General features: G+C 40.2%; 1 protein-coding gene across 1 annotated transcript; it reads left to right on the top strand.

Moving 5' to 3' along the window:
* The first annotated feature begins 55992 nt into the window (after positions 1-55992).
* Positions 55993-142463, top strand: SLC1A1 (solute carrier family 1 member 1). The gene is made up of 12 exons (XM_004600134.2): positions 55993-56377; positions 97510-97650; positions 115490-115582; positions 118818-118932; positions 120094-120136; positions 122788-122889; positions 126319-126503; positions 127942-128049; positions 129857-129979; positions 130342-130536; positions 137481-137615; positions 140133-142463. The coding sequence occupies exons 1-12, from the start codon at positions 56287-56289 to the stop codon at positions 140377-140379; spliced, it is 1578 nt and encodes a 525-aa protein (XP_004600191.1). The 5' UTR covers positions 55993-56286; the 3' UTR covers positions 140380-142463.
* The last annotated feature ends 1603 nt before the right edge of the window (positions 142464-144066 follow it).

Here is a 144066-nt window from a genome sequence, read left to right as displayed (position 1 = left end):
AAGAAAGAGAAAGAAAGAAAGAAGAAAGAAAGAAAGAGAAAGAAAAGAAGAAAGAAAGAAGAGAAGAAAGAAAGAAAGAAAAGAGAAAGAAAGAAAGAAAGAAAGAGAAGAAAGAAAGAAAGAAGAGAAAGAAAGAGAGAAAGAGAAGAAAGAGAGAGAAAGAGAGAAGAAAGGTAAAGTTCAGAAGCTCTTCAGATTTTTGTTTCTTCACTTGGAGCGAGCAGTGTGCCTCAGACAAATGATCCTTTGCTTTCTCTGCATTTCCTTCTCCTCAAAGGATCTGGTCACAAGAACCTCAAAGGCAGTCACTTACAAAGGTTCTTTTGTATTAATTTTATGTTATTTTTGAATTAGCCTAATATTTTCAGATAAATCTGCCACGCTGTTTAAAAAGATTAATATTCATAAAGTCTCTGTAATGAAAGCCAAGGCAATAGCCTGCAACAAAAACCTCCACCAGTATTTCTGTAGAGTACAGTTACTTTAAGGATATTAGTTATAAATGTGAATACTTGGGGAGAAAGCTCATCAATGGCTCATAACACCAGGGCCAAACTTCTTTTTACTGTAAAAGATCCTTAGAAATTTGGTGTAACCTTTGATCTAACCATATATCTTCTAAGAATTTATATATTTTAAATAAATAATAATTAAATGAAATATAAATTTTTAAGAAATACAATTTAATGGGAAGATTTCCTGTCCTTTATTATTTTTAACTTTTTTTAGTTGAAACTGTGAGATAGACCATTACAAAGATGTTCATGATTAAATTTCAGTCATACAGTATTCCAATACCCATCCCTCCAGCAGTGTACATTTCCCAGCACCAGTGTCCCCAGGTTCCCTCCATCACCCCCACCTGCCACCCCCCTGCCTGCCTCTATGGCAGGCGCTTTTCTTCTCTTCTCTCTCTCTCTCTCTCTCTCTCTCTCTCTCTCTCTCTCTCTCTCTCTCTCTCTCTCCTCCTCTCTCTCTCTTTCTTTTTCCACTTTGGGCATTGTAGCTTGAATATTGATACTGACAAATTATCAAGAATATCCCTTACCTAGTTTTAACTCTCATATCATTAAGGAAAAAAATTAATGTTCATGATATCTATGAAGACTTGATTTGACCTTACTGTAATGAGTGACTCAAGAAATGAAGAAAAGACTGTGCCTAAGGAACTGAAGGTGTGGCTTAAGTGGTAAGAGCACACGCCTTATAGGTGAGAGAAGGCTATCAAGCACCACAGAGAGTGCGACCCAAGCTCCCATCACTACCACAACAAAACAACAAAACATTTTTTTATTTTTTAAATTTTATTTTCATAAAATTGTTCACAATAATTTTTTTTTGTGCTCAATATTTCAACAGGCTGGAGCAATAGCACAGTGGTAGGTTGTTCGCCTTGACCCAAATTCGATTCCTCCGCCCCTCTCGGAGAGTCTGGCAAGCTACCAAGAATATTTCACCCGCACGGTAGAGCCTGGCAAGCGACCCATGGTGTATTCGATATGCCAAAAACAGTAACAAGTCTCACAATGGAGACGTTACTGGTGCCCGCTCGAGCAAATCAATGAGCAACAGGATGACAGTGATACAGTGATACAATATTTCAACACCAATCCCACCACTGTTACACCTTCCTACCACCATTGTTTCAAACTTTCTGCCCCACCAAAGCCTATCCCAAAGGCAAATGTTAATCTATTTTGTATTACTTGTTATGACTAATTGATTAAAAATGATCAAGAAAGGTTTCCTTAGAGGAAAGTGTGTGAAAACTCTATTTCAACTTGGAGCCATTAAGCCCCTGGATAAGAGATCACTACCATGTTGTTACAGGTTGAACCTTGTGTGCTTATATATACATATATATATATATATATTTTATCAAGATCTTTTGCCTTGTACCTTATACCCCACACCCCATCAAATGTAGTGCGCTACTGTTGGTATATCAATGGCATAAAGTATGAGATGTCACTCCAGGAATTATAAAATTTTAATTAGGGAGCTAGAGCTAGAATTAAATTTTTAATTGGATGGTGACTTGGAGGTCTGGAGGCATCTCTGCAGCATATTGCTCTCTTCTGCGATTTGTGAGTCTCTGAATCATGGACATTAGAGTGCTTGTATGATGCCCAGAGGCAGTTTGTGGGCATGATTCCCAGGGAGAATGGGTGAAGGGGGGCCATTCCTGACTCTGTACTAGCCTGGAGATTTCAGTCACAAGTCCTGCATACCTGGGTCTTTTTTAGCAGATTTATTCTCATGCGTGAAGGTCTCAGGACTAGCTTGTGGAGGTTGGCCATGAATATTGCAGCCATTGGGTTCTGGAGGTTTGTGGCTGCTGGGATTCTTTGGGGACAGGTGAAGGGACACACCTTCCCCCCTCTGAGAGAACACACTCGTCCCCCTTCGAGGTACCTAGATGAAGTCAGCCTGGCACAGGGTGAGGAGACATCTCTGCACCGTGTTTCTCTCTTCCGAGATTTATTTCTTCGTGCAACAAAGCTTTTTAAAATGTTTTAAAGGAGGACCCAGAACAATAGGACTATGGGTAGGTGCATGCCTTGCATGTGGCCAACCTGGGTTTGATCCCCAGCACCACATATGGTTCTCTAAGCTCTTCCAGAAGTAATCCTTGAGTGCAGAACAAAAATTATGCCCTAAGAACCTCTGGGTGTGGCCCAAAGTACCCCCCCCAAATTAATTTTATCAAGAAGAACCACTGTCTTCTAAAGCAACAGTCTTCAACCACCAGTCCACAGACTGGTGCAGGTTCTCAGTCAGAGAAAGTTTGAAAATCACTGGGTTAGAAATATTGGTCCATAGACCTGATTGCAAAACAGGTGCTGTTTTGCAGGTGCAAAAAAGTTGAAAAACACTGTTTTTCAGAGCAACTAAATCTACATAATAGAGAGTGGCACCATAAAGATATCTTGAGTAAAGGAAAAGAAAGAGCTTGGAAGAAAAGTTTTCAAGGGATTTGTTTCCTAAAGGTTATGGAATAGAATCAGAGTGTAAGGAAAAGAAACACAAGAGGAAAAAATATTTGAAAATCTTCATGATTCTATGAAAATGGCAATAAATATATATTTTTAATATTGATTTTTTTCTGGCTCCAAACTACACAAAGGGCTTGAATTTATTGGGAACTTATCTATTTGTCCATCCAAAAAGAAAAGAAGTAAAAGGATTTCAGGTTTGTCTAAATTCATAACATGGTTTAGATAGAAGTATTCTATTCCTTTCATATATCTTATTTTCTAAATTTTACTTCTATCTGTATATTAGTAGACACACAAATTTACACTTAATCTTTAAGAATTTCTATGATGTAAGCACCATGATGATACCTATTTTACAGAAGAGTAAACTGAGGCATTTAGAAAGAAGACTCTTGACTACTTGCTCAGTGTTATTCAACAAGAAGTTGAGAAGTTAGGAAATGACTTTAAGCAGTCTGACATCAGAACAAGTGCTCTAAAACATGAATACTAACTACATGGTTTCTTAGTCTCTTTATTTTATAAACTAATTTTCAAACAAAATATTTCCATTTTGCAATAAAGCCTAAAATGGCAAATAAAGTCTAAAATGGCAAAAGTGCCAATTGTTCACCATAATATTTTTTTAAGGGGGAGAGGGCTTTCAATGAGAAAGCTCACTTTATTTACTTTTATTTCTAGTATATGATTAAATGTATGTATATGTGTACATATATATGTACACCTTAGTGTTCTTTATTGCTTTCTTTTCCTCCTGTTTTTAATGTCTATTAATATGCTGGCTTCCTATTTTTCAATTAAAGTATATTTTCCACTTGGCCATTTTTCCCTTCAACTAGTTTATAAATTATTTACACTGTTACTTAATGGTTACCCTGGAAAGTTTAGCTTGCATTCTTATATTAATTCATTTATTTGCAGTGCCAGGATCAAATTTGGGTTCCCCACATACAAGTCATATGCTCTGTTATTCAGCTACATCCCTTGCTCTGGATGATTCTTATGTCTTTATTTTCAAATGATTCTTTAGAATATTTTTTCCATGATGGGGATCCAGGACGTCACATATGCAAGGAAAATGCTATACTGTTGAGCTTTATCTCTGGGTCCCTCTGTGACTTTATACTCATGTTGTCTTTTTTTTAATATTTTTATACCACCCCAGAAAGTCTTCAGGGTTCACTCCTGACAATGCAATGTTGGGATTGGCTGTATGCAAGGCAAATACCTTAACACCTGTACTATCTCTCTAGTCTGCAGGTTGTCCTTATACTTTTTTGTTTTAGTGTTTTGATTTTCTTTTATTATCTTTTATTAAGACATCATCTAATGTGACCACCAGTGTGACCTTCCCTCCACCAATGTCCCTAGGATGCCTCCCATCCCCCAGCATGATCCCTTAGGTGGCATATAACAAATTCATTTCATTTTGCTTGCTCCAACAAAACTTAAAGGAATAGCACATGAAATTAACAGACAATAAATAAGTAACATTTGATTTGTGATGATTGATTGCTATAAGGTTTTAACCTATGTAAATAGCACTGTAGCACTGTCATTCCATTGTTCATCAATTTGCTCAATTGGGCACCAGTAATGTCTCCATTGTGAGACTTGTTACTGTTTTTGGCATATCAAATACGCCATGGGTAGCTTGTCAGGTTCTGCTGTATGGGCAGGATACTCTCAGTAGCTTGCCAGGCTCTCCATGAGAGACGGAAGAATCGAACCGGGGTCGTCCACGTGCAAGGCAAACGCCCTACCCACTGTGCTATCATTACAGCCCATGTAAATAAGAAAACTTAAATAATTTAAAACAATGTCATATATGCACATTCTCTTTTACATAATAAGGTTTCAACTTCGACATTTAAAATAATTGGCATTGCCGCTCTCTGCCCAGATATGATCCTGAGTGGCTGCACACAAGCAACCTTTCTGTTGCTGAATGCCCATGATCCTAGAGGCCAACTAACTACTTTCGGCACCCAGCGGCTCCCTGCAGAAATGCCTGTAGACTATGAACTAAGCTACAGCCCCATGCAGTCTTGGGAGGGGTAAGGTTTTTCTCTCTCGGCCTTTCCTTTTCCCAGTGGTGGTGTGGCGACCGCCATCTTATAAGGCCCACTAAACAGAGGTATGAGCTTGCAATGATGTGACTTCTGGTAGAAATTTCTCTGGGCTTTATTACTAAGATACCAGAAATTCAAAACTGCGCGGCCGCGATCCCATATGCTCTTTATTCTCAGCAATGGAAAACAAATTATCAAATGCTGCCTTTTCGGCAGGTCTGATTATTGGGGGAAAATTCCAAATAATAATTGTGAGTTTTCTGTTGAAATATTGAGTGTACTCAAAGTAAAGAGAGAGTAAAGTGAAAACCATCTGCAACACAGACAGGGTTGGGGGTGGAATGGGAGGTATAGGGGGGTTCTTTGTTGTGGAACATGTGCACTGGTGAAGGGATGGGTGTTTGATCATTGTAAGCCTGAAAGTTTTGTAACTTTTCACATGGTGAGTCAATAAAAAAATTTTTTTAATGGCATTAAATTTTATATTTATATTTTATTTTATACTTTAATCTTATTAATGACAAGGAAAACATAATAATCACCACAATGGGATACAAATACAAAACAAAATTTAATGCAGTATATTTTAGACATGCTAATAAGTCTTAATGATTTAAAAAAATTGATGTGTAATATTTAAAGATAAAAATATATACTGGTATTTTAGTTATGATTTGATAACTAATAGAAATGAAAAGTACCAGGTAACAAAAGCTCTATTTGTTCCTGTTCCAATAATGTTTTCCACCCTATCAAGAGAAATCTGTGACTATCTGAAGAGCTCTGTTTATTTTCCTGATGATGTAATGAACCAAAGAGAGGTGGAAGAAGTATTTTTTACCTTGAAATGGATTTTATCCAGAAACAGCAACTTATCTAGAATTAGATGTTTATCATTTCCTTTCATATTTGTAAGACCTACTACATATATAGATTTTCATTGAATATGTTACTGTCTGATTCCTTTTAATAATGGTCAATATTATTTTAATATTGGTCCCTCTAAACTAAAATCTATTGTCTCTCTACTATGGCTTAATTAACCCTTGCATTTTTTTGTGCTGCATTCAGAATGAATTTTTCAGTACTACTTCAAATTTATTATTTCTCTTTTTAAGTATAAAATTTTGAATTTCAGAGTCTATAGTTTTATTGACTTTGGTTTTTTTTTGTGGGGGGGAAAGGGGGCACATATGGGTATGCTCTGGGCTTACTCCTGGCTCTGCGCTGAGATCATTCCTTGCATTGCGTGGGGCACTCTAAGAGGTATCAAGAATGGAACCCGGATCAACTCACTGTACAATCTCTATGGTCCCAAATTTTACTGTTTTGCAAGATTTTATTTCATTCTTTTCATTTCAGATTTAATTTTGTTATTTTCATTCTGTAATTTCTCATTTTATATTAATGGTATGCCTTATGTTTTTCCTTCAGATGCCTTAAAAATGTATAGTGCAATGAATTTGTCAGATAAAATGATAAAACTAACTTATTTAATTAATATTTTATCTATGGTGAACCCATATCTTACCATTAGATTTCTTTGTCTACAGTTACTAATCTTCAGGCTTATATTATGTAGAGTAGATTTTATTTTCATTAGATTTTTCTTCCTCTTGGTTTTCCATCATTCTATTATTCTAAGAGTTTAAAAGTGCTTTCCACTCAATCTGTCAGAGTTCAATGCAAAAATAACCTTAAAAGAACATTTCTAAAATGCCGTAGAGTAATAACTAGGATATTGTCAAACTAGTTAGCAGGAAATTTGGTGCCATTTCTGGTCAGACTATTGGACTTGTGTCTTATTCCCCCATTTATGTGTGTGCTAGGGTTCACAGGTTCCAAAATTAGGTGGAGTCCCTCCTTCCCAACCGTGCACACAAGCTTTTTTTTTTTAATGTAAGAGTCATCATCTTCATCATCATCTCCTTGATCATTGATTTTCTCGCGTGGTCTCAGTAACATCTCCATTCATCTCAGCCCTGAGATTTTAGAAGCCTCTCCTTACTCGTCCTTTCCAACGGTGCCGCATTGGAGGCTCTTTCAGGGTTAGGGGAATGAGACCCATCATTGTTACTGGTTTTGGGATATGAATATGCCACGGGAAGTTTTCCAGGCTCTCCCATGTGGGGAGGAAACTCTTGGTAGCTTGTCAGGTCCTCCAAGAGGGAGAACTAGGCTATAAGAGGTCACACAGCTTCTGGAAGTTTGGTTTTATAGTCTCTGGATGTTGGCAGTTAATGGGATTATACACTGTGCCCAGGGCAGTTTCTGGATGTGACAGCCTAGCTACTGGAAAACAGGGATCTGGCAGAAGAGGCCCAGTCCCAATCCCAGCAGGCTTGGAGATCTCAGCCCCAGGTCCCACACACCTGGGTTCCTCTGCCGGTGCCTTCATGTGTGAGGCTCGTCCTGACGTTTATAAAAAAAAATATTAGCTGGGCATTTCTATAGTTCTAGTCTACTGACAATAACTTACAGGGGCCAGAGAGATTTAGGCACCACTTCTGTCATAAAAACACCTATTTTTGGCAAACTGCTATAAAATATTGTTTCTCTTACACAGCCTATAATAATGTAATCAGATGTATGTACAGTTTTTGCTGAACATAAACAAGGGTTTTTTCCCCCTCTTGGGGGACATGCAACCAGTAGTAAAAACAAATGCCTGATTTATTTATTTTCTGTGATTTTAGGAGAATCAAGCTGAATTGGCTTTACTAAATATTCTTTATAGATTTTTAACACTCTAGGACTTTGAGCATTTCCGAGTCTTTCCCCAAATATCCTCCAGGTTGTCTGATTTGAGGCCAGAGGCTGGCTATGATTGAGGGATTGGCATTGGTAGGTGCCCCAGCGCCAAAGATTTCTCACTGCAAATAGCTCAGGTTTCATCTCCGCTCCATCAAGTCTGGTGCACAGCAAATTCAGGGCAGCCTTTGGAACCTGGCTTTGCTGTCTCAGTGCAAGTGGCTAAAACTTAAAAAAATTAATTCCTACGGATGTAACAATATTCCCTTTATGTTTATTTATTCTCGTTACTTTATCGGGGCCTCCCCATGCAAGGCCAGACTGGATGCTCAGGGTCTGGGGGTTGCTTAAGCGTTAGTGTCACAGGCCAGGGCACTCGCCTCACTGCAGTTGCCTATTTGGGCCCTGACACCACAGACTGTCCCAAGCGCCATCAGGAGTAACCCTGGGGCCGGGGGGTGGGGAGCCCAAAACAAAATCAAAACAGGTGAAAACAACCTGAGGGTAGGGTCTGGAGTAGGCAGCCTCAGCCCAAAGCTGCCTCTCAGTGGGCCCATGGCACATGGCAGGCACTCAAGGACAAGGGTTTGGTGCCTGCATTCAAGCAGGGTTCCATCCTAGTTTAAGTAAGGGGTGAAGGCCCAAGGCCCAGCAAGAAGGTCCTGAAACCCAAATCCTAACTGTTAAATAAGGAGGGAACTCTGTCTGCCCGTGGCCATACAGAAAACCATACACCCCTTTCTGGCCTTGTGGAATGAAAAAAGATTAAAGTTAAACAGTATCCACACCATAAAGCCCCCCTAGAGAACTAGTCTCAAGTAGGGTGTGCCCCCACAAAACCAAAACAAAACAAAACAAAAGAATTAAAAAAGTAGCAGCCAGAGAAATGGCTCAGAGCTGGGAGCAAGGGCACTGTTGGGAATCTGGCAACCATCCGACACGGCTGTGGAGTCCCCCAAGAAGGGGAGGACGGCTGAGCGACACTTTTTCAAATTATTTTTAAAGGTTTTAAAAGGCAGTGTTGGCTGGAGATGTAGCTCACAGATTCTAAGCCCTAGGTCTGATCCCAGACATGGGAAGGAAGGAGAGAGGGGAGGGGAAAGGAGGGGAAGGGGAAGGGAGAGAGAAGAGGGTAAGGGAAGAACAGTTGAGTGAGGGAGAGGGAAAAAGTCAGGGGGGCGGGGAGTGAGGGAGAGGGATGGGGAGGGGAGGAGGGGAAGATGGGGAGGGAGAGAGGAGAGAGGGAGAGGGAGTGGAGAGGGAGGTAGAAGAAGGAGGAGAGGGAGAGAAGAAAGGGAAAAGGGGAGAGGGGAGGGGAAGGCAGAGAAGGATGAAGAGGAAGGGGGCAAGGGTGAGTGGGAGGGCAGGTGGCAGGAGGCATAATACCCAGTAAGAATAGAAAAGAGTGATGAGCAAACACACGGCCCAGCACACCTTAAATTCCCCTTTAATGCTGTCCAAATTAGAGAACAAGAAACTGGACCCAAGAGAACACGGGGTAAGGCACATCCTTGCATGCAGCTGAGCCGGGTTCCATCCCTGGCACAAAAATGGTCCCCATCCCTGCCAGACGAGACCCCTGTGCCATGGCCACACCTAAATAATCCAATCTGTGAGGCTGAAGCAATAGCACAGCGGGTAGGGCATTTGCCTTGCACACGGCCGACCAGGGTTCGATTCCCAGCATCCCATATGGTCCCCTGAGCACCACCAGGAGTAATTACTGAGTGCATAAACTAGGAGTAACCCCTGTACATTGCCTGGTATGGCCCAAAAAGCAAATAATAATAATAATAATAATAATAATAATAATAATAATAACAACCCAGTCCATAACCCAATCCACTCAGACTCCCAAGCGATGAAAGGGGCAGCAGGGACGCCCCTCAGTGACCAACAGGCTACCCTCATCTGCGGGGTTAATCCCCACACTGACTCCCTTCTTTCCACTCAGGACCAAGGGACATAGCAGCCCCGATGTCGGGCCCAGAATGGCCAGGATAGGGATCAGATTCACACAGGGCCAAGGACACGGGCTCACTGGCCAATGTCCTGTCTGATCTGCACAGGCTCTCCTGGGTCATGAGGCGGCAGGGGGTGAGGGGAAGAGGGGCTGGAACCCCCGGGGCCAAAGCCTCTCCCTTTGCCATCACTGCCCCGAGGGTATCCCTGAGCACCAAGTCAGGAGCCCCTGTAGTGCCCCAGGTATAGCCCACCCCTCCCCCATGCCGGCAACTCTGCAGAGAGTATGGGGGCCAGGGGTCGGCTCCTCATGTGCCTGACCCGGGTATGATTCCCCCAGAATGACAGGGTACCTGTGCCCTGGCAGGTGTGTCCCTGGGGGCCTCCGTAGGACCTCAAAACCAGACCCAGGCAGCACCACACCCACGGCCCTGGCACCAGACCATGGGTGTACTGAAAATTGCCAGTAGGAGTACTGCTATGTATTCAGCCATTGATTAAGCTGATTGAATTGGGCATGTACTCCACATTACTTTTATTTATTTATTTATTTATTTATTTATTTAATCATCATGAGATACAGTCACAAAGCTTTCATGTTTGTGAGATTCAGTCGTACAATTATCGAACACCCATCCCTCCACCAGTGCACACTTTCCACCACCAGTGTCCCCAGTATATCCTCCTCCATTCCAGTCCTCACCCTGCCTCTGTGGCAGGCAATTTTCCCACTACTCTGTCTCTATTTGGGGGCATTATATTTTGCTTGAATTTTCCCACCACCACGCAAGCCTGTATTGCAGGGACAGATGCTAGATCATTTATTCTCCCTTGCTCATTTTGAATATCATGGGTACCACAGCTGTGTGCTTCTGGAATACTAGATTGTAGATAGTTGGGTTCCAGAGACACTTCTGTAGGGCATTAATTCTTTTTGGGATTCAGTTGGGCGTCTCTGAACCAGGGCTGTTGGTGCACTAAGATGGCACCTGGAAGCACATTGTGGGTGTGACAGCCAGGCTGAGGAGCGGGCGGGGAGCCAGGGAGGGACAGCCCAGCACCTCTGCTGCCATGTGGCATGGAGAGTTAGTCTTGTAACCTTGCATACCTGGGCCTTGTTTGTGGAAGCTCTTGGTCAGCAGCATTCCATCTGGAGTATTTGGGGACACTGCACCTGCTCCATCTGGGGTGCCCTGGTGAAATTGGCTCAGTGTGGGGCCCGGGGAGATCTATGGCTCTGTGGTGTCTTCTAGGACTCGCTGCTGTGTTTCTGGACCTGGGCTGTTGGTGCTCTAAGATGGCTCCTGGAGGAACGTTGTTGGTGTGACAGCCAGGACGATAAGCAGGCGGGGAGTCGGGGAGGGACAGCCTGGTGCCTCTCTGCTGCCATGCAGCATGGAGTCCACATAACTGGGCCTTGCTTGTGGAAGCTCTTGGTTGCTGGGATTTCATCTGGAGTAGGCGAGGAGAGAGGTCTATAGACCTTGGTGAGGTCTATCCTGAGACAGTGGAGTCAGGCTGGGGATATAGCAGCGATTTTGGATTTTGGAAGCAAGAGGCAGCTGGGGGCTCTGCTTGGGCAGGCACAGGCCAACTTGACTCCTTCTGATTTACCCCAGTCTGTTCAGCCATGTATGGGTTCGAGATTAACTGTGGCCTTTGATATTTTTTGAGATTTATCTATGGGTCTCTGAAATAAGGCTAATGAATGAGCTTGTATAGTTGAGTTGGTGGTTGATGGGTACGACCCCCACATACCTAATCTCTGGCCATTTAATTTCTTGGTAAACTTGGTTCCAAGTAGTTGGAGTCTGGCCAAAGGCACAGTGGCAATTTTGGGGTGTCAGGAAGCCTGAAGGCACCATCAGGCTGCTCATACACTTGCCCCACAGGTGTATCAGTTGGTGGCACCATACCCCCACAAGCTTCTTTTTATGAGATATGGAGTCCCATTCCAGTACCTGCTTCACATAACATTTTTTGGTCCAGTTTCCCAACTCCTATGGAATTTTTTATCTTACTGTTACCTAAAATAGTCAGTGCTACTGCCGGCTCCCTGATCTCAACTAGAGCCCAGTAAGGCTATGACTCAGGTCTCACTTACCACTCACATTATTTGTACATTCAGGATAGCTGTGGATATTTAAATTATGTTTTAGTGCATTTATATTTTAAGGTGAGCTATGTACAATTTTTAGAATTTTACAATTTAACCCCAGATCATTATAATTGTAGAAAACTCACCTTAAATATTTTTGCTTTCTTTTTTCATATTTTATGTTTTGTACTTTCATCAGAGAGTGGAGGTATAGCATATCAAAGTATGAATTTACTTTTGCAATCTAATGAGAAGTCTGTTCTCAGCCTTAAAATAAAATTCTAATTCATTAGGAGTTAGAAGTTAATTGTCAGAAAAATACACTATGAAGATACAGTGAGCTTAAGGTCAGAGAAGGTTCAAAGTAGACAAGTGTCACCTAATTAAGCAGACTAAAACAGGAAGAAGCCATGATGAAGAAGAAAAGAACCAGAGTTGAAAAATGGGGCAAGATGGGATTAAAGGAATTAAGAGAACTCTTAGAGAAACATATTTCTAAAGGTTAGTTCAAAGAGTGTGTGAGATTCAGGAAAGAAATAAGCTCTGTCAAGTGATTGCAAATAAAGCAAATTGACCTAAACTCTGGAGTCTCTTGGAAACTCAGAAAGGCTTCCGGTTTTCTGAAGTGCAAATGAAATAGCTACCTTAAAGTCAAAGAGGAGGACTAAAATGCAAATAATGTAAATCTGTCTTAAACTAACACTGCAATTTTTCCACATCCCATTAATTATCTGGCTATACAGAATTCTAACCAATCTTCTTTAAAACTTCAGAGTCAAGGAGATTTAACTACCTGAAACTGTCAGAGGGAGGTGATTCAGCACAGAGGAAGAGACCTGGGAAAAGTAGGGAGTAGGACCTTGGTCAAAGAAAAAGGGAATTTCTTGATATGTTGGTTCATGATTGAAAAAGATAGAACTGATAATTTGAAATGTAATCTTGGTATTTTCTCTCAACTCAGGATATTCTTCCTCCAATTAACAACTTAAAATATGGAAAGTCTCTCCTGAAAAAACATATAAAACACTTATACTAATTCACAAAAGCAGCATACTAATTACTCTGCTTCACACACATAATAATTAGTACCTAAAAACAATGCTCTTAAGGTGATGTGTAATAACACTAAGTTTTCCCCAACCTTTCTGTCTAGATGAGCATCATTATCTCAATTTTCTTAAATCACATACTTTTCTTGAAGAATGAAAAATTTTTGACTCTAATGTGTCTGTTATACATGAATCATTAAGCCAGACATAATTCCATTGGAATTAGCATCTTCTTTCCAGCAACCTCAACATCATTTGTATGAAGCAAAAAACATCTCTGGTTGCTGGATATTATTTCACAAGTCTGGTCTTATAATTAACTTGTCATTCTCATTAAGAAAACAAGCCATTCCATCATTATAAGTGTGGCTTCGTGGCATTTGCATTCCCTGAAGACACACCCTTTACCTTAATTAGATCAGGTTTTTCTGTGCCTGATGATTGTAAGGTTGCTTTCAGACTCGATTGCAAAATTGCTTTAAGTACTTAATGCTTGGATAAATTGTATGAAAAGGAGTGAGCTCAGTTTTAACTCTTTCTTCTCTAGAATGCTAAGATAGCTTATAAGTAGTGTGTCAAAAAATAAAACTTGGTATTTTTTATTTGCTATTTGAAATCTACCCAGTTCCCTTGAAGTCACACTTCATGCATTTTCTCTTATATATGCTTGCTTCTTGGTCATTATTATTTTAATCACTATATAATATATAATATATTAAATAATATGTAATATAGAAAATACAATTTATACATATATGTGTGTATACTAAACCTGGAAAAGTGTTAGTAAGAGGGAAATATGAGCACAACACTTTTTAATTTTTTTTATCTTATAAAGTAGTTCACAATATTTCAAAAATCTTAGCTATAATGTATTATGCCTCCAGTTCTTGGAATTTATTTCTTAACCTCTCTGAACCTCAATTTATTTATCTATGTAACAAGGAATATAGTATTTATCTCTTCATCACATGGGGTATGAAAAAAGTACTATAAAATCTTTGTAAAGTATGAAATACCAGAGCATTTTTCATCCCTGTTTTAATTAAACTACAATCAGAGTGATGGAGGAGGAAGGGATCTTGAAAATTAACTAGTCTAAATTGAAGAGATGAGAAAACTGAGTGCATAGGAACTAAATGAAGTGTTCATGTACATATAGCATGTTGAGTTTCACATATATTTTGAATACAGGTATAAAAAATTCTTCTCAGATACTCTTTGTACTACAAGATAAATACAGATGTAAAGAGAAATTGTAAGATGTTTGAGGAATTAGTACCAAGTATGGGGACTGTGGGAACTGGAAATATACATGCCCCATTTAGAAAAGACAGCTAATACTTGTTTCTAGGTAATTTTTACCATATTAGCACATAGGCCAGGGGTTTGCATATTTTCCTTTTTTTTCTGCGAGGGATACCAGATGTCTAGATTTTTTAATATAAACTCCCAGTTTTTAAATTTACTTACTTAAATTTTAAATAAATTCGGTTTTTAAAAATATTGGTGCATAGGTCAAACAGAATATCTGAGGTCAAAATTAGCCCATGATTTACCATTTTAGAACCTCTTGCCTACGGAGATATGTTTAAACTCTTTTTTCATGGTATCAAGACATTGCATCATCAGGGCCAGAGTGGTAGTACAGTTGGTAGGACATTTGCCTTGCATATGGCCAGCCAGGGTTCAATCCCCAGCACCCCATATGATCCCCCTGAGCCCTGCCAGGAGTGATCCTGAGCTCAGAGCCAGGAGTAAGACCTGAGTAACCTAGGGTATAGCAAAAAAAAAAAAAAAAAGTATTTCATCATCTGTTCCCCTACTTCCTTCTCCAACTCATTTCCCTCTCCTCCTTGCCTGGTACTTAAGCTACAGCAACACTGAACAGCTCGTGATTTGACAAACATGCCTACTGCCAACATGCCAACTGACTGTCACTCTCTTAACCTTACTCCTTAGTTATGGTGCTCATTAGGTCAGCCATAAACATATCTCCCATAAATATTTTGTTCCTTGTTTCTTTTTGGATGAATGATATCTTTATTTCCACCAGGATACTGCTCCTAACAATCTTCCCAATACCACCATACTGCCTAACATATTCACTTAGTATATTTTTTGCAATATTTTTCATATTATTGAATTTATGTTACAGTACTACAAGTGCTTGTTTTATGTCTACTCTTTCATCCATAATCTTAGCTGACATTGAATTAAAAGAAAACTATTTCCACTTCATTTTGGACCATTGATCTCCCTTTCATGTTGTTTCTAAGCTTATTTTTGTTAAAAACTGCCTTTGTGTTAGATGAGATGGTGAATGTTTCTCACCAATGGATGACTTTCTAGAAGATATACTTTCCAGGGATTTGCCCTTTTAATGGGAAATTTGGTGCACACTCAACTTCCTAAATACAGTCTGCTGTTTGGTATCTGAAATCAGCTTACTCTATTATGTTCTTCTCATTCCTGGCTATATTTTAGATTATTTTTTAGTATTTGTTTTTGTACAATTTATTCTCCAAAGAAGGATGTTTCTCTAACTAATATTGGTCACTAAATCCAGTCCCTTAGATTGACAAACACTTTTGTTTGATTCAGTCCAGTTTAAGATCACAAATAAAATTTTGACTCCTAATGTGACAATGAGGGGTAAATGGAGGAGGGGAAAGTAGAGGTTGAAGTAAATAACCTGAATCTTATGGATTGATGGGATATGACTAATTAAAGGAGAATCACAGTACTTTATGCATTTGCCATTCTTCAATCTAATAGTTAAGACCTTAGTTTTCTCCTAAGAACATTGGAAGAATCTTGCATATTGCAAAGCACATTGCAGACTTCTTCCAGCTTCTGAGGGTAAGGATTCATGGGGTAAATACAGGTGCTGTTCATGGTTCTACCAATTTTAAGTGAAATTGTAACTTTTAAAAGAGGCTTTATTATAATAAATAACTTAGAGTTTACTCTAGCTAAACATCAGTATTCTGAAGGCATTCAAACAATATCTCTTTCATTCATATTTGGGTTGTAAGGAGATGTGGAAGAAATCTTGGCCTATAAATTAAAGGATGGCACTGAAGAGTTTCGATGAAATGGTATCACCCTGTTGAACCCCTCTCTTTACGTCAATGATCACTGCTTTGTAGAATGGTGAGATCCTGGTGGTGAATCCGTAATGCAGCTAGTGGAGGATCCTGATGTACTGAGTTTGAATGCCCTGTTTGGCTAGGGCTTCGATGACCGATTCACTCTCAGAAGGTCTTCTTTAAATCGATGAACATTAGACAGAGCAGCATCTTGAACTCTCATGAAACTTCAATGAGCTTGGTCACCGTGTGGATACAGTTGATTGTGCTGAATCATTTCCAGAACCTGGCTTGCTCGCATGGTTGTCCTCCATCTAGTGTTCTGCCTATTCTATTCAGGATGACTCGACTGAACAACTTGTAGACGACGGATAGTTGCCAATGTCATGGATGTCTCCCTTCTTGTACAACAGATCGGTCCTGCTGCTTTTCCATTGGGACAGAACCTTTCATTCGGATAGGTAGCGTGTGAAGAGCCATTGTATTGACGAGTACTGGTGGCAGATTCTTCAGGTGTTTGGGAAATATAGTTATAAGAATTTTCCTTGATGTCATTACTAAGAGGATCCCCCAAATTTGAAGAAATCTTAATAGCCCATAATGTATACATGTAAAGATAAAGATTTAAATTTTTTATTACTCTTAATATGTCATGGTTTTTCCTCATTCCTAATATATCCACATCATCAAAACAATAAATGATTGTGTTTAATGTTTTTCCCAGTTCTCTAGCTAATACAAATCTTTTTTAAAAGTCCTGGACAGGTAATACAAAGTAGAAATTAGCACCAAGAGAACAATCAATTTGTCATTTTAAAATAAAATATAAAATGTCTACTCTGACTACTTTACTTTAAGATTAGTGAACTATAATCTGCATTTGTGATATATTCTGAGGTTATTATTATTTACCATAAGTCAGTCTTGAATTACTGAATGTGAACTAATTTGCATTTCATTATTATCTTGTGTAATATTGTCTATAATCTTATGGTTTTGTTTCCATGAATTCATTTAAAATAGACATCATACTTCTTAGATACAATGAAAAAGCTTTAACCAAAATTTATTGATGAAGATAATAATATAGTTTGATAGCTATATGTAATCTAGAGAACAGAATAGAAATGAAAAGACAAAAACAGAAATGTTAGCATCTTCTAACGTACAAAGAATTTGACTGGAAGGTCAAACTAACTTGTTATATAAAGACTTCAGTTGTAGCTGTCAATTAAACAAATTATATTGGTTCAATCATATCATCCATCTGGGGCAATGATGTTGTCTCTAACATTTCTTCCAGCTTAACATTCTAATATTTCTCCAGTTAAATGCATGCAAGGCAAACGCCCTACTCGCTGTGCTACCGCTCCAGCCCACCTAAAGATATAATCTCCTTAAATTGACTTTGGGTGTTTTGTTTTGTTTGGGGACCACACCTAGCTATGCTCAAGTATTCTGTGCTCAGAGATCACTCCTGGCATGGCTTGGGGGACCATAGGTGGTGCCATGGATCAAATCTGGATTGACCACAAGCCAAGTCCCTTATCTGCTGTACTATCATTCTAGCCCTCATTAATTGAGTGATAAACCTCATTAAATTCAGGTCAAGTATCCATCTTTGAACCAATAAACTATGGGAAATAAGAATATGAAGAAAGAGAATTTTGATTCAGTGATGGACCAATCAGTTGTGGGACATCTCAGGCTGTGATATAAGTACAGGCATTTCTGAAATATGTGTTTGTCAGGATAAAGGACTCAAGGAACAGGAGAAGAGAAGAAAACAGGGAGAAAGACACTGGGTCTTTCTCCCAGACACTGAGTCTGTCACATAGTCTTTATTAAATTTATAAAATTTAAAGTCTAGATAAACTAGTAAAATTTAAATTCTAGATAAACTAATTCAAAGCTAGTGTCAAAATGAAATCAAATAAGAGAAGGTGGTGAATAACTCTGAAAAACATTGTAGTTTACATATAAGTACAATAAATTATCACACACAAAAAAAAAAACAACAACCACAAAAGGTTACAACCACGCTGTCATAATGGAAGTGAGCACCCATGCTGCAGTTCTCCAGGACATATTTCCAGGCCATACTGTTTCCCATGACAATGCTTAGAGATATAAAGGTGGGTATAGATACAGACGTGGGGAATGGGTAGAGGTATATGTAGAACAAACATAGTCAGATCTAACTAAAACACATTTCTTTTTCCAAGTTCAAACACTGGAAATTCTTAAAGAAAATGTACTCTTAAAATATCTAGAAAAGGAAGTACAAAAAGGCATTCCAACCTCTTTCTTGGTACTTTAAAAAGTACCACCATAAGGAGCAAAATATAAGTAAGAAATCATCAGCATGGAAAGAAAAATAAAGAGGAAAATAAGGAATTTTTCACCTGGGGGTCCAGGGCATAGTTCAGTGGTAAGAATAACACATGCTTTGAATGTGTTAGCAGAATTTTTTTTCTTTTTTAATCCCTCTACATAGCTGCATGTGGTAAAGTTTCACCCTCATTCTTTCTGTTATTACATAAAAATTTAAATCTCAAGTATTTTTAAAAATAAAAAAGATCTTGAATAGTCCTAACTCCAGTAAGCCAAAGGCTGTATGCTAAGTGTTTAAGGAGACTTAATAGTACTTGGAAATGGAATGAACCTTATTTTTAAAAAGACTTGAGAAAATTTTATTATTCTCCTTAGGGAAACAATAAATTTAGAACTTCTAAGATCATTTGACTCCTCCAGAAGTTATAGATTTACTATATTATTTTAACCAAATCAGAAACTCTCTGTCAAATCTCAGAATACAAATATGTTACTGTTTCAAATTCTAAAATGACAATGTAAATCAAAATAAGAGATTCTTGTAATTTAAGAGACGTGGAAGATTTTCCCACTAACGACAACAATAAAACCCCAATCCCAAAATCCATATAGTCCCTGGAAAAAACAGTTTATGTGTTTTGGCCAAAGAAATAGAATAGATGTGGGCAAGCAAATATGCTCCCATCCTCTCAGGAAAGGATGAAATGAAACAATTTAGGATCTTTTAGGAGTATAGGGAACCATAGCCCGAAATAGAAGAAACTGTCACAACTTTTTATTTTAAGGCTGCCTGCTGATTGGCTATGTGAAATACATCCTGCTCCAAATGTACCAATTGAATGTACAATGTAAAAATGTACCCATGTATGTATAAATGTACCCATGTGCTTACTAATTGTCCTTAATGTCTCTGATATCTTAAACAATGGCTCACATCTTTGGGGTCGAGGTAGAAAAGTGATATTGATAGTTCCAGCCTGTGAACTCACTAATGGCTTCTCAGGCAACTCTAAAGATGGGACTGGACTTGTGTGTTTATCTCTTCACCTTTGACATTTCTGCCACTGACCCCCATTGGGTGGAGGTCCAAGGTGCTACCCTGATTGCTTTAATGTGGTAACTTGACACAGACACATGAGGAATAGGCTGAGTTAGTATCAGATTGGACTTTTTCCCCCTTAGTGTTTACCTTATAATTATGCTCATTTATAAGTCATCTTTCTATACTCATAAGAGATGAACGTTTCCATATTTCTTCTTAAAATGTAATTATTGCATAGGGAACATATCTTCTACTCAAGAAGCTTAAATAATCAATTTTACAGCATCTTCTGAGAGAGTTAAATGAAGCTTAATATTGTTAAAATTTCTCTGCTACCTAAGTCAACTATAGCTTCAGTGAAATTCCTATCAATATTCCAATACAATTTTTACAAAAATGAAAAAGCAATCCTAATAATTTTATGTCTTTTAAAAATAATGAATGGAATCCAAGGAGATAGTACAAGGGTTAAGAAACTTTCCTTGCATGCACTGACGGCAGTTCATGTCTCAACATCACATACAATCCCCTGAACATGGCCAGACATGGCTTCTGAGCACAGAGACAATAGTGAATTCTGTGTAACTCTGTGACAGACCAAATATCCCTCTAAATATATACAAAAAGGAGGTGGTTGGGAAAACTTGGGTGTCATAAATGCATAAAATGCATTTATGAGGACTTGAGTTCATTGCCTGGCATCACATGCCTTCCCATGCCCAGTACCACTGGATATAAGTCTTGGAGGCCTCTGTGAACTACTGAGTGCAACTTGGGTAGGGCACCATTAGGCCTGAGCATTGAAACATCTATTCTGGTTAGCCAATAACACTGAGAATGACCCCCTCCCAAGACCCCTGAATACTGCTTGTAAGAGATTTTCAAAATAAAATCAAAGCTGGAGTTATCTCACATCTTGATTTCAAACTAATTTTCAAAGCTATAAATCCAAGCAGTTTTGCATTCACATAAAACAGACATGCAAATGAATGGAACAATGATATCATGCTTTTCATTTGCAAAGCAGAGGGAACATTTACAGCAGTTGATACACAGAGAGAACCATAAAACAAGCACCAACATATTTCTGTATTTAATATAGTATACGTTTTATAACCAGAGAAGAATTTAACTAAAAATAGTGACAAACATGTGTATAAATAATTTTAAAAATATGTAAAGGGATAATATATACATATACAAATATATGGGACTGAAGAGAGAGTACAGAGGATATGGTGCTTTCTTTGCACATGGCCAACTTTGGTTCAATCTATGGCACCATATTTGGTCCCAAAGCCCTACCAGGAGTAATCCCTGAACATATACATATATATGTATGCAAATATATATGTGTATATATTTGTGTATATATATAATACATATATACTATCTATCATACATACACACATATATACACACATATATTGTCCTTTTTTGTTCCCACATACAAAATCATTCAAAAGCAAAATAGAATGTATACTTCTCAGTTATGTTCTGTAGTCTACAAAAACTTTGTAACAACATTTGATGATGTCATAATTAGTATTTTTAAAGTGCCATTGTCACTTATGAACATAGAGGCTAATTCAATTTTAATTAGCACTTTAATCCATAAAAAATAAGAATAATATATGATCACAAAGTATGTAATGGTCCAGCCTTCAAAAATTTACCACTACCTACTACATTGGCAGAAAAAGAGATAAGTAATATCATTTCTATGGCTACAGAAAGAAAAAGTTGAAGTAATTTAGTACCTGATACAATTAAGTTTTCTTTATCAAGAAAACTCAGCTAACAAGAAATAATTCTAATAATCTGATAGAATTCACATCTTATTCAGTGTGAAATATTGGAAGCTGTACTAATATTAGGAAGGAGATATGTATGTCTATTACATATCTATTCAATTGTCTAGCTAGGGCAAGTAAAAGAAGAGTTGAAAAGGACCAAAATAAAGGGGAAAGGACAAAAACTGATAACACATTACAGATAATGTATTTGCATATGTAGAAAATAAAAAGTAACTTAGCTGTAAAGTAGCAAGGTATCTGGAAAGAAGATCAATATAATAATTGCATCTTAGATGCTAAAAATTAGACAATTAAAAATCACAACACAAACCACAGAAATCCAAAGGTTTATCAGAGATTAGTTTGAGAATTGAGAATTTTTATGTTTTTAAACAAGAAAATCTTGAAGAAACAGATAAATTCCTTGATTTCTATAACCTCCCAAAGGTTGAACCAAGTTTGGGATACCTGAACAGAAGAATGGAGAGAGAGACACAGAGAGAAATACAGAGAGAGAGAGACAGAGACAGAGACAGAGAGACAGAGAGAGACAGAGACAGAGAGACAGACAAACAGAGAAGAAAAATAGTGCCGCTGAGGCAGGCGGGCGTTGGGGGCAGGAGGGAAATAGAGGACATCGATGTGTTGGGAAATGTACCGTGGATAGGTGTTGGGAAAAAAATTAAAATTTTTTTAAAAATAAATTAATGTTATAAAGTTTTTAAATAAATACTATCTCAAAAACTTTTAATAAAAATTTAAACACCTTTGCAATCATACAAACCCGATGAAAGGTACATAGAACCTAAACAAAGAAAAGTACAAAACATTATTTAGAGAACCTAATTAAAATCTAAATTGATAAGAGAATGTACCAAATTTATTTATTAAAATGAATAGGTATAAAGATACCAGTTCTCCCCAAAATTGATCTATAAATTTATATAACTCACATGTAAATTTTAATAAATTTTTTCTGTCTATAGTCACAAAATTGATTTCATAGAGCGATAATGCAGCAGGTAGGACATTCTCCTTGCACGCGGCCCACCTGGATTCGATTTCTCCGCCCCTTTCCGAAGCCCGGCAAGCTACCGAGAATATCCCGTCCGAATGGCAGAGCCTGGCAAGTTACCCGTGGCATATTCAATATGCCAAAACCGGTAACAACCAGTCTCACAATGGAGACATTACTGGTGCCTGCTCGAGCAAATCCATCAGCAACGGGATGACAGTGACAGTGACATACATTTTCTACCAATTCATAAGTCAAACAATTATTAGTAGGCAAGACCATCTTTGGCAGAGGCGAGGGCTTCCAAACAATGCTCAGGGGTCCTGTGGGTCGCTCCTCGTGATATGGATACGTGGCCAACCAGGTCTGGATAATTTAGTGCTGAGACCTAATGATATGATGCTGCTTGAATTCCTACATTCTGAGGCCCTACTTTTTAAACAAAATTTAGGATATTCAAAGGAATCATGAGGAGTGTGAAAAGGCAATCCATAATGAGAAAAGATGTTTGTGACATACATCTATCTATATAGCAAAGGGATCATATAAGGAAAAGAATAAAATAACACATTAATACAAAAATAATTGATAAATTGAACAGTACATCAGATATCCAAATGTTCATTAAATCTTTTTAAATGTGCTCAATTTCATTAGTCATTGGGGAAATTAAAAATAAAATTGCACACCCACCATAATGGCAAAAAATCAGATTTTTACTAAATCTGACAATGGTCTCATAGGATTCAGATTCCCAGGGAACATTCTCTGGCACTTTATTTTATATGTAAGAAGTCCAGTGGGAAAATGTTCTTGAGAATATTAATAGGAAAGTTGGATTGGATTGAGCAGAAGGGGAATTCCTGTAACAAAAGCCATTCAGTTTACCTTTCTTTTTTTTTTTAATTTATTTATTTTTAATTAGAGAATCACCGTGAGGGTACAGTTACAGATTTATACACTTTTGTGCTTATACTTCCCTCATACAAAGTTTGGGAACCCATCCCTTCACCAGTGCCCATTCTCCACCACCCGTAAACCCAGTGTCCCTCCCACCCTCCCCAAACCCATCTCCCCCCCCACCCCACCCTGCCACTGTGGCAAGGCATTCTCTTCTGTTTTCTCTCTCTAATTAGCTGTTGTGGTTTGCAATAAAGGTGTTGAGTGGCCGCTGTGCTCAGTCTCTAGCCCTCATTCAGCCCGCAACTCCCTTCCCCCACATGGCCTTCGACTACAATGTAGTTGGTGATCGCTTCTCTGAGTTGACCTTTCCCCGGAACGTGAGGCCAGCCTCGAAGCCATGGAGTCAACCTCCTGGTACTTATTTCTACAGTTCTTGGGTGTTAGTCTCCCACTCTGTTATTCTATATACCATAGATGAGTGCAATCTTTCTATGTCTGTCTCTCTCTTTCTGACTCATTTCACTCAGCATGAAACTTTTCATGCCCATCCACTTGACTACAAAATTCTTGACCTCCTTTTTTCTAACAGCTGCATAGTATTCCATTGTATAGATGTACCAAAGTTTCCTCAACCAGTCATCCGTTCTGGGGCATTCGGGTTTTTTCCAGATTCTGGCTATTGTAAACAGTGCTGCGATGAACATACAGGAATTCTTAATTTGTAAAGACCCTTGAAATTTTTTCCTATCTCAACCTTTATTACCTCCACCACTGCCAACACCACCAAGATCACCATCACTGTAGATCAGTCATTGTAAGTAACTCTCAGAGAATGGTGACTGGCCTTAAGAGTAGACTCACTCTTTATCTAAGGGAAATTCCCAAACTATAACTCAGTAGGGAGTAGTCACACTAATACTACTAGCAGGTAAGTGAGCACTGCAGTCCCAATGAAGAGTAAGTGATATATTACTGAAAATCCTACAAATATCAACTATTTGGTGAGGAAAATGAACAATTGAACTCATATCATTATGATATGTGTATGATCTGACACAGACTCTTTGAAAAACTATTTGAAAGAATCCAACTTCAATATACGCATAGCCTCTGTCCCCAATATTTTGATACCTAAGCATATGCCCAATACATGTATATGCATCCCAAAAGACAGGTACAAGAATATTCATAACAGGACTATTTATTTGTTTTGTTTTGCTTTCTGGATCACACCCAGCGATGCACAGGGGTTACTCCTGGCTCATGCACTCAGGAATTACTCTTGGAGGTGCTCAGAGGACTTATGGGATGCTGGGAATTGAACCCCGGTTGGCCTCATGCAAGGCAAATGCCCTACTGCTCCAGCTCTATAACAGAACTATTTAAAATAACCAAAAACTGGAACAACTAAAATATCTTCCAACAGTATTATGAATAAAATAAAAAAATTACTGTGTAAACATCATGGATAAATTTCACAACTGTAATGTCAAGTAAGGGAAGTAACCTAATAAAGTTTGATATGTAATTTTACTTTTAGAAAGTTTAAAAACAGGCAAAATTACTAAAATATACAAACTAAAGAGTCATATGCAATGTATCCAAAAAAGAAGAAATCTGACTCATCAAAAATTGATATACTAATTCCACCTGAAACCTACCAGTGAATTTTACATGATATTCTTCCAGCTAAGATAGAACATTTACACCCCATAATTCCCATGTTACTTTCTATATTTAATAAGAGGAAAGAAAGGATCATAGAAGGAAAAAAGAGATAGAGACTTATCAAACAAATGACATACTTTATTTTTTATTTTCAGATTTTTATTGCTTTGTTTTTCTTACAATGATACTACATAGGTATTACTAATCTTGTATTGTCCTTTAAAATATTTTATTAGGCTGTAAAGGAAACAAAAAAGAAATGCAAAGTCCAGACTTGTGCATCTGAGTTCATAATCATAGATAATGATAAGTGAATTAGGAAATAAAAGCCAGACACACATAAAGGACCAAAATAGGGGCCAGAGCGATAGCACAGCCGGTAGGGCGTTTGCCTTGCACGCGACCGACCCGGGTCCAATCCCCGGCATCCCATATGGTCCCCCAAGCACTGCCAGGAGTAATTCCTGAGTGCAAAGCCAGGAGCAACCCCTGAGCATCACTGGGTGTGACCCAAAAAGCAAAAAATAAAAAAAATAAAGGACCAAAATAAGGTTTAAGAAAGTATCTGACATTGTATCCAAAATGTTCACTAGAACACAAATATTGGAGTTTAAAAAAGACACACAGAGCGTCTCAGTCTGATGTGAATTTTAGGGAGGAACTTAAGGATTTAGTTAAATAGCAGGGATTCAAATTACTAGTTACACATCAATATTCATTTTTCATTTATTTGAAAGTTAAACAAACACAAATTTTTATTTGAGATTGTAACCTACACAGTTGTCTCCATTTTCCAGCTTCTATTACATCTAGAGGTGATATTGTCAAATGCTAAATAGCAAACTCTAAGTAGAAGTGCTTGTTGACCTTTACCCAATACCCATCTGATAAGGGGTCAATATGCAAGATATATAAGGCACTGTTAGAACTTTAAAAAAAAATTTTAAAAATTTCATTGAATCACCGTGAGATAGTCACAAGTTTTTATGTTTGGGTTACAATCTCACAATGATCAAACACCCCTCCCTCCACCAGTGCACATTCCTCACCACCAATATCCCGGGTATACCATCCCTTTCCCACCCTCCCCCTGCCTCTATGGCAGACAATATTCCCCACACTCTCTCTCTACTTTTGGGCATTATAGCTTGCAACACAGACACTGAGAAGTCATCATGTTTGGTCCATTATCTCCTTTCAGCATGCATCTCCTATCCCAACAGGTTCTTCCAGCTATCATTTTCTTAGTGATCCCTTCTCTATTCCATCTGCCTTATCTCCTCCACTCATGAAGCAGTCTTCCAGCTATGGGGCAATCCCCAAGCCCTTGTATCTACTGTCCTTGGATGTCAACCTTATGTGATGTTATTTTATACTCCACAAATGAGTGCAGTCCCTCTATGTCTGTCCCTCTCTTTCTGACTCACTTCACTTAGCACTATACTCTCCATGTTTATCCATTTATAAGCAAATTTCATGACTTCATCTCTCAAACAGCTGCATAGTATTCCATTGTGTAGATGTACCAAAGTTTCTTTAACCTGTCATCTGTTTTAGGGCACTCGGGTTGTTTCCATATTTTGGCTATTATGAACAGTGGTGCAATGAATATATAGGTACAGATGTCATTTCTACTGGGTACTATTAGAACTTTATAAGGAAAAAAACATCCAACCCCATCAAAAATGGGGAGAAGAAATGAACATAAACATTCTCAAAGAAGAAATGCAAATAGCCAAAAAGCACAGAAAAAAATGCTCTACATCGCTAACCATTAGGGAGATACAAATCAAAACAGCAAAATCATATCACACCACAGAGACTGGCACACATTAAAAATAACAAGAGCAACTGATGCTGGCATGAATGCATAGAGAAAAGAACTCTTCTTCATTGTTGGTAGTGGTTCAGTCTTTTTGGAAAACAATATGGGCATTCCTCAAAAAGCCAGAAATTGAGCTTCCATGCCACCCAGCAATACCACTGTCCTCCCATTGTTCATTGATTTGCTTTGATAAAATTTTATACTTGTAAAATTAAATTGTACTAAGAGCAAAGGAAAACTCAAAATATTATTTTTGCTTTCTTTTATTATGTATATGCACTTGAACTTATTTACATATCTTTGTAGTAGGAACAAACATCTCCGAATGCAGCAGCTATGTTGTACCTGGGTCGAGAACTCAACATGAGGAATGACTTGGCACCAGAATTTCACAGGAGGAAGAGAGCAGTGTGAAACGCCTTCAAAAGCGTTGAAGAAGTGGTTAAAAGGATAAAGAACCTCTGGCTCCAGGTACTTCTTTTCGACTCCACAGTTCTTCCTGCAGTAACATATGCCTCAGAGACCTGGGCCCTATGAAAACAGGATGAGAACGCTATTTGGGTATCCCAAAGAGGAATCTAAAGAGCTATGCTTGGAGTATCACGTTTCACTCAAGTGAGAGAAGAAATCCGGAGTTTCCACCTCCATCAATGATCAAGAATCAGGGACGCTGTCTTGCTTGCCAAGGGATCGAAAATCAGATGGGCCGGACACGTAATGCGATTCAGAGATGAATGCTGGACTAGAGCTGTTACCAACTGGATTCCGTGGGACGTCGAAAGACCACGTGGCCGCCCACTTGGTCAGACTTCTTTGTCAAAACCCTAAATGAATGATTTGAGGCTTTTCGTGTTCCTGGAGTGAGCAGATATCATTGGGCTACACTAGCACATGACAGGGACGAATGAAGATATTACTGGTGCCCACTCGAGCAAATTGAAGATCAACGGGGTGACAAGTGATACAAGTGTAGTAGGAAACTCTCTCGCTCCACACACAGCGATTTCACTCTGGTAGCTATAATTGGCCTAGTGAATATATTTCATTAAGGAATTCATCAAATGTTAAAAATAGGGCTTTATATTCACCTCTGAACAAACTAATATAATAGAGAATTAGAGCTGACAAACCCCCAAAACATGACAGCTTGTTCTTTAAGATTTTCTTCCACAATTTCTGGTTTACACTATTTTAAATGAGTGTAAAAGATCAAGGCTTTTTTTTCTCAGATTGTTTATTTATAATATTTACCAAATATTATTTAGTCAAGTCAATGTTACTCTTTGTGGTATTGTTTGTAATAGCACAAACTTGAAACATACCACATGTCACCTGTGGGAATCTTGTTAAATAAGTTACAGGCATAGTCTCACTATGTAGTATTATGTAGCACTTCAAAGGAATGAGGAATATTTTTTATAGTAATAACTACACAAAGGAGTATTGAACAATAGAGGAATGAGGAAGATTTCTAAATCAGGATATTGAGTGAGAAACAGGATAAAGAGCAGAAGGGATAGGCAAAGCAGAGCACAGAACTAGGCCTGTAAAATGTCACCTTTGTTTAATGAAGGGGAGAATAATATAAATAATTTATATATATATATATTTTCTAAGAAGTTACTGAAGACAATAAACCAAACATCTACTCACTGCAACCAATGGTGGGAGGAAAGACGATTAAGGGGGAAAAAAAAGATAGAGAGCAACACAGAACATCCTGACCCCACTCCAGGCTGTCTTCACTGGGGCAACTCAGGGTGTGGGGGGGGTGGAGTTCCTTTCCCTGTCCCAGCAGAACCCTGGGAACCGAAAACCTCCAGAACCCAACTACACAGCCATGCTCAAGATGCTCCTGACAGGCTCAGAAGAGCCTCACTCATAGGCTCTTGCAGAAAAAAAAACAGGTTTGCAGGACCCATGACTGAGATCTCCAAGATGGCTCAGAACGGGACGGGACTTCTCTTCCCCCCAGCTCCCCAGTTTTCCAGTAGTTTGGCAGTCACACCCTCAAACAACCTTGACACCATATAAACTCACCGACTGCCAATATCCAGGGACTATGAAATGAAGTTTCCAGAAGAGAGAGAGCAACACAGAATATCCTGGAGCTCATGGCTGGCCACGCAACCTCTTATGCTCTAGCCCACTGATGTACAAAAAGTAGCACACATTTGTTTGGGTTTAAGATGCATGCTTGTAATCTCTAACACAGAGGCTTAAATGGCTCCAGGATGAAATACAACAATCTTCTCACACTTTCCTCTTATGGTGGTGGAAAGGCATACGGTGGTGGGATTAGTGTTTGAATATTATCTGTAATGAACTATTGTAAACAACTTTATAAAAATAAAATTAATTTAAAAAAGAAAAAATGGAGATTAAAGCGGAAATTCTGCAATTATACTATTTTACATTTCATATTGTACTGTGTAGATGTTTTCCATAAAATTTAAATTTTACATTAGCCAAGTGGCACAAGTGCTGGCCGACTTCGACCACGAGTGTGGAAAGGTCGGATTGCAGCTGAACCTCAACAAGACAATGTTCATGAAAACCAACTGGTCCCTGAAGCTCCCTTTGCTCTCAATGGAACGAACATCTCCGAATGCAGCAGCTATGTGTACCTGGGTCAAGAACTCAACATAAGGAACGACTTGGTGCCAGAACTGCACAGGAGGAAGAGATCAGCATGGAATGCATTCAAGAGCATCAAAGATGTGGTTAAGAGAACAAAGAACCTCTGACTCCGGGCGCATCTTTTCGATTCCACCATTTTTCCTGCACTAACATATGCCTCAGAGACCTGGGCCCTATGAAAAGAGGATGAGAATGCTATTAGGGTATCCCGAAGAAGAATCGAAAGAGTTATGCTGGGAATATCATGTCTCACTCAAGTGAGAGAAGGAATCCGGAGTTCTGACCTTCGTCAACTGTCAAAAATCAGGGATGCTGTCTCGTTTGCCAAGGCATCAAAAATCAGATGGATCGGCCATGTAATGCGATTCAGAGATGACCGCTGGACTAGAGCTGTTACTGACTGAATTCCACAGGACGTCAGAGGACCTCGTGGCCGCCCACCAACTAGATGGTCATATTTCTTTGTCAAATCCCTGAATGAACGATTTGAGGCTCTTCCTGTTACTGGAGCAAGCAGATATCATTGGGCTGCACTAGCAGGCGACAGGGACAAATAGAGACATTACTGGCGCCCGCTCGAGCAGATCAAAGATCAACGGGACTACAAGTGATACAAGTGATGCAAAATCAATGCCTAATATTTGAAAAAAAGAAAAACTATGCACCTAACTTTATCAAATTAGTGGTATAACCAAATAGGAAAATTAATTATGTAGATAATTATTGAAAGGTTTATGTTTTAGGTAGCATGGTTACAGGTAATGCACTATGTTTTCTGAGGTAGAGAGTTACTGCACTTTCATCACCACCAAAGTACCAGATATCCTCCACCCCTGCCCATATGTTATTTCTAGTCTGTGTTATCTTTCTCACTGCCCGGTAATCTCGGTTTTGTAATCCAAGGCCAAAGTAAACCTATACTCTTATTTTATTTCCATATATACTAAAGATGAATGAGGTTACCTGGCATTTGTCCTTTTCTCTCTAATTTTGCTTAACACAATACCCTCTAGTTCCATTAAGTTTTGGCAAATTGTATTATTTCATCTCTTACAAGTTTCACAGTGTGCCAGTAGGCATATACACCACAACTTCTTAGGTAGGTAACCTGTTTTTGTGTTTTGTTTTGTTTTGTTTTAGTTGCAATGCACAGGGCTTACTTCTCACTCTACACTCAGGAATTACTTCGTTGGTGCTCGGGAGACCATTTGGAATTGTGGGAATCAAACCTGGGTCAACCATGTGCAAGACGAATGCCCTATTATACTATCTGTACCATGTCTCTGGCCCACTTAAGTTGGTAACTTTTAAATATAATAATTTAGCTATAATCCTTATAGTGGGCTGGAGCAATAGCACAGTGCGTAGGGTGCTTGCCTTGCACGCAGTTGACCCAGGTTCGATTCCTCTGCCCCTCTCGGAGAGCCCAGAAAGCTACTGGGAGTATCTAGCCCGCACTGCAGAGCCTGGCAAGCTACCTGGCATATTCGATATGCCAAAAACAGTAACAACAAGTTTCACAATGGAGATATTACTGGTGCCCGCTCAAACAAATCGATGAGCAACAGGATGACAGTGACAGTGACAATCCCTATTGTAGTATATCCTATGATAGAAAAACCACAAGGAAATTTCAATCTGCATTAGAAATAATATTGATAATGTTTTTTTACTATTATTGTACATTATAGGATTAGGCTATAAATACTTGAATTTTAAGACCTCTAAGTATGAATATTTTCCAAGAGAAATGAGATAAGAATAAAATTAAGCAAGTTTAATCAACTCTGTAATATTTGAATTGGTTTATACCATTAAGATGCCAACTATTAAAGTAAGCAAACAATGACAAGTGCAAGTAAGGATGCAAGCAACAAAAGGTCAAAGACACAACAATGAGAGAACTGATCCATACAACTAAGTTTTTGTGGTGTGTGTGTAGAGAATGAGGTTGAAAGGGAGGTTCATTGAGGGAGAGAGATGGATACAATGGGGATGAATGGGACGTTGGAGTTATGTACATGGAAAATCATCATTAACAATATTTGAATACAGTACTCAATGAAATGTATAAAAAATAAAATAAAGATGACAAGTGTTGGTGAGAATGTAGAGCCATTAGAACACTAAATTTCACTTGGTGAAAATCTAAAATGAAGTAGGCAACGTAGAAAACAATATGGCAATTTCTAAAACAACTAAACGGAATTACCACATGATCTGGCTTCTGATAATCTTCTGAGTCCAAACACAAAAATCTGAAAAAAAATTTTAAACAGGAGCTCAATCAGATATTTGTACACAGTTTCATAGCAGTATTTCTCACAATAATCATAAGGTAAATAAAATCCAAGCAATAATCAGTAAATGAGATAAACAAAATGTGGTTGTTTGTGGAAATATGCTACTGAATACTATTTAGCCCTAAAAGGGAGAAATTCTGACATGTTACAACATGAATGACAGATATGTTATGTTAAGTGAAATAAATCACAAAAGAAAAATATTCTTAGACATATTAAGTAGAATAGTAGGCATCTAAAGAATAAGAATAGAGATTTAGGTTTTAGTGGGCCTATAATTTCTTTTTTTTAATTTTTAAAATTTTATTGAATCACTGTGAGATAATTACAAGCTTTCATGTTTGGGTTATAATCTCACAGTGATCAAACACCCATCCCTCCACCAGTACACATTCCCCACCACCAATATCCCAGGTATACCCCCCCTTTCCCACCCTCCCCCTGCCTCTATGGCAGAAAATATTCCCCATATTCTCTCTCTACTTTGGGGCATTATAGCTTGTAACACAGACACTGAAAGGTCATCGTGTTTGGTCCATTATCTACTTTTGACATGCATCTCCATCCCAACTGGTTCCTCCAGCTATCATTTTCTTAGTGATCCCTTCTCTATTCCATCTGCCTTCTCCCCTCCGCTCATGAAGCAGTCTTCCAGCTATGGGGCAATCCCCCTGTGGGCCTATAATTTCAGTTTAGGTAATTGAAAAATTCTTGGAGATGGATTGTGGTATTAGTTGCAGAAAAGCATGAATGTATTTATATGCTATTCAACCATACCCTTATTTTGGGCCACACCTGGTGATGCTCAAGTATTTATCTTGGCTGTGAGCTCAGGGATCACTGCTGGTGAAGAGAGGAAAACCATATATGGTGGCAGGAATTGAACCAGGTTGGTCACATTCAAGGTAAGTGCCCTACCTGCTGTACTACCTCTCTGGCCCACCCTTGCTTTTTAAATGGTAAAATTTATTATTAATATTTTACTCAAAAATTTTTGGAACGGAAATATCAGTATCAACTCATTATTTATTTTTTTTACAGGTAAAATAGGGCATTTCTGAATTCTGTCCACTAGAAAAGGCCTAGAAATACTAACAACCAGACTGCAATGAGATTCTAACATTGCAATCAGGTTATTAATATTTCTAAATACTATTTAGTTAGTTAGTATTTAAATACTATTTAGCTAGTATTTCTAAATACTATTCTCTGCTAAAGGAAACTAATAAGAAATTTACAAAGATGTCTCAAGATACCTTATTGAATCAGGAAAGTATTGAGGACAAATTATTGTGTTAAAAGGGTCATAGGCCCAGCAGTGGGCCAAAGTGTCCTGCCCCAAATCCTCACCATTATTAGTTGTTTTAAATTTTTGTGATATACTTCAGTCTCACTGATGTGAGGTGATATCTCATTGTTTTGATTTGCGTTTCTCTAATGATGAGTAATGATGAACATCTTTATATGCCTTTTGGCTATCTGTATCTCTTCTTTGAAGAAGTTTCTGATTATCTCATCCCCCATTTTTTAAAAAATTATTTATTTTATTGAATCACCATGGGGAAAGTCACAAAGTTCTCAGACTTATGTCTCAGTTATACAATGCTCGAACACCCGTCCCTTCACCAGTGCCCATATTCCACCACCAAAAACCCCAGTATACCTCTCACCCCCCACCCCAACCCCCGCCTGTGTAGCTGATAAGTTTCACTTCATTTTCTCTTTACCTCTATTACATTCCATATTTCAACACAAAACTCACTATTGTTGTTGGAGTTTCCCCCCAAAAAAACAGCCCTACTGACAAGGAAGCATTTGATAATTAGTTTTCCACTGCTGAGAATGACAAGGTATGACAAGTAGTCTAGCTGGCCTCCGGATCATGGTCAATCAGCAGCAGAGTGGCAGCACAAAAGTGTGACCTCTGGGGTCAAATCTCGGCTAAGCTCATGCAGGTATCGCCCCCGGCCCGAGACTGCCCACTCGTCCAGCTGTTTCAAGTTCATGAGTCTTTTTTTTTTCCTCCTTCCCGAACCACCAACTTCATACCTGCTTAATAGTCCTCATAATATGGCGGACGCCACACCGCTTCTCCCCGAAAAGGGGGAAAAAAATCTAGAAAGAATGATCTTTCCCCTCCTCGGCCGGCGTGGGGCAATGACTTAGTTCACAGTCTAGAGACATGGCTGCAAGCAGTTGCTGGGACCAAAAGTAGTCTCTCATCCCCCATTTTTAATGGGGTGTTTTTTTTTCTTATAAAGTTCTAGCAATGCTTTTTATATCTTAGATATTAACGCCTTGTCAGATGAGTCCTGTGCAAATAAAAAACAATATGGACATTTCTCAAAAGTTTGGAATTAATCTCCCATATGATCCAGCAATTCTAGTATTTGTTATTTACCCCAAGGTCTTAAAAACCCTCTTCACAAAACACATTTGCACTCCTATGTTCATGACAGCACTATTTACAATGGCCAAAATCTGAAAACAGTCTAATGTCCAAGAGCCGGTTACTAAATAAAGACACTGCAGTAATAAAATACTACTCAGCATTAAGAAAAAGATATAATGTACTTTGCAGCTACATGAATAGGTCTGGAGGTAGCATGCTGAATGAAGTTAGCCATCAGGAGAGGGATAGATACAGAATGATTCCCCTCACATGTGGTAGAAAAAGTAACAAGTAAAGAAGCAACAAATACTCAAAGGCAACAAAGCTGAGAACTGATTTTAGTGAGAAGCATATCACCATAAGGAGAATGGGGGATGGGTGATGAGAGATTGGGAACAACACTTGAACATGGTGGAGGGAAGTTGACACTCTGTTGGAGGATGGGGTGTTGGAATGTTTGTGGGTTGGTTTTTTTTTTTTCATGAAACCTTGCCAGTGTCAATACTGTAAATTGCAGTGCCTGAAATAAAATTAAAAAAATAAACATGCTATAATAAGCAGCAGATTGTTTAAAGGTTGGGGCGGGGTGGGGAAAGCTAGAGGAACCAAAATAAAGCTGTTTCAATTGTCCAAAGATGGGACCTGTGACCAAGGAAAATAAACATAATTATAGGAGCTGGAGAGATAGTTCAGGGATTAGGACGCTTGCTCTGACCAATCCGTAGCACCACATGGTCTGCCAAGCATTGCTGGATGTAGCCCTGATGGCTCTGAGCAAAGCTTGGGCTGCTCAGGATCACAGGGCCTGAGCAAAACCTCATACTTGGGCCCTCAGAGTGAATAGCAGGCCTGGTTGGTAGAGAATCATGGGAGAGGTCCTGTGACCTCCTGTGTACCACATACACAAACATATAAGAACACTAAAGTGAAAAATAAAACTGTAATTATGGTTGAAATTAACACAAACCACATAAAATTCCATCTGTTATTATTATTAATAATAGTAATAATAATAATAATAATAACAATAATAAAACCAAGGAAAAAACTGGAGATTGGGAGTGCATCAATTTATTTTTGATAAAACCAAAAAGGAAAAATTTTAATATGAATCCTGCCTTACCTGTACAAACTATCAGGTAATCAAATAATTGATGAAGTCACTGTCACTGTCACCCCGTTGCTCATCGATTTGTCCGAGCAGGCACCAGTAACGTCTCTCATTATGAGACTTATTGTTACTGTTTTGGGCATATATAATACACCATGGGTAGCTTACCAGGCTCTGCCGTTCAGGCACGATACTCTCAGCAGCTTGCCAAGCTCTCCGAGAGGGGCGGAGGAATCGAACACATGTCGACTACATGAAAGGCAAATGCCCTACAGCTGTGCTATCGCTCCAGCCCATTGATGAAGTAGAAATTCATTTTCCTTTTTTGTTGTTTTTTGTTTGGGGCCACACTTGGCTGTGCTCTGGGCTTACTCCTGGCTTTGTGCTTAGGGATCACTCCTTAAAGGTATTTAGGGACCAAGTTGGATGCCAGGAATCAAACCTGGATGTGTTGCATGCAAGGCAGCGTTGTGCTATCACTCTGGCCCTAAAAATTCATTTTTCATAGAAGAATTCCAACAAATACATTTAGAAAGAGGGATAATATGAATAATATTAAATGTTCTTAAGCAATCATGACTAACAGATGCCAAAACCTTTTTCAAAAAGTTGACGATGTATTTATCATGGATGAATCAGACTTTAGCATAAGAATCAGCTATTTAATCTCAGCATTGCTAAATACCAAACCTCCAGATTAACCACTAGTTTAGCAGAAACATTGGAAGGGGAAAACAAATCATTTAACCCCCATGAAAAAGCCTTCAACCAAATCCAGGATGTGAGGAATTTTGTAAATTACCTAATTGCCAAATAAATGAATGGAATCTGTTGCAGAATAAAAGGAACTTAAAAAATGAACAACCCCACTTAAAGCATGGGCTCGCTTGCATCCTGGTATCTAGAACATTATCCTTTGTAATAGGAGTTACAATTTGCCCTGTGGGCCTTCATGGTTGAAACCTACAGCTGTGAAAATAACTTCATTCTGTCCTTCCCCTGGGCTTCAGTAGCTCTCAGAGGCATTTTCCTGCAGCCTCAGGTTCACTTTGCCAACTGCTGGAAACAAGTACTTAGCTGCACTACACCAGGTCACATGAGTTCTCCTAACTGTACAAATTCCTCCATTCCATGACTGCTCAGAAACTCTCAACTGAGCATTCTCTTCCACCATGTACTGGGCGAGACTAGGAAGTGAAATGTCAAGACCCCCTTTCTTCTGGACCACACTGTGTAGTCAGAATTGTGCTGATGTGGCTATACTCCACGTACTTAAGGGCTGGTAAGAGGAAAACTCCTAATGAGAAATAGGGCATGGAGCTACCATTCTTTTTCCCTCTAGTAATCACAATTTCTCTCTTTGGACAAAGGTTAAAGAGGAAAATAGGACAACATCCTTTTTTTCCTCCTTTTCTATTATGTAGTTCCCATTGGCCAGAAATTGGTGTTTTTCTCGGAATTCCCCTACATCTTATTCTTCTACTGTGACAAAGAGTATAGGGGCAAGGAAGTCTTTATTTTCCTTTCTTTCTTTTTATTTAGGGTCACACCCAGTGATGCACAGGGCTTACTCCTGGCTCTGCACTCAGGAATCACTCCTGGCGGTACTTGGGGGACCATATGGGATGCTGGGAATCGAACCCGGATCAGCCACATGCAAGGCAAAAGCCCTACCCGATGTGCTATTGCTCCAGCCCCAGTAGGGGAGTCTTTCCTATACTCAGAACAAAACTATAACTGGGTCTTCCACGCCATGATTTGGGCACACTAAAAGGGAAGTAAAAGGGAAGTAAATGAAAATAAAGTGTTGTTTCTCATGCGCATTTTCTTCCCTAGATAAAATCCTGTATAACAAGGAATAAGTGAAATATTCATATATTTTGATACCATTTCACAGAAACTCTTCAGTGCCACCCTCGAGAACGTCATGCAATAACTGGAATGGGAAGGAATGGGAGTGAAAATAGACGGTCGGCAACTACACTACCTGTGCTTAGCTGATGACATTGTTCTCATAACACCAAACATTAGCCAAGCAAGCAGCACAAATGCTGGCCAACTTGACCTCGAGTGTGAAAAGGTCGGACTGCAGCTGAATCTCACCAAAACAATATTCATAAAAAATGAACTAGTCCTTGACATTCCATTTGCTCTCAACGGAATGAACATCTCCGAATGCAGCAGCTATATGTACCTGGGTCAAGAACTCAACATGAGGAATGACTTGGCGCCAGAACTGCGCAGGTGGAAGAGAGCAGCGTGGAGCGCCTTCAAGAGCGTCAAAGAAGTGGTTAAGAAGATGAAGAACCTCTGGCTCCAGGCACATCTTTTCGACTCTTCCTGCACTAACATATGCCTCAGAGACCTGGGCCCTATGCAAACAGCATGAGAATGCTATTTGGGTAGCCCAAAGAGGAATCAAAAGAGCTATGCTAGGAGTATTGCATTTCACTCAAGTGACAGAAGGAATCTGGAGTTCCGACCTCCATTCCACGGTCAAGAATCACTATGCAGCTGTTAGAAAAGATGAAATCATGAAATTTGCATATGAGTGGATCAACATGGAAAGTATCATGTTGAGTGAAATGAGTCAGAAAGAAAGAGACAGACAGAAAGATGGCACTCATCTGTGGAATATAAAGTAGCAGAATGGGAGACTAACACCCATGAATAGTAGAGATAAGAACCAGGAGGTCTTCCCCACAGCTTGGAAACTGGCCTCACATGCTGGGGGAAAGGCAGCTGAGATAGAGAAGAGAACACCTACTAGAGAATGTTGGGAGGACCCATTCGGGTTGAAAGCTGCGTGCCGAAAGTAGACCATAGATGGAAAATGATGGCCACTCAATATCTCTATTGCAAACTACAACATCCAACAGGAGAGAGATCAAAAGGTAATGCTGCTGCAGAGGCAAGGTGGAGTGGTGGGGGTTGGGGCGGGGGTGGTGGGAGGGATACTGGGAACATTGGTGGAGGGGAATGGGCACTGGTGGAGGGATGTAAACAAAATGCAAACATGAAAGTTCATAAGTTTGTAACTGTACCTCAAGGTGATTCACTAATAAAAGTTAAAAAAAAAAAAGAATCAGGGACGCTGTCTCATTTGCCAAGGCGTCGAACATCAGATGGGCCAGACACATAATGTGATTCAGAGATGACCGCTGGACTAGACTTATTACCGGCTGGATTCCATGGGACGTCAAAAGACCACGTGGCTGCCCAACAACGAGATGGTCAGACTTCTTCGTCAAAACCTGAATGAATGGTTTGAGGCTCTTCCTGTTCCTGGAGCGAGCAGATATCATTGGGCTACACTAGCACGTGAGAGAGATGAATGGAGACGTTACTGGCGCCCGCTCGAGCAAATCGAAGATCAACGGGTGATTTTCTCTTTTAAATTTCTTCTGTCGCGGCTAGAGAGGTAGTAGAGTGGGTATGTTACATGCCTAGTTTATCGCTGATCTGGATTTGATTCCAGCACCCTTAGGGTCCTCTGGACCCCACTAGGAGCAGTCCCTGGACACAGAGCCAGGACTAAGCCTCTAGCACAGGCAGGTGTGGCACAAATCGAAACAAGCTTTTTTTACCTTTGTAACAAATTCTATACTGCTAAGCATATAAGCTTCTTGACCTAGGAAAGAAAGAACAGGTGTTCAGAAAGGCAAAGAAAATTAGCATAGTAGTAACAAGTCTCATATTACTGACCACACACATAATATGCATATTTTTAGTTTTGCATATTTATATATACAAATAATGAATGAGTATGTCTTCATTGTTAAAAATACTCTATCCTCTGTTTTTAAAGTTACCTTTGCCATCGCAAAACATAATTGTGGGGACTGGAGTGATAGCAAAGCGGGTAGGGTGTTTGCCTTGCATGCAGCCAACCAGGGTTTGATTCCCAGCATCCCATATGGTCCACTGAGCACTGCCAGGGGTAATTCCTGAATACAGAGCCAGGAGTGACCCCTGTGCATTGCCAGGGTGTGACCCAAAAAGCAAAAAAAAGAAAAGAAAAGAAAGAGAGAAAAGAAAGAAAGAAAAACCACCTTATTGTGTATTTGCTTATCATTTACTTTGGTTGGCAGTGACCCCAGGAGTCTCCTTGGGGGCCATTCCTGGGAGTACTTGGCCCAACAGCACCTGAATTGGTGATACAGTGCTGAGGGCTACCAGGGTCACACCTACATACTGCTTGGGTACCACCAGGCAATACTAATTGTGCTCTGTGATCCATTCAGTGCTAAGGATGAAACTCAGGGTGTCACTCACTCCAGGAAGTGCTCTCAAAATATCTATCTCCCTGATCTCTACTTATCATTTCCCCATATAATTCACTCTAATGTTTTCTGCTGCATTTTTACAAACCTTAATCTTTGGTCAATCCACTGTATTAGAAAGTTAAGTTGTTTCCAACTAAGCTGGGCTGAACAAACTGTGAGCAGAACTTTGGTATATTTGTTTTCGTTTTTGTTTTTATTTTTTATTAGTGAATCACTGTGAGGTACAGTTACAAACATATGAACTTTCCTGTTTGCACTTCAGTCATACAATGGTCTTTACCCATCCCTCCACCAGTGCCCATTCTCCTCCACCAATGTTCCCAGTATCCCTCCCACCACCCCCACCCCGTCCCCCACTATCCCACCCTGCCTCTGCGGCAGGGAATTCCCTTTTGTTCTCTCTCCTTTTAGGTGTATTGGGTTGCAATAGAGGTATTCAGTGGCCATCGTGTTCGGTCTATAGTCTACTTTTGGCACACATCTTTCAACTCAAACGGGTCCTCCAAACATCCTTTACTTGGTGTTCCATTCTCTATCTGAGCTGCCTTTTCCCCCAACATGTGAGACTGGTTTCCAAGCCATGAAGCAGACCTCCTGGTCCTTATCTCTACTACTCTTGGGTGATTGTCTCCCATTCTGTTACTTTATATTTCACAGATGAGTGCAATCTTTCTATGTCTATCCCTCTCTTTCTGACTCATTTCATTTAACATGATACTTTCCATGTTGATCCACTTATATGCAAATTTCATGACTTCACCTTTTCTAACAGCTGCATAGCATTCCATTGAGTAGATGTAAGTATTTCGGCATATTTGAAATGGTGGGGTAGGGCAGAGTGGGGAAGGAGGTGACTTTCTAGAGAAGGAATGGTTGAATTAAAAAATACAAACTTTGGGCCCAGGGTAAAAGTTCAAGGGCTGGAGCATATGCTTTGCAAACAAGAGCTCCAGTTTCAGTCCTGTCCCAGAATGGTCCCCTGAGCTCTGAGCCCTGCCTGGAGTGACCGCACGCACCCCGAGTTTGTTGGGTATTGCCTAAAGACCAAAGGAATAAAATAAGCAATACAGGCACACTGGGTGGAAGATATTACAATTTGCCTTATTATACTTAGGAAAGTTTAAATAAATTTACGTGCCCATCAGCAGTGTGGAACACTACCCAATTCTCCAAATCTCCTAATTTGCAATTTATGTTAAAAGTAAATTTACAGCTGTGAATTTTTAAATCTCTACTTCCTTAAGTGCTAGTAGGATTTAAATTGTTTTAATATGTTTCAAGTGTGTATTGACCTTTCTGCTTATAACTTTAAATGGTATCTTTTGTATCTTCGAAAGAGGAAAATAAGGTTCAGAGAGTTTAAATGATTTGTCTGAGGACAGATGCACTATTTGTATGAGAGTGATCATTTTTTGAATAGTTTAAAGTGAAACAGAAATTTTTTTCCTTCAGTTTGTCATTTTCAAAATTAGCAATAAAATTCAATGGGATAAAGTTTTCTTGAATCCAAGATTTTGAGAACATTAAACTCTTGGATAATTGGTATAGGAGTCATTCTAAGTCAAGCCATCTCTAAAATATACTTCTCAAAAAGTTATTACAAATATTTAATGAATTTTGTTATTTCATTTATAACCCCTAGACAAATGAAATTCAGATCAAGATCAAATCAGGAAGACATCAAATCTGAATATGCTTGTAGCATCCTTCTTATTCTCCACTGCTCTCACAAGGATCTCACATCTGTGGAAGATGGAGACTCTAATATCCTATAATCACTTTCTTCCCATTACCACAGCATAACGATGAAGCCAAACATATTTGTTTCATAGTCATAGAATGGAACCATTAAAATTTTTCTAGATCAACCAAGAGTCTGATAAAATCCTCTGAATGTCTTCTTTTCATGTGTAACAAAATTAACATATATTGCCAGGCATGTCACCTGCTGATTTTACTTCATGTGATAAATTCAGTATTTTCTTTCTTTAAGAGAGCCCATGAGCCAACCATTTGAAAAAGAATTTCGAAAAGTCAATAGCAACAAAGGAAATGCAAATGTTATGTAAGTATATATAACAAAAAACACACTGACAAAATATAACCTAAAAAGAATTTATCGAGTTTTATTTCAGCAATTTGAAAGAATTTAAGGAACCAGGGGGGAAATGAAATATAAACATCTAGTGGGAAAAAAATGAAACACAAATTTTTTTCATCTTCTTTTTTTAAATGAATCACTGTGAAGTACAGTTACAGATTTACAAACTTTATGATTATGTTTAAGTCATAGTCATACAATGATCAAGTACCCATCCCTCCACCAGTGCCCATTCTCCACCACCAATGTTCCCAATATCACCTCCCGCCCTTCTCCATTCACCCCTGCCTCTGTTGCAGGCACATTCCCTTTTACTCTCTCCTTTTGGATGTTATTGTTTGCAATATGGGTACTAAGTGGTCATCATGTTCGATTCATACTCTACTTCAGCACACATCTCCCATCCCTAGTGAGACCTCCAAGCATCATTTACTTGATGGTCCCTTCTCTATTTCAGCTGCCATTTCCCCCATCATGTGAGGCCAGCTTCCAAGCAATGGAGCGATCCTCCTGGCCCTTATCTCCGCTATCCTTGAGTATTAGTCTCCCATTCTGTTACTTTATATTCCACAAATGAGTGCAGTCGTTCTATGTCTGTCTCTCTCTCTGACTCATTTCACTTAGCATGATACTTTCCATGTTGATCCACTTATATGAAAATTTCATGACTTCATCTTTTCTAACAGCTGCATAGTATTCCATTGTGTAGATGTACCAGGGTTTCTTTAGCCAGTCATCTGTTCTCGAGCACTCAGGTCTTTTTCAGATTCTGGCTATTATAAATAGTGCTGCGATAAACATACAAGTGCAGATGTCATTTCTACTGTAATTTTTTTGTATCTTCGGAATATATTCTCAGAACGAGAGCTCAATTTTTTGTTTTTTTGAGTTTTTATTGTTTTCCAAAAGGGCTGAACCAGTCGGCATTACACCATCAGTGAAGGAGAATCCCTTTCTCCCCACATCCACACCAACACCGGTTGTCTTTGTTTTTTTGGATGTGTGCCTGTCTCTGTGGTGTGAGATGATGTCTCATAGTTGTTTTGATCTGCATCTCCCTGATGATTAGAGATGAAGAGCATTTTTTCATGTGCCTTTTGGCCATTTGGATTTCTTCTTTGAGAATGTTTCTGTTCATTTCACTGCTCCATTTTCAGATGGAATTGGATGTTCTCTTCTTGTAGAGTCCAACCAGTGCTTTGTATATCCTTGATATTAACCTCTAATCAGATGGTTATTGGGTGAATATCTTTTCCCATTCTGTAGAATGTCTTTGTATTCTGATCACTGTTTCTTTTAAGGTATAGAAGCTTCTTAGTTTAAGATAGTCCCATTTGTGGGGCTGGAACTATAGCACAGTGGGTAGGGCATTTGCGTTGCACGCGGCCGACCTGGGTTCGATTCCCAGCAGCCCATATGGTCCCCTGAGCATCACCAGTAATATTTCCTGAGTTCATGAACCAGAAGTAACTTCTGTGCATCGCCGGGTGTGACCCAAAAACCAAAAAAAAAAAAGATAGTCCCATTTGTCTGTCTCAGTTTCCACTTCCTTGGTCAGTGTCATTTCATCTTTGAAGATAACTTTAGCTTCAATGTTGTGGAGGGATTTTCAGACCCTTACTTAAATGTACCTTGTGGATTCTGGTCTGATGTTGAGGTCTTTAATCCATGTTGATCTGACTTGTGCATAGTGTTAGGTTGAGGCATGAGCCCATTTTTTTTTTTTTGCATGCAGCTGTCCAGTTTTGTAAAGCACCATTTTTTAAAGAGACTTTCCTTGTTCCATTTCACATTTCTTGCTTCCTTATAAATGATTAGATGATTGGATATTTAAGGGTGTGTGTAAGGATATTCAACCCTGCTCCATTGGTCTGTGGCTCTGTTTTTGTTCCCATGCTATGCTGTTTTAGTTATTACTGCTTTGTAGTAGAGTTTGAGGAGGTTAGGGAAGGTGATGCCTCCCATCTTTTTTTCCCCCAAGAATTGCTTTGGCTAACCATGGAGGCTTGTTGTTCCTTATGAACTTCACGAGTGTTTGATCAACTTCTTTGAAGAATGTTATGGGTATCTTTATAGGGGTCACATTGAATCTGTATAATGCTTTGGGGAGTATTGTCATTTTGACAATGTTAATTCTCTTCCAATCCATGAGCAGGGGATGTGTTTCCATTTCCTCGTGTCCTCTTTTATTTCTTGAAGTAGTGTTTTGTAGTTTTCTTTGTACACGTCCTTTGCCTCCTTAGTTAAGCTGATTCTGATTTGATTTTCTGAGGCATGATTGTGAATGAAATTTTTTTTTCATGCTGCTTTCTTCTTTTTATCTGCATATAGGAAGGCCATGGACTTTTGGGTATTGATTTTATAGCCTGTGACTTTATTATAAAATTCTATTGTTTCTAAGAGCTTCTTGGTAGAGGCTTTAGGGTTCTCTAAATTTAGTATCATATCATCTGCGAATAGTGAGAGCTTGATTTCTTCCTTTCCTATATGGATGCCCTTAATATCTTTTTCTTGCCTTATTGATATTGCAAGTACCTCCAGTACTATATTGAACAGTAATGGCATCCTTGTCTTATCCCTGATCTTAGAGAAAAGGCTCTTAATTTTTCTCCATTGAGGATAATGCGTACTATAGGCTTGTGGTAGATGGCTTTGATTATCTTAAGGAAAGTTCCTTCAATTCACCATTTTGGTGAAACACAAATCTTAACTATTCTTTCCACTTGACTTTCATCTCTCATTCCTGGAGAGTAGAGTGCTTTTCTGGGCACTAAGTGGTCAAGTTCTATTCAGGGATAGCTTACAAAGGAAATGCCAGTATCCAATATAAGATCATCTGCTAACATGACTACCAGAGGTCACTGTCACTGTCATCCCGTTGCTCATCGATTTGTTTGAGCGGGCACCAGTAACGTCTCTCATTGAGAGACTTATTGTTACTGTTTTTGGCATATCCAATACGCACCGGTAGCTTGCCAGGCTCTGCTGTGCGGGCTCCATACTCTCGGTAGCTTGCCGAGCTCTCCAAGAGGGGCGGAGGAATCGAACATGGGTCGGCCGTGTGAAAGACAAAAGCCCAACCGCTGTGCTATCACACTTCCAGAGGTAAAGAAAGTAAATAACAAGTAGAAAACAATAGAAATAGCAGATATTCTTCTTGTCTTCAGCAGAAAAGTCGTATAGAATTAGTTATCAGCAACAACAGTGGAAAGATAGTTTGAGAATTCAACCACAGTCCCCTAAAATGTATCAGTTTCCATTTGAGCATAGTACTTTGGGATATCAAAATGCTTCCTAATATGGCAAGATAGACTACTTTTATACTTTTATTTAGGCGTAATTTGTGTACAATGTTATAATAGTTCCAAGCATTCAACATAATAATTATATTTTGTCTAAAACTTTTTTTCATCTATCAAGATATTATTGTGATGTAGCACACTGATTTACTTGCAGATGTTGAACGATGCTTGCATTCATAGAATAGATCCTGTTTGATCAGTGTTTTCTTATTTAATGTATAGTTGAATTGAATTTCTGAATATTCATCTGAGAATTTTTACATAGAATTTTTTTTTATAATTTATTTATTTTTAATTAGAGAATCACTGTGAGGGTACAGTTACATATTTATACACTTTTGTGCTTATACTTCCCTCATACAAAGTTCGGGAACCCATCCCTTCACCAGTGCCCATTCTCCACCACCCGTAAACCCAGCGTCCCTCCCACCCTCCCCAATCCCATCTCCCCCCCACCCCACCCTGCCACTGTGGCAGGGCATTCCCTTCTGTTCTCATAGAATTTAATGATAAAAATGCATAGATTTTCATCATTCATCTGGTTCTTTCATATAAACATTCTGTTTTTTATTGTGGATTTCTTATCTTTTTTATTTTTTATTTTGTTTTTATAAAGTTGTTCACAATATTTGATTACCAATATTGTTACAAGTATTGTGATCGAACACCAATCCAACCACCATTACACCTTCCCACCATCATATTTCCATCCTGAACCCCAAACTCTCCCCTCAAAGCAGAACCTAAATAATTTATTTTTTATTGCTTGTTATGAATAATCTGCTAAAAATAATCCAAAAAAGGTTTCTTAGAAGAAAGTCTGTTAAGAATGCTGTATTTCACCTAGGAGCCAGGAAGCCCTTCTATAAGAGATTAGTAACATGTTGTTAAAGGTTGAGTCTTGTGTGTTTATATCTGTATAAACATATTTCTCCCTAAGATTGATTGACTTCTACTTTAACCCTTATCAAATGTGATGTGCTCTTCTTGCTATATTACTGGTGTCAAGTATGAGATGTTCAGTAATAGATTCATTTGTGGGTGAGGCTTCTCCGAGCATGTGGAGAGCAGCTGTGAGCATGGCAGTGGTTGAATTCTGGAGGTTTTCAGCTGCCAGGACTGGGTTTGTTGGGGTGGGGAGGAACCATACACCCCCCGCCCCCCGCTCTGGTTGTCCTGAATGAAACAGCCTGGCGCAGGTTTGGATGCATGGCTAGGGCTTATCATTCTGTGCTCTGGATTCTGGCCATTGATGAGATTATATAGTGCTGGAGGCAGCTTGTGGGAGAAACTAAATTTCTTATCTGTTTTGGCATCATGGTAATGTGACTGCTTCAGGTGATTTTGGAAATTTTTTTTCTAAGTGATTCTAATGGATTAATATTAGTTCTTATTTGAATGTTTGCACTGATACTATCCGTTCCTGAGTTTTTGTTTGTTTGGGAAACAGCTTGGTTACAGGGTATGTTTGGACACTTGTTCATTCTCCTTACTAGTTCTTAGTTTGTTCAGATTTTCTATTTTGTCATGATTCAATCTCAGCAATATGTATGTTTCTATAAAATTATCTATTTCTTCTAGATTATCCAATTTGTTGGCACATAATTGTTCATAGCAGCCTTTTATGATCTTTTGCATTTCTTTGTTTCAGTTGTAACAACTCTTTGGTATTTTTTTTTTTTTTTGCTTTTTGGGTCACACCCGGCGGTGCACAGGGGTCACTCCTGGCTCTGCACTCAGGAATTACCCCTGGCGCTGCTCAGGGAACCATATGGGATGCTGGGAATCGAACCCGCGTCGGCCGCATGCAAGGCAAACGCCCTACCCGCTGTGCTATCACTCCAGCCCCACTCTTTGGTATCTTATTTTGAGTTCTTGCTCACTTTTTCTTGGTGAGTATTGGCACAGGCTTATACATGTTTTTAAAAAAACTGAGAAAAACAGCTCTTGAGTTCATTGATCCTTTCCATTGACTTGTTCATCTTTATTCCATATTTTATGCTATGATCATTGCTACTAACTTTAAATTATTTCCCTTATTTTCTGTCTCATTAATGTGTAAAATTGCATTATTTTTTAAATTCTTTTTCTTCGTGTAGCCTTTTATTGCTATGGACTTCTCTATTAGAACTGCTTTTGCAGGGGTTGGAGTGATAGCACAGCGAGTAGGGCATTTTCCTTGCACTCAGCCAACCAAGGTTCGATTTCAAGCATCCCATATGGTCCCCTGAGCACCACCACGAGTAATTCCTGAGTGCGGAGCCAGGAGTAAATCCTGTGCATCGCTAGGTGTGACCCAAAAAAGCAATATCAACAACAAAAATGAACTGCTTTTGCAACATTCCATAAATTTTAGTGTAGTAATTTGTCTCAAGATATTTTCATTTCTCCTTTGATTTCTTCATTAGCCCCCCTTTTTAAATTGAATCACAGTGAGATATGGTTACAAAGCTTTCATGTTTGAATTCAGTCATACAATGATCAGACACCCATCCTTCCACCAGTGCACATTCTCCACCACCATGTCCCCGGTATACCTCCCTTTCCAACCCTTCCCCTGCCTCTATGGCAGACAGTTTCCCCCATATTCTCTCTCTACCCTTGGGTTAGTCCTTGTTTTTACTCACCAAACAGATGTGAATTTTATACAATTAATATTTTGTTTCTAGTGTCATTTCAGTTCCTTTAGATTTATTGATTTGTATGTAGTTTAATATTCAATATGTCCTAAAAATGTTCCATAAATGCTTGCGAACTTGCTTTTGTTGTTTTAGTAGGATGTTATTGCATAAATATTAATTATAATTTGAATGTAGCATTGAAAGTTTGTGCCCTTATTGATTTTCTATTCATTGATGTGAGATGTAAAAAATCTGTTAATTATTTTTCTACCAGTTTTTCCCTTTACATTTGTGATTCATATATGCATATGCACCTATATTGGATACATCACTATCTACAAATGTCATATTCTTTGGTTGGATTGACACTTTTACATTATATAATTCATTGCTTTGTCTTTTATTATAGATTTTTAAAATCTATTTTGTTTTATTTGCTAAATTCAGCTATTCCAGGTTTATTTTGGTTTCTATTCGAATGGAACATTAAAAAAATTCCTTCACTTTGTTTGTGTGTGCTATTACATACAGTGTGTGTCTATTTTAAGAAGCATATAGGTTGTATTATTATTAATTTTACCATTTTATTTATTTATTTATTGGTTTGGAGGTCACACTCAGTGGTGATCATGGCTTATTCCTGGCTCTGCATTCAGGAATTACTCTGGCAATGCTCAAGGGACCATATGGGATGCTAGAGATCAAACCCAGAGGCAAATGCCCTACCCCTGTCCTATTACTTTGGCTTCTTATTTTATGTTTTTAGTGAGGGATTAAGTCTGTTACTATTTAAAGCAGTTATTTTAGCTAGGTATTTCTTGCTATTTGGTTCATTTTTAATGGTTATTTTATTATTGCTCTACTCTCTTCTATTCTTGGTATTTTTATTTGTATTTTGATGAGTTTTTATAGGTATACTTAGATTCCTTTATCATTATCTTTTGTATCTACTGTAGATTTTTGTGGTTACCTTGAAATTTACATATAAAAATTTATATTTATCACAGTCTATTTTAAGTTGACAACAAATTTGAATAAATTCTAAAGTTATACATTTTTACTGTTCTCCACAGTACTAAATGTCATATTTTACATACTTTATATAATATTTTGCATATTTTATCATGTATATTTACTGTAGTTATTTTTACTTTTATTTTTTCAAGTGATTGATCTTCTAGCATAACATGTCTGGTAAGCCTCATTTAATGGCAATAAACTTCATTCTTTCTTGATTGTCTGAAAAAATTTTTATCTCTCCTTTAATTTGTGCAGAGTAGTTTTGTTTGGAAAATTTTCTTTCAGCACATTGAATTTATTATTCCATTCCCTCTGAACTGTAAAGTTTTTGTGAAAATAATTTGCTTATAGTCTTTAAAAAATTTATTATTGAATCATCATGAGATACAGTTATAAGCTTTCATGTTTGAGTTTTATTCATACAATGTTCAAACACCCATCTCTCCACCAGTGCACATTCTCCACCACCAATGTCCCCAATATCCCCCCCCCACTTCCAACACTCCCCCTGCCTCCATGGCAGACAATTTCCCCCATATTCTCTACTTTTGGGCATTATGGTCTGCAATTCAGATACTGAGAAGTTATTTTGTTTGGTCCTTTATATACTTTCATTTGCCTATAGTGTTATGGAGTTTCCTTGCATGTTCTTCTTTTGTATTTTTGTTTTTGGTCTCATTGCCTTTAAAATTTTTCTTTAATTTTCTGTGTCTTCAAGCTTCACAATCATTTCTTCTTTTAGATACTGATGTTGGCCCAGTCTCATTGTTGGTTTTTTCTTTTTAGCTTAGTAATTATATTTTTTAACCCTGAAATTTTTGTTACTTTATTCTCTCTCCCTTTACTGATATTTTCATCAGATTCATCCATTAATTTCCAGAGTTTTCTGAGCATCTTTATGACCATTACTTTAAATTTTTTATCAGAAAATGAACAGTCCATATCCATAAGGGTTCCTCCACACACACAACACCGAGGCTTTATCTTGTACTTTCATTTGAAATGTAATCCTATGTTTATTCATTTTTCTGAACTCTGATTTGGTATCTTTGTATTAGATAAAATACCCACTGTTTTTGGAGGTGAACCTTATCACTCAACCCTGCTTAACTCTTGATTGTCTCTCAAACATGTGTGATTATCTAAGCTAGCTGTTTTGTTTTTAATATCTCTCAGTAGTCCAGGGTGTGTCAATAATTATCAGTGGCTCAAAGGGGAATATCTCATCACTTAGATTAGTCTGATTCAAAGTCAGACCTGCAGACAGCAGATTTTTTAAAGAATACAAATACAAATTCCACTAGCCTCTGGAGTCAAGTAATCTGGAGAGGTTCCCTGAGTGGCAGTCACAAACATCTCACTTTTAGAGCCTATATAAGCTCCTTTAAAAAAAAACAAAACTCTTGGGGGTGGGAGGTAGAGGGACAATGGATTGAATCCAGTACTTCACTCACATGAGGCATGAGCTTACCATTGAGCAACATCCCCAGCTGCTGTAAATGCCTCTTGTGTAGATAACAAGAGATTATAGTGAGACAAAGGGAAAGAGAAAAGATGGCATCCCGTGGCCCTTGTTCCCTGTGAGCCTATCTATAAACTCTTAGATGTGTCTCAAACTTGAAGTTTGCCCATAGTTTGGAGGGCTGGAATAAGAGAATAGGCTTCTTTTAGAGAAAGACTGGATCAATGTTCCAGTCTATAGAGCCTTGGCAGATAGCTGGTTAAGAATCATCTAATTTTTAAAGTCTCAGGGCAGGGATTAGAACCATATGGTGAACAAAGTCATTTCAGGGGCGTCCTCTGGATGGCAGCCACAGACTCTAGACATGAAAACCAGGGTAGCAGATATGTGCCAAAGCTCTTTCCAAGAGACACTGTGCTCTGAAGTATAGCAGAGAAAGAGCACATATTGACTGAAGCATGGGGGATGGAGTTGCAAAGGGGGAGTGAAAAAATGGGGAAAAAAAGAAAAAAGGGAAGGCAGAAGAAATAAAACAGATGAAAAGAAAGGTAAAGAACGTGATAAAAGAATGGTGCCCACTAAGTTTAGCAGGACAGGAGGAAAGCAGTGAATGGTATTTTCCTGCTGAGATGTGAAGACATCATCTGTGGGAAAGGTGAAACCAATCCTCTCCCCTGTCCCAAAAACCCAGGCTTTAAATGACCATAGAAGTGCATTTCACGAAGAGTCTAGGTGACTTATCAAAGGAGTGCTTCTGTGCTAGGTCCTAGAGTGAACTAATCCATGTGGAAACCCATATAGAGTCATTTTTCAGTTCACCACAGTCCTATGAGACTGGTGGTCATAAAACCCATTGGTTTTTGAATTCTAAAAGTTTTGGGCTTTATCTCTCAACGTAGATCTCTCAATGTGGGTTATATATCTATCTGCCTTCAGAAACAAACTCCTGATTTTGAATTCTCTCCCACTTGTAAGTCATTGCCATAATGTGGCCGGGGTTTGTGGTAAGATTGTGTCAGCCTTTCCTGCTTGCTTCTCATTTTTCCCATTTGTAGGAGTCACTTCAATGGTTTTTACTTGTTCTGTTTTTCAGGAAAAATTTATACGTATATTGTTGTAAATTGAATTATATCTGTGGAGGGAGGTGAGTTCAGGATCTTGTTACATCTCCATTTTGAATCAAAACTTCTAGATGGATGAATTCTTAAAGGTATTATTTAAAATAAAACATAGGATGGAGTGATAGTACAGTTGTTAGGGCACTTGCCTTGCACAAGTTCAACCGGGTTCAATCCCCAGCATCCCATATGGTTTCCAGGCCCACCAGGAATGACCCCTGAGTGCAGGATCAGGAGTAAGCCCTGAGCACTGCCAGGTGTGGTCCAAAATCAAAACAAAAAAATAAATAAATAAATCACATACTGCAAGACTATTATTCCCAATATTAATTAATTATTGGGATAATTAAATAATTAATCCCCTCTTTTAAGAGATAGTGGTTAAATAAATAGTTCATGCATTTAATTTGATCCAGGCCACCTAACTTATCCTTAATTCACTTCTTACTAATGAAAGAAACTTTAGCAAGCTACTAACCCTCCAATTCCTCATTTTTAAAATGAAGATAAGAATAACACACAATATTTTATTTAAAGAGTCACCTGAAAAGGCACAGCACCAACTGGATAGAAAAGAGGGTGCTTTATCAGCATGAAAATAGCTTAAACCGGGCATGATTCCACACACGTGAACATGCCAGTGATCAAATTTCAAAAAGATGATGTAGGGGTCTGGTTTTGTGCCCAACAGAGATAGGGTGATGTAATAGTTTATAATACCGTAGTTGATTTTTTTTTAGAAAACTCATGCTTACTCTAAAAATTTTTTTAATTGAATCACCATGATATAGAGCATTACAAAATTGTTCATGATTGTGTTTCAGTCATACAATGTTCTAACACTCTTCCTTCCACCAGTGTAATTTCCTCTCACCAGTGTCCCCAGTTTCCCTCCAACCCCTTCCAGCCACTCCCCACTCCAGCCTGCCTCTATGGTAGACAGCTCTCTCTTCTCTCTTTCTCTCTCCCTCTCCCTCTCTCTCTCTCTCTTTCTCTTTCTCTCTCTCATTTTAGGCATTATGGTTTGTGATACATATGCTGAAAGGTTATCGTGTCTATCCTGTTACCTGCTTTCGAGACTTAGTTCTTGTCCAGAGTGATCTTTTCCAACTAGTGTGTCATAATGGATCCTTCTCTATCTTAATTACGATCCTTCTCTCATACCACTGACCAACCATTGACTAGTTCTACTGGCCCGTTTTCCCTGGCATTGGATATTAGTGTCATACTATTTTTTTATATCCCACAAATAATTGCAGTCATTCTATATTTGTCTCCTCCTTCTGACTCATTTCATTCACTATGCTCACTCTTAAAGGGGTAAAGTAAACAAAGCAACACAACAGCATACATTACATGTATAGAAAATGGCAGAGAACCCTGGGGTTGTGTTTATATGCATTTTTAATATGGTAGTGAAGAAGAGGCTTACACTGGCTCTATTCTTCCTGCCCAGGAATGTCCAGCTGTGGGTCAGGGCCTCATGAGTACAAAAATATTAAGTTTCTGTTTGGGCCTGATCATAATAAAAAGAATCTCTTGAGTTGGTTTCTCCCAGGGAGATGTTGTCACATACTCCAAACTATGAGCCTCAGGTAGTCTGTTAGCTTTTCCTAGTACCAGGGAGTCTTTTCAAGTTTTTTCGGAATTGGGGGTGGGCAATGGGTTGCCAGTTGATATGACTTCCATGGTGCCTCACTGCCACATTGTTTTGCAGGGAACTGATTCTTCTAATATCTCCATGAGGTAACAAAAGACCCTTAACTTATAGGAGTCCAAGAGGTGTGTATGTGTAAAGTGATTCAAATCATTTCTGACACAAGATAAGTGCTTTACAATATTATTTTAGAAATATAAAAATAATATAAATGTTACAAAATAAAATGATATAAATATAATATTATAAATATAAATGTTAATTTATCTTTATTACCAGTTGCATGGAACTTCCATGTTCAACATAGTTTATAATTTACTTGGCACACCCACTTAGAACTTTTTAATTTCTCCATTTTTACTTTGAAACTGGAAGATTTTCATTTCTTCAAGATAAAATTCAAACTGAAATGTACATCTCAAGATTATTTACATTTTATTAATCTTTTCATCTCACTGCTTAAATAGCACTAATTATTAGAAGGATAAAAATGAGTCTGCACCATATGCATTTCAGGTGTGAGAATGTAACAGATTCAGCATCACTTACACTTCAAAGTGTAATTACTATTGATCAATATGTAAGGGTTCTCGAGGGTCTGAAGTGATTCAGAACAGTCAGGCAATGAGAGGGGGCTTTAGAAGGTGCCCGCAGAGGTTGAGTCCAAGTGAAAAGGAGTGATGACAGTCGTGTGACTGTTCTTAGTTTTCATATGCTTTACTACATTCAGTCCCTCCATGAGGAAATGGTATTATACCCTCCATTTTAGAGCTAACAACACTGAGGCACAAAAAATGGAGCAAACTGCGAAATATTATCCAGCTGATAGTGATGGTAGTGGGACTTAAACATAAATAGCCCGCCCCCAAACTCAAGTATAAGTGTCTTACTCCACTTGGAAAGGTTATGGGGCTCAACTTCATCTTAGGTGATTGCATTTTTTCTGTCTTTAGGACTTGTTTAATTTTTGGTGTGTGTGGTGTGTGTGTGTATGTGTGGGTGTGTATGTGTGTATGTGTGTGTGGGGGGGCTGGGTGGGAGGGCATATGAAGCACACAGAGAGCCTGGGGGCTGCTCTTGAAGATACTTAGCCTGATTGTGCATGGTAGGCTCCAGATTTTTAAGTTAATTCCATAACACCTATTTAGTAAATTCGATTTTACCCATAACTGTAAAGGATGTGGATATACTTGCATTAGACACGTGGGAAAATAATGAAAATACAGGGAAAAGATTCAAAAAAGATATTACTGATGACTATTATTAAAATTTTGGTTTGTTTTCTCCTTATCCACTGTTGAAGGGAACCTTCTCTGGTTCAGCCTCTATGTAAAGCAATATGAAGATCTCTCACCAGAATAGGACTAGAAATCCCATATGACCCGGTGATACTATTTCTTGGCATCTATCACTAAAACACAAAAACAAACATTAATTCAAAGGGATATATGCACAACTATGTTCATTGCAGAACTTAGTTTAAAGGCCAATATATGGAAATAACCCAAGTGCCCAACTGTAGATGAGTAGATCAAGAAGTTGTGAAATATATATATGCATATATATAATGAGTGTGGAACATAAATTTTGATTTTCTTCTAGACTTTCTAAATATATGGTTCTGCTTGATATATTTATTCTCCCTATTTGTGTTCTATGTTAATTGATTGGGCTGGAGTGATAGCACAGTGGTAGGGCATTTGCCTTGCACTCGGCCGACCGTGGATCAGTTCCTCTGTCCTTCTCAGAGAGACTGACACGCTACTGAGAGTATCTCACCCACATGGCAGAGCCTGGCAAGCTACCCGTGGTGTATTCAATATGCCAAAACAGCAACAAGAAGTCTCACAATGGAGACATTACTGGTGCCCGCTCGAGCAAATCGATGAGCAACAGGATGACAGTGATTGATTGACAGTGATTTGTGTTCAAAGTATATAGGCAATATCAAAGTGTATATACAATATCCTTCCCTCCCATAATGTAACATAGTCTATCCCATGCTATTAGAACTGTCATAAACTTTCTTTATATAAGGTACAAGGTGTACCATTACATAGCAGTTCCATCACTCAGTTTCTTTCAGTTGGTCTCTGACCCTTCCAGCAGCTCTCAGCGTGGGGTGAAGATGATTTTTTTCCTGTCTTTCGTGGTAGTTTCAAATTTCTCAAATTTCATAAAACCTTCGAATGACTTTCCAACCACACAATGACTTTGGTATCTCTTTTTATCATACCTCCTCTCAAAATTTACTTTCTAGAAAGAAGCTGATAAACGTATTCATATTGAAGTTGACATGGTTCATGCGTTAATTTTCCCTTTAAAGATATGTTTATCAGTTCAAGCCAAAAAAGAATGAAATGCTCTGCAAAGTTAGTCATCAGATAATAGAGTCTGGATAATTTCCCCAGCTTCCCTGCAATCAGAGACTAGATCCTACAATAGGAGGAGATGAAGCTGAGTTGAAGACAGCCGAGAGCTTCAGAGATAGTGATGGGGTAAAGGGGTAAAGGAAAAGGTTTTCGAAACTAATTCAAGAGAGAAAACGAATTTGGCCGCAGAGTGTATTTTATCTGTATTAGTTTCTCCGATTCACCTCAGTGGGTCTTCCCAGGGCCTGTCGCCTTAGTGATAGACTCACTTGCTCTCCCAAACAGCTCCATCTAGTCCTCCGTCCTAATTAACCTGGTCCACAGCTTTGAGGGCCTTTGGCAACCACAGAGCTTGTATCCACGATCAGATGTTTAATTCCAAGAGCATCCATTCCAAGCCCTTTGCCTATACCTCCCTTTGGCTTTACCTCCCACCATTCAGAGAGGGGAATTAAGGGGGCCTGTGCGACAGCACAGTGGATAGGTCGCCTGCCTTGTACATGGGGGACCCAGATTCCATCCTCAGCATCCCATGTGATCCCTGAGCACAGAGTCAGGAGTAAATCCTGAGCACCGCCGGGTGTGCCCCTCCCCCTAAACAAAACAAAGGGGAGAGGTAATTCCAGGTTGGACTTGAAGGGTGGGCGGTGGATTAAAGGGCTCGTGGGAGCGTTCATAATGCGCTGTTCCACTCCAGCACTTTGTTAACATGATGCTGCCGCCGCATGCGCCAAAAGTAGGGGCTCGAGCTCAATTTCCCCCTGCTCCACGGAACGAGTGTGACTGAGAGAAGGTGGGAGAAATTAAAAGGAAAAAAAAAAAAAGCCGTACTGCAGCGCGGGGGCGGGGCGCAAGCTTCGAGGATAGGTGGCCGCAGCTTCCAGCGCAGCGCCCGGGGCCCTCCCACGCCCGCTCCACCCGGACCCCGGGAGACCCACGCAAGCGCCCAGCCGGCGAGCCGCCTCCCTCCAGCCCGCCGCTCCTCCCCCTGCCTCGCTGGTTGGCCCGGGAGCGCGGAGCGCGGAGGCGGGAGGAGCCTGGCGCGGTCGCCGTGCACTGCCACTGAGCGGGCACTGTCTGCGGGCGCTGCGCGCGAGCTCAGGTGGCGGTAGCGGTGACAGCGGCGGTGACAGCGTTGACTGCGGCAGCCGGCGTGCTCCCTCTCCCCGGGGATCGCTCCCCTATCGCCTGGACCCAGCACCGGCGGCGCAGCGGCCCGCGCGCCTGACGCCCCCCTCGGCCACCGCGCATTGTAGCGACCGCGGCGGCCGCGGCTTGGATCTCGGACCCCAGTCATGGGGAAACAGACGAGGAAAGGATGCGACTGGAAGCGCTTCCTCAGGAAGAACTGGCTGCTGCTCTCCACCGTGGCCGCGGTGGTGCTAGGTGAGCGGCGCGGCAGGGGGGCGATGCGCGCAACCCTCACGCGCTCCCGGCGCCCGGGCCGCGTGCCGGGCGGGCATCGCCGGACCCGGGGCCCCCGCGCCTCCTCGCTCTTGGCTCCCAAAACCTCGGGCCTGGGATCGGGAGGGGTGTGCTTCTTTCTTGAGGGTCCCAGTTCCTGGGTGCGGAGAACAAAGCTTGGGTACTCGCATTGGGGCGCTCCACCGCTGCGGGGTCTTACTTCAACCAGAATGATCAAGGGGGCTTGAAGAAAGGGAAGGAAAAGCAAAGAGCCCTGGGTGCTTCCTATTTGGGAAGCAAACCTTGTTTAAATTTTCCAATCCGATCTGAGATTGAGGATTATCGTTCTGGGGCGGGGGGGCAGAGGGCGGAGGGGTGGAGAGGCACTTTAGCCACAGGAATGTTCAGCCCTTGGTGGGGTGAAGGCAGAGGAAAAGAGGGTGTCGTTGCTCACCCTGGACAGTGCATGGAAACGTGCCTATCCACACAGTGAGTACCTGCCCGCGCCCTGGAGGCTCTGTAAAAACCGACCAGGTTCCTGCTCAAATTCCAGGGTGTGCAGTTAAGAGATCAGCGAGGAACGAGAGCTGAGGGGTGGTGTCAGGGGAACCCTGAGAATTACCTTTTTTTCCCACCTGGCTCATCTGCAAGAGATCCCCTTCATGAGCTTCCTCACTCTCCTCATTGTCTTTCTCTTAAAAAATCATTTGGAAGTCCTGTTTGCTTCTTTTCAAGCAAGGAGCGGTCAGTGGACAAGGGGGATGTCAGAGTCGTTGCTCAGAGGCATGATTTGATCCTACTGAGATTTTGAGTGTCTGGTTGCTGTACAGCTGGGTCTCTTGGATGCATCTCTGTGAGGTTGAAGGTGTCTCTCTCCTTCCCTCCACCCCCCAAGGTGGAGTCACCCAGTAGACAAGACTCCTCCATTCCTTCCCAGACCTCACCTGCTCTTTGGAAAGGGGCTAGGTTTGCTAGAAAGATGGGCAGGAGGGAGGCAGTCTCCCAGCTTCAAGCACCCTGCTCTCCTGCACCTGCTTCAAAATCTGAATACTGGTTACCTCCTTTCCCTGCTAATGCCCTTTCCCACCCGACAGCCCCCCCCACCTCCATGTCTGTTGAACTTCATTGTATCCTAAGGGTAAAATTTGCTCTTGTAGAACCTTGTGCGGGTAAAGTTAGATTTCTAATAAATCCTATCGTGAAATTTCCATAGCAGAGGCCATTTGAGGGAAGAATGGCCCTTCACCACTGAACTCAGTTTCCCTCTAGCGCTGCTACCTTCGTTTAGGACTCTGTTTTTGAGGAAAGATGAATTAAGAGATGAATTAAGAAAGGTTGTCTTACCCCAGCACATTCACATAACAAATGTTGTAGAGAAAGCAGTTTGACATTAGAACAGCTAAATTAGCCAAATAGAAGAGGTGTACCTGTTTGTTTTCCCAGTGACTGCCATCCAGAATGATTTGTCTTTTTGTTATTTGTGGTTCTTTTTTTTTGGGGGGGGGGGAGCGGAAGGGATACACCACCAGCATGGGGCTTACTCCATGGCCCTGTGTGGATTACACCTGGGATCCATATGCCCTATGGGGATCGAACCCAGGTCAGTGGCATGCAAGGCAAGTGCAACATTTCCAGCCCCATTAACTGCCTTTTTAAGACTCTTGATGCCTCCAGGCTTCCAAATCCTGTAGAAATAAAATGATCCTGCCATTCTGGGTTATAGGATTCTCCAGGGATGGAAAGAAAGAAAGAAAGAAAGAAAGAAAGAAAGAAAGAAAGAAAGAAAGAAAGAAAGAAAGAAAGAAAGAAAGAAAGAAAGAGAGAGAGAGAGAGAGAGAGAAAGAAAGAAAGAAAGAAAGAAAGAAAGAAAGAAAGAAAGAAAGAAAGAAAGAAAGAAAGAAAGAAAGAAAGAAAGAAAGAAAGAAAGAAAGAAATGTGCAAACAACCAAACAGTTCTGCACTAGTGTTCAACCTAGCAGAATTGCTGGCTGGACGTTGGTTTGAGAACGACAAGAGCAGTTTCCTGACATTAATCCTTCCGGGGTCCAGAGAGATTGCATGCTCTTTAGTGCACGCTCTTTGATGTCAGATGGAGTCTTTCCTCCTGTTTCAATACTGAGTAAACCAGGGGGGCTGATTCAGATATTTCACTCATAAAAGGATAAACACCATTTAAAAAAACTTGGTGCTTGGGAACAGAGCAATAGAAAGTACAGTGGGTAGGGCATTTGCCTAGCAGGTGACTGATCCGAGTTCAATTTTCGCACTCCATATGGTTCCCCAAGGCTGCCAGGAGTGATCCCTGAGTTCAGAGCCAGGAGCAAGCCCTGAGTTCTTCTGTGTATGGCCCCAAAACAAAAACGAACAATATCTTGGTGGCCAGCTAAAGTTGCCTCACCAGGACAGTGTTCTTGTGCTTCTGCCTGGCCTGAAAACGTCAAGCTTTGGCCACCCAAGGACTGTTCCTGTCACAGGGGTTTCCTGGGACCTCCTCTTTCTTTGGAGCGCTGCGTCTAGATGGGAATCATACCTCAGTTCATGTAGTCTGTACTAGCATGTTTAAGGAGAACTGATTTTTAGCTTTAATGTGTGGTTATGAATTCTGTTTATAACATGTAATTCTGGGCCCGTTTATAAGCCTTTAGTAGGTCATGACAGTAAGGACGTGTTTTTATAACAAAGAACCATAATTGACACAGAACATCACAAAAACTGTCGGCAGCTTCTGTTCTGAATCGTTCAGTATCTCTCTCTCTCTCTCTCTCTTTTCTTTTTTGGCTTTTTGGGTCACATCTGGCAATGCACAGGGGTTACTCCTGGCTCTGCACTCAGGAATCACTCCTGGCAGTGCTCAGGGGACCATATGGGATGCTGGGAATCGAACCCGGGTCGGCCGCGTGCAAGGCAAATGCCCTACCCTCTGTGCTATTGCTCCAGCCCCCAGTAGCTCTCTCTATGTATATATAGCTCTTGAAGAAAAAACTGTTAGATTTATTAACTACTCTGACAAAATGTCATATTCTGATCACAGCCATTGAAATGTTTGGTACTAGTTATAATTCAACGACCTTGACACTTTCAAATATTTGGAATATTGAAATTTGGAATGAGCAAATGCATTCATGAGCCATCTTAAAGCTTCTGGCTTTTCACAAGACTTCATTCTCAAGATACAATGAGGGAACAACAGTGTAAGCTCAATCTCTCTTAGGTGTGAAAATTCTTCTAGAGGAAGAGAGCTGTAGAGCTAAACATTTTCTCAAATTCTTACTCTCACAAGATGAAATGATGCAAAATAACTATTTTGTTAATTTATATGAAACCCTACAAAGTCCTGGAAATAATATCTTGGGTTTTCAGGTAAAAGAGATGTATACAGTTACATTTGAATTGATTGCCATCATTCCGTCATTTTTTGTGATGATTGATAAAGTATTCCCCCTGTTCTCTGTGGTTTAATGCACCCTGAACCTGGGTCTGGAAGCCTGGATTTGAATTTACATACTACTGTACATACATACATACATTTTGACAGATTGCTTATTTTTGACTCCTTAATCTCCTCATCTGGAAGTAGGGATGTTAGTGATTACTATATTTAGTAAAGGGTTGATTAAGGTAGTATGAAAATGACCAATTATCTGGCTACCATATACTAGGCATTGTTAAGGTAGATCTAAATGATTTGATTTTAAGGAAATAAATATATTTTGTGTGAAATAAGATCTTTCATGGTCTTTTATGTTCTGCAGAGTGTCTTGCCTGGAGTTGAGAGTCCAGGGTGATCCAGTGATTTTTTTTTTGCATGCCCTACTTAGGTGAGGACCAGTTTTCAAAACATTTTTCATTTTCTAAGGAAGGAAATGGAAAGGATAAATAATTTTGTTTTGTGTCTACTAGCCTGATTTTAAATTCAGTCCTAAACTCTGGGAGAATGTTTGTGCCTTGAGAAAGAATTCTGTCCTAATAAATTCTTTCTGAATGCATACAAAGTATGATTAACAAGATTGTAAATCCTGATGTCTCCATTAAAAAATGATTTTTTTAATGGGCCTGAGATAGTTCAAAGCACTTGCCTTGCATAGGGCCAACCTGGTTTGAACCCTCACATCCCATAGTATATCCTGAGTACTTCCAAGAAAGATTCCTGAAAGCAGAGCCAGGAGTAAGCCCTGAGCATCACCAGGTGTGACCCCAAAAGGAAAGAAAATAAAAATAATTTAAAAATATGATCACTAAGTACGGGAATTCTATGTCAGGGCCCTTATTCAACTTACCCAATAATATCATATAGTATAAAATCTTGCCAAAGGTCTTGTAAATTCCTCTCCTTATTCACATCACAAGGCCTGATCTTTTTCTTTAGATAGATTATTGCGTTATTTAAGTCCTTTGAAAATTGTCTCACTTCATGAATTTTTAGGAAAGTAGATATTATTTACACAACAGAGTTGATAAGCTTATTCATTCTAAACCATTTTCTCCAGACTCCTAAGGAAGCATTATTTATAGCTTCAGATTCCATTGCCTAAAATTGAGAGCAATTCCTTCATGTTTTTGATAATACTCTTGTCTGGCCTCACATCTCCTACGCTGTATCTCTGGCATATCTGGCTGTGCAGATTTGAGTCATGGCATATGCTATCTTATTCTGTCGGTTTTTTTTGTGTGTCTTTGAAGCCATAGAGGACAAGCACTAGCCATGGACAGGTTAATTCCAGGCCCAGCACATCACCTGCATGGAGGTTTTACACACGGCCACGTACAGAACACATTTCATTTGTTCTAGCAGATATCAGGCCTGATCATACACAACCTCTAATCAATTCAGTCTTGGAATATGCCTGCAGTCACTAATGCTAAATCATTTAATTCAGTAAATATTCATGAGCACCTACTGTTTACCTGGGACTGTTCTAGGTTTTAATTATTCTGTTCTCTGCCATATGGAACTCCTGTTCAAGTAGAGACATTAAGCAGATAAAATTGGTCAAATATAATATAGAATTTGTTAAGTGGTGAAAGTGCTTTCTAAAGCAGCAGCAGGCTATTACAGGGGGCCACAGGTGAAAATCATGCAGATGGTGGGTGGAGTCACAGCACTAGTGGGTCAACTAGAAGTTCCAGGAATGGAGAAGGAAATAGTTGGAAAAAGATTTCGAGAAGCTCTGCCCTAGAGTAACACAGGCCTGGGGGAGTGGGGGTTGTGAGGACAGGGAAGGCCCTACTGAGATGTCAGTTGAATTGAGAATGGAAAGAGATGAAGAAATATGTTCACAGATCTCTAGGCAGTCACTGTCACTGTCGCTGTCATCTCATTGCTCATCAATTTGCTCAAGCGGGCACCAATAACGTCTCCATTTTGAGACTTGTTGTTACTGATTTTGGCATATTGAATACGCCACAGGGAGCTTGCCAGGCTCTGCCGTGCGGGCGAGATACTCTCGGTAGCTTGCCGGACTCTCCCAGAGGGGCAGAAGAATCAAACTCAGGTCTGCTGCGTGCAAGGCAAATGCCCTGGTTTATTTAACACAAAGAGAGAAAGGTGTGGAGTGAGGGAAGGGGAGATGAGGAGGGAAACTGGGGAGGAAGTGGAGTTGCAGGGTATTGTAAGGAAGCCCTTCTAAGGACTTTGGCTTTTACAGGGAGATGAGAAACCATTAGAAGGTTTTGAGCAGCACAGGGACATGATCTGGTTATATTTTAATCAACTGTCCCTGGCTGCTCTTTTAACCATAGATCACAAGGGCAAGGGTGGAATTTGAGAGACCAGTTTCGGAGTTTGCTGTAGTTAACCTAGTGTATATTTGATTTATTCTTTTCACTTTAAAATTTCATTTCCATGATGGCTAGTGAAATCGTAGTGCGTACTTTATGAACATTTAATGAAAAATATCTTGCAACCTTAAAAGTAGGTGTTATCATTCTGGTAAGAGTAGGTGTTATTACTTGCTCTTGTACAAGAGGTAATAATAACAGGTACAGGTACAGGTGAGGTAACAGAATTGAAACAGCAGAGGACTTGACCAGGACAACCCAGACAATAACCAGCAGCACCAGTTCATCCTATTCTTTACTTTCCCCTCCTTCAAGTAGCTTCTCCTTTTCTGTTTTGCTTTCCATTTCCCTGTCCATTTTGGTCCTTGTTGACATGCCTGGCACTGAAACTTTGATTCTGTGCCACGTTGGGGAGGGGAATGAAAGTTCCCTGAAGTGTACTTTGGTCTGTGGCTATCCCTTCTCTGAGATGAAAAGAGACCAAAACGTGCCCTTTTACAGGACTCTCAAAATTGCTCTGCAATTGTGAGAAACATCCACTGGGCTTTGCTAGACTGATAAACCAGAATGATCCCTTCTCCAAGTTCAGAAACATACTAATACTTCTGGCAGTGAGATGATCCTTACTTCAAAGGTCCGCCAAAGTGGACAGAGGCGGGCCACATACTCAAGGAGGACCACATTGTGGACATCTTAGTCTGGCCAGTGTTCAGGGAAGGAGATACGGGAACTTCAGTGGGTTACAGAAGTAAGAGTGTAAAGGGAAAAGAGCTGTGCCAGGTGTTCAACAGGTTAACTTGACAGGTCTTTGGCAAGACTTGGCTTGTAAGAGAAAGAGGCTGTGATCTCCAGAGTTTCGCCGAATTTCTTGAGCAGTCTCAGTAACGTCTCCATTTGTCATAGCCCTGAGATTTTAGAAGCCTCTCTTTGTTTGTCCTTCTCAAAGATGCTGCAGTGGAGGCTCTCTCAGGGTCAGAGGAATGAGACCCAGCATTGTCACTGGTTTTGGCTTATGAATACACCATGGGGGGTTTGCAAGGCTCTCCCATGTGGGCAGGAAACTCTTGGTAGTTTGCCAGGTTCTCCCAGAGGGAGAACTAGGCTATAAGATGTCACTTCCAGGAGCTTTGTTTTATAGTCTCTGGATGTTGGCTTTTGGTGGGATTACACCTCGCTGGGGGCAGTCCCTGGGTGTGGCCGCCTAGCTACTGGAAAGTGGGAAATCTGGGCGGAAGAGGCCCAGTCCCGATCTGAGCAGGCTTGGAGGTCTTAGCCCCGGGTCCCACACACCTGGGTTACTCTGCTGGTATCTTCATGTGTGAGGCTCATCCAAACGTGTGGAGAGGGGCCTGGAGCATGGCTGTGGCTAAGACTCCGGAGGTCTTTGGCCGAGGGAGCTCTGCTCCGGGCAGAGAGGGAAGCTGGAGCCCACCCCCTCTGAGGGGCCCCAGGGAAGACAGCCAGGTGCGCGGGCAAGAGACAATCTGCTTCTGCTTCTAAATAGATATCTGCTTGATATTTACTACTCTGTAGTCATAATGTATTTTTTCCTGCCCCCACCACTGCCCATGAATCTCCAAAAGAGGGACTACTCTGCCCTTCTTTGTAAGCCATAGGATCTGTCACAGTGCTGATAGGCTTAACACATTTGTTTTATTGTCGAGTCATTTCTGACCCAGAAACTTAGTAAGATGTCCTTGTATACTGAGTGAATAAGAGATCTGAAAGCCTAGTTAAAAAAAAAAAACTCAGCTTCCTCTGATGTACATCAATAATGTTGTGACACATTTAGTCTGATAAACCTCTAATATGTTCATCTCTTCTTCCTCAAAAGTAGATTATAAACCTCTTGTTGGCAAAAGTACTTCTAGTACCTAGCTCTAGCCAGCACTGGAAAGTAAAATGAGGTTTTAAAGTAATAATCCTGACTCTTAAGAAAGCTTTTGTAAGAAAGTGCACTTGACATTAATTTGGGCTTTTGTTTCTTATCATAAAGAAGAAAGGTTTGGATTAGCTGGAAGAGCAGAGAAGATTCCATTTATGTGCCAACTCCCATTTGTATGTAGGGTACTGTGCAGTGTGAGAAGTCTCTTGCCAAAGAATTGGAAACAATTATGTGTATGAGAAATCATTACATTATAAACCACAGAATCTTAAACAATAAAAAGAATATGTATTTAAAAAAAAAGAACTGAAAACAAAAGTTCTGAAATCAATGCCTGCCAGAGGGCTGAGAATCAGGAAGTAGTGATAGGAGTGTTATATATGCTTATTGGCCCTTGCTTAGAAAATCTCTGCAGTCACCTCTGTTTTTAAGATCCTTTAACTCTGTGATTGTATAGTCATTCCTCAGTTTATTGAGCCCAAGGAACTCTTGTATAGGGATCTAAGTGTCCCCACCCTTATAGATCCCTATGGAAGAGGGGAAGAGGGGGCAGTGTGTTAAGGTCCTTCAAAGAGAATGAAATGACCTTGACTTTGAATCAGTTGTTCTGTTTTTGAATTGCAGATCAGTGACTTGAGCATAGTAACATCAATTATGTATGAGACTATTATGAAGGTCCATATAAGTATTAAATTATATTTTACAGTTGTGATCAGAGGTCTAATGTATGTTATATGTCATATAAAATATGATTAATATAGATACACAAACCATATAATATATAAGATCTAATATATCTCTATGCATTAGAGATATTTGTGTCTAATATTTATCTATATATTCATATCTCTGCTTAAGGATCTTAAAAAGGAGGTCTTTTAGTTGGCTTAACCCATATTCTATATATTGAAGAATTAAAAGAATTTTGAGTTTTGAATGGCTATAACTTGTGCTTTCACTTTGCTTTATTTTTCTGTTTTGTTTTGTTTTTGAACCACACCCAGAAGTGCTCAAGGCTTACTCCTGGCTCTGTTGTCACAAATCATTCCTGGCAGTGCTCAGAGAATCATACGTGGTGCCAGCAGTCAAACTGGGGCCCTCCTCATTTAAGTCAAATGCCTTGCATAAACCTCTATACCATTTCTCTGGGCCCTGGTCTTTTAACTTTTGAAGCCAAATTGGAAATCACAGGAGTTGAGGAATCGTGTAAAGTATAGTGATTTTTCTTTGGTATGTGCCTAGTATATACTTTAAGTCTTATCAGATCAGTATCACTCACAAAACTGTCTGACGCACAGGTAATTACAAACACACAAATTTAATGCAAAGTTATGGATTAATATTTTTAAATTATTTTAAATTATTTAAAGATATGTTTGTATACACATTCTTCAGAATTACTTTGGGAAGGCTGCCAAGCTGTGTTCTGGGGACTCTGGGGTCATACCCAACAATATTCAACCAATAAATTCAGTTCTAGGGCCCAAGAATGCAGTGCTGCTTAGGCCCTAGGATGTCAGGAACCACCAGGACCACCATGCCAATGTCCAGTGCTCAGAGGCTTATACCCAGTGATACTTTGGGGGGCATGTGATACAGGGGAAGGATTGAACTGAGGATCACCGAACTTACAGTCTCCCGGGTTTATATATATAAATATATACATACATGTATACATGTATATGTATGTGTGTATATGTATGTATATACATACATATATATTCCAATTTTTAATTGAAGTACTATAATGTACAATTTTATTAATGATAGTGTTTCATGCATACAGTATCCTGACACTACATTCGCCACCAGAATATCAGCTACCCTACATATACTTAATGCCATCTCTGGGGAGAACCTCAAATGTAAATTGTTAAATGACAAAGAATTAAAGGGTGTGTGTGTATGTGTGTGTGTGTGTATATGTGTGTACATGTGTGTACGTGCATACGCATGTATTTTTTCCTGTCTATTTAATCGATCCAGCTATACTACTCAGAAAAGAGAAGATGATTGAAAGTAGTCAATGTCTTATTAAATGTCACTTAATCTGAGATAGTGATTTATTTAGTTCTATGAAAATAAAGAATCAGAGCTACCCACCTGTGAAAATTTTGACCAGGGGGGATCAGAATAAGGGAAGCTTAAAATGAAGACATACGAGGTTGACCGTTACTGTGTGCCACACTAGGATGTAGTGGAGTTGATACGGAAACTTGAATCAGTATGGGTTAAGTGAGACACATATAAACAAATACAATTAGGAATCAGCTATCAGGGCCAAAGTGATAGTACAGCAGGTATGGCTTGCCTTGAGCATGGCCAACCTGGCTGCAGTCCCTGGCACCGTTTATGGTCTCTTGAGCAGCACCAGGAGTGACCCCTGAGCATAGAGCCAGAAATGATCCCTGACAAGATGGGTGTGGCCCAGACCCCACCCCCCCCCCGCGCCAGAAAAACAATAACAACAACAACTAAACTAAAACAAAAACTAGGAGTTTGCCACCAGAGAGCATGGGCGTTCACGTGTGAGCCCTTGCTTGTAATGAGAGAAAGCTCTCTATACTAATTACTTGTGAGAAATTGTGATTACCTTTAACAAGAGCTGAGACTTAGAATAACTGTCCTATTGGGAGTCGGTGACAAGTGGGCCACTTCCAGGGAAATCCGCTGGAGGAATGGCTAATGGCCCTGGTGTTGGTGTGGCTGGAGATCTAGCCTGTGGAGACTGGAGCACTCTCAAAGAAAATGAACTCATTTTAGATGACATGGAGTGGCTCATTTAAACTCCCCTGCAGCCCTGTCTGTTAAAAGTATCAAGTGTCTTCAGCGGACTTTTCTATTTTTGAATGTTAAACATCCATTCAATCCAATGGAAGCTGGTGTTGGAGACAGTAAGTATGAAGCCAATAATTCACCTCAGAGATACAGTTTAGCTCTGTAGAGAGATTTAGAAGGAGCTAATTCATTACATTTTCGGAGGAAACAACCCCAAACTGTAACAAAGAACGCTCTGTGGTAATTAGTATGCTCCACAGTAACACCTCTGTTAATGGAAAGGAAGTGTTTCCGTGACTCACTGTATTGCCAGAAATGTTACTACCCTACATTTAAAACAGATCTGCTGGCTGCCGGTTTCATTACCAAAGGTAGAACATTTCATATCCAGCAAGTATTCCTGTCATTTCTGGCTCGGGCAGACCGGGGCCCAGCTCACAGATGCTTCATGCTCTGCCTCCCAGTCCCAGCTGTGTGAGCTCAGAGTAGTGGTCCCAAGAAGGGAAGAACACTGTGCCTCATTCTCCCTTACATGGTTGAGGGCTTTGTCCCCAGGACCCTTCTTAGGCACAGAATCCCTAACTTTGTCTACAGACAGGACAGTTGTCACAGCAGATTTTTCTGTATCTAAGAAGAGCTCCCCCACCAAAACAGTCTCATGTGACTCACTGCTCTGCATATATACTGAAACAAAGCAAACTTCCATGTTATGTATTTTTGTTTGGTTGCTGTGGAGCAATACTCGGCAGTACTCAAGGCTTACTCCTGGCTCTCTGCTCAGGGATCACTTCTGGTAAAACTCAGGGGGACTATATGTGGTAGAAGGGATTGACCCGGGATCAGCCATGTGCTAGACAAACACCTTACCCACTGTACTCTCTCTGACACCATGTGTGTTTATTCTCATAACTGCACTGACACTTATTTGGGCTTGGTGCTCTCAGTTATATCTGATTTATTTTGCTAAAGGAAGAACCCGTAGGGGAGTGCTCAAGTGATATCAGTAGTTAAATTATTGTTCTACCACTCTTCAGTTTCTTGATAGTTAACTGGTTACTTATAATTCAATAAATAATTAAGTCAACAACCAAAAAAATGCACCACCACCAGAAATGTCTAACTACAGAAGCCTGTGCTTCAAGCCTCTTCCCTCTACTGGGAGTTGGTTTTGCTCAATTTCTGTGGGTCATTCATATGTTGAGAGGCTTTCTGGGCCACTGAACTATTCTATTGTGGTTCATATTAGATTCTTCAATTTGGGAGACAATGAAACATGTTTTATCCTATGAAAATTGTTTTTCTTATAGTTAATCAAGCCTATAGCTAAAAATTTATGAGGTCTTTAAGTTCTGTGCCCATTTACTTCCATTTGAACATCAGCACCATAAAGAATTTATCCATTTTACAGATGAGGAAGGTGAAAATTACAAGGATTAGGTTTCATGATTGAAGTCATATTGAGCTGAGATTTGCACCGAGAACGATCTAAATGAGGCTGCTTCCTAGCAAACCTCACATGCCTATTGGTACTTCCAATCATTCCTGTCCATTCACTCTAAATTAAGCCTCTCTTTTGATCCATCTTTTATTTATCACACATATCTCTTATTTTTCCTATCACTTAACTTGGGACATACCTCAATGTTTATTCCTCCCCTGCCCCCACCCCATTTGTTCTTCTACATAAACTTTCTATTTGAACTTTCTTCCTAGTTGAATACATTATGTTCCTATGATGTATTTATTAGTCTTGTCTGCTCTGACACTTGTTCTAATAGTGTTAACACTTGCTCTAACAGAAGATGGATCTGATTCCTGTTTTTATCACACAATACGTATTTGCTATGTTCAGAGCTAATCTCCCTTTCATCTGCCTTTGTTACTTTAAATTTGTATATCAAAATTATCCTGCATTTGCACAGCTTCCCCTAATTCTGCCCGGTGGTTGGCTTTACAAAATTCTTTGCCAGCTTTGTCAAAGCCTCAGGATCCTCAAAAGTATCTTTTAGACAATGACTATTAATTCAATTGAATTGGAATATAAGATGTAAAGTATTGTCCTTGGTTGTGAAAATCTACTCAGCAATTAGTTTGGATTCAAATTGAACATTTTTTGATGTTACTAGCAAGAAATGTAGAGTTTAAGTCTGTGTTTTGTCTTCTTACAGTCTAGAGGCAAAACATGCAAAAATATCACTAACGTGAACCTGAATGTGGTTCTTGCTGCAAGAAAGTCATGTTCCGGAGCCAGAGGAGTAACTCGGTGCCTTTGAAGGCCTGCAGTACAACTGTAAGGACATGAGTTTAATCTGCAGGGCCTCCATAGGCCCCAAGCTTGAGCCTTGCAGCTCTGCTGTCTGTGACCCTAGGTGTTGCAAGGAATATCTGGCTGCCCTGTAGCCAGTTGCATGTGAGCACCAAAAAAACCGGGGTGTGGTCCTGGCAAGAAACTAAAAGATGCAAAAATCAAAAAATGCAAAAATCAAAAACTAAAAGATGCTTCCTCTGGCAAGCACCTCAACAAACGCCTGAACTATCCTCAGTAAGCACAATAACCAGGGTGTGCTTATGGGTCAGAGAGTGTGACGGCCAGAGTCCCTGTCTGCAAGCACCACTGTACAGGAGCACTACTCCTCAGGAGCACCACAGCCCACTGTGAGCATCACAGTAAAAACCTTTGTGTAACCCCTGGGATGCATCACAACTATACATGTAAGCACCACTCAAGTGTGCATGTGTGGGACCCTTGTCACTGAATAATGAGTGGGGGGGATTAAAATAAGATGTAAAACACAAGAAATCCATTTCCCTTAGGCATTCAAAGATGAGAGGTGGAATTGGGAGACAGCTCTTACCTGAGACTTAGAATTATTTGGGACCACTAGAGAACGGAATATCTATCTGATATCCATCTGATTTCCCAAAATTTGGCCATGATGCAGAGCTGAATCATTCTAGAATGGTAGCGCCTCTGTGATGGTATTGAACTGCTTAGATCACTGTCACTGTCATCCCGTTGCTTATGGATTTGCTCGAGCGGGCACCAGTAACATCTCCATTGTGAGACTTGTTGTTACTGTTTTGGGCATATCAAATACGCCACAGGTAGCTTGCCAGGCTCTGCTGTGCAGGCGAGACACTCTTGGTAGCTTGCTGGGCTCTCCGAGACGGACAGAGGAATCGAGCCCGGGTCGGCCACATGTAAGGCAAATGCCCTACTTGCTGTGCTATCGCTCCAGCCCGAAACACACTATTAGACTTACTTTGCTTAACATGTTACCCTCCTGTCCCACCCAAGTTGTAGATAACTGCTTAGATAAACAATTGATTTTGTTATTAAAGACTCTGAAAGTGGGATTTGACTTTTTTTTATTAGAAAAGTTTCTTGTCAGCTAGGAGACACAATAGCTTTGTGCTACTTCTGCTTTGTTTTTATTTTATTATTATCATTTTTTTCTTTTTTGGGTCACACCCAGCACTGCTCAGGGATTACTCCTGGCTTTGAACTCAGGAATTACTCCTGGCGGTGCTCGGGGGCCCATATGGGATGCTGGGAGTCAAACCAGGGTCGGCCGCATGCAAGGCAAACGCCCTACCTGCTGTGCTATCGCTCTAGCCCCTGCTTTGTTTTTATTGATTGTTTTCTTATACCTCAAAAATTTCCCAGTCTTCTCACACACAGAAGAAACACCGAGTTCCACAGAGTAGTGAAAGTTAAGACTTTATTGCCACTTCAGAAACGTGTCCATTTCTCATCTATAACAGGTTTGCCACCTGCACTGGATATCAGTATTTTCTAATAACCTCCAAGTAGCTTATCTATTCTGAAAAAAAAGTAGAGAGGAGCTTACAATTACTCTTTGGATTTTGTTTGTTTGTGTTAGTTTTCAAACCATATAATACTTAGGGTTTACTCCTGACAGGCGCAGGGACCATAGCGGGTGATGGGTCTCTGACTTAGGCTAGATGCATGCCAGGCCAGTGCCTTACCTGCTGTGTTATCTCTCCAGTCCCTACAATTATTTTTTTAAGTAGAAATGATAGAGTACTTCTGTTAGAAAAAAAAAATCAAGTGTAAACAAAACCTTCTGGTGTTGTGATTTTACTTATTCACCGTATCTAGTTTTTTGACCTCTGGTGGTCATCTTAATTGCATTTATAGTCATTTCTAGATCTTGATCTTAAATCTGATCTGTTGTTGTTATAAAATGAGCTAATGCTTATAGAGACACCTAATTAAACTGTAAAGTGATTTATAAGTATATGTTTCTGTTTCTTGGAAACAAAAATGGGGTGGGGGCTGTGAATAGTAAATCTTGGGTGGTCTTGGATGTAATGTTTTTCTTTGAAGCATTTGATGCATCTTTGTGTGTCTTCTGGGGTCCTGCCCTGGTACTGTGTGACAAGGCAGTAGGGATTCTTATAGTGGCCTGTGGTATGTTTAGCATCCTTGCATGAATGCTCTTTCTTTCACAGTTAGTAATCAGATAAGCCAGGCTGTCTTTGCCTTTGTTCTCCCCAGGGAAGAATAACAGATCCATCTCAGTACTTCAGAGATTCCTGACAATGTTTTAATACTACGCATTACTTTCATTTTATTTATTTTTAAATATTATTTTATTTATTAAAATTTAGAAAGTTGTAATAGTGGTAGCATTTATTATACTGATATACAAACTTATTGCCATGAAAGATGTTATATTTCCATCACTTTCAGTTTGGCTTTTTTCACCCCTGCCCTCTGTTAATTGGTCCTGCATTTCAGTGTCAAGGGCTTGTTCTTATTCTGTACTGACTGTACCCTTATTTTGACTCTGTATCCCACATATGAGTGAGATCATTCTTATATTTCCTCCCATCTCTGACTTATTTCACCCAATATTATACTCTCTAATTCCATTTTAGTTTAAGAAATAGAAAATTCTTTTTTATTTTTTATTGTAGTAAATCACTGTGAGATAGTTATAAGCTTTCATGTTTGGGTTATAATCAAACAATGATCAAACACCCATCTCTCCACCAGTGCACATTCCCCACCAACAATATCCCCGGTATATTCCCCCCTTTCCCATACTCCCCCTGCCTCCATGCATACAGTATTCCCCATACTCTTTCTCTACTTTTGGGCATTATGGCTTGCAACTTAGACACTGAGAAGTCATTGTATTTGGTCCATTATCTACTTTCTGTACACATCTCCCATCCTGACTGATTCTTCCAGCAATCTTAAGAAATAGAAAATTCTTAAATTAGTGCATTGGTGGTGGGGAAAGCAAAGAAAAGAAAGAAAATTTAAAAAAAATTCTTAAAACATGCCTTGCTTTAAAGACATGTATCTTGTCTCACTTGAAGATACATGTGACTCTTCCTGTGGTTGCACTGGAGTGGGAAAAGGAGCCATCAGTTACAGCATCACAGATGTTAGCAGAGGTGGCTCAATAGTTGTGGAATGTAGGAGACATGCTTAGGAATCATAGAGAATAAAGTTCATGATGACCTGTGTTTTTTAAGCAGTAAGAAATGAGCTGAGGTAAGTCAGAGAAGTCCCTCCCTGTTTCTTTGGCTTAACATTATGGGTGCAAGGTTTTTGGTCAGATTCCAGGTTTTTTGTCAGATGGAGGAAACCCAGTATGACTAGCCACTTCTAAGGTCAGTTCTCCACTGTTCTCAAATTGCTCCTGACTGAAATGTACTGTGGGGAGAGAGATGGTCATATTTCTTAACGCAGAGAAAGGAAGCTTCCTAAGATTGCATAGTGAACCAAGTAGGTCTTTACAGGAGTTGTAAAACTGGTTATTGAAAGTAGTGTTCCCAGATGTCTGATGGCAAGCCTGAGGAAAAGGCGTGTCTTTCAACCAAAGGATTCCAGGGCCTCTCTAAAGTATACCCATGTGGGTTAAGAGTCTTGTGATTCCCTCAGTGCCTGTGAGGACAAATATTTCACTAGGTACTGAGGCGGAGAGAAGGTGGAATGTGACTACAGGGTACATGAAAGTGTTTCACAAGAATTCAGAATCATGTCTGTGATTATCAGAAACAAACCATTATTTGGGAGTGGGGAGGTGGCAGATGGCAGGTGGGTCTTGCCCAGTGGTGATGAGGGCATAATTTTTACTCTGTGACAAGGATCACTCATGGCAGTATTCAGGGGACTGTATCAAACCAGGATTGGCCACATGCAAGGTGAGCAATTTACATCCTGTACTATCTTCCCAGCCCAGAAATAAACCATTTTAAGAGAGAAAACATGTAGAGAAAAAATGAGTTAATCACAAGTAGAAATGGAAGATTTTAGAACCTATGACTCAAGTCTGGGGTATGTATGTCAGAATTCAACCTACCGTACATGTAGTTAACTGACACCTGATGGAAAGGGAGAGTCTGTTTGCTCTAAGATTGGAAGGTTAGAAGCCAGCCCCAGAAAATTGATAGTTGAACTAAATATTAGAAACCAGAAAGCCTATCTGGTTAGGGATAGTTAAAAAATGTTGAGAATGTCTCCTTATCTTTTCCTAAAGAATAAGAAGATGTAAGCCTTAATCAGAAATCTTTATTTGCAGTCACATTGGAAGTGTACCTAGAGGATTAGCCTTTGAATGAATTTATTGATTATCCTGGTGCCCACCAGTCTATAACCTACCCTTCCTAAAAAAATGTGCTTCCCTATTCTCTTTTCTGATAAAAACTGCACCTTATGACCATTTGGCCAAGATAGATGCTTTGAGGATATGAGTCTGCCATCTTCCAGCCTATAGGCTTGTTGCTATTAAAGCTCTTTCTCAACCTGTCACCACATCTCTCATTAGACTCGTGCTATGGTGGCAGTAGAATGGAACCTTTCACTGTTACAGGTTCATTTACAAGCAGGCCTCTAAACCGGTTAAATGGTTGCTAAAGAGACTCATCCTAACTTTTCCCAGCCAACCTCATCTTCATTTGGACCTAAATTTAATGGGACTGAGAAGCCTGGAATAAAATTCAGAGTGTAGGCACCTGGATTCTTGTGGGTGCAGTTCTATAGTCCTTGTCACGGAATGACAGTCCTGTGAGTCAGGAGTTACTGTAGAGGCCACATTTAAAAGACTCCTCTAGGTTTATTTTCCGGGGACAATGTGGTGAAACTTGTAGTCATGTTCCTGTGACCAGTTTTCATGCTCTACTAATGCCTTTGTCTCTCAGTATTTTCCCCTACTATTGGTGATCATGCATGATAAGTAGAGGGTATCTAATACAGTGGCTTCCTGGGCACATGCATTAAATAACAATAATTCATTTCTTCTCAATTCAATGAAACATTGGGTGTTTCAGACAAAAGAGTTTATGCCTCAAAAGTTTGAAATTGAGTGGTTTTAGGGAAGAAAAACTCATTGCCACCCAATTTTAAAGGACTAATTAAGGGTAGTAAAAATGCAGCAGAACTCAGCTATACCAGAGGAGACTTTCCACCTGAATAGAGAATCTGGAGGAGGCTTCCTGGAAGGGGTGATTTTTTTTTTCTTTTTGGGTCTCACCCAGCAAGGCACAGGGGGTTACTCCTGGCTCTGCACTCAGGAATTACTCCTGGTGGTGCTCAGGGGCCCATATGGGATGCTGGGAATTGAACCCGGGTCAGCTGCATGCAAGGCAAACGCCCTACCCGCTGTGCTATCGCTCCAGCCCTGGGGTGATATTTTAACCAGTTTTGAGGGAGGAGAAGGAGAGAATTCACCAGGAAAAGATAATGGCAAAGGATTTTCCTTGGAGGAATAGCTATGTAAACAAGAGCACAAAAGCAAGTGCCATCCTCAAGAAGAATCAAATAGTTTGTTATGTCTGGATCTGATAAGATTGAGGAGGGTGAGGATGTACAGACCTATCTCAGTTAGGGACCTAGAAGGAAATGGTTGAACCATTCACTCAAATATGTTTAACTGAACAGAATTTAACTAGGGGACTATTTGCAGAGTTAGGCACATATAAGAGAAGCAAAAAGCAATGTTAAATGTTAAAGCACCTAGGACTAAAAGCTCTTACCTGATAGGAAACAATATTCTCACAATCTAATAAGGATTGTGAATGAGTGTTCATATTACAGAAATTATAGATTCAGAGAGGAATTAAAAAAGATTTTGGTGGGTACATAATTATCAAAATAAATGATTAAAAGATGCAAAGTCATAAATAATAACAAAGAAATTGGTTTGATGATGTCTGGTGATCCTGAAGGTTACTGCTTATGGACATTATGGAAAATAAGTGGGGAGTTATATTTCTTGCAACCTTTATAGCTGTGTGCCTGCATGGTCATTCTGATGTTTTGCCTTACTTGCCCTATAAACCCACCCTCTTGGACCTCTGTATCTGGAAGGTGCTACTCTTACATCCACCAGCCACTCTTCCATGCAAATTAGGACAGGTTTGTTGGTGGAGGAGGTACCTAAGGTACAAAATTACCCTTCTCTCTCCCCCACCTAAAATTTAGGATGCTTTTAGCTGAATGTAATAGATAATCTCGGCTAAATAGGTTTAAGTCAGTACGGTGGGAGGGTAGGTATGAGGCATAGAATTTATGTTTCAAATAATTTAAGAGCTCAGGAATAGTAACTGGCTTCCTGTTCAGCTGGATGTAGGAGTTCAAACAGTATCATCCTCTGCTCTTCTCTCTTTATATATAGTATCTACATCTTTGTGTTGATTTCACTTTCAGACAAAACACTATTCCTAGTAAAATAGCTGCCAATGCAGTTAAAACTTTCTGTTTCCCCTTCCCATGACAGAAGAAACAGAAAAAGTTTTTTTCTCTTTTCCCTTGTTCTTGTGATGATTGGGATTTGATTGGGATTCTAGGGTCATGGGAATCACACATATGGTTGTAGTGCTCCCACACTTTGCTTGTGGTACTCGTTGGGTTTGTACACTTAGTTGTGGAACACACTTGGCTGCGTTCAACAGAAATGACACGTTTGCTTTGGCATTGAGAATCATACAAAGGCAGGCTTCCAGAATCGTACTCAGTACATGGGGCATTGCTGGGGATCAAAATGGTGAGGTTCTTACCTGCCACCAACCCTGGGCCTCAAAAGGGAAAAACTCCTAAGCCATAGTTGGGTCTCACTCTGCTGTAGTTGGGTCATTGCCTCTTTTTTAGTATTTTGGAACTAATGGAATTTGATTATATGATTTTCTAGGTCAAAGTCTTTGCCTTACCCCTCTCTTTTTCTCCAACTTCTGATGTAATATGGGACCATCTACCTTCTGACACATGCAGAAATTGGGAGGTGCTGTGCATAGTGGAGTTCATAGATACTGGTTGCCAATTGTAACAAGTGTTCTATATTTTATTTTTTATTTTTTTAATTTATTTTTTTATTAATGAATCTCCGTGGGGGTACAGATACAGGTTTACATATCCTCGTGCTTGTGTTTCAGTCATATACAGCTTGAGTATCTATTCCTCCACCAGTGCCCTTCCTCTGCTGATGACCCCATCATCCCTCCCACCCACTCCCACCCCATCCCCCTCCCCACCTCTCCTCTTTGGCAGGGCATTCCCCTCTGTTCCCTCTCTTCCTTTGGGCATTGTGGTTAGCAATGGAGGTCTTGGGTGGCCAATGTGTTCGGTCTATAGTCTTGTTCTATGTTTTATATTTTGTTCCTTAGCTATTTTCTGAATTCAGTCAGAACTCACAGGTTCCATTGAATATAATGTGTTATGTAAATATGTGAAGTTTTTTTTAAGTGAACACATGCTTTGAAATGAATTAAATTTAGACAGAAAAGTAAGAACATTAAAATCTAGAGGAAGATAGAGATGAGCAAGGACCACAGTTGAAATTTTCTTTTTACTCTGAAGTATCTTATATACAAACAAAACATCAAACCTCATCTTATATCATGCCTGGTGAGGAAATTCTGAATGCTTTTCCCCTAAAATCAAAAAAGTCAAAGACGTACACTCTTACCACTTCTATTCAGTAGATGCCAGCAATGCCTATGCCAGTACAATAAGGCAAGAAAAAAGAAAATAAAAGACATATGTTAGGAGAAATCAAGAGTCTCTGTTAACCAATCACATGATTTTCTATAACGGAAATTTCAAGGAATCTACAAAGTACTCTCAGAATTAATGAGTAACTTAGTGATTTTGCAAGATACAAGGTTAACACACAGCACAAATGCCCCTTAAAAAGTCAGGTTAGTGCACATCAATATATTTGCAAGCGGCTCCTTATTTAATGGTAGGTAATTCCTCACTTCTCATGTATTATCATCCCTATAGAAAATGTCTCCAGGAGCCTAATCCTTTTGAGAGTATTTAATCAAATTGTTTTGAGTGCCTCCTGTATCTGGATGATACAGGAGCTTTTTAACTCCGTATCTGTAGGACCAATCAGGGCCTGCCTGGTTATCATTGGGTGTGGGGATACACATGTTACTTAGATTAGGGAAGAGGAACAAAGTTTTCAAAACACTTTTGAACTGAGTTTTGAAGTTGCTGAAATGATAAGTAAAGTGGGAGCAGAGGGAGCAATCTGCTAAGTCTCAGAGAGCTAGTCATAAGGTATAATTGAAGTGATAGCTGGAAAGTGGTGCTTAAACTTCACCAAAAATATTGGATACTTTCGGTGATGGTAAACCACTAAAAGAGCTTTGAGAAGAGCAACTTGCTCAGAGCTGGGAAGCATAGGAAGTTGAAAAATAGGCATAGGCCATACACAATCAAGCGGTGTCAGTGATGATGGATAGGAAAGATCCAGCTGGAGAGTTGTTAAACTGGTAGAATCAGCAACACTTGGTGTCTTTTCAAAGTTGTGGGCATAGAATGGGATCCAGCATCATCTAGAACATCCTAGAGTATAGATTTTGGAGCCCAGACTGCTTTGATCTCTCAGTTCTGTCATTTCCTGTGTGTTAGATATCAATCCTAAGTGTTTTAGGCTTCACAGGTGAATTACCCCTTTCATCCTCCCAGAGAAGCTTACCATGCCCTTCCTAACATCCCTAATTTGGTTAAAGTCTATTTTCAACCTTTCCTTTGTGTTGGATACTAACCCTAAGTACTTTAGGCTTCATCAGTCAATTGCCCCCTTTCTTCCTCCCTGAGAAGTTTAACATGCCCTTGCTAGCATCCCTAACTTAAAGTTTATCTTTAACCTTTCCTTTGTATTTTACCTCTCATTGTCACAATTCCCCAAGTCAGTCTTGATTACTTGTAAGCCAAAACTTTCTGGTAATTCTGAATTTGTATTTGTACAGCTTTGTATTTGAAGTGTTGTATGTTTGTACCTGCTTTTCTATTTCCCCTATAGCCTTTTTATATTTTACTATAGAGCAGTGTTCTTTGGTTAAACACAGAAAGACCATTAATGCTATGCTCCTAATATTTGGTAGTTGACTGATGCTGAAATATATCTACTCCTGGGCATAATTACTTGGTCATAAACACTTGACTCAGGCTTCAGTTTCTGTCGTTCCTAACACCCCCAAAAGGAGGTCCCACTGTGGACTGGGATGACCTGGGGCGAGTGGCAAAACTACCCGTCATCAAAATGGGACATTCTAGAAAGCATAAATGCATGGTTTTGATGCAAACTGTTAAAACCTAAGGGACAGGATCCCCATGGGGAAGGACAAACTGAACTGGCCCGAGGACTTGGTCTGGGATTTATGGTAAAAGCCTTGCTTGCTCTCAGAGCCCAAAGAACTAAGTGTTAAAAGCCTTGCTTGCTCTCAGCCCAGAGAACTAAGTGTTGGGATCTTTGTCTCTTACTGTGTTTATCCAAACATCTGCAAGTATTGATAATTACTACAACTAAAAGGAAAGATAAAAGCAATGTTGGAAAAAAAAAGGCAATATAGATGTCCTTGGGAGACAGAGTGTCTTCTTGAGTTGATCTTCCCAAGAGAATTTCCTCAGCCAAATGTTTATCTATGTAAATGACCAATCATACCTGTCCTTACCTCAACCCCCCTTCAGATGTTCTATAAGTATGCTAGCAACTCTGCATTAAACGGGCCATTTTCACCATCAGGCTGTGGTCCCTGTTCTCCCATCTCTCTGTATCTCTGTTGGGGAGCCCTGAGGAGGTGAGGAGGTGAGGAGGCAGCTCTGGGCCACTGAATGCACACAACGTGTCCAGTAGCAGCAGTCCCCGAGGATTACTTTGTGAATTTACACTGTGGAGAAATTTGTTGTGCCTCATTTTCTCACCTAAAAAATGAAATTACCTCAAGTAGCTGTTACCAAGAGCAGAGTGATTATTCTTGGACAAATACCTGACATGTAGTCTCACAGTTCTCAAAAATATGTTTGCAAAGACAACACAATTTAGGGATCTAGGAAACTCTTCAAGATATATCTATTTTTGTGTAACTTACCATCTCAAACTCAGAAACTTAAGATAACAATGATCACATTATTCCTTAAGATTCTGCAAATTGGGCTCAAATTGACAATTCTTTCTTGGGGTTTCTTGTATTTTTAGGGAGAACTTTAATCCTATAAAAGTTTATTGCTCATCTACTACTTGAAAGACTACAACAACCCCCTTCCTCCTTCTCGCCTTCTCTGCATCTTTGCCTCTCCTCTCTGATTTGCTAAAGTTGTTTCTCACATGGTGTCCTCAAGGTTGCTAGACTTATATGGTGCCTCAAAGCTTCTAAGAAAAGAAACGGTCAGAAATGGACCCTTTCTAACCTAGGCTTGGTTCCCTCCCACTTGTTTTCAGCTTTTGTGCCACACCTGGCGATGCTCAGGGGTAATTGTTGCACGTAAGAATCACTCCTGGTGGTGCTCCAGGGGACATATGGAATGTCAGGGATCAAACCTAGGTTGGCTGCATGCAAGACAAGCACCTTACCTACTATACTATCACTCTGGCCCCTGGATCCCTCTTTATCAAAGCTTCACATAGGCTTATCCAGTTTCAAAGGTAAAGGACAGAGTCTGCCTTCCTGATGGGAGGAATGTCAGAAAATTTGTGAACCTATTTTAAAACCTCCAGTGTAACCTGAATGGAAAATTCAGAGGTCTGCTGGGAAGAGAAAAGATCATTTGAGACCCATATTGAGTGCCATGCTAAGGGGTGTGTGTGTGTGTGTGTGTGTGTGTGTGTGTGTGTGTGTGTGTGTTACACATATTCATTCTTATAGAATCCTAGAGAGTAATTGTGTATTAAAACTACACTTGGGAGACACAGTGGGACCTGAGATCAAAGTGAATTTTGAAGCTTTTAACACAAGTAGAATCATGCTGAGATAATGTGCAACCCAGGAATATTATGGAAGACATATTCCTTAGGTAATACCAACATCAATATGAAAGGCAATATGAGGTAACAGAATGGTGAACTTTACTGAACCTGAAAGCCTGGTTCCCTCAGTCATCCATCTGGTTTTACTCCTAAGATAATGTATTCTGAGAATTTCTATATTTGTGTGTTTAAGTGGGGTTTGGGGGGGAAGAAGACTCAAGCAAGGCTCAGCCCTGGCAACACTCCCTGTATACTAGGAATGGACCCGGCAGTTCTTCAGATCTGGGCCAACAGTGCACAGAGGCCTCTAGAGTCATACTTGGTGATGGAGCTCAAGAGTGTATGCAATGCCAGGGGTCAAACGCGGGGACCCTGCATGCAAGGCATGTCTTTCAGGCTGTTGAATTGTCTCCCCATCCTCAGCTTTTGAATTATTTTTCTGGGTCCCAGTGTTCTCTTGACAAAAGAATTATCATTTCAGAGTTTAAGGAGTGTCATAATGAGTGCTCCTGAGCCCTGTGAATATTGCTTGGGAGAATTTCACTCCAAAGATTTATGTATCCAGCCATTATGGGCCCTTGATTGCTCATAACAAGCATCTCTCCCCAGTCCTCCTGCCAGGCTGCTGATGTCAGAATCCCAAAGACCAGGAGGTCTGCAGCAGATGTATCAAGTTCTGATTTAGATCTGCTGACCTCCGCCTGGCCAGATGTTATCCTTGAATAAGACTGCTTGAAAATGTTGTTAGGAAAGTTTCTTCTAAGCATCTCAAGCTCCCCTTCTGAATTCAAACAACAGCCCTGTGATCAGTATTCAGTTCCAGGTGCTTTTAGAGAATCACATTGGTATTAAAATCAGACTGGTTTCTGATTTTTAGTGCATTGCCACAAAGAAAGAACACATTTCTAAAGAGAAACCGGTTCCAGATCAGAGATGTCTGACTGAATTCAGTGCTGACCTCATTCCTCCAAAAGTCAAAAAATGTAAGTTTTCCCTGAATGGGACTGAGCATCTGGATGGTAGAATGCATGCAGTGCTGCACACAGATCTGGTGGGTTTAGTTTAAACAAGCAGGTAAAATGAGACAGGGTGCCTAGCTGGAGGTGAAACGGTAGAATGGCTTTGTCCAGACTTTCTCTCTGGGGGACAGGCGAATTAACAAACTGATATATATTCCCTCTCAATCTATCTCCAAAGTGAACCACCCTTATCATCTTCCCCAACCTTTCCCCTATCCATTTGATGACTCTGGGATTCTCATTCTTCTCATGCCTTCTATCTTACATGCCTGATAAAGTTCATTTTCCTTTTTCCAATCTTGTATCTACTTGTCTACTCACCTGCCAGGATTAGCCTTCTGACTGCTTTATCTCCCTCATGCTACACACCTCAGTGGGGTTTATCTCCAATATAGGTCTGCACTTAGGCAAACATGTTCAGTGACTACTTATTATCTCTACTAATAAACCATAAAGTATAGTACATGGTTTATGTTGCTGGAATTCTCACAGTGACCTAGTTTAGACAGAGGGAACTGAGGATCAGAGAAGTATCAGTTCTCCCCAACATTCTAGGCCTTTTATGGTACACACCAACCTTTGTTTCTAGTTGTTATTCTCTGAACTAGCATTTCTCAAGTAAGGGAGATATGGATCCTGTGAACCCCCATGATATTAAAACAAACAAACAACTTGTGAAAATCCCTTAAATGCAGGGGGCATAGCACAATATTTGGGAACCAACCAGTAGGACAAGGAACCACAGAGAGAAAGAAAACAAGTTTGAAAGGGGGCCACAGTTGGAAAACGACTAAGACACTCAGCTCTAAGCCAATCTTAAGCATGAGCCAAACTGTTTGGCACTAAAGCAGCCAAATATTAACTGTACCCACTTTTGTCATTTCTTCATGAAAGGGAAGCACTGTATTGTCCCGACCAGAGGTCTCAAGGCTAATTGTGTAACCTTGGGCAAATTTCCTATCCTTTTTTATTGTTATAAAACTTTACCCTATAAATTACTATAAAAGTACTTAAAGGTTAGAGAATTGGTCAGAGGGAGGCGGCTTGCCTTGCACATGAGAACAGCTGTAGCATCTGCAAGCTGGATTCAGTCCCCAGCACCCAGAATGCTCCTCTTAACACGTCCAGGGGCACTCCTGAGCAAAGATGGTGTGCACACCTTCCCTCCCAGGTGCTTAAGACGAAGGTACTTAGTGAGTGTTGGTTTCTTCTGCCCTCAGCCCCTTTGTTTTGTCTTCCCCCATCTCAGCCTTTCCTAACTGTTGAGTTCCTACTCTCACATGGAAAGCACATCTGAACATCTGCCTTTTTAAAAATCCAACCTAATAGGAATTTCAAGGTAGCCTTGAACTGCTACAGCTTTGGGGTGGCCTTTCCTGTAGGCTAAGCGAGTTTCCTGTCTCCTATTGTGTACATTCCATCCTGCTTACTAGAACTTCCATTTGCAATGGCGGGAGCAATGACCTCTCTTTGGCCTCTCCCCATAGTACTGTCTGTGGTGCTGTGCAAATAACCCTGCTCAGATAACCCTTGTGGGGATGACTGAAAACCACAAGTAATTTTATGAGGTCGTTGTGATCATTTCCATATCATGTGATATTTACTTCCAGATGGACTGGAGAGATAGCACAGCAGGTAGGGCATTTGCCTTGCACGCGGCTGACACGGGTTCGATTCATCTGTCCCTCTTGGAGAGCCCGGCAAGCTACCGAGAATATCCCTCCCACTTGACAGAGGCTGGCAAGCTACCTGTGAAGTATTTGATATGCCAAAAACAGTAACAACAAGTCTCACAATGGAGACGTTACTGGTGCCCGCTCTAGCAAATTGATGATGAACAATGGGACAACAGTGCTAGAGTGCTACAGATGGGCATGGTGACTTTCTCTCTTCTGACTTATTTTTTTCTTCCTCCATCTTCAGGGGGACAGCCACAATGGAAGATAACAGCTCCAGGGGAAATGGGTTTACATAGATAGCAGTTGCAAAGGTGACATGACAGAATTAAAACTGTTCTTTACCTTCAGCCCCCCACCCCCAATCCCTTCTCTTCTTTCCTGACTAGGGGCCACACACTTCTGGCTGGGGTGCTGCACATTCAGCCACATCACTCACCATGACACACTTTAACTACCGTGCTTGCACACCTGGTTGGTGGGGATCACACCCTTACACTTGTGGTGCTCTCATACATTCCACTGACAGTGTTGGCCGGATTCTGTTGTGGTGCTCACACACATACTCATTGGGAATCACACGCCTGCCTTTTCTGCTCGCATACTTTTTAGTTGCAGTGTTCATTGAGGGTCACACAATATGCTGCAGTGTGCTGGAGACCAGTAGTGGGTGTTCCAGACTCTGAGCATGTGGCCGCACTAGGATCAAACACAGGGCTCTGTGTTCACCAGGAAGCCAGTGTTTTGCCATGAAGCCATTCTAGGGCCCCATAATTGTATTAAAACTTTGGGGAGATTTTTGTTACAGTATAATATTTAATAAATATTAAATATTATAATAATAATAAATATTATTAATATTTAATAAATATTATACTGTAACAAAAACAAATATCATCATTTATTATCACTTTCTCGTAACTAAATTTGTCCTGACAAACATTGCCATTTAAAAACTCAGAGAACATATTGACTTTTCAGCTGTTCTTCTCACTTGTTACTCTTCAGTTCTTATGCTCTGTGTATAACCAAGACCTCCTTCACATTGACCTTCTCATATTATACTTACTAAGAACCAAGTTCCGGAGATAAAAAAAATAATAATAAGTTCCCCTCAAAACTTCCTTTTTTGTCATTTTTCCTTTTAATTATATGATATGACCCTGCTTTTGTTTGTATGTTTTGTTTTGTTTTATGGAACACACCAGCAGTACACAGGACTTACTCCTGGCTCTGTGCTCAGAGATCACTCCTGGCAGAGTATGGGGGGACCATATGGGTGCCAAGATCATATTCAGGTCAGCTGAGTGCAAGGCAAATGTTCTACCTGATGTACTATTGCTCCAAACCCCAAAATGATGATGATAATAATAATTAGATTTTAGAAGATGAGGCCAATCTGGACTCTCCTTTCCATATAGCAGCACTTGACTAAAAGTGTCATAATTTGTTCTCTTTTGGTCTGAAGAGAGAGTACAGTAGGTAAGGCACTTGCCTTGCATGTGGACAATCCCATTTCAGATCTCCAGCATGACAACTGCCAAAAGTGATCCCTGAGCACCGCCTGTTGTGACCCCCCCAACAAAACCTAGTTCTCTCACTTATTCCTTCCCCCAGCCTTGGATTTTGGTAACTTGGTGTAAATGGCAAAAAATCATTAACACTGGCAAGTGGGAGCCAGGGATATAGCTCAATAGCAGAGCAGTTTCCTTGTATGTCTTGTATGTGTAAGGCTCTGGTTTCAATTCCTGGCACTGCAAAAAAAAAAAAAGACTAACATGTGAGTGACTTATTTCAGAATAGCAAAACATTTAATATTTTGTTCCTTTTTTTAAAAAAAAAGTTGGTCTTTCTACCTGCAGATCTTTGATTGTTTAGAATCTGTAGTGATAGAGGACCCATGACTGTTGCAATTCTGTCATCCTGTGATACAGTGCCTGGCTTTTAGTTTGGCTTGGTCTTGGTGTCTACACCAGGTGGTACTTAGGTACTACTCCCAGTATGGGACTATATAGTGCCAGAAATCAAACCTGCACCCCCGTCAGGCAAAGCATGCACTCCAGCCCATGTGCCATCTCTCTCTGGCCCCTGTATCTGAAGCTTTTTTCAGAGGGAGGATCAGTTGCATTTTGTCCATCAAAACTCTGCTTCCACAGTTTTACCTTTGAACTCTGGTTCCCTAAGAGAAAGGCCAGAGGGACAGGGTAGGACCACTGTTCCAGAGGGGAAAAGAAGCAAACTTCCTAACTGTATAGTCTATAACATTTCATTCTTTTTCATCTTCATTTTTAAAAAATTGAATCACGGTGAGGTACACTGTTACAAAGCTGTTCGTGATCAAGTTTCAGTCATATAGTGTTCCAATACCCACCTGTCAAACAGGAATTTTTTTCATCACTGATGTCCCTTATTCCCCTCCTGCCACCCCAAATTCTCCCACCCAGCCTGTCTTTATGGCAGCCACTTTCCATCTTTCTCTCTGCTTCTCTCCTTTTGGGCATTATGGCTTGCAAATACAGATCCTGAGAGGTTATTATGTTTGTTCCTTTACCTACTTTCAGCATGAAGCTCTTATCCAGAGTGATCATTTCCAACTATCTTTGTCATAGTGGTCCCTTCTCTATTCTAACTGCCTCTTTCCAATATGTTATCCTGCTTATTTTACACTTACACCAAGATATAGATTAACTTTGAAAGCTCTGTGCTCTCCTAATTTATCATTGCTATTATCTTTTGTTCAGCTCATATCTAAGTCTTATCAAGCCTTCCTGTGGGACAAAGGTAACGCTAAATTCTCTGCATTCTTTTTTCCACTTAGCAAACCTCTTGCTAGTGAGAATCCAGCAACTTAACTAGCTAGTAACCACTAGAGCAGACTCTATTTCATGTGATGACACATGGAAATTTCCAACAATACTTGTATATTCACCAAGTCTAAGTGTAAGCCACATGAAGATCAAGATCACAAGTGTATCCTCCGCAAAACTTAGTAAAATGCTTGGATGTAGAACGGATGTTAAGTCATTAGTTTATGATAGATGATATTTCTGGGCCATTAGCTCGATATTTCTTCTTCTATAAGGATTTATCAAGTAAACTATTTTCAGAATAATTCTGGTTTTCTTTTCTTTTGATTGAATTTTATTACCTGTAAATGAAAATTAAGTTCTCAAAAAAATTTTTGTAAGCTGTGAACTACAATCTGTAATCAAAACTTTTCTTTAAATTCATTGTCTTCTTTTGAGCTGTTAATAAACATATTTGACTTCACTTGGTTTTTCAAATTGTTGTTTCCAGATGGCGAGGCCTTCAGATATGATAAGCTTCAACATAGCCTATTTAGTGAAAATTTGAACAAAATGCAGTATCTTTAGGAATCTTTAGACTGTCAATATGATAATTAAAAGAAAAAAAGCTTCCTATGTTTTTGTCTTCTCTTCCCATGAAAAATCAAATTGTCAGTCAATCAAAGTGAAAATGAACCACTGGCTTTCTTTTTTATTTTTCAGTTTAGTGTATAATAGTAGCTAACATTTATTGATTATTTACTCTGTGGACCATTTTTTTCTAAGAATTTTATGTATAGTTTCATTTTTAATTATCCCAATGATTTGTTGAGGCTTTTTCTTTTTTAAATGCCCATTGTTACAGATAAAGAAACAGACACAGTAGAGTCACAAATATTTTACCTAAGATCATGCAGCTAGTAAAATTGTAGGCTGGGTTTTGAGAAGGGGAATTTTTAGTATTTTGTTTGGTTTGGGGGCCATACCTAATGAGGTATGTGGGACTGTTCCCAGCTCAGTGCTAGGAGAAGTGGGGATTGGAGAATATGTGGTACTGGGGATGGTACCTGGAGCTTCCCCATAATGTAAATCATGCTCTGTTGAGCCATTTCCCCAGCACTGAGGTTAGATTTTAAATGCAGATAATCTGGCTCTAGAACCTACAGTGCTAAATTAATTTTTCCCTTAAAATACTTCATGTGATTTAATAGTAATTCATCATGTAGATTAAAGTCCCCCTTTTCGTGATTTTATGCATTACTAATTCCATCTGTATTTCCCCACTAGCCAATATGTTGCCAGAATTAGGTGGTTTGTAAACTTGACCATTTGCTAATTGATTCCATGAGATTCCATGAGATTTGGGGAGGGAGTAAAGGGGAAGATCGAGCTACACTTGACTGTGCTCAGGGCTTATTCCTGGATCTGTGCTCAGAGATCTCTCTTGATAGTGCTCAGGGGACCATATATGGTGCTCAGGATCAAATCCAGGTCATCCACATGCAAGACAAGTTTCCTATCTGCTGTACTCTTTCTCCAGCTCACTGGGATTGTTTCAGTATAACAAGTTCTTCAGAGACCTTTCCTATATATAGTGGGACTTTCAACTTCTTTATTGAACCCATTATTCGTCTTAAAAATTGACACCTTATGTGGGGGAAAGATGATGCGGGCCAAATATAGACTAGAGACTGAACACAATGGCCACTCAACACCTTTATTGCAAACCACAACACCTAATCAGAGAGAGAGAACAAAAGGGAATACCCTGCCATAGTGGCAGTGTGGGGTGGGGGGAGACGGGACTGGGGAGGGGGGGAGGAATGTTGGGTTTACTGGTGGTGGAGAATGGGCACTGGTGAAGGGATGGGTTATCAAACTTTGTAAGGGAGAAACATGAGCACAAAAATGTATAAATCTGTAACTGTACCCTCACGTTGACTCACTAATTAAAAATAAACTATTAATTAAAAAAAATTGACACCTTAGAAAGGATAATGAATAAATAGTTGATAGCACCATAGTTTTTTATCATATGATTATTGAATTAATATCAGTGGGTTCCCTACCACGTACTATTTTAAACATATAACAGCCTCTCCAAATATATATATGTATATATATATACATATATATATATGGAGAATGGAATGCTAAGGGCCAGACTCAATTACATGCATTAGTGATGGGAGATAAGTTTTAATACCCTCTGAGGATAAAGATTACGTGTAAAGGAGCTATAGAGTAAAATCTTTGTATGGATCCTGAACCTAAAAATGTATTCCTATCCTTGAAGGAATATCAGACAATGACCCAAGAAAACCTTGAGAAAGCATGCCATCTCCCTGTAGCTAAGAGTAAGGTGGCAGAGAAGCACAAGTGAGATAATAACCTCATTAATCAATATAAGTATAATCCTGAGTTTTACTTGTCCAGGCACATAATCTAAATGTATATCACCACTTAATGCTGACTTCCTAAATGGAAATGAAAATTAGGGGCCTTTGAAATCCCCAGGAGAAACAGTGATTCTATAGGAACCCTTTCACTCAGAACTCAGAACAAAGCCAGCACCACAAAGGATGAGTCTGCAGTTAAAATTACAAATTAGAAAAAGCACAAACAGACAGTATAGGGTAACTGGAGACTGCTAATTGCATATAGTCAACCTGGGTTCAGTTGTCAGTACCCTATGTGGTTTCTTGAGCCCTGGCAGGAGTGACCCTTGAGCACAAAGGCAAGAGTAAGCCCTGAACACCATCTTGCCCAAAGTAGAGAGAGGGAGAGAGATAGATAGATAGATAGATAGAGAGAGAGAGAGAGAGAGAGAGAGAGAGAGAGAGAGAAGAAAAGCACCTGCCATAGAGGTGGGGAGTGGGGGGGGTGGGGGGTGATGGGAGGGAACCTGGGGACAGTGGTGCTGGGAAATGTACACTGGTGGAGGGATGGTGTTGGAACACTGTATGACAAAAATCTAATCATGAACATCTTTGTAAGGGTCTATCTCAAAGTGATTCAATAAAAAATTAAAAATAAAATAGAGGGCTTGCTGAATATGGGAGGGAACCTGGGAACATTGGTGGAGAAAATTTGACACTGGTGGTGTGATTGGTACTGCAGTATTATATTTCTAAAGCTCAACCATGTATAGCTTTCTAAATCACAGTGCTTTAATTTTTAAAAAGTGGAGGTAGGGGGAAGATATAATAAAAAAATCTCAAAAGGAGAAAATACAGACTACGAAAGAACACATTCATACAGACACCATGAGAGTTGAAACTCCACACACAAAATACACTATACATTTTAGTCTATGGGGACTTGTAAAACCTATACAGGACATGTAGCTATATCCCCACCAAAATCAACTTACTTTCTGAGTCAAACAGAATTCTTAATTACAGATGGGAGGCAAAAGGCATAGATGACGTAATGTTAATAGTCCCTGGTATTGACAGTGCAAACCACATTTCCTGTTGATAGTGGACAGATCCACAACCCACAAATTAAATCCATGAAGAAAAACATTTATTACAATAATAGCAAAATGGTATTGTTTTATTTCTTCCTGTCAGATCCTCTGATACTGAAAGCAGCACTTAGAATATAAGCGGATGTCAATAAATGTTCATTTTTACTGTATTTAGACACTTCAAAGAACAGGTTTAATATGTTTCCTTCCAATGAATCTGAAAATGTAAAATAACTCAAGTTTTTTCATCTTATTTTATGTTTGTCCCCTTCGTGTGTGAGGAAAAGTCTGTAACATTCAACAAAACTGTCAAGAATTGACATGTGTATCACTTAGGGAACAGTCAAGAAATATGCCATTTGAAATAGTGTTACCCAGCATTTTGAAAGATGAAGATGTGTGACATGGGGAATGCTTATGTTATAATGTCAAATGAAAAATACTAAAACAAAAACACATAACATGGATGAAATTTGAATATATTATACCCAGTGAAAAATCCAAACACAAACACCACTGAATCAGCAAGGAGTTTCCAGAGCAAAGAATCTCTCTGTATATATTTGCATTTCTTTAGGCAACTGGCCCACTTGATTGTGGGGCGAGTCTGAAACAGCCCACTGGAAATTCAGGCAATAGTTGATTCTGAAGTCTTGGGGCAGAATTTCTTCTTCAAGTAACCTCTATATTTTGCTCTTCAGCTGGTTGAATGAGGTCACCTAGATTACTGAGGATAATCTCCTTCTATTGAAGTTAGTAAACTGTAGACCCATCTATAAAAGATCTTCACAGATAATCCTAGATGAGTGTTTTATTGAACAACTCTACTAGGGCCTAGCCTCCTTGATATATGAAACTACCATAGGGCCAGAGACATAGCTCAAAGGGCTGGAATGCATGCTTTGCCTCCAGGAGCCCTGGGTTCAATATCTACCATGGCATGGTGGTGATCTGAGCACTGCTGGGTGAGACCCTTCACTTTAAAATGTGCTAACCACCAAAGCCTCTTGTTATATGATTCTATCCATTTAAAATGTCTCTAGGGGCTGGAGAGATAGTACAGGAAGTCAGACACTTGTCTGGCTCGCACCCAGCCAACCCAGCATCACATATTGTCTCCTGAGCACCTGAGAAGAAAGACTTGAACACCACTGGGTGTGATTCAAAAACTACAATATAATCATAATGTATACATGTGTGTGGGCTGGATCAATAGCACAGTGGTTAGGGCGTTTGTCCATAGTTGACCCGGGTTCGATTCTTCCGCCCCTTTCAGAGAGCCCGGCAAGCTACCAAGAGTATCCTGCTCACACGGCAGAGCCTGGCAAGCTCCCCATGGCATATTCAACATGCCAAAAGCAGTAACAACAAGTCTCATAATGGAGACATTATTGGTACCCGCTCAAGCAAATTGATGAGTAATGGGATGACAGTGACACAGTGACAGTGATACATGTGTGTATATATAATTGCAAGTGATACAAGAATATTCATTTGAAGGTTTAGCTCATTCTGACATTTAGCATGGGCTCAGAGATTACTAGCCATTACTAAATTATTTGCTGCCGTAATATATGAAAACTTGAAAACAGTTTCACTTTAAGTATGTTTAACTTGGTGATATTGTATTTTTTGCATTTGTTGTTTCAAATAAAGCACTTGAAACACTATAGTAATAGTGTTTGTGCAGTAAATATGTTTAAAATTAAAGTTTATAGGGACTTAGGAGATAGCTCAAAGGGCTCGAATATGCCTGGCATATTCGAGTTCAACTGCCCCCACTACAGGATCCCTCAGGCACTGCCAGGGTGCCACTAGGATTGAGCCACATGGCCTCACCAGACTCCGGCATTGAATGTCCAGTCTGGTTGGCTAAGTTGATCATTAGAAATCACTCTAGACCCTTTGAAAATTGCTTGGAAAGATCCTCAATTTAAAAAATAAAATTAAATTAAAACTTATGACTCAGAGGCATCTATTTTTGTGACAAAGTTCCTGTAAAGCATGTACTCTGGTGGAGCTGCTCAGTGCTAAAGAAAAAGATCAGAGGGACTTGAGACATAGTACAATTGGTAAGGCACTTGCCTTGAACCTGGCTGACCAAAGTTCGATCCCCAGTACCCCATCTCGTCCCCTGAGCCTGCCTCGAGTAAACGGAATGCAGCACCAGGAATAAGCCCTAAGTATCACTGGGTGTGGTGACGCCTCCTCCCCCCCAATAAAAAAGAGAAGAAAGGAAAAGAAGGATGGAAGGAGAGCGGGAGGGAGGGAGGAAGAAAGATGAGAAAGGAATCAGATTATTTATTTATTTATTTTGCTTTTTGGATCACACCCGGCAATGCATAGGGGTTACTCCTGGCTCAGCACTCAGGAATTACTCCTGGCAGTGCTCAGGGGACCATATGGGATGCTGGGAATCAAACCCGGATCGGCCATGTGCAAGGCAAATGCCCTACTTGCTGTGCTATTGCTCTAGTCCCAGGAGTCAGATGTTTTAGCAGGAAGTCAGGATAGAGCATCATCCTCTGATCTATTCAGGATGGGTACAATCTATGTATTTGTTAACACCTCTTAACACCTCTATTCATTTTAAGGATTTTTTTTTTCTTTTTGGGTCTTACCCCCAAAATGAGTATGCTCAGGAGATACTTCTGTCTCTGCACTCAGGAATTAACTCCTGACCATACTGGGGGACTGTATGGAATGCTGGGTAGAAATCAGGTTGGCCGTGTGCAAGGCAAACACCCTATCCATTATACTATCACTCCAGCCTGAGTTTAAAGGTTTTATTTTCTACTTATCTATGTTCATCTTAAATTAGCTCCAACCAAGCAAAAATGTGTATTGTTAATTTGCTTTAACATAGTGCTTAGATGATGACGTGACTCCATAACTGTTTCAGTGAAAATTAAGAATATTTTTCCTTTGCCAATAATGTTTATATTTTAGTTAAACCAAAATCAGTCTGAGTACTGGAGAACTCTTCTGAGAATTCGATGAAAAGCCACAGAAGATTTTAATCTCTTTTAGGCAAATCCTTAAAATGAGAATTTTGCTGGGGAATGGGATAAGTGGGGAACTGCCACTGAACAGGAGGAAGAAACTGCAGAAAAGAGAAGGCAGCTGCCCTCCTCCTGCCCCCTGACCTTGCTGGTGAACTGTGGGAGAGCAGAGAGTGAGGGGCTCCTGCAGGGCATAAACAGTGATATCCAGGATCATAGCTCCATTGTTTATTCTCGGAGAAAAGAATTTCAGTAGAAGACAGTGGCTTCTATAGGAGCTATGAATGAGAGAGGGGAGAGAATTCCAGAAGAGAAATGAACTACACACCCCAAATTAGAATGTGGGCAACCCCAGAATGCAGTGCACCATAAAGGGACGAAAATGCCTTTTAAATTTGATTAGTCTTTCCCAATGTCCCTGATGTGGCACTTTCTGTATAGATAGTATGGTCCTACTAGGGCCTTATCAGGGTGGTCTCCATTCAGTCTTATCAGAGCCTTTTGTTCTTGCTGAAGTATCTCCTCTCCTGAGGGGCTCCAACCCTCCCTCCCTCCCTCTCCTTCTCCCTCTCCCTGTCTCTTTCCCTGTCCCTTTCCTTGTCCCTCTCCCAGTCCCTTTTCTCTCCCTCTCCCTTTCCCTCTTTCTCTCTCTCTCCACCCCCCACCTTTTCTAATTGCCCTTTGGGCTCATACCATTCAGTCTTAGCAGGTATTTGGTCCTAGAAAATCATCTCCAAAGGGTGTCCAGCCTTAGGATTTTCACTGCTGTCTTCAGTCTGGAGCCTAGGGGCGGTGATAGATGATCCTTTTAGATCCTATCTTGGTTTTGTGATTTCCTCCAAACACTCATTACCAGTGGTTTCAGCCTCTCTACACTTTTAGACCTTACCCTATCATGGACCAATGGACCACTGGTCTGGATGACAGTTTGACCTTTAGACTTTCTTGTTGATCTTGCGGAGGGCCTTAGTACTTCTAGATTATTCAGGAAGGTTCTTGATGTTCATTCACCATCTCTAATTCTGGGAATGGCCCTTTGGTGGCTCTTAAACACAACTTTTTGGAGCAACTTTTGTCTTTGGAGATTCTTTTTTCCTTCATCCAGTCTAACTTCCTTGGGGAAGTTCCTGGAGGGGAGAATGGAGGAGAGTTAGGACTGGCAAAGTCTGCCAAGAGCATGTGCACTGCCAAGATGCTGAAGTTTCCACTCGCCCCACAAAATAGCAGTCAATCTGTATCTGAGGTCTACTTGGCCTATGCTGCATGGCACTGATCCCCACCACCTGAGTTCTGGGGGAATCAGGCAGGGTGAGAGATTGCAGGGAAGGACACTTCCTAACCTTTGCCCAGGTTTGTCCAGGTTTCCAGGTTCATCATCTCCCTTTGCAGAAAAGAGTTGCAGGAGGAGGCCAAGTGAAGTGAAATTTTTTTTTTTTTTTTTTTTTTTTTTTGCTTTTTGGGTCACACCTGGCAATGCACAGGGGTTACTCCTGGCTCTGCACTCAGGAATTACCCCTGGCCGTGCTCAGGGGACCATATGGGATGCTGGGATTTGAACCCGGGTCGGCTGCGTGCAAGGCAAACGCCCTACCCGCTGTGCTATCTCTCCAGCCCCGTGAAGTGAAATTTTTATTTAGGAAATGAGAGAGAAGATATCCAGGATAAAGTTAAAAGGAAGTGATTGCACATCCCAAGATGCAGTGCAGAGGATCTCAGGATGGGAACTCTAGATGCTTGCTTAAGCAAGGTTGGTTTTTTGGGGGTTTTCCCAAACTGCCCTGGCATGGGGCTCTCTCTTGGGATAAGAGCCCCCTGCTAGGGTACTGTCAAGGGGGGAGAAACTTTGAAGTTTTGGTGATCTTCTTTCAAATTCTTATTTTAGGGTTTTTTGTTCCTGAAGTTTCTTTTCTCCTGAGGGGATCTAGCCTTCTCTGGACTGGTGCTGGCACCAGGTAGAACCTTACTTATCAGGTGTCAGTTTCTGCACCTCCAAAGATGCTCCAGCCTTCATACTTTTGGACTGCTTTTGAGCCCATGACAGAGTAATTTATTTGAATAATATCTTATCTCGGAGAGCCCAGGAAGCTACCGAGAGTATCGAGCCCGCGCAGCAGAACCTGGCAAGCAACCCGTGCGTATTGGATATGCCAAAAACAGTAGCAATAAGTCTTTCAATGAGAGACATTACTGGTGCCCGCTTGAACAAATCGATGAGCAACAACGGGATGACAGTGACAGTGATAGTGACAATATCTTGTTTTATTACTTCCTGTAACTCATTGCCTGGGCCCCCCTTTCTATCTGTCACCTTTGTTTGCTTTCTTCACATGACATCTTTGTTTGCTTTCAAATATCTCCTTTTGGTGACTCTTTCATCTCTCCCACAAACCCCATATCTGGCTAATGGCTAAAAATAGCAAAGATGTTTCTCTCCAGCCTCCTCACATTCATCTGGGGTGGAGATTAGAAGCACAGTTAATTATTAGTAAAACAGACTCATAAGGTTGGAGCCCATGAGGTCTTTCCCTACTCAGCAAGGTGTTCTTGTATCTGGTTTTGTTTGTTTTATTTGTTTGTTTGTTTTAGGAGCTTGGGGGTCACACTCAGTGCTATGCAGGGGTTACTCTTGGTCGTTCTCAGGGACTGTATGGGATGCTGGGAACTAAACTAAACCGAGGTTGGCTGCATGCAAGACAAGCTCCCTACCTACTATACTGTTGCTTCAGCCCATTCACTCTGATTTTGGAACAAAGACTCATTTCCTTTTTTTCTACACAGTGGGCATTCTTTGACATATAAGTCAAAAACTTACTTGAAGCACCATAGATGGTATGAGAGCAAATGTCTGTATTTATTTTAAGTACTGAACAGTATGGAGTATCATTTTTATACCATGTAAGTATGTCTTACATAGAACAGCAGAATTTAGGCAGTTAGGTAGGAAGTGAACATAATATGCTTTTTTAAATTCACTAAAATATTATTTTGAATTCCTGGGACCATAACAATAGTATAGCAAGTTGGACACTTGCCTTTTACGCAGCCAGCCTGGGTTCAATCCCCAGCATCCTATATTCTCTGAGCTCTTCCAGGAGTGACCCCTGAGCACAGAGCCAGGAGTAAATCCTGAGCATTGCTGGATATGGCCCCAAACCTCCAAAACTGTATATATATTGAATGACTGATGTGTTTATACAACAATTCAGAATTCTGTAAAATTAGATTTTGAATATGAACCATTGGGATTAATAATAGAGGTATTTTTCTCTTAAAATAACTTGATAAATGTGCATTATTTTGTTGTATAAATCACCCAAAATGGCTAAAATACATTTAATAATGTGTGCACAAAATACAAAGAGGAAAAAGCACAAAACATAGGGAAATAACATTAAGCTATGGATACGGTTACCACCAATTGTATGTATTAATTTAATCTCTTAGTCTGCTTTTGGGCAGAGAAAGTGTAACAAATTTAGAGGAAAAATTGTCACTGACTGTAATTCACATCTCTTTTCATTGCCCTAGAGTTCCTAGCTATTCCAAACCACTCCGATTTTTCAGACTATTTGAGTTTGTGAATTGGCATATCCAATTATTACCTCTTTGAATCTTCCTGCTCCTTACTCATTTTGCTTACAATTCACATCCTCATAGGTTGAAGGAAAAAAGATGTGCAAGTAATCCCTGCCTATTTTATTTCTTTTTTTAAGGGGGGAAGGGGAGAACTCTGGGGATTATGGGAGTGGGATGAATCCCCATATATGATTCCAGGTATTATTCTTGAGCACTGAGCTAAGAGTAAGTACTAAACACTTTCAGTGTGACCCTACCACCCTCTCCCCAAATTATAGTTTTTAGTTGTGAAGTCAACATATAGAAGTAAAAGTTTGTCTTTGCTTTTCTCATCATCAATTGTCAGTCTTCTCTAAGGGGAACATTTTCTGCAAATTCAACCCATTCCTTTTGCCCTGTTGACCAAACGGGAAAACTGTTGGGGAGGAGGAAGCTTTAACTCTTTAAGTAGTGCCTGAAAATTACTCAGCAGTCCAACCAAATACATCAGACATTTAACTATATCCTAAATATAGCCAAGGGTATCCCTTAAATTCTTCTAATGTAGAGGCATGTCTTATCCATTGTTTTATCCTTAGCACCAAGCAGTACTGCTTTATCATATAATTAATAAACACAAGCATGCATGCATGCACAAGATAAGCAGATACCTATAATTGTACACATACACATGATTGAGAGATATGCAATTAATAAATCTACTCCCAAAAGTCTGGCAAGCTCCCTGTAGCATATTTGATATGCCAAAAACAGTAACAATGATGGGTCTCATTCCCCTGACCCTGAAAGAGCCTCCAATGTGGCACCATTGGGAAGAACGAGTAAAGAGAGGCTGCTAAAATCTCAGGGCAAGGATGAATGGAGACATTACTGGCGCCTACTCGAGCGAATTGATGAACAACGGGATAACAGTGATGCGGTGATACTCCCAAAAGTCATCACAACGGAAGGAATTCATACAACCATATTACTAATTTAAGTTTTTGGAGAATATGGGATAATTGTAAGCCTCAATACCCAAGGATCTACATGAGAAACTAATTATTTAAAAAAATATTCTCTTGATGAAATATTACTGAACACATCTTTATCTTAAGATTATTTGAAAGAGTGCAGAGCATAAGAAAATAATTGTTTAATAATGTGTCAGATATATCAAACCAAAAGAATATTATTTTGCTTTAAAATTACAATTTTATAGATTACAGATTGCAGTTATACAAAATTACAGACATTGTATAAACAAAACTATTGTAAAAGTATGAAATAAAAGGAATATTTGTGAGAAAAATACATAGTGATATGTAACTATAAAATATCAATAGGTAGACAAAATAAAAGTGGTGGTATAAAAAACAAAATAGTATATTGTCTTAATCAAAATTAACTTTTTTCTCACATTTTTAATGGTTTATCCTTATCATAAGCATAAGTAAAAGAAAGGAAAGAAAATGAGAACAAAAGCCTTTATGTGAAGAATATTTTTATAGATTTATAATTTATTTGTTTTAATTATTGCCCACTGCCTTCTAAAATTGATTTTTAAAAAATATTTTTAATTTCCTATAGTAACCTTGCTTTTACAAAGCGTGAATGTTTCAATATTTTAGGGTTACAGTTTTACCACTCTACACCCAACAATATTCCTCCACCCCAGCCTATAATACTCTTCTCCCTACCACCATGACCCCTAATATAACCTCAGTTCTTTTGTAAGAACCTAAGGGATTATGGTTCATTGGACATTAATTTGGTTTTTTTATGAAATATGATTTTAAAGTCTCATTTAACAGACTCCTAGGGGTTCACTTAAACTGTTTCACTTGCTACTAAGTGTTGCTATTTTGAGGAGTGTGTTTCCCAGAAATTGATGTTCCTCTTTCCTTCTTCCCCACCCTGGTTTGCCTTAGGGATTGCTGTGGGAGTCTTGGTTCGAGAATACAGCAAGCTCTCTAATCTGGAGAAATTCTACTTTGCTTTTCCTGGAGAAATTCTAATGAGGATGCTGAAACTCATCATTCTGCCATTAATTATATCCAGCATGATTACAGGTACTTTCAGAAAACTAATGTTCTCAATGATTATTTAAAGAACCACCACTTAAACTGTTCTTTTCTAATTATGGAAAAACATCTAAATGCACATGCGTACTTGTCATCTGGAAAATGTACATTTCCTTGAGTAGGACTATTTCCTTACTCCTGCAGGAGCACCACTCTGCCTAGAACACTGTCAGTATCTTCTTTTGACCATTCCTGGGATACCTTGAGAGGATGATGCTGTTTTCAACCTATTTTAATATAACGCCCTCTATTTTTTAAAAAGCATGTTTGGTTGTTTAAACCTCAGCCAGTGTCCTTTGATGAAGCATGATTGTCATCTAAACTGTTTTGATGTGTTTTCACTCAACACAATCAAAATTTGTTCCCTCGGCAGCAGCTGTTCTGCTCCCTAGTGGCTGCCTACAGGGTACCATTACCCTCTTTCTTCACCCACTGCCCCTGCAATGAAAAAGTTGTTACATATGTGCCCTGGAACTTTGCCCAGAGCATCAGTGCCCAGTAAGGGAAGTGTTTTCTTGGTATTTTAAAATATGAACATGCGACCTGGTGGCATTGGAAAATGACTTCTCCCTTACTGAACATTATATTAGAGTCCCTTTAAAAAGCAAGCAGTTGTAGACAGGGATTAATGTGGTTTATAAAGATATCACTTGTTTGGGAATGGTTTTTCTGTGAAGTCTTTAGTTTCTTTTATTTATCTTATTTTTGGTAGTAAGTGATATGTGACACAACAGACACTAATGGTGTAGCTCCCAAATCAAGATTCTTAATGCTCAGTCTCTGCAATACCAGGGAAGGAACATGGGACTGATCTGTGCAGTGTCCTGTACACTAGCAAGGGGACAGTCAGGGGCAACAGAATCTGCTCTGTTCAGCACCTACAAATCCTAGAAGAGCTCAAAATTTGACTGTCAAATTTTACAAGTACCAGATTCCAGTGAGACAAGAATCCCCCAAGACTCTCAATGGTGTGGATGTTCCTAATTATTTAGAAACTAATAGAGAAGTAATATATAATATATATGTATGTATATATACATGTGATAAATATATAATATATTATATATATGTAATATAAATTCTCCACCCCTCTCGGAGAGCCCGGCAAGCTACTGAGAGTATCCCGCCCACACGGCAGAGCCTGGCAAGCTACCCGTAACGTATTGGATATGCCAAAAACAGTAACAAATAAGTCTCACAATGAGAGACTTTACTGGTGCCCGCTTGAACATATACATTTATATTTATATATAAGTGATATATAAATATATAGATATAAAGAAAGGTATATATTATTTATTTTAAATAAATATTTATACATATATATTCTGCTTTGAAATGATGGGCTTTTTCCAGGTCTAGCAGCCTGAAGACCAAATTTGACAAACCTGTTCTTTTGTACCATATAATGTTTGTTTGCTTGTTTATTCCACTTTAAATTATCCTAATCATTTAGTATTTGGAAGGTTTGAAATAAACATTTGAATTTCTAGTTTCCCTGGGAGAAAAATAAAGATGAGGAAACACTAGATCCATGTTCCCACACACCAACAATATTCTGGAGTTAGTTGAGAGTGAGGCAGCTACTACCGTTCGTTGGAGCCAGATACATTTGAGGTTGCCACGGTCTCCACCTGGCCCTGTTGTCTAAAGCTTCATAGTCTTCACGTCACCTACTTGCCCCTGTAGTCTTTGCACTTAGAATCCCTCAGAATTCTTTTCATATCAGAAATCTTTAGTCTTTTCTTAGGCTCCTTTAAGAAAATAAGAGAGGGCCAGAGATTGTACAACTGGTAAGACACGTATTTGCCTTGCACATAATAATCCAGGTACACATATGGTTGCTGGAGAACTGCCAAGAATAGTTGTCTCAGAGCACAGATCCAGGAGTAGTCTCTGAGCACTGTTGGGTGTGGCCCTGAAAACAGGAAAGGAATATGCAGAAAACTGGACTTCCTCCCATTTTTTTTTCTTCCGAAACTCATGCAGAAACCATGTTGAGGAACAACAACAACAACAACAACAACAAACCCAAGTGGTTCAAAGAAAATACATTTACGAATACAATTATATATTAGATCTTTGGAGTTATGTACTGCACGTAACAGTTAAGACCTAGTGATATTTTTGTTGTCTGACCCTTTGGGAAGTGGCTCAGTCTTGCATATAATCCAGGAAAATAATTCACAACCCTCATCATTCCACTCACATGGCTCAGCTGCTTTGTGAAGCCATAATACAGATCAGGTAATCCCACAGTTTTCCTCCACCTAGCACCCAGCATATAAATAGAAGTTAGAGCAGGACTACTACACATTGCTTTGACATGGAGCAATAAAATTATCATTCAAGAGAAATGAGTAAAAATATGATGAAAACAGTGATGCCATTCCCATGTTTTTTAAGGGAGATTAAAAGTAAACGATAATAATACTAGTATTGGCAAGGTCATGGGAAAATGGGAGCATTCACACATTTTTGGTTACATAATGTGTGAATTTGAATGTGAATTTTGGTTACAACCAAAAGTTTAAGATACAAATTGGAATGAATTTAAAAATATGTACTGTTCCTATCCATTAAGTGATTCTACTTCTTGAAATTTGTTATCATAAAAAAAAGATATGTTCAAAGATTTGTGCACAAGCTCGTTCACAACATTTTTTATAATGGTGACAAAATACAAGCAATTCAATTGTATGTAATTATGTGTAACTGCATTATGGCTATAAGAGTCTATCTTACTATTAAAAACTCTTTTCTGAAAACACATTGAACAGGTGGAAATCTTTCTAACAGTATAAAACAGGAGGATAAAACAAATTGTACCATGGAGAAACACTTGTCTTATAAATGTGAAACCAGGGGTTCAAGCTCTGGAGCCGCCCAAATGTACCAGGTACAGTTCTGGCAGCAACACTTATAGGATTCCCGCTCAAGAATATCACCACCTCACCGCCATCATGTGGCCTGCCTGTGAACAGGGGTCAAAGGATTCTGGGTGGACTGTAATGAAATTCCTCAATGGGAGAACAAATTAATTTTTTAAAAAAAACCTACTTAAGGAGAAAAAAAAGCAAACAGGTGATTATGCAGGTCTGGCATCATGTTAATGAGGAGAGATTGATTATAGATGGGTGCTATCAAGAGCTGATGTGGAGGGATCCAAGATGTGACTCGGATCCAACATCCCACCTATGCAGTAGATCGTAGGATCTGTCCCCGGCACCAAAATAGATAAAGGATGTTAATAATTTTGTTAGAGGTGACAATAGCATATCATTATGTAAGAAAACTTCTCTATTTTTTTTTTAGCTTTTTGGGTCACACCCAGCGATGCTCAGGGGTTACTCCTGGCTTTGCACTCAGGAATTACTCCTGGCGGTGCTTGGGGGACCATATGGGATGCCGGGGATCGAACCCGGGTCGGCCGCGTGCAAGGCAAACACCCTACCCGCTGTGCTATCGCTCCGGCCCCAAAACGTCTCTATTTGTTAAAAACAAAAAATGTGACCAGAATTATGTGGGAATGAAATGACATAATGTCTGGAATATGCTTTCCAACAAGGAAGAGAAAGGAGGTGCCCTAGACATAATCTCAAGGCATTTTCAGAGACAGACTGCATAGTCACGAGCAGAATTCTACCCATAATTTACATCCTAAGGACATGCTCATACCACACATCTGAATGTCTGTTTGGACCCTGTTAACATTTAGGTCTGTAAGCTGTATTTAGAGCAAACCACTAGGGAGATTTCAGGGGAAATGGTTTTTGAACATGACTGAGAATTGTGGCACAGGAAAATCCTAGTCCAGGTGTCATCAGCCAGTACTTTTAAATGCACGTCACATTTTTTAATACATCAGTTATAAGGACTTGAGCTTCCTCCATCCACAGAACATAACAGTCCTTGGCTCCTTCTCCCGAGTGTCCCTGGGCATCTTGTCAGGATGTTGCCAGCACTGTGCTCAGTGAGAGATCCTTCTCTTCGTCTCCTCCCTTATTGCCTCCACCTCCCAGTCTGGCACCCTTCACTGCTGCCTCCCCAGGTCTCCTGTGGCCACTATCTCTTCTAGCCTTGAGGTGTTCCTCCTTGATTCCTCTAGCCTAAGACAGGAGCAGGAATTTGTTCTTTAGTTTTTTAATTTTTTCTTTATTCTTTCATTCTTTTTTGGTTTGGGGCCATACCCTGCGATGTTGAGCAATTACTCCTGAATCTATTCTCCGGGATCACTCCTGGGGGATCATTTGGGGTGCCAGGCATTGAACCTATCCCCTATTCTTTATATCTTATCAAGATCGAGTGGTTACTTGGAACCAAGATTTAGGAAATGTTATGGGCTAAAATACAGTGAAAACAGAACTGTAGCAACAGTACAGTGGGAAATGCACTAATCTTGCACATGGCTGATATGAGTTGGGTTCTGGCACCCCATATGTTCCTCTGAGCATTGCCAGGAGTGATTCCGGGCTTAGAGTTAAGAGTAAGCCTTGAGCACTGCCGAGTGTGGTCCAAAGCCAAACAGAAACTCACCACCACTGGTAATCAGCTATACCCTGGAGAGACTCTTCTAAGAACCCCAGGATCCCTCGAGGGCTGCCCCTCCACTCAGCCACCAGGCAGCTGCCAATAGCTTATTCCTCCACGCAAAGATGTTTGAAGAATCACTGCATCTCAAACCCACCACCAGGGTTTCTAAATCTTCCTGCCCTGGCCCAGGCCTTCTTCCTGTGATCATTACCCTCATAGAATATCCATGTCAGAGGACACCCACCTCAGAGTCACTGTAGATGAGCTTCATCTCCTATACCCCATCAGGAGAGTCACAGCAGAATGGATTCCATTAGGAACTGCTGGGCTTCACCATCACCACCCAACTTGCAGGACTGTCCAGGCTGGATTTTGTCAAGTCCATGCTCACTTCTGTGCTTGGTTCCTCTTCCAGAGCAAAAACCTGATCCTTGCTCATTGGATTAAGTGGCCATTGAGTGGCCCATACTGGATTTCTCTTCAACGCCTTCAAGTGTACAGGGCTCCTCAGGAAGCAGCAGGGATCTGCAGCATACAGCCTCTCAAGTTTAGACCAAGCCAGGAAAATGCCCTCTTTTCCCACACCCCCGCACCCAGTCTGCTGAGCCCCTGCTTCCAGATTCTAGCTGCTAGACAAATCACACTACCGAGCTTAAAGTTTCAGGAGACAATGCTCAAGTTTTGTCAGTGACTTTGTGTGTTACATTCTTGGGAGCTTCTCTAAAGATAAAATTAATGCTCAACCCTTGAAAGAAGAAAAACAAATCACTCCAATGTTTGAAATGCTCTTACTCTAGCCTTTACGTCAGCATTTCACTTTTTAGGGCTTGGTTTCAACTTGAGGAGTAGAGATTTTGTCCTGCATTTAACCATGAAAATATAAACTCAGGGCTGGGGATATAGTAGTGGAGCAAATGCTTGCATGCGTGAGGTCCTCAATTTGGTCACCAGAATTCCCCCTCTTGCCTCCCCCCATTTTTATTAAGTTTTATGAAGGCTTAAACATAAACAATATTTATTAAAAACAGCTAGTTGTAGAATATAAATGTATCACTTTTGAACCTTTTAACTATATACCCTCTCTCCAAGTACCTAACTTTCACAGAAAAAGCAAAGACCAGCATACAAATGCCTGGGCATGGCTCTCTGCCAACAAAACCATTTATCTACAAAGACGGATGTCACCTGGCAGCTGACCCCTGCTGAGATGAATTATAAGACTAAAGTCTAATGCAAAATACAGTTTTTCTTAGATGAGATTCAAATGACAAAATAAACCAATCACCAAGAAAATTCTTATATCAAGCAATGAATGCCCATAAGAAACACTGAAGAATGGAACATAGAGCTGGATCAAGTACGGTCAATCAGAATTTTTGGAGACTCCTGATATTAAGCTCAATCTTGGTTTTACAGATGACATTTCTTGGATCATTTGGGCTTGCAGCTGATTGTTTTAAAGACTACTAATTCATTTACTCATGAACAGCTGCAAACAGGCTTACTCTCTCACATCCTCCAATGGAAGGAACCATTATGTGTCTCCAAGAAACAAGACTGAGTTTATTTCTGCAAATATGTTAATACTACCAGTGTGAAAATGAACAGAAAACTGCCATCCACCTGATTTTCTGCTCTCTGAGTTCCTAGGGTTCCCTAGTAGCAAGAATAAGAGGCATGAATACACATATCACTAGGTTATACAGATCACTCTTTTCTTGGGGCCAGTGCTTATAGCTAACTAAAAACATCCAACATAGAGGAAAGTATGCATGCTTTCCCTAGAATTTTAGAGTTTTCTCTACACTTCATTCTCTATGAAAACTGCCATTTCCAAATAACTTGTGAACTTAAAACTTCATGCAGGGGATGGCAGACTTATAGCCAAAACCATCCAGGTGGAAAATAACCTTTTTGTAACATCATTTGTACCATCTGGAACCTGTGGGGTTTCCCTGTGTTTGAAATGCCTTCTTTCTCTTTCATTGTACTGTAGCCCAGAAATATTACCACCTTCTAAACTGGTACTAGAATGGTTTACAGTTCTGTTAACCTTATTTTGTTTTAAAAAAGAAAGTGGGGGTGGGGTTTGGGGAATGAAAAACCTTGCAAGGCCTCTGCAGACCCTCCAATGTGTTGAATTCATGGATCTGAATTTACTCATTCTGATTCTTATGTCTCAAACTTATGTCTCAGCATAAAATTATAAAAAGAGGTTATATCTCAGCAAGAAAGGGAGTACACTATAAAGCTTTATAAAGGTAAGGATTTTGTGGGAATGAGGAAAGTGGGTTTCCAGGATATGGTTTTGAAGAAAACAACAGAAGGCTAGAAGGCTTGACATCACAGGAGGACAGGGAGACTGTGTGGAGTGAGGGAAACATGGAGAAGAGGAATGGGATGGCTGATCAATGTGGTTGTGACTTCACTGTTATATGATCCTTCCTGAGGGAGTTGGACTTGAACCTATAGACAAGTCAGAGCAGTGACTACCACTTATGACACCTGGATTAGCTTTAGGAAGGGCAATATTAGTCAGGGCAGAATAGAGCCAATGTCACTTGTTAAAGATGGGAAAGAGTTGCTGGAGAGATAGTACAGTTAGTATGGTGCTTGCCTTGCGTATGGCCAACCTGAGTTCAATCCCTGGCATCCCATATGGTCCCTGAGCACTGTCAGGAGTAGTTCCTATGTGCAGAACCCCTGAGCATGTTGGGTGTGACCCCAAAACAGGAACAAGCAATAAAGATGTAAAAGAAAATTCCATTCAGTATCATCATAATAAGTGTAAGGAGCACAGTAGGATTTTGCAATGGGAGAGAGATCAGGCTCAACTCCAAATTAATACAGCATGAACAAGTGGGAATTCATCACCAAGGAACAGGGTAAGAGAAGTGGGTGGAAATTATGAAATTCCCTGATCTCTGGAAGCATCAGAGGTCAGGGAATTCTGGCCAAACCGATCTGTCAGGATTTCTTATGAAAATTGGCCAGGGTAGTCACCAGGGATTCATGGAGGATGACAAGCCTGATTAGATATAAAGAGTGTGAGATTCTGGTTAAACAGACTTGGCAGGGTTCTTGCTAAAACTAGATTTCACAAGGGAATGCATAGATGGGTCTGGGAGAAGGTTCAGGGGCCTCACTAGTGTTTGGCCAAGCAAAGAATCATCAGTATCAGTAATGAGGGCAGGGAAGTCTAAAGTTAAGAGCACAGACTTAAAAATTCAGGCTGTCTGAGTTTAACTCCTGATGCTGACATTACCAACTGTGAAACTTTGAACAAGTTACTTAAGTTCTTCAAATGATCAAACAAGATATTACTAGCACTGTGTCATGGTGCTTTAATAATATCACTTTTGTTTCACTCTTTAAAAATATTTTTTGGTTTGATACTATCAGAAGTTTCTAGAAAGTCCTTGAATTGGCATCAGACAATCCAGATGTTATAGGGACAGTATTGGAATTAAGCCATACATAGGAAAATACATAGATTCTGTAAAAAAGAAAAAAGACTTTTTCTGGCAGTAGTTTGTAAATTCATGAGCACACAAAGAGCTTCTACCCAGAAGCTTTTGCTAGCAGTTCTATAAGACACAGAGAAACAGAGCTTTATTTTAAAATAACACTGTTAAAGAAAACCAGAAAAGTTTCACTAAGCTTTTGCCTTAAGTATTCAATAGATTTTGAGGAGAATAACCAAGTTTCTTGGGTCCTCTGAGGTATGTCTGGTGTTCCTGTTGAACATTAAGGTTCCTATAAAAGCTTTGGGGATAGCCTAAAGAGCTGGTCCCTGCTAAAAATATCACAACCCCATGATTTTAACAAAATATTCCTTTAAAATGTTCAGACACAGAATAGTGACTTATAGCGTAACATTTTTAGATGGTTCGTTTTGTTTATATCACAGAATAGTCTAAGACAGTGGAATAACCTATGTTGTGAAAGTTTTTGTACTAATGTCTGCAAAAAAATATATATGTCACAGGTGAAACATGCACCAAATATATTTTCATGCCACTTCTGCTTTTACCCTTCTCTTTCAACACCCTAGGGTTTTTTTCCTCCAGGGCCTAGAGGTTTTCCTGTGCTCTGGATTACCAAAGTAAGATCATATCTAGCCTTCTTTGCCTTGGGGAATGAATTTGTTTATTTAATCTTCATAGCAACTCAATAAATCTTGACATAAGTGGGACCTTATCTCCATTTTAGAGATGAGGAAGTAAGAGGTTGAAGATAGATTAAATAGATTTTTTCAAGATCACACTTCATAAATACAACACTGGGACTGATAGTCTCACATTCCATTCTAGAACATTCTGCCCAGAATAAGAGCCTGGGGACAGGACAGCTAGCCATACATAAATAATTTAGCTATTCAATTCATCAACATGTGTCAGTTAAAATCTCCCTGTGTGGGGGAGACTGGGTATATATTGGTGAGCAAGCTGATGTCCAGGTCTCCTGCCCTGTGGAATTTACAATCTAGTGTGAAAGAAAAATGGAAAAAAATGAGCTCATTTATTTATTTATTTATTTATTTTAAGTGAAGGATGGAATTAATCAGTCTAAGCAGAGGTAAAAATTTCCACATGTCCCTTCAGGTCGGAGTGAGCTTTGTTGCTCTCGAAGAGGACTAGAGGAGTCAATGGAACTAGAAGACAGGATTTGAATCGAGGTTAGAAAGCAGGCAGACCCCACCTCTCACACGATTTGCTTAACCAGCATTAGAATTTTCTTTCTTAGTCCCTTGGAGGATTATACCAGATTTTGAAATGGCAAATTTATGATTAAAGAGATCTCTTTAGTGCTCATGTGATGAAAAGATACAGCAATCTGTATGGAATAAGGGAATGAATGAGTGAACAGTTCTCAAGTGCCTTCTGTTTGCTCAGGGACATGCTCTGTCATTTTATTCAGTAATAAGGAAGGCACTTTACCAAGAACAAATTTACCTCTGGGCATTGAACTAGACAGGTTATAGATGTTATTTTCCAACCCTCACAGAAGCCATGCAAGTTGGAGTTGATCCCTTCATACTCACAATGTAAGATGCAGCAGCACTGAAAACCTTCCCTGTGTTGGAGGGGAAACTGAGTCTGAGGAGAAAAGACTGGGTTTTGAGGCCAAATTGTCCCAAAGAACCCTTGTTTATTTCTCTGTTTCATTGGCCTCTCTGCAGGCAGCAGAGATAGGAACCATCAGGAAAAAGGAATTTCTTCTTCTGTGCACAATGAATTTACTGGATGTTGTGTCCATTCACAAAAATGAAGCGCCATCAAATGCCAAATGAGGGCAGGGGCTGGGGGGGGGGGATAATCTTCCAATAATAGAGTTAATTTTGACACCTTAATGGCAAGTTGGAACTTGATTGTCATGAAAACTTTGTTCTGCAGTGGGTGGTTGCTTAATCAGGGAGTTCTCCAAGTGATTATTTTTAAAACATGCTATTGTTTAGCCCATGGATGTTTTTATAAAAAGTTCTAATAGATTATTACTGCTTTGGCCACAAGCCAACACGCCAGCTTCCAAGACTCCTTCTGAGGTGAAAATGCATTTGAATTTCCTTCCTTCCTTCCTTCCCTCCCTCCCTCCTTTTTTCTTTTTTCTCTTTCTTTTTTACTTTCTTTATCTTTTTCTCTTTTTCTTTCTGTTTCTTTCCTTCCTTTCTCTTTTTTCTTTTTCTTTATGTTTCTCTCCTTTCTTTCCTTTCTTTCTTTTTCTTTAATTTCTGTCTCTCTCCTTCCTTCACCTTTCTTTTCTCTTCCCTTCTCTTTTTTCTCTTTTTCTTTCTGTTTCCTTCCTTCCTTCCTTCCTTCCTTCCTTCCTTCCTTCCTTCCTTCCTTCCTTCCTTCCTTCCTTCCTTCCTTCCTTCCTTCCTTCCTTCCTTCCTTCCTCCATCCCTCCATTCTTCCCTCCTTTCTTCCTCCCGTCCTCCATTCCTCCATCTTTCCCTCCCTCCCTCTCTGGGTGGTAATTCAGGGATTCATTGAGGTCTGTGCTCAGGAACTGTTCCTTGGAGTGCTCAGAGACCATAAGCAGTCTGGGGACCAGATGCAGGTGAGATACATGGAAGGCAAGTACCTTAATCCCTATACTATCTCTCTGGCCAAAGTTTGGATTCTTAAAGAGGTCACCACACCTGTCCCTAAATTCCAAGGACAATATTTGATTGTTATTCCCATTTCTAGACCATAGCTCAGTCTCAAAATTGTTCCTGAACTAAAAAAATATTTTTTTAAATTCTATTTTTGCAATGGGGAGTTGGGGTAAGTCACTCTCAAAACTCATATGTTTGAAATAGGTACTCGGCAACTGAACTAAATCCCCAGGCAAAACTGTTCCTTGTTTTAAAGGGTAGAACTAGTCTCAGTAGTAAGTAGACATCTTAAAAAAGAAGAAATTTTATGGGGCTGGAGTGATAGCACAATGGGTAGGGCATTTGCCTTGCTCGCGGCCAACCCGGGTTTGATTCCCAGCATCCCATATGGTCCCCTGAACACTGCCAGGAGTAATTCCTGAGTGCATTAGCCAGGAATAACCCCTGTGCATTGCTGGGTATGACCCAAAAATCAAAGAAAAAGAAGAAACTTTAAAATGATTGAAAAGAAGAAATTAGTGACGGTTGTTAAAAAGCAGACTTTTTTTTTTGCATCATCCAATTGATGAAGGATCTACATACTGTAAATTTGTGGGCTGATTAGAAATCCAGGTCAACTCTGAATATAGGATTGGCAAGTAGAAAATGAGAGCCAAGGAGCATGACTGGTGTCAGTGGAGAGAAAATTATTAAGGGGTAGAAGTCAGAGTGACATACAGTGGGTAGAACACTTGCCTTGCACATGGCCGACCCCGGGTTGCATTCCTTGGCATCCCAAGCAGAAGTGATTCCTGGGCATCACCAGGTGTTGTCCCCAAACAAAACAGTTATTAAAAGGAAACCTCATTAGTAAAGGGACTGTTGTCTAAACAAACTTAACAAGATTCTGAGTAAAGGCAGGGAGGTTGGTGGGTGGGACATCACCTGAAGGCTTGTGGAGGGTGAGGAGACAGAGCAGCTAGCAGGGGTTAGCACATAGCAAGGTACGGGGGTTCTCTTTAAACTGGGCTTTGCAAGAAAGTGCACAGATGGACCTAGGACAAGGTTCAGGTTCCTGACTAAAGTGTGGTCAGGCAAAAAAATATTTGGCAGAATCCTGCTTATCTTTCCCCCTTCCCCCCTCCACACAGTTTAGATGCTCCCAGCTGTGAGTTGCTCCAGGTCATGCATCCTGCTCTGGATTCCAGCTTCTCTCAGAGCCTAGAGCACCTGCCCTCTGCTCCGGTGCCTTGTGAAGCAGCTAGTTTGGGATTGTTGCTTTTTGAGGCTTCCCAAGTGGTGCTCAGCCAACACAGGCCACTCCCAGGAATACTAGGCCAACAGGATGAGGTGGTGAATAGTAGGGCCAGAAGATAAGGGACTGTTGGGGTATTGTGGTGCCCAGGAACTCCTGGGATACACCCAGCAATGTGCAGGGAACCATGAGGTTAAGGACTGAAACTCTGTCAGAGTCTGGCACAGACACGGTGTATACCTTCATTGTGTTGCTGCTGTTATTACTTTGTTTTGCTTGGGTGCCACACCCAGAGTTTGCTTCTGGCTCTGTGCTCAGGGATCATTCCTGAGGTGCTCAAGGGACTGTATGTGATGCTGGGGATAAACCTGAGTTGGCTACTTGCCCTGCACATGCCTTAACCCCTGTCCTACCCTTTCCAGCCAGTTTGTAAACTGGGAAAGATCCAGTTTTTTATACTTCTGGTCTTTCATAGATCAGTGTTCTTTGTAAACCAATAAAAGCTAATTACTAGACCTTATATTAAAAACAAAAACCCAGAATTCTAGTCCTGTTATTAATTACATGCAGTGAACATAAAACATTGTCCAATTGCAGGGGCTGGAGCGATAGCACAGCGGGTAGGGCATTTGCCTTGCATGCGGTCGACCCCGGTTCGATTCCCAGCATCCCATATGGTCCCCTGAGCACCGCCAGGAGTGATTCCTGAGTGCATGAGCCAGGAATAACCCCTGTGCATCGCCGGGTGTGACCCAAAAAGCAAAAAAAAAAAAAAAAACATTGTCCAATTGCTATAAACATCTTAAAACACTCTTGATTTCTATGCAGACCTTTTCACACCTGCTTTGTCACAGAGTGTAGCACTATCTCCCCTCCCAGAGGGCAGGCTTAGGTGTCAGTTCCCAGAAAAGCTGAGTTTGGGAGTCAACTCAAAAAAAGAGCTTGTCTTAAAGACATCACCAGACTTGAGGCAGGGAATCTGGGCAGCTCTGGAGAGGTCAGCCCTGGGATGAAGCATGAAAGAGTCTCACCTCCTTGGCACTGAGATGAACAGGCCCTCTGACCTCCCCATCAGAAGAAATGGGGGGGCATAGGCTTGACCTCTGTGTCACACAGTGGCATGCATGAAGTAGTGCCATCTTCATAGTCTGATGTCTGATTGAACTACCGTTTGTACAACAGCTAGTGGGATACCTCACACATTCTCAGTAGGAATAGGACCAGCATTTGCTGTTCTGGGTACCTCTCCAGTAGTGTTCAAGAGCCCAAAGACTTCTTGACCCAGCATTGTCAGGCCTTATAGGTAAGTGGTTGGGCCTGGTGGTGCTGGGGCAACCAGGGCTCCCCTGGCAGTGCTCAGGGGACACCAAGGTATACCCAGAGGTATATAGGTAGTGTCAGGGATCTAACTTGAGGTCTTGCACATGCCAAGCAGGCACATGAGTCCTTTGAGCTCTCGCCTCAGCCTGAAGTTTAATTGTTTTATTGTAAAAAGGATATTCAGTGGAGCAGATGTAAATTTGTCTATGGTTTTAAGATTTCATGGGGATGGCCACAAGGAGAAAATTAAGTCTAAGTATTATCAGACAAGAGGGACATAAACAGTTGTGGAAAATGAAGGCTGGGAAACATGAAGGTGTTCACTGTGTTCATGTGGAGGTCTAGAGGCCTGGGAACCGTCCAGATCATTCTCCCTGTGAAGCAGTAGTTGCTGAGTTCCTAAGTTCTGATACATAAATTCATCTTTGCAATGGGCACACTTTATACAGAGCCGGTCTTTCTGTCACAGGAGATGAATCAAGTACAAAATTTATAGAGTAACATTTTCACTGCACTGAGGACCCAGAGAAATATAAGCCTTGTGTGTTAGAGTAGTACAGTCATCTCAGTAATGCAACTGCAGACCAGGAGATGATTGGGCTGGGGGCAGGGCAAGGGATGGCAGCGATGGGGTTCGGGTTTATACCCAGCACTTTTCAGGTTTACTCCTGCTCTGTGTTTAGGGATCACTCCTGGCAGTGTTCAGAGGACCATATGTGGATACTCTGGTAAGATCTAGAGATTGTGTTGTCCAATATAGTAGCCATGACCAACATGTAGCTATTTAAGTTGAGATTAATTAAAAAGAAATAAATAATATTCAGTTCCATAGTCACACTTGACATATTTTAAGTGCTCACTGGCCACTGCATGTTTTGTTCATGGACAGCACAGATATGACTTTTTATCATCATAGAAAATTTTATTGTGTATAAGTTATTCTAGAATTTTGTAGCACATAGAGACATTAACATAAAATTTAAGAATGAGGCATTTGTGGTGCTGGAGTGATCGTACAGTGTGTTTGTGTGGGTAGGGGGCACTTCAATTCCTGGCACCACATATGGAACCCATCTGACCTGGGTTCAATTCCTGGAACTATGTATGGTCCCCTGAGCCCCACCAGGAGTGATCCCTGAGCACAGAGCCAGGAGTAAATCTTGAGTACTGTTGATTGTAATCTAAAAACAAAAAAAGGAGTAAGGCCTTGGGATAGAGTGAAAGTATGGGTGTAAGGTGATTGCCTTCTGCAATCCAGATTCCATCTGTGGTACTACATATGAACCTTAAGGATATCCAGTAATGATTCCTGAGCACGGGGCTAGGAGTAGACCCTTAGTGCTGCTGAGTATACCCCCCTAAAAGATTATGGCCTTTGGGATCAATTCTGGGTTAAAATATCAACTTTTAACACTCATCAGGTATAGGGCCATGACTTGTCACCTAGCCTTTTAGCCACAGCCTTCTCCTCTGTTAAAATGGGGATGATAATGTGTACCTCATAGGTTATAGTGGGACTTAAAGGAGCTGCTGCATTTCACATATAGTAATTTCTTTTTGCATACTATATTGTCATCTTGGGCTGGAGCGATAGCACAGCAGTTGGGCGTTCACTTTTCACACAGCCGACCCGGGTTTGATTCCTCCTTCCCTCTTGGAGAGCCGGGCAAGCTACCGAGAGTATGTAGCCCTCACAGTAGAGCCTGGCAAGCTACCCATGCGTATTGATTGGATATGCCAAAAACAGTAACAATATTGTCATCATAATTTTATGATCATTATTGTCATTATTATTAGTAAATTAGCTGTTTTAGACCACTCATGGTGTTATTTATTCATGTTAAGTTCAGTCATGTTCCTATTATAGAGATTTCCAGGGATTAGGCTCTTTCCTTGCTGTATTCTCTCTCTCTCTCTCTCTCTCTCTCTCTCTCTCTCTCTCTCTAATAGCTTTCATCCCTATGTCAGATATCTTATAAAAATCATCCAGGAAAGCCTGAACCAGCTCAGCCCCCAGTCAGTAAAGAGCCAAGAGGAAGAAGGTAACTTAGAGATGATTTGTTGAGCTAAATCAATTTCTAATCTATACAGAGTTGTAGAACTGAAGCAGCTTTAAGGATGAGGAAACAAATCTTTTTATGAAAGTAACTACGAGTTAGTTTCTGCCCTCCAGCAGAGAGGAGCCAGCTGACTGCTTTGAGGATATATTTGTTTAAGATCTTTCCACCAAGAATCTCATTATCAGGAAGCTTTTTATTGCCAGCTGGGTCCTGGAATAGAAGCAGAGGCACCCGCCCATGACCAAATCATTAAGACAAATTAAGACATATTAGCATATGCTGGAAACAATTATCCACATAGATTTAATTTGTTTCACTACTGGAAGAAAATCCTGAGAGGCCACAGATACACCAGAACAGTTAGTTCTGCAGCCCCTCTGTGAACCTGTCACTTGTTGGCACCTTGGGACTGGGAGCAACATAAATGCACATCTATGAAAGGACAGTATATATCTGAAAATACATACTGTTTTTAAGACAAGGTTATGGGTTACAACTGCTTTTACAAGTAACTTGGAGTTCTGTTACACTAGACATTTTTAGTGTTTTTTTTAAATTTCTGTAAATAATAATTATCAATAATTCTTATGAAAACAATATGCATATCTCTAAAATGGAAAAGGAGTATTTTATAGTCATATATTGATAAACATATAGTTGAATTATTTGCTCTTTTTTTTAAGAGAACAAACAGTATGAGATAGTTCTTTTAGGATTTGTGACCTTCAGTGTCTCTTGATGTATTTTTGGTGTTATTGTTTCCTGCAGAATTGTTCTTTCTACTCGGGTGGGAAGGGCATTAAAAGCAGCACACTAGACTGTATTTTTCCCAAAGAAAGAGAATAGAATCTGTCCTCAAGTTTGCTCTAGAATGTGACTCCTGCATTATGCCCAGAATCTGATAATTGCATGATCATATCCTAAAGTTGGTGACTGGGCCCTTCACAGTATCCTGGGATGACAGCTGAAGATTTAAGTTTGAACTCTGTCTCTCAAGACATTAACTTTCCAGTGAGTCAGCAGCAGTCAGCTTCTTTTAGAGTGAGAAGTGTCTTGTTCTGTTGTCATCATCATGCTAGCTGCCCTACCAATTTTCCCTGTTTACGAAAAATGTGCTGTTGTATGTGAGGAGCATAATCTACTGCTTTGTATATAGGTAGGACTTTCAGATAATGACTAAGTATGAAAATTACTGGCACATGCTGATAACCTACATATGTACTCCTTTCTTTTAGGGCTTGCCTTATGACATCCTATTCATTTTTCTTGATACCTTTCCTTCAAGTTTTGCAGTGATTGTGCATAAATATATGTGTATTGATGTCAATTTTTTTCCTATTGCATATATTTGGTTCCAAGTGTGATCTCTGAAAATTCCAAATTACAGCTTCCAAAGGATGGTTTGGTTGCTTCTCAGCTTGCTCTCCATAGAAGTAGTCCTGATAGAGAACTGCATATTTTAACTCCATTTATATGGATAGCTGTATTGGAGGGGAATGATTCCTTGCAAGAAAAAGCCTTCTCTTCCCATCTCTACAGTTATTCTTAGCATTCTGGCCAGCCCTTTTAGTACCATATAATGTTCACTCATTTTACTGGAAGCAAATTAGATCTTAAGTGTGGTCTTAAGTCTTCTAAATTACCTGTGCCTCACAATCAAAATCCTGCTCATTAAGATTGTTAGTGGGGGCTAGAGTGATAGTACAGCAGGTAGGGCATTTGCCTTGCACACGGCTGACTTGGGTTCAATTTCCAGCATCCCATATGGCGCCCTGAGCACTGCCAGGAGTAATTTCTGAGTGCAAAGCCAGGAGTAACCCATGTGCATCACTGGGTGTGACCCAAGAAGAAAAAAAAATAGGTTGTTAGTGGAGAAGCAATTTAAAATCATGAGGGAAAAAAGGGAGATATGTTATCCAGAGTGGATAATAAAATTACTGTGATTTATTACTGAATTTGGTCCCTGAGACTCTAAAGATCCAGCAATAAGTGGAAAGATGCCTAAATTCATTATAACATAGCCATCTGAGATTATGTGGCAGTTAAAATTATTCTCAGTGATTCAATTAAAAATAAATGAGTGAATGAAATAAAATTATCCTCAGGATGATTCTGTAATGGTACTTTAAAAAGATGTTTATAATATAGAATTAAAGATTAAAAGCTATAAATAATCTCAACCATGTCTATAAAAATCAAGGAAAATATTGGAGAAATATTGAGTTCCAATATGAATGAGACAATGTCCAAATCTTGGTAAAGTTCTAAGAGGAAATGGAGAAGGGAAAGCTGTCTCAATAATTTTCGATCATCCAGGCACTGAGAGCTTGCTGTGATTGAGGCAGTGGTGGTCAGCCAGAAGAGAACTTGCCCCCCACTAGGTTTCCATCTCTCGGGTCCTTTTGCAGTGCTTATTTTCTCCATTGCATCTTACTCAAATAAAGTATGTGTGATAGGCCAAGCCAGTTCAGGGCATGAGCCTTTGTACTTGATCTCACACCTTAAGAATTGATTGGCTGACCACTAGTCCTGGAAATGGAGTTTTTCCAATCTGATGTGATTTGATTTCTCCCTTTTCAGGTGTTGCTGCACTGGATTCCAATGTGTCTGGAAAAATTGGTCTACGTGCTGTCCTGTATTATTTCTGTACCACTATCATTGCTGTAATTTTAGGTATGATTTATTCTTGATTCTTTATTTCCCTGTGTAATTGTGTCATTTCCTTTAGAAATAAACTTTGTTACATGCACAAAGTTTTCTAATCAGAAAGCAGGATTGTTAAAATACCATGAGACTTTTGAACCTGACATGTACACTAAACTTTTTTTTATGAAAGAAATTAAACTGACTGAGTTTAGTCTTGGTATAGCTTATTAATGTCTAAAGTCAAAAGACAGAAAAAAGGTGACCGTTCTATGCCTTATAAGAATCATCAGGTAGAAGAAATGAAGCCAATGATTATTTGATCCTTAAACTAGATAATTAGGCTATTAAGGTAGAATTGAGATCACTATAAAATATTTTCAGAGCGACAGCATTTCCACACACTTCACAGTTCACATTATAATTCACATTATAATTCTACACACTTCAAATTTCACATAGAACTAACAGTCAACAGAGTCTTCTAACCAACTCTAAATTCCACTTAAAAGAGGGAGAAAGTTCCATTTGGAGAAGCAGATTGGGAAGAAGCAGAAGGAATGGACACAGATGTTGCACCAACTTGACCTTGCAACTCTACTTTAAGTGAACTGTTAAAAGGCGGTGGAGACACAGTAGGGTACTAGATCAAGTGACGTAGGAGAGCCTGAACCTTTCCTTAAACTGAAGCTACAACTCTTCATAAGTTCCTGAGAGAGGTAGACACAAAGTAAAAATATAAGAGATAAGCACTGTAGCACTGTCGTCCTGTTGTTCATCAATTTGCTCAAACGGGCACAAGTAACGTCTCCATTGTGAGACTTGTTACTGTTTTTGGTATGTGTATACATCGCATACACCACGGGTAGCTTGCCAGGCTCTGCCATACAGGCAGGATACTCTTGGTAGCTTGCCAGTCTCTCCGAGAGGGACGGCAGAATCAAACCCAGGTTGACTGTGTGCAAAGCAAACACCCTACCCTCCGTGTTATCGCTCCAGTTCGACATCAGGGAAGAGTGAACCCTATCATGGCCCTTCTATTACCTCCCACTGATAAAATGGTGGGTCCATTCAGGATTCTCAAGCCCAAGCCCACAAGATTTCCATTTCTTTCTCTTTTTTTTTTAATTGAATCACTGTGAGATAGTTACAAACTTTCATGTTTGGGTTACCATCACACAATGATCAAACACCCATCCCTCCACCAGTGCACATTCCCCACCCACCAATATCCCTGGTATATCCCCCCATTCCTACCCTCCCCCTGCCTCCATGGCAGACAATATTCCCCATACTCTTTCTCTACTTTGGGGCATTATGGCTTACAACACAGACTCTAAGAGGTGATCATGTTTGGTCCATTATCTACGTTCGGCACACATCTCCTATCCCGACTGATTCCTCCAGCCATCATTTTCTAGTGATCCCTTCTCTATTCCATCTGCCTTCTCCCCTCCACTCATAAAGCAGGCTTCCAACTATGGGGCAATCCTCCTGGCCCTTGTATCTACTGTACTTGGGTGTCAGTCTCATGTGATGTTCTTCTATACTCCACAAATGAGTGCAGTCCTTTTATATCTGTCCCTCTCTTTCTGACACATTTCGCTTAGCATGATACTTTCCACATCTATTCATTTATAAGCAAATTTCATGACTTCATCTCTCCTAACAGCTGCATAGTATTCCATTATGTAGATGTACCAAAGTTTCTTTAACCAGTCATCTGTTTTAGGGCACTCGGGTTGTTTCTATATTTTGGCTATTGTGAACAGTGCTGCAATGAATATATAGGTACAGATGTCATTTCTACTGTGCTCTTTTGCATCCTTGGGATATATTCCCAGAAGTGATATTGCGGGGTCATATGGAGGCTCAATTTCTAGTTTTTGAAGCATTGTCCATATTGTTTTCCGAAAAGGCTAAACCAGTTGGCCTTCCCACCAACAGTGAAAGAGCGTCCCTTTTCCCCCACATCCACGCCAGCACTGTTTTGTTTATGTTCTTTTGAATGTGTTCCAGTCTCTGTGGTGTGAGATGATATCTCGTTGTTTTGACTTGCATCTCCCTGATGACTAGGGATGTGGAGCATTTTTTCATGTGCCTTTTGGCCATTTGTATTTCTTTTTTGAGAAAACTTCTGTTCATTTCTTCTCCCCATTTTTGATGGGGTTAGAGTTAGAATTGTACTAGTGTCTTATATATCTTCAATATTAATCCCTTAGCAGATGGGTATTGGGTAAATATTCTTTCCCATTCTGTGGGGTCTTTTTGTATTTTGGTCACTGTTTCTTTTGAAGTGCAGAAGCTTCCTAGTTTTATGTAGTCCAATTTGTTTATGATGTCTATTTCTTTTTGAAGAGGTGATAAAGGGTATAGGCATGTCTTTCTCCTAAACTTTCCTCCAGTCACACAAGGTTTGATGCCTTGGTCTCTGGCACAGCCTCCCACCTCCTCTAGGTACTTCAAGTGTCATGATGAACACTTCTCCAGAGGCCAACACGGTACTTTCCAGTGCTTTCATTCCAACCATTCTTCTTTATGGGAAGAAGAAAGTTCTCCACATAATTCCTGTCACATCCACCCTCTGAGTCACACAGCACTACACTTTTCCTAATCCTAACCCTTTTTTTTTGGATTTCACAGCCATTTTCCACTGTTCTTTGAATGAATGCCGGTAATTTTTTTTTTTTTTGAGTCACACCAGCAATGCTCAGGGGTTACCCCTGGCTCTGCACTCAGGAATTACTCCTGGCAGTGCTCAGGGGACCATACAGGATGCTGGGAATCAAACCCGGGTCGGCCGTGTGCAAGGCAAACCCCCTATCTGCTGTACTATCACTCCAGCCCCAAATGCCTGTAGTATTAAAGGGAGTAGAGTTGTCTTAGCATGACTCTGAAGAAAAATAATCAAAATCTGTTGGTAAAAGTTACAAAGAGATAATGAATGCATATTCTGAGTTGGAAAATCCTAACTGGGAGAAAAAAATAATAATCTCATTGGTGGTTGTTTTCCAGAGCAGTTCTGGAATGCAGCACTTTTACTTGTTAAAATAACATCTTCCCTTCTGCTTATTCATTTAAATGGGAAAGTAATTAGGGCCTCAGTTGCACTTAAGCATTTTGGCTGGGCCTCATTATCCCTACTCTAGGACTGTCTGGTACCACTCTGCCTAGTTGAGATCAAGTAGACATGAAGAAGGATGTGCCGTGGGTGCCAGGTTCCCTGAGAGGTTTTCATGCTCTGTGGGTGTGTCCTTGCTCACAGGTATTGTATTGGTGGTGAGCATCAAGCCTGGTGTCTCCCAGAAAGTGTCTGACATTGACAGAACAGGCAGCAGCCCCGAAGTCAGTACAGTGGATGCCATGTTAGATCTCATCAGGTAAGTGTCCTAACAACTCTGTGGCTTCACAGGCATGTAAACAGTCTGGTCACACAGAGACCTCTGCTTGGTTCAATGTTCTACAGTTGTGATCTTGAAGTTCTTAATAATGTGTGAATTATGCACACCTTCCTTTTTCCTTGAGTTCATAGTTCCATGAGAGAAAGGAAGAAACAGGCTTATCTAAAAGAATCTGAGATGGAAATCCATCAGTTATTTGAAAAAAATTGCAGTTAAATCATATCATTGATAGCAGTATAAATGGAGGGAAGGTGGGAGTCAGGGAGAGAACACACGTGGTAGAGCACATACTTAGCATGTGCAGGGGCCTGTGTTTCATCCCAAACACTATATTTCTCACTGAGCACCACTGGGTGCAGCCTCTTTAAAACCAGCAATACAGATAGGCATTATATGTCTTGTTTTTATTTGAAACTTAAATGAATTTAATTACCCAGTTTTTGTGGGCTTCCAGTCTGTTCTTCAATTATGTCAGTTGGGTGTAGATTTTATACACTCTGTTGCATATGCTATCCTTGTGAATTCATCGTCTACACTTTCTATCTTCAAATTCTATGAAGCTGTGAAACAGAACCTTAGAAACTGCAACTAAAACTAACTACTATACACTTATAGTTCATTTTTTGTTTCTTTGTTGAAAATTTATTGATTTTTGGAGTATTCCAATTGGCTTATCATACCTAAAATTTTAGACAGTTGCCTTCATTAATTTTCTAGGCATTTTTGCTTAGATTTTTCTAGAAACCAAAGCTTCTTTTTCACATTGATATTTTACTGATGTGTATAATGTTTAGTTCAATAATTATATTTGACATCAATAATATGAAAAAAATACCAAGGTCCTTGGGGAAGCATTCTTCCTAATTGACTCTCTTAACTGTGAGTTCCCAACTGCCAGTAGACAGCTTCACTGAGGGCAAACAGTTACTCAGTGAATCAGGTAAGTGTAAGTTGATTGGGAGAACATTCTGTCTTTGTTTGAAGCTTAGCAGGGAAAGGAAAATCTTAGTATTTACTCAGATGAGAGACCAGAGAGAAAACCAAGTGCTAAATGCCTTTTATATTCATTTCCACCAATGTAAAACCACAACAAAACTCTTATCTTAACCTAAGATAACATGCTTTTCATGTCTCCAACAGGAATATGTTCCCTGAGAACCTTGTCCAAGCTTGTTTTCAGCAGGTAATAATAATGAATTTTGTCTTGAAGTTACTCCCTTTTATACATTACCAGTTGATTGTTTTTGTCTTGTGTGATCAAGAAATGGAATTAACTGATCGAAACTGGCTGCATAAAATGTGCCTGTGAATGGCGGGTATTTCAATTGAATCCTCTGTTCCGTATCCTTGCATGGGAAAGAACATGTTATTACTTCTGATTCTGTTCCTTTTTCCACTGTACTGTTTTTATCCTTCCAAAAAGTTATCAAATAGAACCAATCAATGAGTGAGTTTAAATGTGACCTCTAGTACCTATATTTAGAGAACCATGTTATGTCTATGTAAAACTTAGATTGTCTGTGGATCCAGTGCAGGGGGAAAGTTACACACCACTTCCTTATCATTTTCTCTCATGCTGGAAAATCAGAATCTAGCCTACATAGATGGCTAGTGTTCTTGGTATTGGGTCTTTTCCTTGACAACTCCATTCCCATTACTGACAGTCTATGTTACAATGTAACACAGCCATGATTTTCTTTCCCTCTGGGAGAGTTGAACAATCTTTTCACTTCATGCCTTTTTCTCATTTGTCTGTGTACTTTAAGACAGCTGAATCTTACACCAACTGCTGTATTCATTTACATAAATTACACGAACAGAAACCTCTGTGTATACCAACAAAAATGGCGACAAATTGCTCCCTGCCAAACTTCACTAAGCATAGAACCACCCCTATTTCAGGGGAGCCCATACAGTTCATCCACAGTGGTCATTTGTAAGATGCTTGATGTTGGCAGAGCCTTGTGGGAGTGACATTTATGCCTTGTGCTATGGTATATACTAGCTCTTTCTTACATCTCTATGCTGAAGCGCCGGGAATTCAGACAAAATCTCACTCATGGAATAGCCCTAAAGGAACAGCTGATTTGGGAACAACCATGTATTTCTTGGTGTTTATTAAACTAATGAGGACTGGATATCGCTCAAAGGGCTTAGCACACCTTCTACATGCAGGAGGTACAGGTACATGTGGTACCCAAACAGTACTGGGAATGACGTACAAACACTGCCAAATATGGCCCGAGTCCTCCACCCCAGTGAATTAATGATAGCATTTTATCAAAGTGATATTAAAGGAGAGTTGGGAGATTTCTCATAGGACTGGAATGCATGCTGCCCTGAGCAGGCAGAAGCCTCAGGCAGAAGCCCTGAGCTTGAGTCCCAGCACTGCAAGGTTTCCGATACCCACTCAGGTGGCCCTGATGGCCCCCCTCAACTACTGCTGGGCCCAAGAAACACAATGCTAAGTCTGTCAGGAGTGACCCCAAGACCCCTAAGCACTGCTTGAAAGATCGTCTCAAATGAAAAGTGAATAAACAATGATAGAAAGAATCTCTTTAAGGATCTACAGATTAAACCTATACTTTCTTTCACCTTTGTACCTAGTATGAAAGTGAGAATAGTCTGGCATCATTGAATGGTGCATATGGAAGTTGGTGGTATGTATATGTCTCAGTCCCACTTTTGCTTCCAAAGCCTCAAGGAAACTGGGGTCTAGAGCTGAGGAAATAGCGGGATTAGTTGAGTGTATGCTCAGTATATGTGGGGCCCAGGGTTCGACCTCAGCATCACATGCTCTCCTTCAAGCACTCCAGTGTGGCCCTGGCATCTCTAAACACTGCCAGAAGTGGCCCCTCCCGAATTCCAGATCCACATTTTTTTGTGACACACACCCACACTTTTAATAAAAAAACAAAACCTGGAGTCAAAATTGGCCCTGTCAACAGCATTCATTTGGCCAAAGTAACATATTTCTGTGGGTTAACCTCAAGTTTAAAAAACTCTATTTTACCTAAATACAAAACCTGGGAGAAAGAAAATGAAGAAATTTCATCATACTGAATATTAGAGTAATTCTAGAGCCATGATCATATAATTAGGGACAACAGAAAGGTTGGGAAAGAAGGTTGATTGATAACTTAGATTTGCCAGATAGACTTTATATCTGATTCATCCAAGAAGAATGCATAAAACCATTAATGTAAGAATGTAGTTCTTTCCATAGTGTCCACATCCATGCATAGCCTTGACATGATCAGAGTGGGGAGGTGATCACTGTTGTCTTTAACTAAATATTATTATTTATCTAATCAAAACAAATGTGAGACCATGTCTCATGCGACAAATGCTCTACAAGGAATGTGCCTGCCACAGAGGTTGGGGGTTGGAAGAGGTGAGGGTAGTGGGAGAAATACTGGGAATATTTGTGGTGGAGAATGGGCACGGGTAGAGGGATAGATAGTTGAACATTATATTACTGAAACATAATCATGAAAGTTGTAAATCTGTGACTGTATCTCATGGTGATTAATTAAAATAAAATTTTTTTAAAGAGCAAAAAAAAAATAAAATAAATAAAAACTCTATTTTAAAAAATTAGTTTCTTAAAAAAAATTGTTTCTTGGGGCTGGAGTGATAGCATAGCGGGTAGGGCATTTGCCTTGCACGCGGCTGACCCGGGTTCAAATCCCAGCATCCCATATGGTCCCCTGAGCACCGCCAGGAGTTATTCCTGAGTGCAGAGCCAGGAGTAACCTCTGTGCATCGCCAGGTGTGACTCAAAAACAAACAAAAAAAATTGTTTATTTGTCCTTTCTTACCTTCTTGCTGCAGTACAAAACCACACGTGAAGAAGTGAAGCCTCCCGGTGAGTCAGAAATTAATACGACAGAAGCATCTGTTACCACCATCATCATGACGACTGCTGTTTCAAAGGTACTGTCTCCTGCCTCTGCACCTGGGCCACCTGCCCCAGTTGACAGGGCTGAGTCTTTCAGGAGCAGGAAATGGAAATACCATCATTATTCAATATCCTCAAATTCTGCTTTTGAATTTACCTGCTCGCCAAAATGTATATGTAACCCCCAGATCAGCACAAGAATGCCTTCATGGTCATTCCCAGACCTGCAGAGAGCAGGGAAAAACCTTGAAGGCGGTCTGTGCACATGCTCCCTACTGAGGTGGGGTAAGGCTGTGTTTTACAGCTCCCAGGCTGTAAGCAAGTTTCATGTTTTGATGTGTTTCGGCTACATTTTTCTGGGTTGTGTTTTTTTTCTCATGATTTTTCTTTTAAAAATGTTTTCTAGGGCTGAATCAATAGTACTTTGGGTAGATCACTTTCCTTATACGCGACCAACCTGGGCATGATCCCCTGTACCCCCATATGGTTCCTTGGGCCCTACCAGGATTTATCCTTGAGTGCAGAGCCAGGGGTAACCCCAGAGCACCACGTGTTGTGGCGCCAAAATTAATAAATACATAAAAGGTTCCCCACACACTGTGTTGAAGTGCAGACTGAAGATTCAAAATGCAAGACTGCCTCGTGGAGGGGCTGGAGTGATAGCACAAGCAGATAGGGCATTTGCCTTGCACGTGGCCAACCCGGGTTCGATTCCTGGCATCCCATATGATTACCCGAGCACTTCCAGGAGTGATTCCTAAGTGCAGAGCCAGAAGGAACCCCTGAGCATCACTGGGTGTGATCCCCCCAAAAAGAAAAAAAAAGACTGCTTTGTGGAGTATATAAGTATGTTTGAAGGTGTGCTTCATTCAGTCACGATATATTGTGTGGTGGCTGCAAGTTCAAAGTTAATGACTCAAAGACATTTATTAATTATTATGTCTTTGAACAGACACATATACCACCCCCCCCCACTGTTTTTAAAATGATAATTGGGGGGGGGAAATGTTGCGAGCATTGGTTCCCAGGAACTGAATTCTATATTTCTCCCTGTGAATAGTCCCACTCACTGACCAATGTCAGCAGCCACTATAGACCATTACTGCCAAGAATAAAGAAAATCAGTGCACGCATAGGGAAAAGATTGGGGCCTGTGGCATGTCCTGAGAGCTGAGAGGGCATCTTTGGTTGGAAGTGGTTTGGATTTAGAGGTGACCTGTGTCGGCTTGGGATGCAGACCCCCTGATGCTCATTCTAGACTGCCCAGAGGGGACTCAGTCCAGAGCTTTTCAGGCTTCAGGAGGGTTGTGCGGCAAGTGCACTGTGGGTAGGGACTGGGAAACAACACGAGGATCGAGCAAATCAGTAAACTTCAGCAGACTTAGAATATTCTGACAAGACGAATAGCCTATTAATTACTTCACCTCAGATCAGGATAAATTTTGCCACTATGAATCTTCTTTGAATTTACCGATAGTCAGAAGGCTCTGAGAGATTTAGGGAATTTAGCACTGGAGTTTAACCTACATGGGCCTGCAGTGGTACTCTTGTAGTTCTGTATTTCTAGTAGATTTCCCCTAAACATTCTCTGCCTTCATAGCTTCGAGAAAAAAAAAAAGCTCAGTAGACTTCAGAACACCAAATGGTATTGGTTTGCAATACCCTGGCTTCCTCCTACCTTAATGCCTCTGAATAGCTCAGTGACCTTTGGTGACCTGAATCCACAAATATCCTGGCTAACTTTGGGGGGTACCCCCTCTGTTGTTGTTGTTATTGTTGTTGTTGTTGTTGTTGTTGTTGTTATTCACCTCTGCCTCTTCACTTCTAATTCCTGATTTTCATTGTGGCTCTACAATGATATCAGGCACCCTTCACTCGCCTGGTCCTGCTGGGTATTGAAGTATCACAGTAGTGAAAAGATTGACATTAAATCTTCCCTCATATGAAGAATGATAACTTGCACAACAGGGAAGAATAGGGCTATTAGGAGGCATTGGACCAGGAGGTTTACGTTCATCTGAGGACCGGGAAGGATAATATATCAATGCAGGGTACAGAGAGCCAGTGCATGATGCCTTTGCCTTTGATTATCTTTTTCTGAAGTATGCTTTAATTTTCTGGCTCTCTGTTCCTCAGGCCTATCTTTCCTAACTTCACAGCCTTCGTTCATGTCCCCAATCTCTATATAATACCTGGAATTCATTGCTTGACTGTACAGGTAGTAGCACATTATTTTGTATCATTAGTCTTGTCTCTCTTAATGGCACTTTTAAGACTTTAAGACTTTAAGCTGTAGCCAATACATTTGGCACATTCTGTTTTGTAAATATGTGATTGATCATATCAGCTCATAAATAGTAAATAGCTGATACCCCAGTGGCTTGTCATCACAAATCTTTATAAACCTAGGTTGCACCACTCATATTGCATTATCTCATGTTGCAAATATCTCACTCAATCTCACACTGTACCACTCAGATTGTTATCTCTCAGGAGTCTCATGATCTTCTTGACCTGGAGATAGTGAAGAAATGGCTCATAGTAGTAGGTATCTGGTTCATTTTTCTTTCTTTGAAATCCTGTTGGTCATTCAAGTTTGGAGTCAGTAAAGAATGCTCTTGTGCTTCGTTATCAGGATAAAACAAACAGTAAAGTATTTTAAAAATGTTCACATTAGTAATACTCTGTACTTCCTATATTCTTAATTCCTATCATTTTTGTACAGACTTTAACTATAGCTAGTAGTTGAAATAATCCTGAAAAAAAATGCCTTGATCTTAAATTCTTATTAAAAATGCAAGCCGGGAGGTATATCGTGATTCTTGGTGGTGGAATATGTGCACTGGTGAAGGGATGGGTGTTTGAGCATTGTATAACTGAGTCTTTAACCTGAACGCTTTGTAACTTTCCACATGGTGAATTAATAAAAGAATTTTAAAAAAATGCAAGCCATTCTAAAATGAGAATCTTTCATAGAGATATGAAATTTTGAACTGTTAAGAGAGAAAATGAGGGAGGAAATCAATTTAAACATCAGAGCCTTGGTCTGGAGAGATAGTATTGGGGGTGGAGGTAAATAAAACATTTGCCTTAAACACATGACCCATTTTTGATCCTGAACCTTAAACACAGTGACAATTTTTGATCCTGATTGTCCCCTGAGCCCCATCAGGAGTTATCCATGAAGCAGAACCAGGAGTAAGCCTTAAGCACAGCTGGGTGTGACGAGCACAAAGATAAAATTAAAATAAACTTCAATGGCAGATGGTGAGAGACAGAAAAATTTGTTATACTTCTAGATTTTTTTTTACATTTTATTTCTTAGGGACTGTTGACTCTAGTTTGTTTTCACATATTGTATTTTCATGTTTATTGTTTTTACTATTGTATCTTCATGTTTTAGGGTTTGTATATTCTACCAAGATTATCATGAATCAATATAATTCTTTCGATTTTCATTACAGAACAAAACAAAGGAATATAAAATCGTAGGCATGTATACAGATGGCATAAATGTTTTGGGATTGATTATCTTTTGCCTTGTCTTTGGACTTGTCATTGGACAAATGGGAGAAAGGGGACAGATTCTGGTGGATTTCTTCAATGCACTAAGTGATGCAACCATGAAAATCGTTCAGATCATTATGTGGTGAGTAGATACCACTTAATTCCATTCTGCTTTCCCAAATGACTGTATCCTCAAACTTAGAATAAAGAAGCCTGTTTCCTAACTTTTTGACTCTAAAAAAGCAAACACTGGATTCAGAGATATAGTACAGTAGTAGGGCATTTGCCTTGCAAATAGCCAACCAGGGTTTGATTTCTGGTGCTCCATATTGTCCCCAAGGCTTGTCAAAAGTGATCTCTAAGCACAGATCCAGGTAGCTCTGAGCACCTTTGGGTGTGGACCAAAACAAACAAACAAAAGGGAAAACTTAATAGTAACTCACAAAGGATTGATTGATTCCACATATTATTTAAGCTTTAGTTTACTAAAAAAAGTCTAGATATCAGCCATTGTTCTTTCTAGCCCCAACCAGCATTCAGGACAGAGGGAACTATTACAGAACTGATTTGAAGGTGTTCCCATGCATATCAAAACAGTTTCTTTATGTAGACATTATATCTAAAATAGTTACAACAGGGAACTAGAGAGGTAATAGAGGGGATACAGTGCTTTCTTGCTTGTGTCACCCCAGATTCCATGCCCAGTACCACATGTGGTCTCCCAAGAACCACCACAAATTAGTCCTGAGTACAGAGCTGGGTAAAACCCCTGAGAATATAAAGGTGTGGCACAAAAACAAAATAACCACAACTAGTACAAAATAGGGACTAATTCTACCAAGCGAAAGTTGCCATTGAATGACCATCTGAACGACACCACTAAAGTATTTGTCCTTTGATCCAGGATATGCCCAAAAGCCTGCCTTTCTAAAAAGGTCTCTTCCCCATTAATATCTTACTGAGTTGGATCAACATTATTTAATCCAAGCCTTAGACATTGACAGTGACATTAAGGCTCAGTTATTTCAGTCATTTAATTTTGATGGATATCACCCTCATCTTAAAAAATAAAGATCCAACAGTAAGGTCTACCTGAGATTGGGAGAAGTATATGAAGGGAAATGATGCATGTTAAATAATGAGCCAAATGGCAGACATTTAATGAGTGCTTTATGAATAGCTATTCCCACCACTTCTGGTGTGAATACTAACTGAAAAACTACATTATTATGACTAGAAAGAGCCTCCTGGCCATATTTTGAGGGTCAGGCTCACAGAGGTATCAGCTTGCAGGCAATTGTATGTATGCTGGAAGCCATAATTGCATTGTATATCAGTTGAACTTTTTTCTGCCAGTTTTGCCCCATTCAGGCAGCTTGTATGGGGGGTTATAAGGTACACTGAGGTTCTAAAAGCTGGAGCTCACATAGTCCACCAGGAACTTTACTTCCTTATGTCCCCTGTGTCCCCTGAGTACATGCACCAAGCAGGTGCACATACCATGGGTATTCTTCCCCCCTTCCCCCAATCTGAGAATACACCCAGTGATGAAATTATGCCTTTATTGTGCTTACTTCTAGTTACATGCCACTGGGTATCCTGTTTCTAATTGCTGGGAAGATCATAGAAGTCGAAGACTGGGAAATATTCCGCAAGCTGGGCCTTTACATGGCCACCGTCCTGACTGGGTATGTCAGACTCAACAGGAAAAACAGAAACCTATTTGTGCCCTTGAATTGCTGCTGAGAAGCTCTGTTTCAGTTGGTTAAAATTAGTTTCTCGCCCATGTTCAGGGAAAGAAAGGATTCAGAGATGCAAGGGATGGGGGAGTGGAGGGTGCCCTTTACCAGCTGCACTGGAGGTGGATCACACTGTGTTAATTGCCAGATCTTGGCAGAACAGCCTCAGCCAGCCTTTGTCATTGCCATTATTAGTGGTAGTAAAATTATTTTTTACAACAAGAACAAAACCCACTGGTATCTTCTCTTGGTCTTCACTTCCTTAAGCAAACAATACACAATATCCACCCCCCTATACCCTGAGCCTGAAAGAAATTGGACAGGTAGGGCTAAATGAAACTAGGCTTGAGTAATTGGGGGAATGATGGCTGTGGCTTCCAAGTCTGTAGGGCTGATAGCCACAGCTCTGCCCTGCATCTTCACAGTGTCAGAGAGCATGCTAGGAGAATCTTCAGGCTGGTAAGAATTATGTAAAACAGGAAGGCACCAGGAGACAGGATTTTTACATATTATTTTAAAGCTTAGATACTGCCCTTGTGGGAAGATGTTATGGGATGGGTGATAAATGGTGGCCTCAGATATAAAGTCAGGGACAGGATCTGTCACATATACTCAAAATTATAGACCAAGGGAATGAGCAAACATCATCAGTTTGACTCTCACAGATTAGTGCTCCTAAATACTCAACTTGTGCTCCAATCACCTGCTGGAACTCTGCGAAACATTTGATTCTTGATCTGTGTATCAAAAACACACCCCTGTCAATGGAGAAGGATCTGTATTTTCCTTGACCAAGTCACATGATTTCAGTTTTGCACAACTAATCTCTTAACTCTTAACTTGTCGTTTATGTACACAACCTCTGCCAAATCAGTTTTCTTTTCTTAAATTTCCCATTTTGTTTCAGGCTTGAAACAAAAACCAGGTTTTTGAACACTGGAATAAAGAAATAAGGATCAATCCTGAGGCCTGACTGTAGAACAGGAACTTCCTCCTTATGGTGCCTCCTGATTTCTCTTATAGTGTAGACCAGTCAACTGAGTATGAGAGATCATAGAGGTTTGTGTAGGGGCCACTAAAAAAGACAGGGTCAGCTTCACCAAGGAAGGTAAATAAAAGTTTTTTGGATGAGGGAGGAAGTTTTGAAGACTTGTAGAGAGACAGTAAAAATTCAGCAGATGCCAGAGAGAGAGTATAGCGGATAGGGTGTTTGCCTTGCATGCAGCTGACCTGAGTTCAATACTTGGCAACCCACTGACAGTCCCCCAAGCCCACCAGAAGTGATCCTTGAGAAGTTACTACTGGTGAGTGTGCCTCCCTCCACAAAAAAAAAAGAAAATGGAAAATAAGCATTTTAAACATACAAGACTTGACTCCCTGAAGTAACTATTCTGTGGGTTCTGATATTAGTATTCAGCTACTGAATTTGCTATTACGGGTACTTTGTTTTCTGGGCCAGAGCACCACCAGGAGTAATTCCTGAGTGCAGAGCCAGGAGTAACCCTTGAGCATCTCTGGGTATGACCCAAAAAGCCCTCCCCCCAAAAAAATGAAATAAAAGATACTTTGTTTTCTGAGCCTTGGCATCCTCATATGTGGAATGAAGACATACAGCCTATACTACCTCTAATGGACCATTATTAAAAAATTAAATGATATCATGACAACAATAAAAATATAGGTGTTTGAAAGAAGGGCTGTATGTAGAGATGAATAGGTGGTGTCATTGATGAGAATGTTTCTCTCTTGTTTACAGGCTTGCAATACACTCTATTATAATCCTACCACTGATATATTTCATAGTGGTACGAAAGAATCCTTTCCGCTTTGCAATGGGAATGGCCCAGGCTCTTCTGACAGCTCTCATGATCTCGTCCAGGTAAACAAAGGAAGGGTGTCTGAAAGAAGTGTCTGAGCCAATAGATTCAACAGATAGGGTTTCAAGTACTTTGGAGTATTTGTAGTCGCTTTCAATTACAGAGAAGAACATCTGTATTATCTGCCCATGTCCTTGAACATTATTTCTTCACTCCCTTTGAATCTGTCTTACCCTGCTGTATGGCCCACAGCCCAGAAAAGGGTTGTAGGCAAACTGGGAACAGTGGTAAGCTCAGCCCTATTCATCCCTGGATCTGCCAAAAGTGTGAGTGTACACTGGGGATTTTGTTTAGTTTGGGGCACGAGAAGTTTCTCTGGCACTGAGGACCAACACGCATACCCTTTCTTTTTTAAATCACACAGTTCAGCGACACTGCCTGTCACTTTTCGCTGTGCTGAAGAAAAAAATCAAGTGGACAAGAGGATCACAAGATTTGTGTTACCAGTTGGTGCCACGATCAACATGGATGGGACTGCCCTCTATGAAGCAGTGGCCGCTGTGTTTATTGCACAGTTAAACGACATGAGCTTGAGTATTGGGCAGATCATCACTATCAGGTGGGGCATAGAGTCACACTCATTTGCATCTCTGTAACTGGAATTGCCTTCAACCATTGATGATTTTTCAGGTCTGCAAAGCTCCTTTCCAATAACCACAACTCTAAGTAGAGGGATTGTGATATGCAGAACTTCTGCTTTAAGGACTGGCTAGTCAAAGGCATCACTCTGTTTTCAGTTCAGTGCACCCACTAGGACTTTGGCACAAAGGCGGTATCAAGGACTTAAGACTGAGCAAGAATCAACCCTGCCTTTTAAGGGGTTCCCAGTCAATTGGTGATATAGATATTTAAATAAATTCCAAGGAGAGGTATAAGGATTATGAAGAAGTTTGAATTGGCAACACAGAGAGCACAGAAGATGTGTTGGCTCTTCCTTGGAAGGTACAGAAAGGCTTTCCAGAGGAGGGCAAAGTTTAGCTAAAATCTTAGAAGAGGATTAAAGTTTTACTAACAGAAAAAAAAAGCTAAGAATATTTTGGATTTTTTAAAAAGTATATATAGGAGCTTGTGAAGTAACCATGGACTGTCACTGTCACTGTCATCCCATTCCTCATCGATTTGCTCAAGCGGGCACCAGTAACGTCTCCACAGTGAGACTTGTTGTTACTGTTTTTGGCAAATAGAATACACCATGGGTAGCTTGCCAGTCTCTGCCCTGCGGGCAGGATACTCTGGGTAGCTTGCTGTGCTCTTCAAAAGGGATGGAGGAACCAAACCCAGGCTGGCCGCGTGCAAGGCAAATGCCCTACCCCCTATGTCCTACCATGGACTAGATATTAAAAAGAAAATGTTGGTATCATTGGCATAAAAAGCGTTTAATGGAGAATAGAAGATGTGGAGGCAAGGATCTTACAATCGAAGATCTCATGTGGAAGCTCATAGAAGGGTCTTTGAAACCATTTGTATCATGGACAAATTTGCATTTTACAAAAGTAACTTGGCCATGTGGTGACTGAATGGGAGCAGGCACTATTAGCTGGAATTATGGTTCAAAGATTATTGCAGAAGCCTAGGTAGATTATGCAAAGGCTATATCATGGCAGTAGAAATGAAAGAAAGTTAATGAGTTCAAAATGCATCATTTTGATTCAGGGAGAGAGCTCACAGGACTCACGCCTATGACTGATATGTGGAGGCCCTGAGTTCAGTCCTGGATACCGTGTGTTCCCTGAACATGGCTGGCTGTAGCCCCAGTGGCCTCCAAGCCCAGGAGTCACCACTTGAGTGACTCCAGTATAGCACCTCATCATTGGGCCCTCACACAGCCAGTTTGAGTGTTACTGGGAGGGTCCTCTGGGCCCCCTGAGCTCTGCTTGCAGCGCCCAAAGCTGGCCCATCAATTGGATTCAGAGTGAAGGACACAGAACTTCTCAGGTGATCCTCAAGATTAGTGGATATTTTCAGATTGGTGGATGGCACATGCTAGAACAAAGACTGATAGAAAATGGCTTTTAGGTGGGAATAGAAAAAGCTCATCCTTTTCACACATTGAATTTGAAATGTTGTTAAGACATTTAAGTGGAAATATGCAGTGAGAAATGTGAGCTGTACAGCAGGTATAGAAGTCAGGGTTATCAGCTTGAAGGGTGGTGATCAAGCACATGGGTCATATGAGGTGTTATCTGTGGGTCACGTGAGCCTTAGCTTCACCATGATTAACTGTGACCTTGGCCAAGTTACTTGTATTCTATAAGCATCTGTTTTCTCACCTGTAAAATGAGGATAATTATAGTACCCACATTTTATGCAAGTAGTGATAATTAAATGATAGGAAACACATAAAATGCTTATAATGCTGCCTGTATTGTAGGCACTCAGTAAATTTTGGGAATGGATGCCATTAGGTGAGGAGAGTTTGCAGAGAAACAGACTAAGGACTGAGTTCTGAAAAAAAATCCAGTATCACAGGCCAAGAGAGCCAGGATGAATACCCAGTGGGAAAAAGAAGAAACAGAATGGTAGGAAGAGAGCCTAGAGACCAGGCTCTCTCTTCCCAGAGAAGAGAGATTTTTCAAGGATGAAATTAGTGGTCAGTAGAGTCAGATACTGCAGGGAATTCTAGTCAAGTAAAGAGTAAAATTGCTCCGGTAAATGGTAAAAATCTCATTAGTGAATTTTTCCAGAGTTGTTTTTCTGGAATAGCACTGTTCAATATTGGACTATCAAATTGAATAGAACAGACATAGAAGGTTCTGTGATTAGATAAATAGCTCCCATCATTATAGCTTTCATAATTACAGACAGTTTTAGTGGACAGCACTGCTTTGATGTGTTTGGTTGGGATTTGAATAAATATGGAGTCTATAGTTCAGCTTAAAGTAGAATTTTTAGACAAAAATAAGATTCTCTAAGCTATGCCAGGTTAAATCTGTACATTATAGAGTTAATTTACTCCTGTATTCCAACACTTGTCATGGGCATAAATTATAGGGTATATGTTAAATGATAATTTTCTAATACATCGTATTTAAAACCCCTCCATAACCCTGAGTCAAAGTGTTTATTACAGTTTGCGTGAAATGGACTCAAGACAGGTACTAAATAAACCCCATGGTATTTGTGAAGAAGAGGCACTGACTTTGCATGAGCAGAAAAGTGTGGAGGGCTGAAGCACCTGTGTCAAAGGTCCTTCCATCAAGTCTGGTAGTTTGAACAGCAGCAAGTATATAAAATAACACTGGAGAAAGTTGCTGTTCCACCGTCATACCCACCAGTGGTAGTTCCAGTGGTAGTTACTTTTAGATTCCCCAGGATCTTTCCCTTCCTGCCTTAGTCCAGCTGATCCACACCAGCTGATTTCAACTATCTGTCTTGTGATGAATCCCCTCTCTCTGCCTCAATCTTAAGTTTTCTGTATTGTTACAATTGTTTTTCTTGCATGCCAACATTCCTAGTGATGCTCTGTGGATCTGGTGCTGAACTCAAGACCTCTGATGCTTGATATGTCCTCCATCCTCTGAACTTTCTCCCTGACTCCAGATTTTTTTTTTAATTTTTTTAATCTTATTGGGAGAGAAATAAAATTGGGGCCTAGAATAAAAGCAGTCAATTCACAAACTTCTCTTATGAGTCTAATACATGTAACAATCAAACTCATAAACCTCTCTTATGAATCAAATACATATATTCACTGTATCACTGTCATGGTATCACTGTCATCCCATTGCTCATCGATTTGCTCGAGTGGGCACCAGTAACATCTCCATTGTAAGACTTGTTGTTACTATTTTTGGCATATCGAATATGCCACGGGTAGCTTGCCAGGCTCTGCCATATGGGCGAGATACTCTCGGTAGCTTGCCGGGCTCTCCGAGAGGGGCGGAGGAATTGAACCCAGGTTGGCCGCATGCAAGGCAAACGCCCTACCTGCTGTGCTATCGCTCCAGCCCAATATATGTATTATACATACATATAAATATATGACACATGCATATATAATACACATGTAGACATATATGCACAAATATGTATGTATTTTTGAGCCAATGACAGTAGGCTGAGAATAGTCATTTAGTTTTTAAAAATCTGACTCTTGGCTCTACCTATGTTATAGACAATAAAAAATAAATATTTAACTTTATGAATTACAGTTGTGGTTTGTGTAGCTGATGATTAAAAAAGAATTAGGAGCTACTGTTTATGTCTCTTTTTTGTAATCTCCTTAGGCTAGACATCAAAGAAACAGATACCAACTACACAAAACATTCCCTTCTATGATACTATCATATTCTCTTACCAAAGGTTGCACTTGGTTGAAAAAAAAATAAGTTGTTTGTATAGTAGAAGATTATAACAGGCTTCAGGGCCTCAAGAGTTTAAAAAGAAAAGCATTGTAGTGGCAGTTAATAGTCCCTGTTTTGTAGCAGCCTTAGTAACAGCAGTTGTTGTTTTGTGTAGTAGTAAAAGTCGGTCCAGCTGCTGCTGTTGTAGAAGTGGCACAGAAATAACAGCAGCTTTCAAGCACTTACTCTGCAATTGCTAGACTAGGAGCCTGACATATAATAATTCATCTCATCTTCACAGCAACCCTGCAAAGTAGACAAATTCCCACATCTTTCAAGTGAGAAAGTCAGAGAGGATTTTACTGACTGTCAGTAAAGTGACAGTCAGTCCTGGCTGACCCTAAGGTCTATATTCACTCTAATTCACACCCCAGCCACCAGCTCAGAAGGAGAGCTGAATTACATGGCATCCCCCAAATTCCACCTCATCTAGGTAAGAACTTCCTACCAAATATTGTTTTCTTCTGAAAGAAAACCTGCTGACATGAAAATTGAGTATGAGCTGTTCAAGTAGAAGTAATAGGGGTTCCTAACATAACCCCACCTGAAGTCATAAGGAACCTAATGTCATTTGAAGATTTATAATTATGAGTTTCCAATCAAAGCCAGATGAGTAGTTTTTGATAAGTCAAGCCAGTACCCAAGGTCAGTTTACTTTGACTAAACAGTTAACCTTTGAATAGGTTGGCCTTGATGAGTTGAAACTTCCTAGAGCAATCAGCGAGTCTGGGCATAAATCGCTTTTGCAAAGAAAGGCTATGAATGCATTCAGTTTAAAATTTTTCAACAGTATTAAAATAAACTTGATTCTTTTTCAAGCTAGAAATTAAGTCATGATAGATCTAAAATAGTATGCTGGTCTGAATTTTTTATACTTGATTTTATTTGGGAGCTATTACATCTGCTGTGCTCAGGGCTTACTCCTGATGGTTTTTGAGACCATAATGGGTGCTGGGGATCGAACGCTGGTCAGCCACATGTAAGGCACGGGTTACACTCTATGCTCATCACTCCTACCCAACAGGTCTGAAACTTTTAGAGGAATTCTGACAATCCTAGAAATCACAATTTTACCATAAATTGGTGGTCACAATCCCTAAAGTAAATGCAGTTCTCAGAAAGCTCTGGCCTGCATTTGTGCCCTCAAACACTGTAGGCACACCATCGTGAAGCAGTTAAAAGAGCAGTACAGTCAGCTTCTTAAGAGCTTTAGGACATTTTGAGCCTATAGGAATGAGTTTGCTGATACAATCAGGTATTTCTTTCTCTTTGAGGTGGTAGCTTCTACATTCTTTGTACTTGGTATCCTGGAGGCAGTTCAGGCTCAAGATTAAAAACACGATGCCAGAAAGTATAGAGGGTGTTGCCTCAAGTTCATTGAAATTCAGGGACTTTATTGGGCTTTATAAGCACCTGTTTCCCACCCACCCCCAACCAAAACCATAATTGTTTTTGTTGTTATTGTTGAACCAAACCTGACAGTGTTCTGGGCTTTCTCCTGGCTCTGTGCTCAGGGATGACCCCTGGCAGTATTTAAGATGGAAGTAGAGTTAGCCATGTACAAGGCAAGTGTAACTCCCCAGTCCCAACACTATCTGACTCTTTAAAACATATTTCAATAAAAGTGTTGATGAAAACTGAATATTCTAAAGAGAAATCCCCCTACTGACACATGTATCTTCCTGAAGAGGAGTCTTTTTCTTATTATTTTGAAGCAACAGTGTTCTATAAGTGCTGATTTATAAGATTATGAATATTTCAATTTTAGGGTACAGTGTTACTAAACTACACCCAATAGCAAAATATCAATATCCCTCTAACACTGACCATAGGACTTCTTCCCTGCCTCCCTTTCCTCCCCTGCTGGTAACCTCAGTTCTGTTATCAGTAACCTCAGTTCTGTTATCAGTCTACAGGTCAGCTTTATTGGACCCTGGTTTTTCTTTTTCTTTTTTTTTTTTTTTTTTGCTTTTTGGATCACACCCAGCGATGCTCAGGGGTTACTCCTGGCTCTGCACTCAGGAATCATCCCTGGCGGTGCTCGGGGAACCATATGGGATGCTGGGAATCGAACCTGGGTTGGCCGCGTGCAAGGCAAATGCCCTACCTGCTGTGCTATCGCTCCAGCCCCTGGACCCTGTTTTTTCCAGCAGGGATCTTCTTAATAAATCATAGTGATGTTCATTTGCCTGACTCTCCTGGATTCCAGATCTCTCTTTTGTACAAAGTGCATCTAATGGCAAAAAGGAAGAGTCAGGAATAAACACATATAACTTGCACAGGAGCCAAAGCTAGTTCAGTACCATAAATAGCATCTCCCAGAATGATTAGGAGTCTTATGATATGAAGAAAACATATGAAACCTACTTTACTTTGTCTTTACCTGAAATACCCTGGCCCATCACTTCTCACTTGTCATCCCGTTGATCTTCAATTTGCTCAAGAGGGCGCCAGTAATGTCTCCATTCATCCCTGCCGAGTGCTAGTGTAGCCCAATGGTATCTGCTCGCTCCAGGAACAGGAAGAGCCGCAAACTGTTCTTTCAGGGTTTTGACGAAGAAGTCTGACCATCTCATAGGTGGACAGCCACTCAGTCTTTTGATGTTCCATGGAATCCAGTTGGTAACAGCTCCAGTCCAGTGGTCGTCTCTGAATCGCATTATGTGTCCATCCCATCTGATTTTTGACTCCTTGGCAAATGAGACAGCATCCTTGGCCCATGTACCCATTAATCTTCTACATCCTTCAAGGGAACCGAAATTCCTGGCACTTAAGAAACGGTTTGGGGATGAGTCTATAGGAGAAAGAAGAGAACAGATGTATTTGGTACTAGGTGCTTATTTAGGATGGATAAGTGAGTGGATAGGTGGGTAAAGCTGTCCATAAATACCCTGGAGTTGAAACTTGTCTTCTTGAATATCTCACTTGATCCCTTTTTGTAACCATTCATGCTGGTCTTCCCCATTTCCTTTGTCACATTTCCTCCTGAAAGGAAATCATTCTCCCCTCAGTCTTCCCACAGCACTCAAATTATGACAGAGCCTGTGCTCAGCAAATAACTGATTTTGGCTGGCCACTAACCATGGTACTGTCAAATCTAGGGACCTTGAAAGGAGAAATGGGTGTCTAACTTCTTTCTCACTGTTGTATTTAACTGCAGTGTCACAGCCACAACTGCCAGCATTGGAGCTGCCGGCGTGCCCCAGGCTGGCCTGGTGACCATGGTGATTGTGCTGAGTGCTGTGGGCCTGCCTGCTGAGGATGTCACCCTCATCATTGCTGTGGACTGGTTCCTGTGAGTTGGAATAAATGCGCTGCCTTGGCCGGATGGGAAGGTGGTCTCCCAAGCCATGCATACTCTGCAGTCAGTCATCATTCCCTCTGCAGATTGCCTAATGAGCCATCTGTTGCTGCTTCCCCTTATCTCTGATGAGGCCATCTGACAGCATGCTTAAAAATTAACTCCTCATAACTTCCAGCAGTGATTTTAATAAGACACTGTTCTCTCACTAGCTCATTATACCTGTTCAAGGCTAAGAACTGGGTGTGGGATAAGAGATATAAAACAATAAGATGATGAATCCAAACAAGGCTACAGATGTTACAAGCCCAACCATAGTAGCCTATCCCAGCTGTGGGGCAGTGTCTCAGGCTCAGAACTTGGTTCAGAAACAGCCCCTCCTCCCAATACTCACAGGGATGGTGGCACAGAGGCTTACGGCTAAGACTGACTTAGATTTAAATCCCTTTCCAGTGTTTAATTCGCTAATAGATCTTAAGCAGGTTCATTAATCTTGCTAAGTCCCAGTTGCATTATCTGTGAGATGGAAAAGAATCTGTCTGCCTCACTGGATTAGTAGGACTGTGTGAATTAGTGCAGAGACATATCTAAAATAATGCCTTGCAGGCAGTATGTATTCAATAAATAGTTGTGTTGGGGCTGGAACGATAGCACAGCCGGTAGGGCATTTGCCTTGCACGCAGCCCGACCCGGGTTCGATTCTCAGCATCCCATATGGTCCCCTGAGCACCACCAGGGGTTATTCCTGAGTGCATGAGCCAGGAGTAACCTCTGTGCATGCATCACCGGGTGTGACCCAAAAAGCAAAATAAAATGAAATAAAATAAATAGTAGTGTTGTTATGGTTAGAATGAGTAGAACCATTCAGGCCTCAACCAACAGTTTAGTTCTATTCTTTGTCCCTGTCTGCACATGTGTGTGCACATGAGTAAGAAATGCAACACAATATCTAGGTGGGAATATGCCTTTTTGCAGTTCCAAGGTTAATGTTAGAACAAACTGACTCCCAGCTTTATCCTTGAGAGGCCAGAGAGAATTTACAGAGGCAGAGCACTTGCCTTGCACATGGCTGACCTGAATTCAATCCTTGGCACCACTTACGGTCCCCTGAGCACTACTGGGTACAGCCCAAATCCAAAACATGAAATGAACCAACTCTATCCTTGATACACATTTTGTGTATTAGTGTTCCAACCTATAGGTAAAGTTCTTCCCACTGGCCATCAGGTGTAAGGTTTTATATATATATATATATATATATATATATGTATATATATATATATATATATATATATATACTGAACCTTCTCTTAGGACCAGCATGGGCTAACTGAAATAGAAACTGAAATAGAAAATGATTGAATTTATGTGGTTTGATGATAGGCATTGTCCCAGAAGGCTGAAGCCTCTGTACCCGAGAAACTGCTATTTGGGGTCCACTTCAAAGATGCTGGCTTTACAAGACCCAGTTGGGGGGTGGGGGTCCTTTCTTGCAAAGATAAACTTCATTGAGGCTTTCATTTTTCTTTCTAGTGGTGATAATGGATTGGTACTTCTTTCCTTTCCAAGACTCTTTTTAAAACCACTCACTCAAGATACCTAGAGACATAAAAAGGTTGAGTCTGATTCATTGCATAGATTAACTGGTATATACCATATCTACTTCAATCCATTGCCTTATTAAATAACTAAAGGAAAAATCCAGAATGGACATGTGAAAGCATTTAGTCCTTTTTTGTCTGTGATTATAGTTTTTAATCAGCATATTCATGTACTCAGTTTCCTACCAGCAATGCTCTAGGATCAAAAAGCATACACTTAAACACTTGTCTCCAGTATTCCTTCTCTATACATTTTCCTACTACCAGCTTCTGCTCCAGCTCTCTGGAAGTTAAGACTGAGGATACCATTCCGAGGCTGGCTTGTTTTTTGACTGTGCTCTACAGCATGCCTGCTGGCTTACTCACAGAATGTCCTAGTGTGGTAAAGAGCCACAGAAATACACACGCACACACAAACACACACACACACACGAACACTTGGATGTGAGTTTACACAGGTCCATACACATTTACATTTGGCCCACACACACTCACAAAACACCCAAGTTCATGTTGGCTAAAAAAAAGTCCAGGAAAACTCACAAGACAGGTTTAGTGCAGGAAGGCTGACTAAATTCAGACTCTTTTTCAGCTCCACCAGAATGTCTATTTCCTCTCCTTGGGAAGAGAAGGAATAATTAAGGCATCCGGAACTGAATTTAAGGGAATCATTGTGATTTATGGGGAATACAAACCCAGGGGTGCCTGAATATTCTCTCTGTACTATTACAAACCACTTACTAGCGTGGGCCTGTAAGGAAAGGAACTTCTGGTTGGCCAGCCTGATCAGGACAGTACTTCTTGCTGTTTTGTTTAATTCGTAACCCCATACTTAAATTCCTTGCTGTTACAACATTAAGAGAATATGCAGTCTGGGCCTTCTGTCCTACTCTTCCTCTCTCTTCCACAGGGACCGGTTCCGGACACTGGTGAATGTCCTTGGTGATGCATTTGGGACAGGAATTGTGGAGAAGCTCTCTCAGAAAGAGCTGGAGCAGATGGACGTTTCTTCTGAAGTCAACATCGTAAATCCCTTTGCCCTGGAATCCACAATGCTCGATAATGAAGACTCAGACACCAAAAAGTCCTATGTCAATGGTGGCTTTGCTGTCGACAAGTCTGACACCATCTCATTCACCCAGACCTCACAGTTCTAGAGCCCCGGGCTTGCTTATGATGACTGGGATTGATGAAGGACATCCCCATGAGTCAACTCTTAAAAAACACAAACTATAATTAAGGAAAAGAAAAACACGATTGGGCAATTGTACATTTGATTTGATACACAGACCTCGATTATTTTCTATATTTGGATTCACAACTTTTGCTCTTGGGTTCTGGGATTTGGGGGTGGGGTAAGATGATTTTGAAACTGATTTTTTAAAAAGCTATATTATCTGGAATTATAAAATTCTAATTTTGGAAGTATATAAAGTATAGTTGTTGGAATTAGGTAATGGATATAGAAAAGAAATTGCTTTATCAATGTGTTTTGGGGTTTTTAAAAAATATTCTGTCACTGACTACAAATTTTTACTCAAACTTTCTATTGGCATGATTTCTTTTGACCTTTTCATTTTTATAGATTACAATGCCTATAAACTACCCCCTGCCCCCAGTAAACGTGCCAAATTGTCCATTTTGAACTCATCTCCAGCTAATTTCAAAGAAACCACTTTGAAAGAAAATAGACCAGCACAGTTCTGCAATAAGTTGTTTTAAGATAGGGGTGGGACTTATAGGTGAAGAAAAGGGGTCCTTTTTTCAATGTACTGTATTGTGATGCTGAAAACACTTAACCCAGTGTTCAGTATAGAGCTAGATATATATGTATATATTTATTATTTTCATATAATCTTTTAGACAGAGATCAGAATTGACTGTCAATGTGAAATAAAGAGCTCTCCTTCTACTTGAACAACAATTATGATTCCAATTCGTATCTGCTTCAGGGCTCATCAGGACTCCTCTCTCAGGAGCAACAGAGGAATAAATTCTATGGTTTGATCATTTCACGTGTGTGTCAGCCCCAAAGCTGAGATGTTGTATGGTGATCCTTTGAAGTGGCACTTGCCATTCAGTTACAACTTCCAGATTCTACTGCTGGAAAGGAATCCTTATCAGCTCTGTACGATTACATATAAAGCTATTACTCACGTGAGGCTACAAGCTTTTCTTATCCAGTTAAAGGTTATTTTCTTCCAAGGTCAATTACACCACCTTAAAAATGGTAGTAATGGGGCCAGAGAGATGGTACAGTGGTTAGGGCATTTGCCTTGCCTGCAGCTGACCCAGGTTCAATTCCTAGCGTCCCAGATGGTTCCCTGAGCCTGCCAGGAATGATCTGTAGTAAACTCTGAGCTCAGACAGCTGGGTGCGCCCTCCTCCACCCACCCCTTGCAAAATGGCAGTATTTTGTTCATCCAAACACAAATAAGTGGCAAGCTACCAACCAGGTTGTACTTTTATAGGAATTCAGTGGGTCAAACAAGCCACATTGACCAGAAAAGCATGATCCCTTCCCTGGATACTTGCAGAGTAGATTCCTGATAAGACATCGGTGTCCATGCTTCAGGAAATTCTTCAAATATATGAGACTTGTCTTCTTCTCCTCCATGAAGGTTGGTCTAACTAGTTGTCAAGTCATCTTGATCCTGGTCATTAAAATTCATTGCTTGTCATTTTGCTAATTTATGAGAATAATTTATTAAAGTCTGTGCTTTGGCTCCTTACTTGTAAATAATCCTTAACCTGTATTTACACTGAGATGCAAAATAGTCATGTTTTAGCAGTATTGATTAGCCAATTTAAGCCTGTGCTTTTTATATTTAGGAAACAACTGTGCCAAAGATTAGGGGAAAGGAAATAAATGCTCAATGTTGGCCACGTATACCTGAACTATACAAGATAATGATATGGAATTGTCATGTAAGCACCATAAATATGGATCAGTGACTTAATGTGAGTTCCAAAATGCAAATATTGGTGGCTATAGGAAGCAAATGTCAATTGAAGTCTGAATGCAGCTGGATCAATCATTTACTTGGGCTGAATGATTCTATTCCCTTGGCAGGTTGCTCTAATTAGAGGCACTTAAATTGGCAGAACTGTTCATGAACTTCGGGTCAGCCTGCAGTTTTGAAGTCAGTTTTTAACCAGCCTCTTAACACTGTGCTGTTAACTCATAAAAGAGAACAATGTTCCATATCTGTCTCAATAAACACTTCCATCATTTCTTTCTTCCCTGCTTTTTTCTTCCTTTAATCTATTCTTTTGCCTCCTTAGTCAGATGGATGTGGGAAGGTGGATACTGGTCAGTTAATTTCATATTACATACATACTACTTTTTTTCAAAACTGCTTATACCCAAGAATAAAAAGGAATAACTTGAGGAAAAGGAATGATTCTTCATGCTCATCAGTGGGCATTACATGACTGAAATACATTGAGTTTATGAACTGTACTTTCTAAGATAAAAGGTGGATTTTGCTAAAAATTAATGGAAATAGGCTTTTCTCACTGGGACAGTAACTTGATTTCATTAAAGGACTGAGTTTTCCATCTGGTGTGACTCCAGTGGCGCAATCAGTTAATACATGGCACTTATAAGACTGATCCTTCTAAAATATCACTGCAAACCATAATTCCTTTATTTAAAGATTTATTCATATATTTACTTTTGCAGTGCCAAGTTCAAACCCAGGCGACACAGATGCAAAGCCAATGAGATACCACTGATCTATATCATCAGCCCCTCAGAAAACTCTGGTAAAGGGGGCCAGAGTGATAGTTCTGTGGGTAGAGCATATCCCTTACACACAGCAATTCCCAGCACCCCACAGGGTCACTTTAAGCCCACCAGAAGTGATCTCTGAATGCAGAGCCAGGAGTAAGCCTTGAGCACTGCCACGTGTGCTCCCCCAAAAAAGAAAACTGAAAAGAAATGGCACAGCTCTCCTGGCACCCAAGTCTCAGTGGTCTGCTACCAGGTTCGCTTGTTTGTAACAACTAAGTTGTTAAAAGTGGGCAGGATGAGAAGAAAGTATTCTGCTCACTAATCTGCTTATCACTGCTGATGCTAGGAGTGTTCCCTCTGCTTGCTGCCCGTGAGAAAAGAGCATACACCACACACCTCCTTAGAGGGGTGGAAGGAGCTAGAAGAGTTGCTGCACCTGAGCAGGGTGACCCTGTCTGAGTCTGACCTTGCCCAGCAGCGGAAGGGTGTTCTCTGATCTGGCAAATGACTTTACTTTCCAACAATCTTTGTGAGCTAATTACTTAAGCTCACCCCATTCTTAGGAGAGCCACAAGGAAACTGGCTGGCTGGAAATCAGGCAGTGGGCCAGGAACAGTGCTGGCTTCACAGGTGTTTGAAAGCCTTTCCTCCTGGAAGAGAAAGAGGAAATGGTGGTGCAGCTCCTTGGCAGAATTCCAGAAGGTTCTCTGCTGCAGATTTGATTTTCTGCTTTTATTTTGGGGCACCCTGTGCTCAGGGAACACTAATAGCCTGGTGCTGTGGGGACAGACTGTGGGAAAGGGTGTTGCTCACAGAGGTGCTCAGGGGACCGACGGGGTGGTACCGGGAATGGAACCCCGGCATCCTATGTGCAAAGCATACACTCAGTCCAAGACTCTATCTCTCTGGCCCCTGCAGAATTAATATTCTGTGTTTTCTAACTGGAGACTCAAGAACCCATTGAATGAGTATATAACTATGATCTCTTACTGGCTTAGAGATTGTTGTCAATAATCAAGGCTCCGGTTTTCCAAATCTGAAATGGAGATAACATATCTTGTCTCTAAAGACTACTTTAAGTATCACATAAGAAAATGTATGATACGTT

This window comes from Sorex araneus, chromosome 1, assembly GCF_027595985.1.
Source record: "Sorex araneus isolate mSorAra2 chromosome 1, mSorAra2.pri, whole genome shotgun sequence".
Lineage (NCBI taxonomy): Eukaryota > Metazoa > Chordata > Mammalia > Eulipotyphla > Soricidae > Sorex > Sorex araneus.
The sequence above is the reverse complement of the archived record's forward strand: the minus strand, read 5'-3'. Positions and strand labels throughout refer to the sequence as shown.

Coding starts and splice junctions, on each gene's coding strand:
- SLC1A1 (XM_004600134.2), top strand. CDS start 56,287: ATGGGGAAACAGACGAGGAAAGGATGCGACTGGAAGCGCTTCCTCAGG. Junction 129,980..130,341: donor GCTCTCATGATCTCGTCCAG/GTAAACAAAGGA, acceptor TAAATCACACAG/TTCAGCGACACTGCCTGTCA. Junction 137,616..140,132: donor ATTGCTGTGGACTGGTTCCT/GTGAGTTGGAAT, acceptor TCTCTTCCACAG/GGACCGGTTCCGGACACTGG.